General features: G+C 49.0%; 8 protein-coding genes across 10 annotated transcripts in view; 5 read left to right on the top strand and 3 right to left on the bottom strand.

Annotated features, from left to right (window-relative positions):
- Window positions 1–3,093: 3,093 nt before the first annotated feature.
- Tmem92 (transmembrane protein 92) lies at window positions 3,094–8,646 on the top strand. Its single transcript, XM_048366041.1, has 5 exons — window positions 3,094–3,222; window positions 6,942–6,970; window positions 7,755–7,829; window positions 7,987–8,182; window positions 8,431–8,646. Exons 1-5 carry the CDS (start codon window positions 3,139–3,141, stop codon window positions 8,539–8,541), a joined length of 495 nt encoding a protein of 164 aa, XP_048221998.1. The 5' UTR covers window positions 3,094–3,138; the 3' UTR covers window positions 8,542–8,646.
- Window positions 8,647–44,035: 35,389 nt separating this feature from the next.
- Xylt2 (xylosyltransferase 2) lies at window positions 44,036–56,669 on the top strand. The gene is made up of 11 exons (XM_048366086.1): window positions 44,036–44,242; window positions 50,177–50,669; window positions 50,936–51,111; window positions 51,345–51,547; window positions 51,988–52,068; window positions 52,185–52,401; window positions 52,493–52,669; window positions 52,992–53,254; window positions 53,557–53,752; window positions 54,285–54,618; window positions 55,437–56,669. The coding sequence occupies exons 1-11, from the start codon at window positions 44,108–44,110 to the stop codon at window positions 55,757–55,759; spliced, it is 2,598 nt and encodes an 865-aa protein (XP_048222043.1). The 5' UTR covers window positions 44,036–44,107; the 3' UTR covers window positions 55,760–56,669.
- A 7,269-nt stretch (window positions 56,670–63,938) lies between these two features.
- On the bottom strand, window positions 63,939–71,086 carry Mrpl27 (mitochondrial ribosomal protein L27). 2 transcript variants are annotated; one of them, XM_048366525.1, is made up of 4 exons: window positions 71,004–71,086; window positions 68,396–68,527; window positions 67,979–68,046; window positions 63,939–64,349 (listed from the first exon to the last, which is right to left on the bottom strand). In XM_048366525.1, the coding sequence occupies exons 1-4, from the start codon at window positions 71,041–71,043 to the stop codon at window positions 64,143–64,145; spliced, it is 447 nt and encodes a 148-aa protein (XP_048222482.1). In that variant the 5' UTR covers window positions 71,044–71,086; the 3' UTR covers window positions 63,939–64,142. The 2 variants fall into 2 exon arrangements, with proteins under 2 accessions (XP_048222482.1, XP_048222483.1); XM_048366526.1 differs by having other exon boundaries at window positions 68,396–68,521; window positions 71,004–71,069.
- A 29-nt stretch (window positions 71,087–71,115) lies between these two features.
- Eme1 (essential meiotic structure-specific endonuclease 1) lies at window positions 71,116–78,464 on the top strand. The gene is made up of 9 exons (XM_048365624.1): window positions 71,116–71,149; window positions 72,638–73,434; window positions 73,521–73,639; window positions 75,837–75,923; window positions 76,018–76,139; window positions 76,337–76,457; window positions 76,690–76,805; window positions 77,762–77,951; window positions 78,185–78,464. The coding sequence occupies exons 2-9, from the start codon at window positions 72,663–72,665 to the stop codon at window positions 78,359–78,361; spliced, it is 1,704 nt and encodes a 567-aa protein (XP_048221581.1). The 5' UTR covers window positions 71,116–71,149; window positions 72,638–72,662; the 3' UTR covers window positions 78,362–78,464.
- Window positions 78,465–78,565: 101 nt separating this feature from the next.
- On the bottom strand, window positions 78,566–92,397 carry Lrrc59 (leucine rich repeat containing 59). The gene is made up of 7 exons (XM_048365626.1): window positions 92,076–92,397; window positions 90,015–90,074; window positions 87,386–87,544; window positions 87,038–87,142; window positions 85,479–85,551; window positions 82,465–82,638; window positions 78,566–80,436 (listed from the first exon to the last, which is right to left on the bottom strand). Exons 1-7 carry the CDS (start codon window positions 92,178–92,180, stop codon window positions 80,189–80,191), a joined length of 924 nt encoding a protein of 307 aa, XP_048221583.1. The 5' UTR covers window positions 92,181–92,397; the 3' UTR covers window positions 78,566–80,188.
- An 8,211-nt stretch (window positions 92,398–100,608) lies between these two features.
- On the top strand, window positions 100,609–131,512 carry Acsf2 (acyl-CoA synthetase family member 2). The gene is made up of 16 exons (XM_048365683.1): window positions 100,609–100,781; window positions 117,552–117,747; window positions 118,040–118,168; window positions 118,427–118,480; window positions 118,635–118,753; window positions 118,896–119,061; window positions 119,620–119,715; window positions 119,854–120,011; window positions 120,284–120,375; window positions 120,946–121,022; window positions 127,804–127,911; window positions 129,105–129,256; window positions 130,549–130,690; window positions 130,787–130,897; window positions 131,068–131,136; window positions 131,369–131,512. Exons 1-16 carry the CDS (start codon window positions 100,654–100,656, stop codon window positions 131,417–131,419), a joined length of 1,848 nt encoding a protein of 615 aa, XP_048221640.1. The 5' UTR covers window positions 100,609–100,653; the 3' UTR covers window positions 131,420–131,512.
- Chad (chondroadherin) lies at window positions 122,373–125,659 on the bottom strand. Its single transcript, XM_048365688.1, has 3 exons — window positions 124,886–125,659; window positions 122,821–122,984; window positions 122,373–122,574 (listed from the first exon to the last, which is right to left on the bottom strand). Exons 1-3 carry the CDS (start codon window positions 125,657–125,659, stop codon window positions 122,433–122,435), a joined length of 1,080 nt encoding a protein of 359 aa, XP_048221645.1. The 3' UTR covers window positions 122,373–122,432.
- Window positions 131,513–136,843: 5,331 nt separating the features above from the next.
- Rsad1 (radical S-adenosyl methionine domain containing 1) overlaps window positions 136,844–138,544 on the top strand; it is a 6,532-nt gene continuing 4,831 nt past the window's right edge. For both annotated transcript variants that reach the window (XM_048365687.1, XM_048365686.1), the window contains exons 1-3: window positions 136,844–137,063; window positions 137,339–137,475; window positions 137,571–137,775. In XM_048365687.1, the coding sequence (XP_048221644.1) occupies window positions 136,929–137,063; window positions 137,339–137,475; window positions 137,571–137,775 (477 nt within the window). In that variant the 5' untranslated portion in view covers window positions 136,844–136,928. The remainder of the gene's footprint in view (window positions 137,064–137,338; window positions 137,476–137,570; window positions 137,776–138,544) is intronic.

Genomic DNA, 138,544 nt, shown 5'->3' with positions numbered 1-138,544 from the left:
CAGCCAACAGGCCAGGGAGAAGCAAGTGTGTGTGGAGACCTTTTGCCTTTGCTACTCTTGGGAAACCCCAGATGGAATTTAGCACGGAATCTGGAGGGACCCGCTGACTTCACCAGGTCTCTGAGTCCCCCCTCCCCACCTCCACCCCCATGTCCCTGCAGGCCTAAGCACACCTACGCACGCATGCGCATGCCCCATCCTCACTGCCAGGTCAAGTGTGGAACGAGGTACTGCCTATATGGATGCCTGATTCTCCAAGACAAGAGCAGCCCCCTCTCTTCTCAGTCTGGGGTTCCTCTGAACAACTTCACCCACCAGGAATGCTGGGCCTTGAACGTGGTGCTCTTGGCTTTCCCTGGCACTGCCACCTCCAGGATCCTGGTTCCCTCCCCATCTCATCTGCAAGAAGGAACCCAGAATAACCATTTGGAGTTGTGGAAAAAACTGGGGGCTCAAAGGCAGGTCATGGGAGTCCTTTGAACTCTGCCTGGTGAGTTGAGTCCAGGGGCCTTATTTTCTCTTTGGGAAGATCCGGAGTGGGGGTAGAAGAGCTGTTCTCAAGAGCCTGCCTGTGACATTTTAGGCATTTTAGGCATTCTGGATTGAACAAGTAAAAATGCAGGACAGGGTTGGGAGTGTGGCTTAGCAGTAGAGTGCTTGCCTAGCATGCACTAAGGAAGCCCTTGGTTTGATTCTTCAGCATCACATAAACAGAAAAAGCCGGAAGTGGCACTGTGGTAGAGTGCTAGGCTTGAGCAAAAGGAAACCAGGGACAGGCCCTGAGTTCAAGCCCCAGGACTGCCAAAAAAAAAAAAAAATGCAGGACACCTAGGTAACCTTCAATTTCAGATTATCAACAAATACATTTTCATACTGGTATATCTCAAATGTTGCATGGGACATACTTACAATCAAGAAAATTATTTGTTGTTTATATGGAAAGTCAAAATGAATTAGGCATCTTTTTCTAGCTGCCTTAGATCTGGGTCGGGTGGATGAATGCCAGTGACCCAGAGGCAATGAGTCCGCTGTTTCTTGCCCTTCCTCAGGGCACTGCTGCTTTCTCTGGGCCTCTTTACCTCCGCAGCCCTCGACACCTTCTTCCACACCCTTCCCAGTCTGCTCATTTCACTCCCCAGCCTGCTCTTCCCCCAGAAGGAAGTTCAGCTTACCCTCTACCCCAGAGCCATACCTCTGCAGGGCTCCTGGCCTGGGCAGGGCAGCAGCAGGCAGGGAATGAAGGGGAGCAGACACTTTATTTCAGGCTGTGGTGCTGCTTTAACAGGGACTCACAAGTGCAAGTCAGGAACTATTTCATGAAAGAGGCAGGAGTGTACATAGTGTTGAGAGAAGGTCCCAGCATTCTCTGAACTAACTAGGTCCCCCTTGGAGAACTGGGTGGGGGGGGGTAATCTAGGTCTATTGCCAAATGGGTGGGGAGAGGCAAGAGGTGCCCTTCCTTGCCCATTCCCTTCTTCAAGTTCACCAAGTCACCAAGAACTGGGAATAGAGGGGATTCTCTGGGGTCCAGATCCCAGTTGCACTTGGCTCTGGGGAATGGAATATTCTGTTCTTAAGGGCTGAAAAGGTCCAAGAGATAATGAGAAACAGAGACCAAAAAGAGGGAGAGACCAGGGAGTAACATAATGTGGGGGTGGGATGGGGAGGGAGGTAGACCAGGAGAGGCCCTGAGGAACTCTGTGTGCGTGTGTGTGCGTGCCTGTGTGTGTTTGTCTGTATTTCTGTCTGTGTGTGTACCAAAGCAGTGGAGGGAAATGAAGGCAGAGAGAAATCCAGATTCCTCCATTGACCACAGAGCCTGTGAGGACGAGGAGAAGCAGGCATTAAAAAGGGAGAGGCACGACGTTGGGGAATCTGGAGACAGGGGGAGCGACAAGGAAAGCATGACCGTGTGGGACAGCGTGGCTGGGCGTGAAGGAGAGAGCCCGAGAGGGGGAGCGGGGAGCGAGGGAAGGTGGGGGGAGGAGAGGACTGGGGGTGGACCCCCCCCCCCCACACTCAGGAAGTAGACACGGTCCTCAGCTACCAAGTCAGCACAGCAGGAGCCGTGCAAACGTCCTCACACTCCAGGACGACCTTCTCCCGTCCCCAGGCCCGGGCTCAGCGCGGCCACCACCACCAGCTTCTCTCCACCTCCAGCCGGCTGCTCTCTGACCCGCTCTGGTCACCGGCTCCCCGGGTCCCGGGGTCGGGCGGCGGCTCTCGGGGTCCGCGCTGGGCGCTGCTGCCACCTGGCGGCCGCACCGGGGACAGCACCGCGTGCGCGCCTCGAGGGCGGGAAGCTGGAATCCCGAGAGGCCGCGCGGGGCTGGGACCCCGGGGGGCGGGTGGGGAGGGGGTACTTGACTTGCTGGCTCGTGCCCCCGCTTGCCCCACCGAGGGCGGCCCCAGAGGAGCTTAGTTTTCCTTTAGTAATCGAGGAAAGGGTGCCAGCAGCTCCTTCCTCTCTGGGGCTCAAGGGGAGGGGATGAGAATGTGACCCTCGCTGCGCTCCGCGTCTTCCCTTTTCCCACCTAGAAGTCACCCCATCCCTCAATGGTTGGCATAAGGGGGAGACACCCCCCCCCCGGCCCGTGCAACCCCCTTATGATCCACCTCAGGCCTTGGCTTCCCTCTCCCAGCTCTCCTCCCTAACTCCGAGAAATCCACGCGGGAAGGGACTTCCAGCATCCCAGCCACCCCCCTCCCCTGTACTCCCACTCCCCCTCCCCCTGCAGGCACAGCTCCCCCCCCCCCCCCACCTTCTGGGACACCAGGACAGAGGATTTTAGGGAAAAGCAACGAATCTTGAGCTGACCCCACTATCTTTTTTAATTTTACATTATTATTATTATTATTACTATAACGGGTTTTCTCTTCACTTACTTGATCCCACAGTTCTTTTGTAGCTCAATTACTCTCTCCAGTCTCCCAATTCCCCAAGCCTAAGCAGGCTCTCCCCCCCTCCTCCCCACCTGTGAGCCCCTCCCCGCCCCAGGTCTGGCCCAAACCCCGCCTCACCGGCTCCGCCCCCCCATCCCCAGGCGGCGTCTCATAGGTGGAGAGCAGTGGGAGAGGTCGCGGCCCCGCCTCTCCCTCCCCTTCTCACACACGGAAGCCCAGCTCCCCGGGACCAGGATGTGGGACGCCTGGGTCCCGGGCCTCGAGTCTGCTCTGCTGTTCAGCCTGCTGGCCTGCCTCCAAAGAGTGAGCGCCTGGGAGGTAAGTAAGATATGTGTGTAGGGGGGAGGGGTCCTATCCTGTGGGCAGGGGTCTTTCCCAGAGCCTGGCCACCACCTCCCATTGTTAGGATGTCCTCGTGACCACTACAGGTAGCAACTTTTCGGGGTTTTTTTTTGGGGGGGGGGGACAGGGATGTGGGGGGGAGAGGCAGGGATGTGGGGGTAGGGGTGGGGGCAGGGAGGTGGAGGTGGGGGTGGGAGGCAGGGAGGTGGAGGTGGGGACGGCAGAGGAAGGCCCTTGGAAAGCCAGAGCCCCTCTACCTCTGGGGGTGCTGTTATTACATTACGGGATCCGGTCCCACCCACCGCCTGTCTGACACCGAGAGCTTCTTTGAATGGGGACTTTGACCCCCCTTATTAATCTTGGCTTGGCCTTCCAGTTTCTTCCGGTGTGCGTCAGAAAGCTGGGCCTAAGTTCTCCCTGGGGTGACTTTGCATCGCAGCCCTCGTGTCCTAGGCAGCAGGAGGCCCCCTGACCCCCTCCTGGGAGAGGGAGCACATTTCCCCTGTGTGGGAGCAGTTGACCCAAGGCTGGGTGGCCTCCCTGAGAAATGAGTGACCAGGAAGGAGGTCCGGGTTGAGCGCTTGCGGCTTGGCCCCTGTTCCTCCTACATAAGTTCTGCAAGTGCTCGGGAGAGCTGTCCAGTCTTGTGATGGCCGGTTCTCTTACACGCTGGGATGGGTCCAGACACGCCTTTTTTTTTTTTTTTTTAACTTACTTCCTTGAGAGTTTGGGGAAGTCCCTAACCTACTTCCCCGAAGAGTTCATGGGGGAGGTGTCTGGACCTGGCAGGGCTTTGCTGAAACCCTTCACATGGACCAGATTCACAAGAGCATGGCATTCCTTGGTCAGTGGGTGACTGGTTTGTGCTCACACTAGGCTAAGCATCTCCTGTGGATTCCTCCCAGCAACCTCAGGGGTCAGGCACTGTTAGCACCATCAGAGTTACCCTGATGTCGTTCAGAACTCAGCCCCAGACAAGATCACTTTAATTAAAAGTGGGAGAGAAATCTGGAATAAGAGTTCCTCCTCCTTGCACACGGGAACTGGGACTAGTTTATTAAAGCCTGCTAATTATCCACCTCTTCTTAGGCAGGATCCAGGAGAGGAAAAGGGACAGAATCTGGGGTGAGAGGAAAGGGCTACAGCTGTGTTCCTGGAACCCTTGGTTTGTCTTGAACTCTGTAGTCATCCCTGTGAGCTGGGTGAATTGCAAAGGGGCAGGGGCGCTCACCCCCTCTTTAGGCCAACTTGCAGGATCCCTTCTTCCTCCTGCCCCCACCAAAGTAATGGGCTGGTGAAAAGGTACTCAAGTCCAAGCCCCAAGAGAGAAAAAGGAGAATCACCCCACTTATTAACCATCATTGAGATTAGCACATAAAATGCAGTTTTAATTTTTGTTAAGGAAATGTATCAAGATAACAGGGTACTCTTGCCCAAGCTGACTTCCTATCCTGAACTCTAGCTGTCCCAGGATGGGGTGACCAGTGACCCCTCAGAGTGTCTCTGCACTTACAACCCTCTCCACAGTGCAAAAGCAGCCAGGATGAAAGAAAAGTCAGGTGGTTGTTGAATAGTCATTTATTCTGCAGATATTTTCACCTTTGGGTTTGGGGCAGTGATCTTTAAAAATACAGAGAAGAATCTTTGTGGAGTCTGAATTCTGCTCAGCAGACAGTTAGCAAGATAACATAAAATATAGTATGTTAGATGTCGGCAAGACCTGTGCAGAGAAGTCCAACAGATAAGGAAGAAAGTCCCTTTGGGAAAGTGGTTGTAATTTTAAGTCAGGTGGTTGCAGAAGGAGGTGCTGTCCCAGCCTTGCTGATACCTGAGAGAAAATCCTAATTAAGGCTTGGATATATACAGGAGACCCATGGTACCTATGAGTATATGGTTCCAAAGACACCACTATTGAGGAAGAACTGAATGCTCAGGATGCCTAGAGCTCAGTACTGTATTGCGGGTGCTTGATTTATTTCCCCCATAATGCCATCTGACTTCTGCTAAAGACATGCTACTATCTAGGGCAGTGTCTCATGTCTGTAATCCTAGCTATTCAGGAGGCAAAGATCAGGAGGCCCGGGAAAAAGCTTACAAGACTCCACTGGAAACAATAAACAGCTGTGTGTTGGTGGGAAGTCCCTGTCATCCCAGCTACACAGAAAGTAGGAAGATTAAGATCCAGACCAACCTAGATAGAAAACAAGCCCCCATTCAAAAAATAAAGAGGGCAGGGCTGGGGATATGGCCTAGTGGCAAGAGTGCTTACCTCATATACATGAAGCCCTGAGTTCAATTCCCCAGTACCACATATACAGAAAACAGCCAGACTGTGGCTCAAGTGGTAGAGTGCTAGCCTTGAGCAAAAAAAGAAGCCAGGGACAGTGGCTCAGGCCCTGAATCCAAGCCCCAGGACTGGCCAAAAAATAAATAAATAATAATAATAAAGAAAGCAAAAGGCCGTATAGTTAAGTGGGAGAATGCCTGTCTTGGAAGTATGAGGCCCTGAGACTAAGCCTCAGGAACACAGGTGGGGGGAAAGCCTCCTTTCAACAAATCTAAAGATCTCAATTTGCCACTTAAATCAAGCTTTTAACTTTTACCTGGCTTTTGGGGTACCATTTGCTTGTTTGAATGGCACATTATCATAAAATGGAGGGCAGAGAGTTAACAGATGATAGAAACAATTGAGCCTAATGTATGACTGACTGACAGATCTCCACACCAACTGAACTGTGTAAAAGTTCTGATGTTGAAATTTGTTTTTAAGTGTTTATCTAATATTGCGGCCCTGGTGCCTTGCGGAAGAGGAAGGAAGGTTGAAAGGACTTGGGTGGGGAGAGGAGGCATCGGGCCTTTTTTTTTTTTTTTTTTTTTTTTTTGGTCAGTCATGGGGCTTGAACTCGGCCTGGGTGCTGTCCCTGAGCTCTTCAGCTCAGGGCTAGCACTCTACCACTGGAGCCACAGCTCCACTTCCAGGTTTCTGGTGGTTCATTGGAGATAAGGGTTTCATGGACTTTCCTGCCCTGGCTGGCTTTGAACTGCGATCCTCAGATCTCAGCCTCCTGAGTAGCTAGGATTACAGGCATGAGCCATCGGTACCCCACTTGGCCTTTTTTTCAAAGCAAGGACTCCCTGGCTAGTATCTGAAAGATGAATGGGGGCTTGGGTAGGGGTGAAAGAGTTGATATTTAGAGAACTCCTAGAGGTGTGTTTTCAAGAGGAAGAGAGAGGATCAAGGCAAGTGGAGAGGAAGATGCTGAGGCTGCTTGCTGGGGGTCTGTACCCCAGGGAGCCACTTGAGGGGGTTGCTTGATGATCACAGTTGTATGACAGCCAGAGTCTTGTCTTCAGTATCCAGGTGACAGGCAGGGCAGATCAGGGCAGGGAAGGGGAAAATTACTCGCCCCTAGACCACAAGTATTACAAATGCTGAGCTGGCCCGCTGGTTAGGCAAGTTGAGCTTCTAGATTTGAGATGAGCGGATGTGCTGGGGGAGGCAGGAAGAGGAAGGAAACCCTCTGGCCAGGGACCCTGGGGTTCCCATCATTCACTTGGGGACAAGGCAGCAGGAGGAAGGGAGAGGCCGAGTCTATAGCAGACCTGGCTGTGATTAACCTGGGCAGCATCTGAATGTAGAATTTGACCATGTGTTCATGAACCCTGCCTGACTTCTGCCTCTTTTTCTTGCACAGATTGGGCCCCAGTTCAGATGTGGTGGCTTGTAAGTCTTGAGAGTTTGGGGCTGTAACTTATGATCTGGGGTGGGGTGGGTGGGTAGGTGGGTGCCCAAGCATGACCTACCTACCTTCTTAGGTGGGGGGTGGATGCCTTGTCCATCATCCTCACTTCTATCCAGCCAGACAGGATGCCCCCTCTCATCAGAGAGGGAGGATATCCCTCACCATCCAACCATGATAGGGAGTGGCACAGCAATAACTTAATCCTTACTTTCTCACTTCCTCCCATGGGTCCTCAGGAGGGCTGAGGGCAGACTACTATGCACACCCTCAGAGGCCCAAGCACAGTGAGGAGGGGCAGAATGAGGGGCTCTGAACCACTAATGTCCTCATCAAGTCAAAAATGGCTGTCCCCAAAGCCCCTTTGTCCACCCACCCGGGACTGAGGGAGACACAGAGAACTCTCTTCAAGTCAGCTCCTGTGAGTCAGTATTGCCTGTCACTCCTACATCTCCTTCAGGGTGGTAACCATGGCAATACCCAAGCCCCCATACCTGCCTTGTGAGCTCTGCAGTTGCTCCTTGTACCCATTTTACAGATGAGGAACATGAGCCCTGTTTGGAGCAAATAACTTGGAATGAGTGCACAGGCCAATTGTGAGATGAGCCTGAAACAGAGGTCCTAAATCCTGGCCCCCAGTTCCTCCCACTATGGCCAGAATATGGCCTGTCCGGCACACACGAAAGGAGGCTTGGCTGAGGGTTTGGGTGTTTTTCTGGCTGCTGTGTGCCCACAGCTTCTCCCTTCCCTTTTCTCTGCCCCAACCAGAAGGTGCCCCAGTGGATTCAGATGTTGCAGTGAAGGCTGCTGCATGGAGAACGAGTTCTTTTCCGGCCCCTTGAGGTGAGTCCAGGGCCCACTACTCCCAACACAGCCCCCAGAGAGACCTGGTCCACCCAGGACAGGGCTGAACATCCTGCTGGGGTTGGGGATGGAGGCACGAGGGAAGGGTGGCAGGGAAGTGGGGGGCTGGGCACTCAGACTTTGTCTCCCACGCCAGGATCTTTGTCATCATCTTCGTGGTCATCCTGCCCCTTCTATGCATCTGCGGCCTGGCTAAGCGCTTCTGCCGCAAGTGCAGAGAGCCAGAGCTGGATGCTGCCATGCCTCACCAGGGGCCCCAAGATCCTCCCTCCATTGCTCCCCCAGAGAGGGTCTGGGTCTCCACCAATGAGCCTCCACCACCCTACAGCGAGGTTAGTCTCGTGGCTGGCTGTCCCTTCTTATTCTCCAGATTATTGACATGGTTGTAACAGGGGAGGATCTGTTATTCCAGCCCCTCAGCTGGGTTGGGGATGACCCAACAAGCGATGCGTCACCCCCCTCTTCTGGGCTGCAACTACCACAAGGTGCTCTGGGACTCTGGGACTCAGGACCCTGAGGGTCCAGGACTGAAAAAACAAAACAAAACAAAAAACACAGTGCCTTCTTTTGTTTGCTGCAGGTTATTCTGAAGCCCACCTTGGGCCTGCCGACAGAGCCCCCCCCTCCCTACAGCCTAAGGCCTGAAGACGATGCCGGCCTGCAGAGGGGCATTGACAACCCCGCTTTCTGAGCCTCCTCATTTCTGGTGCCTCTCTGGTGCAAGCAGAGACTTCTGGGACTCCCCAGATGTGCCCGCCCATGCTGCCACAACTCTGGTCCATCGGGGATTTCACTTACTGCTGCCTACCAGCTGCCCCTTAAGAGGTGGGCATTGATGGTATCTGTTCCAACCTCAAGGCAGAGGCCAGGAAGTTGGAGGCACTTGAAGGGGAACGAGCTCTTCTGCTGGCAGAGCGCATCTTGCCTGGACAGCTGCTCTGACACATTACAGAGGCGCTCCTGGAACTCTGCAACACTGAACTGCGTGAGCTCCGAGCCACCTCCCCACTGAACCAAGAAGACCCCACTGCGCACACTCCAAACACACGCCCTCACTACAGTGTTGTGGATGGGCTGAGTTTGCCTCTGGCTGGTAGGAGGTGGCAGGAGGTCAGCTCAGGTACCACTGGGGGTGGGGGTGGAGTGGGGTGTAACTGAGCCCAAATCCCACCTGTAGTGATTGGCCATCGGCTGGGAGGACAACTCATCCCATCAACCTTGGGAACGCTTTGGCCTCCAGCTCCTAAGGCTGGAAATGGGCTCCAGTGATTGGGGTGCGGGGGAGTCCCCCTCCCTCCCAGGTCCTCACCCTCTTCTTCCTCAGACCTCAACATGGAACTCAGTCAATGTATGACTGTTTCTCTGTGTTGGGGAAATAGAGGGACAGCAGCAAACAGCCTGCTGGGAGTACCACAGGACTGGCTGGGGCGCCCAGGCATGTGTGGACTGGGACCTCCCAAGTCCTTGATCAGCCCTAGTCTGGAATCCCCTGGAGAAGAGAATTGGTGACAGATCTGGCCTAGCTCTTCAGGCCTCCCTAGATTCTGGGCACAGCTGCTCAGCCCCACGGGCAGGGGGCTGTAGCAGTGGAGCCTGGCCTGCTCCATGCAATGAGCCTGCCAATGTATCCTGGTCCATGCAGGACCACTAGGCACCTCCACCCAATCCTTGCCTTTGCATTGAGCTCCACAGCCCACTCCAGGCACTGGGCACGGCATCCACACTGGCCAGAACTTGTGGGAGGGCTGGAGGTGGAAGTGGCCCAGCCATGCTAGCTGGGTGCCTCCTCCTCAATGCTCAATAATACTCCCTCCCTGGGGCACCAGAGCTGAGGCAGGGTGCAGAGCTGGGCAGGGGAGATGGCACAGGCATCCTCAAAGATACCAGAATGGGGCTGATGGAAGCTTCCGGGGAAATGGGACTCAGAGGAAAAGCAGTTGATTGCCAGAGGTGGCAGGAGGGAGACAAACCCAACCCTAAGTGGCAGGTGGGGACTGGGGGGGGGGGGTGAGGAACACAGTAGGTGCTTTGTGTCCATGTGGCTGACTGATAAGAAGACACAGCTGGTGTTGCCCTCATTGCTAAGTGGTCTATCGGGGGAGGTCGAGTTTTGGAGACTTGGAGGAGAAGGCTAGCCCTTGGACTGAATGTCATGTGCCACCTTCCTGTCATCAGAGATGGCAGTTTGAGGGAGAGGAGCTGTCGTCATGGTGCCCAGTGTGGCAGAGACTGAGTGACAGAAATGATTACTTGTGTATCTCTCCTGGTCACTGTTGGTGGGAAAGGAATGGATGTGACCTTCCCAGAGGTGACCAGGCAATATCTGTTCATGCCGCTGTTGTTTACAAAGCTACGTGTGAGGCACATACACCTGGCCTGCACATCCAGGAACACGTCGATTGGATGCATGTGACCTGATGATCAGGAAATCTGAGCAGCACCTACCTCTAAATTCTGTGCACGGGGCATTGAAATCAATAACCATTGATGGACGGATGGACAAGATCCTATTCAGTAAGCCACGTGCACTTGGACAAATTGACCCAGGCATGCCAGTAACTCACACTGTGATACTAACTGTTCAGAGGCCGAGATCTGAGGATTGCTGTTCAAAGTCAGCCCAGGCAGGAAGGTCCATAAGACTCTTATCTTCCGTTAACTACCAAAAATAGCCAGAAGTAGATCTGTGGCTCAAGTGGTAGAATACTCGCCTTGAGCACTAAAGCTCAGGACAGCACTCAGGCCCTGAGTTCAAGCCCTAGAAACAGTGCACGCGCATGCGCACACACACGCGCGTGCACACACACACACACACACACACACACAGACTGGATCTGTAGCGCCCACCTGGGCAGTATCATTTATTGTTCAGAACAAAAAGGCAAATGGCAAAACAGCAGCCTCAATTTGTGTGCGAATGTTTTATCTTTGCAAATACCTACACAAGATCTAGAAGGCTATGAACTACTACAAGGCATGCGCGGTTCACTCACCATGGGTATTGGCCCCAGGGAGACAGGGGCCAGGGATCCAATAGCAAGAGGAGTTTTGATTTTCTTTGCTTTGGTGTTTGTGCCTAGCACTTGGTAGGCTGAAGCAGGAAGATGGCCAATTCCAGGCTAGTCTGGGCTATATGGTGAGACCCTCACATTCTCCTCAAAGAGGAAATAGTCTTGTTTACAAAAGCAAAGTTTGCTTTTGTAAATTTAAGAGAGATGCTGACTGGGATTTGTTTATTGAAGACTTAGTTTGTGAACTTTGATCAGTGGCAATTTATATATTTTCAACTCTGCTATGGAGGAAGAGGCTAGAAGGAATCAGACACGAGCCACACCCATGACCAATATGTGACCCAGGAGGCAGACATATGATGGGTGCAGGAAAGCCTGGACACTTGCCAGGCCCATCAGAAACAGATGAAGCCCACATATCATGCCTAGGCAGGACTCCTGTAGTGATGGGCATCAGTTGGAAGAGAGAAACCATGAGCTGAGGCCTGTCTGGTTGGGTAGGTGGATGAGCAGTTCACCAGTTCACTCCTTTGCAGCAAGTGAGTGCTGAGAGATTGAGTGAATGCATGGATGATTAAATAAGTGCATGAGGGAATGGATGAATGAGATCTGCTACCATGTAAAGAAACGGTACTGGTGGTGGTTAGGTGGTACTGGCAGGAAGGGAATGAGAAGGAGGATATAGGAAGTTGAGTGCTGTCAGAATAGATTGCTTGTGACTATGAAAACAGAACAATGGAACCTGTTGAAATTGTTTTTTGCTGCTGCTGCTTCAAAGAAGGAAGGCATGGTTACAATAGTTAAGAATCTTTGCCTAGCCAGGCGCCGGTGGCTTATACCTATAATCCTAGCTACTCAGAACATTGAGATCTCAGCATTTTGGTTTGGAGCCAGCCCAGGTAGGAAAGTCCATGAGACTGTTATCTCTTATTAGTCAGCAAGAAGCTGAAAGTGGGGGTGTGGCTCAAGTGGTAAAGTGCCAGCACTGAGGGAAAAACCTAAGGGAGAGGCCCTACATTCAAGCTCTAATACTGACACAAAAAGCAAAAATGTATCCCATCACCTAATGTCTGGCCCCAGGCCTCTGATCCACCTGCTGCCCAGACCCTCTTGTGCTTCCTCCCAGCAGGCTACAGGTCCAGAACCTCTGTCCACTCTCCAGCTGGACCCTGGGTCCCAGACTCAGGCTTCGCTGTGTGGCCTTTCTCTTCCTGGAAGTACAACTACCATCTATAAGGTGCAAATGATACCAATCCTTCTGGGACCATCCCTGGTCCCCTTAGCCTCTGTGTTGCCTGCTGATCCACCTCCTCCCTCCCATCTGAATTCTTGCTGCTATCATTTGCCCCTTGACCCCACCTTTGATGACGTGGTTCCTTCCCAGATCAGCAGTGACCTAAATTCTGCTGAAGCCAAAGGTCCCTTCTCTGGCCAGGCACACCTCCCATTGGCATCTGACATACTTGACCACTGCCTGCTTCTTGAAAATCTTCCTTTCTCAGCTTTCCTCCCACACACTGGCTGATCCCTCTCAGATACCTTCCTCTTTCTTCCTCCTCCAGGCTGACCAGAGGGCTCTGCCTTCCACTCGCTCATCTTCACCTCTGTCCTCTCCCACGGTGGCAATCATCCCGACTTCACAGCCAAAACTCTGCCCTTGAACTCCAGGCTTCTGTTGCCCTTGAACTCCAGGCTTCTGTTCTCTCCTACCCAGGTCTCCCCTTCAAAGCCTAAAGAGTGTCTTATGGGCTAGGTGGACACTGATTTCCTCCTGCAGCGCCCCCCCCCCCCCCCCGGCAATCTAGTTCTTTGCTAGTCCTGTCACAGGAAGACAGACCATCAGCCATCCAGCTGCTCAGGCCAAAGACTAAGGGGAAGCCAGGCATCCCTGGCTTTCACCTATAATCCTAGCTGATCAGGAGGCTGAGATCTGAGGATCAAGATTCAAAGCCAGTGCAGGCAGGCAGGAAAATCCATGAGACTTATCTCTAATTAACCACCCAAAAGTCAGGAGTGGAGCTGTGGCTCAAGTGGCAAAACACTAGCCTTGAGCAGAAAATCTCAGGGACAGTACCCTGAGTTCAACCACTAGGCCCAGGCAAAAAAAAAAAAGCTAAGGGATAGCAACCAGGCCAGGAGTTCAATTCTCAGCATCCGAGTGCACGTACACACATACACATAACACACACACACACACACACACACACACACACACACACACCCCTAAGGGTGTGTGACTGTATTCTGATTTGTCTTTGCCTTATCCCCTCACCCTGCCTAGTCCTACCTCCCCTTCTTACCACTTCCTGTCAGGCTAACACCAAGCCTCCCAGCTAGCTCCACCTCCACATTCGTCTCTGTGCTGCCCCCTGCAGTTCATCATGCACACCACATGCTGCAAAAAATAAAAAGGAAAATTAAAACCATATACACACTTGCTCCTTGCTTAAAGCAAGGAGCATGTTCATAGCTCTGGAAACAAACAGCAACGCCCCCATCTCTAGTGTGCAAGACCTGGAAGTGTCACCCCTCTTTTCCCTCCTAGTTCTTCATTCTCACTGCAGCCCAGCCACAAGGCTTAGCCTGGCTCATGATGTGGGATGACTTCTCTGCTTGAAATCACTCCCTCTACACACAAGGCCTCTTCTCATCATAGAGTCTCCAATTCAGCTGTCACTTCCTCCAGGAAGTCCTCCCTAACCATACCATGTCCTATTTTATGCCACTTGCATAAATCACATCATGTGCTTATGTGCATCCAACTTTTCGGGTCTGCCTGCCCTCCGCAGACCCAAGTTCTCCTGAGGACAGGCACTCACCATTGCTGCCTTGCCACCTGGAGAGGCTGCATGCCCAACTCAAGGCATTGGTGCCTCGATGGCTGACCACCGGTCATCTCAAAAGAAAAATGCAAAAGATCCTGCAGGAGATAGGGCCAGGAATGAGCTCTAGCTCTACCCCTCCCCTAGTGCCATGTCTGATGTTCAGCCCAAAGGGAGGTGCTATGGTCTTCCTTCTTTTATTCTCCACATACACTCTTGCCATCTCCTTTTTATTATTATTATGAATCGGGTATTCTTCCTACCCAGGTGCAGGAACAAAAAGATGCTGTTCCCGCCCTCGGGGAAAACATTCCTGTTATAATTTCGAATGGAGTGGGTGGGTGGGTATACCACATGCTGAGCATAGCAAGGCAGGGGCTACTTCAGGAAGGCGGCCCAGCATAGCCTTTCTGTGGAGATGACATTGAACTATTTCCAGAAAACTAATATAGAAAGAACATGGCAAAGGAGCCTCAGTGAAGGGCTAGCATGGGCAAAGACCCTGAGGAAGAGAGTGGGTTGGTGGGTCCAGATCTCCAAGATTCTCAACAGAAAGTGTAGCAAGCAACCACAGGCCTGGGTGGCTTGAACAGCAGGTATCTATTCTCACCGAACTGGAGGCCAGAGGTGTGAAATGAAGGTACTGGCAGTTGTTAGCTGGTCCTTGGCCAATATGTGACTCAACATTTGCTTGAGTTTCCTACCTTTATTTGTTTTCACAGCAGGAAGGATATCAAGAACTTTGGGGTGTCAAGGAGACTGTTTTATGTTGGCACCCCACCACAGCAGAATTCTCACTGGTAATTCCAGTCTGAATCTGTTACCCTGCTCACGTTGTTGCCAGATGTCCAGACTCCCAGGCTTTTCTTCTTGGAGTGTGTCCCCACCCCTTGTCGCATGACTGTGGGACTAAGGCCAGTCACACTGTGACTCTGATCTCTGGCCACTGTTGACAGGATCAGAGGTGAGGATGAATCCAGTCTGGGCCACAAAACCTTTGCACGAGCTCCTTTTATGTTTGCAGCTCAGGGAGTTTGGCCAATCCCTAGGTTGCTCAGGTGGTAAAGCTGTCAGGCAGAAATTCTAGAGCCTAGTAGATCAGCTCACTTGACAGACCAAGAAACCAAGGTTAGGTCAGTAACTGACTAGGCTAGACTTGAACTGCAAGTTTTCTGTGTGGGTCTCATGTTCCTGCACCATTACCACTGTTCTCGTGCCACGTGACATCTCCAAAGCTCGTGAGAGATTTCCAAAGTCCTCAGCTGGAGGGAGGTGGAAATGTGCCTCCTCCTAGCTTCAGAACAAAAGGGAATGAACAAAAATAGAGGAGCGTGGACACGGAACTGGAGACCTGGGACCCCGCGGGGGTTTCTGCTAGAAATTGAGGATGGAGGAACAAAGCCTGCCTGTCTGCCCGTGAGAGGGAAAAACCAGCGGGCTACACTCCATGTGCATGCGGTTGAGCTGTCACACAGGAATCACCATCAGAGGAGGGCTTCACCTTCTGCAAAACTCTCATGCAGGATCCAGATGAGACCCAGCCAAGAACTCTGATCCAAAGCTAAAAAGAGATCAGAGAGCTGCTCAGGTGTCCACTACCTGTGGATCCCCAAGCCTTCCAGCAACCTGAGGTCATCCTTACCTTCCATATACAGCAAGCTGGCTTGCAAGAGAGGCCAGGTGGCCTTTCTTGCACAGGGGCTCCTCCCTTAGCTCCCGTAGCTGCCATCTCCTGTCCTCTCCCCCAACACTGGACACTGCCCTCCCTCTAGCCTGTCCTGCCAGCTCAATGGATCAGGCAGAAATCTGGTATTTTCTGAAGGGGGGTGTATGTGTATGCACATGTGCATACATGTATGCCAGTTCTAGGGGTTGAACTCAGGGACTGGGAGTTGTTTCTCCCACTTGAGCCACAGCTCCACTTCTGGCCTTTTCCATGGTTAATTGGAGAATCTCATGGAGGTTTTTTCCCAGGTAGGCTTTGAATCTCAATCTTCCTATCTCAGCCTCCTGAGTAGCCAGGATTAGGGGCGTGAGCCACCACGGCTCAGCTCTGAAGGTTTTTGATAGTGGAGGAGGGGCAGGATGGGCCTCCAAACGTTTTCAGGAGTTGGAGTTCTCCCAGGCAGGTGACAATGGGGATTACAGAGTAGCCTGCCTCACACCACGCTGCTAGACAGAGGGCATGCCACTCTGGACTGAAAATAGCGGGAAGATGACACCTGTAATCAAGCCAGAATGTCTCTAAAACCTGGAGTGTCTGTTCTGGTGAGTGTCTGGTGGTGGAGTGTCTGCCTGTGGCCAGCCAGGTTTTGCAATGACTTGAAGGACCATGCTGGGGTTTCAGGAAGAGTGGCTGAAGGACGTATGGCTTCCGGAACTTCCCTTCAAGCTGCCTTGAACTTGCCAGGGCTTCCCTGAAATGAGCCGAGTCCCGTGGCTTCCACCCCAGCGATCAAGGAGTCCAAGCAGCCGCGTCGCTGACATCCACCAACACAGCTGGTGATGGCTCAAGAGGGCCCCAGGGTCAGCCTTGTCCCCATTTTTCCGCCGAGCTGTCCTGTGAACCACATCTCAGAGCACCACTGTGACCTGTGCTCATCATCCGGGCACCCCACTTCTTCCTTAGGAATGGGTTCCTGCCCTGACTGCAGCTGGGTTTCTCTTCCTGTCTTGTGTGTCCCCGTCCAGCCTGCAGCCCACTCAGAAAAGCAGGTTAACTCCAAACACAGAAACCTGCCTAGCAAGCACCAGACCCTGGGTTCAAACCCCCAGTATCAACCCTCTCCACAAATGTGAATCTAAGTGGGTGCAGTTTGTCTGGGAACCTGCAGATTCTCCTGCCTAGCTACTTATAAACTTGACATTAAAAACATTTACAATATGGCCTAGTGGTAAAGTGCTTGCCTCGCATACATGAAATCCTAAGTTCGATTCCTCACACCACATATATAGAAAAGGCCAGAAGCAGCACTGTGGCTCAAGAGGTAGAGTATTAGTCCTGAGCAAGAAGAAGCTTGGGTCCTGAGTTCAAGCCCCAGGAATGGCAAAAAAAAATCCATTTACAAGTAGCTAGGCAGAAGGATGTCAAATTCAGGCCAACCTGAGCAACTTAGCAAGACCCTGTCGCAAAAATACAAAATAAAAAAGGAGGGGAGAGGGATGGACTAGGAGCATGGGTCTAGTGGTACAGTGCCAGCCTTGAGCAAGAAAGCTGAGTAGGTACTAGTGGCTTACACCAGTCATCCTAGCTACTCAGGAGGTGATATCTGGAGATCCCAGTTTGAAGAAAAATAGAAAATGTTTACAAATGCTCATTAGTCAACTGGACACCCACTGGGACTCCCCATTCTCTGCTGCCACCTCCTGGCACAAACCAGGACTGCATAGACATGAAGGGACTCAGAAGTGGGAATAGCTCACACAGATGTGGGGCCAGCTCAGGGGAGGGCTTAGTTGTTTTTCAGGTAGAGTCTTGTGCTTGTGTCTGGGCTGGGCTGGACCTCATCCTTCAACTTTTCCTTCCCATATAGCTAGAATGGCTATGTGTACCACCACACCCAGCTTCTCTGTTGAGATGGAGGAGGGGGCATCTCACTAGCTTTTTGCCTAGATTGGCCTTGAACCATGATCTTCACAATCTCTTCCTCCCAAATAGCTAGAGATTACAGGTATGAATCACTGCATGCAGCTCCTATATCTATTCTTATTCCCATTTCCTCCACTGGCGCATTTACCCATCAAAATAGGCTTTTCAAAAGACAAACCAACTGGATGCTGATAGCTCATGTCTGTAATCCTAGCTATTCAGGAGGCTGAGATCTGAGGATCAGGTTCAAAGCCATCCCAGGCCAAAATAACAAAACCAAAAAAACTCTGTGAGATTCTGATCACCAATCCAGTACCAAAAAGCTGCAAGTGGAGGTGTGCCTTAAGTATAGAGTTCCGGTCTTGAGAAAAAAAAAAAAAAAAGCTAAGGGACAATGACTAGGCCCTGAGTTCAAGCCCTAGTACACACACACACACACACACACACACACACACACACACACGTACGCGTGACACAGACACCTATCCTGGTAAAGAAGGAAGACAGCAGGCTCCTTCTTGCCTATCTGCGGGAAGCACTGGATTGTGTGTGTCCTGAACACAGATACATGGGGAAATGGGTGTGGTGAAGCAACTCAGACAGCCCCTGGGGACAGTGGTACCCACCCTGTCCTCATTAGCCGGCCAGCTGTGCAGTCGCAAGAAGCATTCATGTGTCAGCGTGCAGGGAAGACTTATTTGGCAAAGAATGTTTTCCTTGGAGCAGGAGACTGCCCAGAGAGAGAAGTCCTTGGTGATTCATTGTTCTGAGCCCTTAAGACTCTGGTATTCTTGTCTAAGACTCTGGTTAATTTTTTTAAAGATAACTAATTGGATTATTGCAACTGTAAAAACAAATAGTGCAAACTTTAGAAGATTTCTCATGTGTGAGTCCAGAGGCCTGGGTAAGCTGAAGTCTGAGTACATAGATGATTTTTAAGTATAATAAAACAAACTGAACATCATTTTTTCCTGTATGTTGAATATTTTTCCTTTGCTTATTTTGGTTGTACTAGTGTTTAAACTTAGGACCTCCAGCTTTCGAGGCAAGCACCTCTCCCACTGAGTTTCTCCATCCCCTCTTGCTCCCAAACCTTGAACGTCTGTACACCTAGCACCAACAGTGCTACTTCAACCTGTTGTCCTGTAGCTTCTTCCCCTCCCCTTTGTGAATGGAATAGTCAGGGCCTGGTGCTGGGGCAGGCTAAGCCTAAGGGCATTTTCGTGGCTGGCTAGATTTAGCCAGACCTCTAAAGCTTTCTTCATATCAGCAATAGGGTGGTTTGGCTTTCTTACCATTCCAGTATTGGGGGGAGATGGAGAGAGGCTTTCCATTTTGCCTCAAAACTTTCCCTTAAGCCTGGAGGTGGCACTCAAGTAGTAGAGGCCAGCTACAAGGAAGAGAGCCAAGTGAGGGTACAGGCCTGAGTCCTTTTTTTTTTTTTTTTGGCCAGTCCTGGGCCTTGGACTCAGGGCCTGAGCACTGTCCCTGGCTTCTCCGCTCAAGGCTAGCACTCTGCCACTTGAGCCACAGCGCCGCTTCTGGCCGTTTTCTGTATATGTGGTGCTGGGGAATCGAACCTAGGGCCTCGTGTGTCCGAGGCAGGCACTCTTGCCACTAGGCTATATCCCCAGCCCTGGCCTGAGTCCTTTTCAAGCCCCAGTATTATCCCCCTCCTCTTTCCCTCCCCCCCCCCCAAAAAATAGCTGGGCACATGTGGCTTACGCCTATAATCCTAGCTACTCAGGAGGTTGAGATCTGAAGATTGTGGTTCCAAGTTAGCCAAGGCAGGAAAGTTCATGACACTTCTCTCCAATTAACCACCAGCAAACCAGAAGTGGCCCTTCATGATCTCCCTGATATATGACTGTTAACAAAGGGAGACGGAGAGACAGTAGAGACCAAGTCTGTGAATACTGTATATGTTCTTGATACATTGTATATTGCATATATGTCTACCTGACCTAGACAAGGGATAGAAAAACAGGTCGTAAGATATCACAAGAAATGTACACACTGCCCTACTATGTAACTGCACCCTTTTAGCACAACACCTTGTAAAAAAAAATTATGTTCAATTAATAAAAAAAAAAAAAGAAGTGGCCCTGTGTCTCAAAGTGGTAGAGCACCAGCCTTGAGCAAAAGAGCTCAGGGACAGCAGCACAACCACCACCAACAACAATAAAAACCACTTGAAACACAGTAAAAGTTATGAAAAATGTAGCACAGAGTCAGGAAGCAGCACTCACTGGAGGACTGACTTGCTTGTGTTAGAGTACCTGGAACGGAAGAGCACCACTTCTGGGAAGAATAAGGGCAGGCACGTCTGAGTAAGAATTGCTCTCCCTCTCTCTCTCTCCAACACACACACACACACACACACACACACACACATTCTCTCTCCCTTTTGTCCTCTCTCTCTGCCCTATCCACTTGACTACACTTAAGACATACATTTATTTACAGAAGTGGCCCTCCTCTCTCTCATAGGTAAGACAAAAGTTGATTATTCTAAACCTTTATCCATTCTAGAGGATGTGTCCGTAACATCAAGCTGCACTAAGTAGCCTTTATCTGACACTTATTGGTGATCCTCTAGAATCCCAATATTTTTCTCTGTTCTTTTTTATTTTCCTTTCTTTTCTTTTTTTTTTTTTGATACAGGATCTCAGGATATAGCCCAGACTGGATTTAATCTCAAAATCCTCCTACTTCAGTCATTCTTCTGAGTGCTGGAATTGTAAGTGTGTGTCAACCATGTCCAGCTAGCAGAGTTCCAGTCTTTCCCCTCTCCTATCACTTCTCTAAAAAATGCACTGCTTTTGTTAAAGATGATTGCTTTCTGCTTCATGGCAGATCCAGGATGTGCCATCCCTAAACTCCTTTGAGCAAGGACTTATTCCAGTTGCTAGGAATGTTGCCATCTCTCCAGGGACCTTCCTGACCCCAGAGCACCTTACACTTGAGCTGGGGGGGCGGGCACATCCAATGACTGCCAAGTAGGAGACAGGATGGAAGGACTGGGCATTTAAGCTCTTAACAGTTAATTGGGTGAAATGTCTCAGTGCCTTTGATTCCAATGTCTGTAAACAGACATAAACTCAATTCAAAATGGGTTTAAGTTCAACCATTCAGAAACCACCAGCTAGCCTCTACTGAAGGACTTTACACTTCAACTAATCAAATATTTTCTTTGTCTTGTTTCCTACAATATCTTGTAAATGCTTCCTCTGATGGCCTCCTCCAGGAAGTGCTGAATCACTTCTGTCTCATGTTAAATGCTCAAATAAACACATGAAAATTCTGGGTGCCAGTGACTCAGGCTGGTAATCCTATAATCCTAGTGAGAATTGTGGTTCTAGACCAACCCTGGCAGAAAAGTCCACAAGACTTTGTCATGTGTATGGGGTGTGTGTGTGTGTGTGTGTGTGTGTGTGTGTGTGTGTGTGTGTGTGTTACTAGGGCTTGAAAATGAGGGCCTGGGCTCTAAGTCCCTTCCTTAGCTGTTTCAATCTAGGCTCTACTAGTTGAGCCACACCTCCACTTCCAGCTTGTTTGGAAGGCTAATTAGAGATAAGAGTCTCACAAACTTTCCTGCCCAGGCTAGTTTCAAACTGTAGTCTTCAGATCTCAGCGTCCTGAGTAACTAGCATTACAGGCATGCCTACCTAGTACGCATGCAAATCTCTGTATCACCAAAAGAAAAAACAAAGAAAATTTTTGATATAACTGAGTTGGTCTTTTCACCATACCCAGAGACATCACACCTCACCTTGCCCCTACTCACCCCACTTTATTAAACACCTGAGACCAACAGCCACCCCAGCCTCTGCTTCCAGAGCAGTCACCCCCAGTACACACACACACACACACACACACACACACACACACACACACTCACAACCCAGCCCTATTGCCCTGTCTTCTGCTGACAGAGGCTTATGACCATCCAGGGCAGAGAGGAAGCATGCGAGTTCTTCCCCCGTGCACACACACTCTTTACCCCTGCCCACCCTGTCCTTGGTGCTTCCAAGGAGGGTATTATCCATCCTTGTGCCCCAAACTGGAGATCCAAAAACACATAAGCTCAGCTTATTGCTTTCTGTCATCCCCACCTTGCTCAGATTGGCAGTGTGTCAGAAGTAAGAGCAAGAGTCACAGCTGGGTGCTAGTGGTTTATGCCTGTTCTAATCCTAACTACTTAGGAGGCTGAGATCTGAGGAGTATGGTTTGCCCTGGCAGAAAAGTCCATGAGATGCTTATCTCCAATTAACAAGCCAAAAAAAGGGGGGAGAGTGGAGCTGTGGCTCAAGTGGTAGAACACCAGCTTTGAATGAAAACAAACAAAAAAGCTGAGGGATAGCACTCAGTCCCTGAATTCAAGCCGCTGTACTGGCTTACACACAAAAAAAGTAGAGTCACTACACAGCAGCCCAGGGCTAGTGGGAGGAGCAAGGTAAAGATTTTGAAGAATCCTAGGGCAGAGGTTGTCGATATTCTTATAGTCCTTTCCAGAAGTGCCTGGAATAAACAGTAAAACTATTTGCTTGGGCAGGAAGGTTGCAGAAAAGCAGAGACATAAATGTTCACAGTGACAATAACTTACCCGAAGCTTGCTACTGCGGACAGTGGGATGCACTCTCCCCTCGCTGTCCAGGGAGGGGGGGAGGATGGTTTGGGCTCTGAGTGGCCATTGCTTCCTGAGACAGATGTGCCCCAGGCCGTGACATCACAACATTGCCTGGGGCAGGGAAGGGGTCTCCCACACAGGCGCCCTAGAATTTATCATCAACATCTGGGTTTCTGCTACCACCCCAGAGGAAGTGGTGAGCACAGAGGTAAGAAGCAGAGCAACAGGTCCCCTCCGTGTTCACCCTTGCTCAGGCTTGGCCAGGCTGTTCCAGCTAAACCCAACTGCATGACGGTGTTCCCTGCAAATGTAGATTCCCTGCATACAAATGGCAGCTAATCCCAAAGCCCCACTGGATTTTTGCCTGGAGGGGCCTGAGGTTCCCTAACCACTGGAGTGACTTCTGGGGTTGGATGATCCTGGTAGAACCATCTCCCCAGGTGTGGGTGGGTGTGCGCATGCCCACGCACACTAGGACTTATACTCAAGGCCTGGACGCTGTCCCTTAGCTTTTTTACTCAAGGCTAGTGTTCTACCACTTGAACCACAGACCCACTTCCAGCTTTTTACTGGTTAAGTGGAGGTAAGAATCTCACAGACTCTCCTGCCCCACGGTCGGCTTGGAACCATGATCCTCAGATCTCAGCCTCTTGATCTCCCCTGTTCTCTGAACCACAGGAGGGACTGGAAAGAAGGCAGCAGAGAATCAAATGCCAGCATTCTCCCAGTCACCACTGGGGGGCAGCACAGCTTAGCTGAGCAATGACAAGTTTCCTAAGCTGGTTAGGAAGTGCTGGGCAAACAGCTCTCCTCAGCCAGAACTGGAACCTGGCCCTCCGACACAGGACCCAGAGGAGCTCAGTCAGCGGTGGCTTCCCACGGGCACCCAGCACCCATGGGAAGGCATGAGAGGGCTTGCTTCACTCCTCCCTGGAAACCCAGATGAGGCTCACTCACCATGGGGGAAGGAGGAGACTGGGGTTTAGTCTGACAAAGCTCCTTTCCCAGGAAAGCATGACATGGGCCAGGCTGCCTTGAGAGATAAGGTCCTCTGCCACCTCTCTTGGCCAAACAAAGGATCAAGTCTAAAGTCCAAAGTGGCATTAGTTAATTTCTCAACTTCTGCCCATTACTGGCACTGTGGACCAAACGGCTCTTCATTGTCCTTTGCACTGGGTTTATGGAGCAAGATCCCCCATTTTGTACCAGTGCACTGCCAGTAGCCCCACACTATGCACCAGTCACAACCAAGAAGAGTCCCCCACCCCTCCCCCACCCCCACCCCCAGCATTGCCCACTGTCTCTTGGGAGTCTTACGCCTCTGGTCAGAATAGTGATGCTTACCAATCCCAAAGTCAAAGAAGAACCCTCCTCTCCTGGAGGTGGCCCCTTCCAGAGTTCAAGGGAAGAAAGGGCCAGAGAGGAGAAAGAACCAAGGGATAGTCCCCCTAGTTCCTGGCAGTGGTGAGAGCGAGTGGCAATATGGAAGTTCACCACTAGGGAGCAGTACTTTACACAAAGTGCAAACCATAGATTCACACCTCATAGGATCTGTGCCTAGAGAGGGACAGGGGTAGAGAGTGGGAAAGGAAAGATGGAGTAAAGAGAAGTAGTAATTACTAAGAGGGGCCTTCCAGAGACCAGGCCTGAACAGTGCCATGAACTAAGGCATATGATTAACTCAAATTACAGCACCTCGGCTAGGAATATGGCCTAGTGGCAAGTGTGCTTGCCTCCTACACATGAAGCTCTCGGCCAGAAGGGGCGCTGTGGCTCAGGTGGCAGAGTGCTGGCCTTGAGCGGGAAGAAGCCAGGGACAGTGCTCAGGCCCTGAGTCCAAGGCCCAGCACTGGCCTAAATAAATAAATAAATAAATTAGAGCACCTCAATGCCTAAGTGGGGGAGGGGATGAAAGTAAGGGAGGGAGGAGGAGGAGGGAAGAAAGCTGACCATCCATCATCCAGCCTGCACAGGAGGGAAAAAGGAGTGGGAGGTGCCCAGGAGTCCCCAGTCTGATGTAGAGGGGCAGAGTCCTGAGTGGGAATGGAGTCACTCAGAACCTATTTCACACATTTGGAAAATGGGGGCACATTGAGAGATTGTATACGAGAAAATTTCCCCCAAATGATTCCAAAATTTGAAGGCCACCAGTTTAACACCTTTGATTTTGGATTCAAGTAGGGCCTTGACTTTGCAGCCAGCTGGGCATGAATCATCCAACAGATGGTGGGGGTGCATTTAGAAAGGAGCACAGTGAGCCTTCGGAGCCGGAAAGGCCCCTAAGATGGGCCCCGTCTATCCAAACTGCTGTTCTCTGCAGAGAGTGGGCTGAGCAACCAGGGAATTTATGGGTTCTGTTCTTTCTAGCTTTAGGGAGCAGCTGGAACTCCACAAATTCAAGTAATTGAGAAGGAGGCAGAAACAGTGGAAAGAGGAAAGCAGATGCTCTGTCTAGCTCAGCCTGAGTCACATGTCCATCCCCTAGCAGAAGCAGGAGGGCCCTGTGATGGGCAGGAGGGCTCTGTGATGGGCGGCAGCCCCCCAGAACTGCAGGGAATGGCTGCACTTGCTCCAAAACACAGGGAAGCTGCTGTAAAAGAAGGCTGAGGAGCCCACAAAGCCTGGTTCCCCAAGATTATGGGAACCAGATGCAAGAGACGGAGAAACCCCTCTCTTGCTTTGTAACAAAACAGAAACCACCAGGCGCCGGTGGCTTATACCTGTAATCTTAGCTACTGAGGAGGCTGAGATCTGAGGATCAAGGTTCAAAGCCAGCCTAGGTAGAACAGTCTGTGTGACTCCTATCTCCAATTAACCACCAGAAACCCTGAAGTGGCACTGTGGCTCAAAGTGGTAGAGACAATGCCCTGGCCCTGAGTTCAAGCCCCACGACTGACCAAAAAAAACCCAAAACATCAGGTACTTTTGGTTATTGCAGTTCGCCTTCTGGGCTAGATTTTGGTCACTTGCAATAAAAAAAATCCTGATTATTCTAGAAGCATTATGTAAAGTGGGGGGAGTTTTGCATTTAATTTAAATATTCATGTGTTTGCCATAGGACTTTTTAACAATTTAAATGTTTTCATTTATTTGTTTGTTTAGAGACAGAGTCTTGTTATAGAGCCCAGGTTGTAGACTAACTTGCTGTGTAGCCCAGGCTGCTCTCAAAGTCTCATGTGTCCTGCTTCTGCCTCCAGTGTGCTAGGATTCCAGGTATATACCACCATATCTGGTCTAAGAATTGTAAACTATAATCCTAGCTACTCAGGAGAGTGAGATCTGAAGTTCATGGTTCAAAGCCAGCCCAGGCAAGTAAGTCCAAGAAACTCGTATCGCTAAGTAACCAGCAAAAAGCTGAAAATAGTGCTGTGGCTCAAAGGATAGAGTGCCAGCCTTGAATGAAAAAGCTAAGGGACAGTGCCTAGGTCCTGAGTTCAAGCCCTAGTACCAGCACACACACACACACACACACACACACACACACATTCTAAACTATTTTAAACCATCTTTTTGTTTTTCTTCAAAATTCTACCATTTCATTTTTATTTACAATGTGCATTTAGAGCGATGCTGTTGGTGGTTGATCATATTTTCTCTCTCACAAAACTTTTGAATTACTTACAAGTGGATGTGACTTGTTTAAAGAGTTGAGTGTGTTTGGGGGTGGTAGGTGGAGAATGACAGCCCGACAAGAGAAATGCTGGCTTTGGGAAAGAGTGAGGTCCTTGTCGGACATCCCCCCAGGAAACAGACTGCTTCATCTGAGGAACTCCCTTCTGTAATCACATCTGTAATTTCATTGTAGCTTCTAGTACTTGTCTGAGAAAGCCTCCCCCCCCCTTTTTTTTCATGTATGGCTGATGACACTTTAGGAAACGGTACACTTCACAAGAGTTAATAACAAAAGCACAGTGTCAAAGCCCAACATAAATATAATTTAAAAAAATCACAACCAACTTCCTGTTTGTTGCCGAAGCAGACATTAAACAAGTCTTATCTTCAGCAGTACATTCAGAGCTCCCTGTCATAGAAAATTAGCTTTAAATGATCGCTCAGAGAAGAAACATGAACAGCTCTAGTGCCAATGTTTATTGATGTGATTTATGTTACATCTCAGTGGAATAACAAAAATGTGCCAATAAATTAATTCAAGAAAGGAGGCAAAATTAAATATTAATGAAGTGCTCAAACAAGCACCAATTACACTGCCATATATGCTTGTAAATGTTCCTATAAGTAATTCCTGTCCCGTATACTGGTAGCACTGTAGACCAAGAAAAGAGTCATTCATTTATACAGAAACCATTTATTTGTTTATTTATTTATTTATTTATTTATTTATTTATTGCTTGCCAGTCCTCAGGGCCTGGGCTCTGTCTCTGAGCTTCTTTTTGCTCAAGGCTAGCGCTCTACCACTTGAACCACAGCACCACTTGTGGCTTTTTCTGTGTATGAAGTACTGAGGAATCGAACCCAGGGCTTCATGAGTGCTAGGCAAACAATCTACCAATAAGCTACATTCCCAGCCCAAAACCTTTTTTTTTTTAACCAATCAAAATTTCAATTTATAGATTGAATCTTCTGGTTTTTACAAAAGCAATAAAACTGTTCATGTTTGTATTTGGATCATGGATAACCTTTACTTATTTATTATTTTTTGTCCAAGAATGGGACTTGAACTTGGTATCTGACTCTTTTACTCATACTTCTAACCCCATGGACTCAGGGCCTGAGCACTGTCCCTGGCTTCTTTTTGCTCAAGGCTAGCACTCTGCCACTTGAGCCACAGCGCCACTTCTGGCCATTTTCTGTATATGTGGTGCTGGGGAATTGAACCCAGGGCCTCATGTATATGAGGCAAGCACTCTTGCCACTAGACCATATCCCCAGCTCCACCCACCTCTTTAAGAGCCAATCTTCTTAGTCTACAGATACAAATGCTCTTCTCTTCTAGAAACACCCTTAAGCACACACCACACACCACATACCACATACACACACACACACACACACACACACACACACACACACACACAAAATCATATTTACCAGTTCTCTTAGCATCCCTTAGCCCGGTCAAGTTGAATTAACCATCACAGTCCATGGGACATTGAGTGATCATGTGACCAGAGCTGACCTCGTGAGCTGGGCATATCAGATATACCAAGCTACAAAGGTAGGCCCAACAGTAACTCATGATCCAGTTACAGTGGTGCCTCCCAGACTGGACCAAGGAAAGCCATCAGGCTCAAGGAAGTTGGACCAGCAGGCATCCAAATCCCAATATTGAGTCATGCCTCTCCCTTAGATCACTTCTACCTACAACCACCTCGAAGTAAAAAGTGGGGGAACTTCAAGCCAGTTGACAGAGAGGGAAAAACAAATCAAGTTTAGTTCCTGGATGAGTCAGCTGGGTATGTGGGTAAAAGTCACAGATGGACTTCTGCTGCTTCATAGCTGTGCTGTGCCTGGCTGTGGAGGAATAGGGAAGAGAAACCCACCATGGGCAGAGCATCCTCTGTATATGCAGAATGGGCCTGGGGTAAAAATATGCATGGAGCTGCACATCCATGGCTGTAACCCTAGCTACGTGAGAGGCTAAGATCTGAGGATCACAGTTCTAAATCAGCCTGGGCAGGAAAATCTGTGCGACTCTTTTCTCCAATTAATAAAATCTGGAAGTGGAGCTGTGGGCTCAAGTGGTAGAATACTAACCTTGAGCAAAAGAAAACTCAGGGATAGCGCCTAGGCCCTGAGTTCAAGCCCTGCGATCAGCATACACACACACACACACACACACACACTGTGCAAGGACTCAGGGACAGTGGTCAATAGCTTGGCAGGAACCTGGGATTGCAGGTATGTACTACCACACCTAATTGAAATTCAGTTATTTACTTATTTATTTAATGGTATTGGGCATTAAACCCAGGGCCTTTGGTTTATTAGTCAAGTATCTTACCTCTTGAGTTACATCTTCCCCAAGCCTTGGAAGGGAATTATTTGCATCTCCTGTTAATGTGACCAATAAGGACCACCCAGGAGTTGGAGTGATGCCAATCCCACCCAGGCCTGAAAGAAACAGAGAAACGAGTCTTGGCAGAAGCACAAAGTGTCCTAGGAGGCAGAAACCGCAGATGTCTAAGACAATGACAAATTCAATAAGGAGCCAAGAAATATGTCCCCAAATTCTGTTAGATCTGTGAGATCTTTTGGTCCAGTCTCTCACCAAAGAAGTACCTATCCAACCTCGGTGCACACACTTTCAAAACAGGATGCTCATCTCCAGGACAACCCATGTCCTTTATTTAGGGCATTGCCACTGTGGGGCAGCCCTCCTTATGTGACAGGCTGGGGGTTCCTCCCCCTACCCTGTGGGAAAGTGCTCCTGCCCTTCCCCCACCCACAGGCTCCAAGCCAAGCCAGGATATTGAAGGACTTGCTTTGGTAAGATGAAGACAAGTAACAGTTCCTTTGTTAGAATTATCTAGTGAACTTACACTGCAAGAAATAATCCACTTTAGAAGGAGGAAGAATGGTCAGACTGGCAAATATTTCCCTCAGAGAGGACTAAAACCCTCCCCATTATATCCAACTACCTTTACTTGTGCTGACAGAAAAAGCAGAAAGAACCATTTGGCTGAGAGCCTGGAAAGGAAAGCAAATGGGTAAAATGACCCAGGACCTGGGGAGGGGATAGAAGAGGAGAGATTTTCACTGTCCACAGAGTCAGACCAATGGAAAAAGGGTGACGTTTTCCTCTACCATTTTTTTTTTGTTTTGTTTTTTTTTGGCCAGTCCTGGGCCTTTAACTCAGGGCCTGAGCACTGTCCCTGGCTTCTTCCCGCTCAAGGCTAGCACTCTGCCACTAGAGCCACAGCGCCACTTCTGGCCGTTTTCTGTATATGTGGTGCTGGGAAATCGAACCCAGTGCCTCATGTATACCAGGCAAGCTCTCTTGCCACTAGGCCATATCCCCAGCCCCTTCTCTACCATTTTTAAAGCTTGGACTGTAGGGACTATAGAGTATGGAGTTTGTTTGGTTCGTTTTTTGTTTTTGTCTAACAGAAATTTTACCAGCAGTGTTGGTGGCTCATGCCTGTAATCCTAGCTACTCAAGAGGCTGAGATCCAAGGATCAGATCAGGATTCAAAGCCAGCCTAGGCAGGAAAGTCCATGAGACAATTATTGCTAATTAACCGATTAAAAAGCTAGAAGCAGAAGTGTGGCTCAAGGGATAGTGCACCATCCTTGAGCAGAAAAAGCCAAGTGAGAATGCAAGGTCCTGAGTTTAAGCCCCAGTACTGGTGCACACACACACAAGGACACTTTGCCTTCCTATCTAGCTTTTCAAATGGGGTGGGGGGTTGCTATATTGACTTTTAGCTGAAACCACCACTAAGTGCATTTGCGTAGAGACCAATTGTCTGTGGATGGAGCCAGACCGAGAGGCAGGCCAGGATGACCATCTCTAGGGAGCCCTGAGGCTCAGTCCTCAGGCAGTGCCAAGGTAACTCTGGTTTTCACCTGTGCACCCAAACACAGGGGGCATGATATCAGTTATCCCTATTTCTGCCAACCTGGAGAAGCCCTTAGGTGGGAATTTAAAAATACCTCTCACCAGCCCAACAGGACTTTGGTTGACTGTGTTCAAGGTAAACATGTGAATCGCAGTGCAGCCTCAGGCCTGGCACCGACTTCACCCAGCCTGAGACTGACAAGCACCCCGCAGTCAGCAGCTGCAGTCAGCTGAAATTGTGAAACCAGAGCACACAAGGGGACGACTGCTCTCCCAGAAGGAGAGATTTATTTTGTTGTCTAATATTGAAACACTTTAATATGCTTCCCAATAAATTGTCTGGTTCAGAAAAGAACATGTAACAAATACATGCAATAAAGCTCTCATTTTTTAAACGTTGGAGCATATATACTTTTTATTAAACAGAAGATCTGTTTCTATCTCCACTTAATAAGTGTTTAAAGAAGCTTGATTGGCTGAAGGGGCACCCACATCTTTCAGTTCCCAGGCCTTGGCTTCCACAGCCTCAGGAAGTAAACAAGCTGTGTCATATCATTAATGCCTAAGCCACAAAGCCAGGCAGCACCTGAGGTTGCTCAGCTACCATCTCCCAGTGTCAGCTCAGGGCCTCAGGTGCCTTTGCTCCTCACCACAGCCTCTTTCCTAGATGGCCACTGCCACCTGCCTCTCAGAGAGGGGCCCAGCATGGCTCTTCTCCAATGCTATGAGCCAGCTGGTCCCCACTGGTGGTGCCAGAGCCCTGAGGCCAAGAAAACAACCCCATCTGTGGAGACCTGGAGGTGGAGGAGCAGGGAGAAAAGAATCCCTCAACAGCTCTAGACCCAATCACCGTGAGGCAGATAAACCAGGGGAAATGAGGTATGGTCAGCTAACAGCAAATACAGGAGATATTCCTCCATACGCTTCCCTTAAGACTAAGGGACCAAAGTCATTTATGGGAAAATGAAACAGGATAGCCTGAGGAAACTGAGGCCTGGTGAGGGCAACACAGAAATACGGTATTTAGAAACACAGATGTGCCAGCTTTACTTCAAAGAGAGACAACCTGATACACCCCTTCCTGAGGGATGCATTCCTCACGCCAAGAATTAACACTTGTCTGAAAGGATATATGCCTTCCTGAGAAAAATGCTTCCCCAAACTTAAGCCTCCTCCTGCCCCAAAATATAGATAACAGAGTGCCTCCTTATCTCAAGGATAGGATCTCTTTTGTGGCTGGGTGCATTCTTACCTGGAAACTCAGAAAGTAACACCAGGTGTGATTAGAGCAAAGACAAAGCATCTTTACATAACGTTGAACCCAGACCCCCTGCCTTGACCCTATAAATACCCCAACAGCCCAAGAAGCTGTGTTACTCTTTCCCTATGAGAGCACCCATATTCTGTCAGTGTGCCCTTGCCCTTCTGTGTGTTTGTCTGCTTTTTGCCTGTTTGCTCGCCTGCTTGTTTACTTAATAAAGCTCTGCCCAGTTTTCTTACCATCCTGACATATCCAGAAATTCTTATTCTGTGATCGAAGCCAAGGACCCTAAGTGAAGAGTTCCTACCTTTAAAGGATAACGTCACTAAACGTCACCTCCGTCTGTGACAAATGGACTCAGAGGCACAGGGGTATGACTGGTCTTCGGCTTCAGCCTGCATCTGTCTCCAGGACGGTCCTATACCTGTTCCTCAGGCTGGGCTGGGTGGCCCCAGCTCCTCTCTCCCCTCCTGTCTTCTCTCTCACGTACTCCTCTTTTTCTGTTTGTTTGTTTGTCATGGGTCTTGAACTCTGGGCCTAGGCACTGTCCCTGAGCTCTTCAGCTCAAGGCTAATACTCTATCACTTGAGTCATAGTGCCACTCCCAGTTTTCTGGTGGTTAATTGGAGATAAGTGTCTCACAGACTTTCCTGTCCTGGCTGGCTTTGAACTGCAATCCTCAGATCTCAGCCACCTGAGTAGCTAGGATTACAGGAATGAACCACCAGCGCCCAGATCACATACTCCTCTTACTGGATGTGTACTCCTTGCTTGTCTGTGTGTTGCTCATACACAGAAATGTATATATACACACATGCACTAATATCAGCTCCATGACATAGGGGGTGTTCATTTTATTCACCATTATATACTTTGTGGCCACAATAGTTTATAGCATTTTTGTTTGTTGGTTTATTGTGCCAATCCTGGGGGCTTGGATTCAGTAGCTTTTTTTCCTCAAGGCTAGCACTCTACCTGTTGAGCCACCACTCCACTTCCAGCTTTTTGGGTGCTTAATTGGAGATAAGTCTTACAGACTTTCCTGCCCTGGCTGGCTTTGAACCAAAATCATTAGATCTCAGCCTCCTGAGTAGCTAGGATTGCAGGTGTGAGCTACTAATGCCCGGTTTATTTATTTATTTTTATGCCAGTACTAGAGCTTGCACAAAAGGGCCTTACGCTCTTGCTTGGCTTTTTGCTCAAGTCTGACACTCTACCACTTAGATTTGTCTGCCTGGGCTGGCTCCGAACATCAATGTTCAGATCTCAGTCTCTTGAGTAGCTAGAATGACAGATGTGAGCCGCCAATGCCTGAATATAGTTTTTTTTTTTTAAGTTAAGTAAAGGAAATCATCACACTTTCTACTGCAGCATAAATATCCCAGGCCTTATATAGATCATCTCAGATATAGAGCCCACAGGGCCCCAGCCCAGCACTGCTGTCAAAGCAGCTCAGCTGGGAAACCTGGGTGGATGAGGACACTGCTGGTTGTTATGTTTCCACCATGTCCTGCCATCCCTCCAACCTACCAAATGTGCATAGGGCCCAAGGGCTGCAGTGCCCATTCCATTCAGCTCCAGGAAGCCTCACCTTCCCAAGCGCTCCTGGGACTCACTGTGGAATGAAGATACAGGCCAGCCCTCAGGCCAGCCTTGTGTCCCTTGCTGCCTCACCCATTGACTACTCAATTCAATTGGGGCCCTTCCCAGCATCCTACAGGTGACTCTCCTCATCCCAGGCACTGGCTCAAACGCTTGCTGGAATTCATCGTGATCATATGCAATCAAGTCCTTACTACTGAAAACTACTCAAAGTATTAGGGAAAGTAGAAGACAGAGAAAAAAAATCTCCACTGCTTCTCATTGAACATGCTCTTGGCCTACAAGACCTCTGAAATCCAACAAGGCGTGCACACACACACACACACACACACACACACACACACACACACACTCACACGTACATTCAGGGTGAGGAGAAATCCCAGTAAGAGAATGAGGGAATCCTCAGTTTAATTTCCCAGTTCCCACATGACTCAAAGGCTCTTGGAATCTTCTCTGAAAAACACTTGGAGGGGGTTTCACAAAAAAAGGAAACTCAGGGGCAAATCCAGTAAGGATTTGTTAAGCAAGGCAGGAATAAATAGACACAGGATCACTCCTTGACACGCAGAAGGTAGAAGCAAAGAATCGCAAAATGGCAGTCTTCATCTCAGGTGTATTTATGCCCTCTAGACCAAGCTGGGAAATCCAGTTAAACTTTTCCTCCCTAAGTAATGCGTCACCTGGCAACCTTTAATCAGCCTTGCTAAATCCCCAAGCAAGGAGACAATAGGTTGAGGGTAAGTCTGTTACCCAAAGCCTGGAGATAATGGATATCACCTTTGTGGGCATTCCTAATTAGTCATCTAGGGAGTCACTTAGCAGCTAAAGAAAGGGAGGGTATTGCAGGCCATACATTTGATTCCTTGCTGCTCCAGTTGTCACAGCTCCTGAGCCTGGCTTCAGATCCCCTCATTTACCTCTTCCTATCTATCCTGTTTCAATATGCCACACAGCAAGGAAGAAACACAGGACCACCCTGGACCACCCCAGGCAGACACCAAGGGCAGAGAAAACTGCCCTGATTGTAGGATGAGTACACACACCACTCCTTCATTTCCCACAACTCACTCTTGCTCATCAGCCTGCAGCCCCTCCTACTCCAGCCCTCTTTCTATTCCCTGATTGCACTGCACTCAGATGACTCCTGCTGCAGTACTGAGTGTGTCCTGGGACACTCCCCGAGGACCTTTCCCACCTGGCATCGAGCACATCTGTAAGAGCCACAGAGCCTTCCCTGCCACTTCATCCTACTTAACTGTTCTCATAGATAGCACCTGCCAGGAGCTCCCTGGTGCCAATGGCTCATGTCTATAATCCTAGCTACTCAGGAGGCTGAGATCTGAGGATCGAGGTTCAAAGCCAGCCCAGACAAAAAAGGCCCTGTGAGACTCTTATCTCCAATAAACTACTCAGAAATAGCTGGAAGTAGTGCTATGGTTCAAGTGGTAGAGCGCTAGCCTTGAGCACAAAGAGGCTCAGGGACAGTGCCCAGGCCCTGAGTTCAAGCCCTAGGAGTGGCACCCCCCCCCCAAAAAAACCCACTGGGTAGTAAAGCATTTGTCTGAAGTGTACAAGGCCCTGAGTTCAATTCCCAGAATTGCAAAATAAAAGAAATTCTAAATACACACATCACAACACATGGAACAGAATACTGAAGTAAGAGAGAGATTTGTTTTTTTTTGTTTTTTGGGTTTTTTTTTTTTTTTTTTTTTGCCAGTCCTGGGCCTTGGACTCAGGGCCTGAGCACTGTTCCTGGCTTCTTCCCGCTCAAGGCTAGCACTCTGCCACCTGAGCCACAGCGCCACTTCTGGCCGTTTTCCATTTATGTGGTGCTGGGGAATCGAACCGAGAGCTTCATGTGTAGGAGGCAAGCACTCTTGCCACTAGGCCATATTCCCAGCCCCAAGAGAGAGATTTTACTTTTCTTTTTATATCCTTTGTTCTCATTCTGCTGGGTTTTTTTTTGTTTGTTTTCTTGTTTGTGAGTTTTTTGTTTTGTTTTGTTTTTTGGTCAGTTGTGGGGCTTGAATTCAGAGCTTAGGTGCTGTCCACTCTACCACCTTGAACCACAATGCCACTTCTGGTTTTCTGGTAGTTAATAGGTGATAAGAATCTCATGGGGACTTTTCCACCCAGGCTGGCTTCAAACCACAAGCCTCAGATCTCAGCCTCCTTAGTAGCTAGGATTACAGGCATGAGCCACCAGTGCCTGGCTTGTTTGTTTTTTAATAAAATATATGTACATTTATTTAATTTATTTTTTGTGTGTACTGGTACTAGAGCTTGAACTCAGGCCTCTTGCTTTAAATTGGCTTTTCTGCTCAAGCTGGCACTCTACCACTTGAGGCATATCTCCACTTCTGGCTTTTTGGTGGTTAATTGGAGGTAGTAGCAACTTTTCTGCCCAGGCTGGCTTTGAACCTCAATCCTCGGATCAGGCTCCTGAGTAGGTAGGATTACAGAAATAAGTCACTAGAATCTGACTTCATTTTATAATTTTAAAACAGGTTTAAATTAGGGAGGAAGTGATAAATAGGGATCTTATGGGCCAATGAGAACAAAATAACAAAGAACCCAAATTAAAATGAGCTCAGGTTTCTCACAATATCCAAAGAAGTAAATGTCAATTTATTTTTTATCCTGACTCATCCTTAGAAATACTTTGCTCTATAGCCTATTTATATATTTTCTGAGACAGGATAAAGAACATAAAAAGCAACAAAATGTCCCTCTTCCAAGTATCTTTAGACATTCACAATGCAGGACACGTCCTTACTACACTGGGTACATGCTAGTATTTTCTACTCGTCTGCAGCATGCTGTGTTTTAAAACTCAGTCCCAATTCATTAAATAACCTCAGTTGTGGCTACAGTTTCAAGTATACCAATCTAGAAAAACCTTAAAGAGAAGCCATGTTGTTACTCATGTATGAAGACAACAAGAAACCTCAGGTGTGGAAGTTGCTTAAAAATTAATCCCTCCTGAGTACTCTAAATCACTTGAATAAGTGTGCTAGAAAACAAAGGAAAAAAAATCAGATTCAAGAATGAAAAGACCCCCAAAACCTGAAGAATGAGCTGGAGCGTGGTGATACACTCCTGTAATCCCGGCACTTGAAAATCTGAGACAAGAAAATAGAGGGTTTGAGGTCAGCCTAGGCTATATAGTGAGATCCGGACTCAAAAACAAACAAACTTAAGAATGAAAAAAAAAAATCCATCTTGAAGCACCTGCTTGAGGTGTAGGAGACTATACCTTCCTGTATATATTTTTTTAAAAATTTGCTGGTGCTGGGGCTTGAACTGGGGTTTGGGTTCTGTCCTGGAGCTCCTTTTTACTCAAGGCTAGTATTCTAACATTTGAACCACAGGGTCACTAATGGCTTTTTCTGTGTAGTTTGTTGGCGATAAGAGGCTCACAGACTTTCCTGTCTGGGCTGGCTTTGAACCATGATCCTCAGATCTCAGCCTCCTGAGTAGCTACAATTACAGGTCTGAGCCACCAACAGCCAGCTCCTTCCTGTATTCTTGAAAGAATGGGAATTCTTGGCACCTCCTTGCAATCTCCTGGTATTATCTTTTAAAACTGAGAATGACCGTGACCCTGCCTGGTCAGTATACTTTTTGCTTCCCCAATAAATCCATCTTTTTACTTGAAAAAAAAACAAAACCAAAAACTGAGAATGACAGAGGCTGGAGATATGGCCTAGTGGTAAAGTTCTCGTCTCGTACACATGAAGCCCTGGGTTCGATTCCTCAGCACCACATATATAGAAAAGACCAGAAGTGGCGCTGTGGCTCAAGTGGTAGAGTGCTAGCCTTGAGCAAAAAGAAGCCAGGAACAGTGCTCAGGCCCTGAGTTCAAGCCCCAGGATTGGCAAAAAAACAAAAAAAAACAAAACTGAGAATGACAAAAAAAAGTACGTAATATTAAAAAGAAAATCATCATTGTGAAAGGCCTAAAACTCAGGCCCCAGTCTTTGGTTGATTTTGGTTTTGTTTGTTTGCTTGTTTGTTTTGTGCCAATCCTGGAGCTTGAACTCAGGGCCTGGGTGTTGTCCCTGAGCTTTTTTGCTCAAGGCTAGTGAGTGCTCTACCACTTGAGCCACAGATAGACTTTTGGCTTTTTGCTAATTAATTGGGAGAAAAGTCTTATGAACTTTTCTTCCTTGGGGATAGCTTTGAACCTCAATCTTCAGATGTCAGCTCCCTGAATAGCTAAGGTTACAAGTATAAGCTACCAGCACAAGTGTGTGTGTGTGTGTGTGTGTGTGTGTGTGTGTGTGTGTGTGTGTGTATTTTCAGACAGGGAGTCACTATGTACCCTAGGATAGTCTCAATTTGTCCTGCCTTTGCCTCCCAAGTGCTTGGATCACCATACCCAGCTTCCAGCCCAGTGCTAAATATTGACTGGGTACAAATGGAAGGCCCTTTCGCCTGACCTCTAGTTCTCCTCCCCATTCTACACCTGTAGAGAAGCTCCCCTAGCAAACAGCCTCAGTATTACCCCTAATACCAGACACCCATCTGCTTATTCCCGGGAAGCAGGCTTGGATTCCCTGCTGGCCTGAAGCCTGAGAAACTATTCAAATGGGTCACTCACAACCTCTTGTGGAAACACCGTCCTTTTGTACCCGCTTCTTCACTCTGTTCCTGAAAGCAATGCAGTGTGGCTCTGCTTCGCGTGTGGTACATGGTGTCACTGCCCCTGAGGCTGTGAGCATTTGGAGCAAACACATTTCTTGGGTCTCATATGCTTACAATCGAGTCTAGTGTCTTCTGCCCTCCCATAGCCCAGGGTAGGAATATCGTTCACAATGAGGTGAGTAGAAGGGGATTCAACCATGAGACAATACTAAACAAAGGGCATTAAAGAAATTGTGCCAGTCCTGGTACTACTGGGAAATGAAATATTTTGCCAATTCAAGAGAGGGAAGGAAAGGAGAAAAAGGTAGAAGGATTAAAAGCCAACAATATAGAGAGCTCTAATGACAGTGAGGCACAAGTGGCTCCACCTGTAATCCTAGATACTCAACAGCCTAAGATCTAAGGATTGAGTCTTGAATCAAGTCTAAGTAAGAAAGTCCAAGAGAGGGACTGGGAATATGGCCTAGAGGGGCTGGGAATATGGCCTAGTGGCAAGAGTGCTTGCCTCTTATACATGAAGCCATGGGTTCGATTCCCCAGCACCACATATATAGAAAAGGCCAGAAGTGGCGCTGTGACTCAAGTGGCAGAGTGCTAGCCTTGAGCAAAAAAGAAGCCAGGGACAGTGCTCAGGCCCTGAGTTCAAGCCCCAGGACTGGCAAAAAAAAAAAAAAAGTCCAATCTCCAATTAACCAGCATAAAGTCAGGTTGGGTTTGGATGGTGGTAGCTCACATCTATAATCCTAGATGCCCAGAAGGCAGAGATCAGAGGACTGAGGTTCAAACCAACTATAGACAGAAAAGTACAAGAGATTCTATCCCTAATTAGTCAGCAAAAACAGAGCTGGAAGTGTGACTCAAGTGGTAGAGTGCCAGCCAAGCAAGTGTGAGGCCTTAAGATCAAACTTCAGTATTGAAAAAGAAAAGTGGGGGAGCTGTTGATGTAGGTCAGCTTTGAATGCTTTCCTGGGATGTGCAGGGGTTTCAATCCCCAGCAATACACATACATACATGTGTGATTGCTAATAAGAAATAGGATAATTCTTTCACGTGAAAAAAGGCTTTGCCACCGTGCTGGTAGCTCACACCTGTAATCTTAGCTATTCAGGAGGATTAGGTCTAAGGATTGTGGTCCAAAGCCAGCCAGAAAAGCCTGTGAGACTCTTACCTCGAATAACCTACTCAGAAAATGCTAGAAATGGTGCTGTGGCCCAAGTGGTAGAGTGCTAGTCTTGAGGAGAAGTTCAGGGACAGCGCCTAGACCCAGAGTTCAAGCCCCACAACTGACAAAAAAGAAAAAGAAAAAGGCTTTGTCATACATCCTATTTAAAACTAAGGAAAGCCTTCTCATTTGAATGTTTTGAGGAAATTATTTGTACTTTCAAGACTTTCTACAACATAAGAAAATAGCTTGGGGGCTGGGAATATGGCCTAGTGGCAAGAGTGCTTGCCTCGTATACATGAAGCCCTGGGTTCAATTCCTCAGCACCACATATATAGAAAAAGCCAGAAGTGGTGCTGTGGCTCAAGTGGCAGAGTACTAGCCTTGAGCAAAAAGAAGCCAGGGAGAGGGCTTAGGCCCTGAGTTCAAGTCCCAGGATTGGCAAAAAAAAAAAAAAAAATGCAACTACAGAAAAACAGCTCAGTGGAACTTATGGAGGTGCTGAAGAGAGAACAACAAATTTATGCAGTCAAATTTAAATCAAGCTATGTATGTGATGTCTCAAGAACAAATTTGCATAAGCAATAGGAACGTCTAATTACATACTGATAGAATGACTGGAACCATGAGCTAAATAGATACAGATAGAATGACCAGGGCCATAGGTAAATAGACTCCAGCCTTACTTCATATCAGATACAAGAACAAATTCCACACGGATCAAAACCTTAAATGTACAAAATGCAAAATAAAAACCAGAGCAGGGAGGCTGGGAATATGGCCTAGTGGTAAAGTGCTCATCTCGTATACATGAAGCCCTGGGTTCGATTCCTCAGCACCACATATATAGAAAAAGCCTGAAGTGGAACTGTGGCTCAAGTGGTAGAGTGCTAGCCTTGAGCAAGAAGCCAGGGAGAGGGCTCAGGCCCTGAGTTCATGCCTCAGGACTGGCAAAAAAAACATAGTAGAAAATATATAAGACCATATCAAGGATTACAGAGACCTAGTAAACCCAACAGAAAATGAGAAGACCTACAAGAAGAGGAACATATTTGATTTAAAAAAAAAATTAGAGTAATCTTAAAAAGCCAAAGTGCAATGATAAGTTCAAGGGAACTTTAAACTTTAAATAGATTTTTTAAAATTACAATTGATAAGAAAAGACAAACAATTCAATAGCAACAAATTAATTGTTGAGAGACAGTTCTAGGAAAGAGCAAATCCAGTCAATAAACCAATTAGCACACAGTGCCCAGCAGAGAACTGCAAATTAAAAAACAATGAGGTCACTTCTCACCTCTGAGATTACCAAATTTACAAACAGAATCACACCTGCTGCTGCTGGGGATGCAGAAAAATAATAGCCTCACACATCCTTGATAGAAATGTGAATGTCACAGGACACCCTGGCTCACACCTGCCAGCAAAAAGTCCTAGAGATCCCATCTCCACAGAAAAACCAGGGTGTGGTGGCCCAGCTAAAATAGAAGGATCAAACTCCAGGCTAGGGCCAGGAATGTGGCTTAGTGGGACACGTGAAGCCCCAGGTTCAATTCCTCAGTACCACACACACAGAAAAAAATGGAAAGTGGCGCTGTGGCTCAAGTGGTAGAGTGCTAACCTTGAGCAAAAGAAGCGCAAGGATAGGGCCCAAACTCTGAGGTCAGCCCCAGGACTGGCAACAAAACAAAACAAAACAAAAAAACCCTCTAGGCTGGTCCAGGGAAAAAAGTGAGCTATCTCAAAAATAACCAAAGAAAAAAATGGGACCAGAGTTCAAATCCGTGTGTGTGTGTGTGTGTGTGTGTGAGTATGTGTGTGTAAGATGGTATTTGGGGGAAGCAATCTGACGATATCTATTAAAAATTTTTAAATCCATTTTCCCCAGTAACTCATTCTTATAAAAACTGCCAAAGAAATCAAAACATCCATCATGAGGATAGGCACAGAGACATGTGTGTTATAGGCAGTGGCAAAACATGGAAACTTAGTGAGCAGGAGTAGAATATTATGTAGCCATTTGAAAGAATGAGTTAGGGATGTGAGTGTAACTCCCCTGAGTTACATACATAGAGTATAGCATATGAAAAGCCTTTAGTTGGAACCTCAGAAATACATGTGCATATGCACATGCATGCACATGCACATACACAAACACAAACACACACACACACACACACCCTGAATGAGTTAGACTTGTTCCCGTAGAGAAAATTCTACTATATTTCTACCATGTACTTACATTAAAAGAAGAAAGTAAGATGCATAAACATAAAAAATATGATCCTACTTAAAAATAATGACATCCCCAAATAAAAATAATTAAATGACTCCCTCTAAGAATAAAAATCTGGAGCTAGGGGGCTGGGGATATGGCCTAGTGGCAAGAATGCTTGCCTCACATACGTGAGGCCCTGGGTTCAGTTCCCCAGCACCACATATACAGAAAGTGGCCAGAAGTGGCGCTGTGGCTCAAGTGGCAGAGTGCTAGCCTTGAGCAAAAAGAAGCCAGGGACAGTGCTCAGGCCCTGAGTCAAGCCCCAGGACTGGCCAAAAAATAAATAAATAAATAAAATAAAAAAATCTGGAGCTAGGAATGTGGTAGAGTGCTTGCCTAGCATGCATGAAGCCCTGGGTTCAATTCCTCAGCACCAGATACACAGAAAAAACTGGAAGTGGCGCTGTGGATCATGTGGTAGAGTGCTAGCCTTGAGCAAAAGAAGCTCAGGGACAGTGCCCAGGTCCTGAGTTCAAGCCCAAGACTGGAAATAAAAAAAAAGAATAAAAATCTGTGTGAGTGAAAAGGACAAAGACACATTTTTCTATATTAAGTGCCAGGCTAACAAAGAAAGAAGGAAGGGAAGGAAGGAAGGAAGGAAGGAAGGAAGGAAGGAAGGAAGGAAGGAAGGAAGGAAAGAAGGAAGGGAGGGAGGGAGGGAGGAAAGGAGGGAGGGAGGGAGGGAGGGAGAAAGAGAGGAGGGAAGTTGGAGACATGACTCTGTTGGAAGTGTCAGCCAATGAGCAAAGCATCAGGTACCGAATTTGAGTCCGGGTTTTGGAACAACAACAACAAAAACCAAACAGCCTGACTCTGGACATCTATAATCCTAGTTTAAAGCCAGCCCATCCAGATAATTCTGAGAGACTCTTAGCTTCAATTAACCCAAGCTGGAACTGGAGGCACGTATGGCTCAAGTGGTAAAATGACAGCCATAAGCAAAAAAGCCAAGCTAGAGCTTCAGGTTCTGAGTTCAAGACTCACTACCAACACACACACACACATACACACACACACACACACACACAAATGAATAAATGCCTGGGAAGGTCAGTGAGTTTCTTACTGCCAATAAACCACTCACACTGGAAGTGGCACTATGGCTCAGGTGGTAGAGCACTAGTCTTGAGCACAAAAAGGCTCAGGGACTGTGGGGGGGGGAGGGAGAGTGACCTCCCACCTATGCAAATTATGTGCACATGGTGGGGGCAAGAGATAACCACGGGGAGGGGATTACAGGTAACTTTTGCTTTGTCTTTATATTTTTATGTTTAAATGGTATACAGTGATTATATGCTATTTTTATAATCAAGGGAAAACAAAGCTGTTTCCTTGTTGGGGGAGAAACCTTGGCAGGTAGAGGTCCCTTGGGGATCTGATTTAATGAGGACACAAGATCGATATTTAATTAACATATCAATTGCTGGCATGTCAACTGATGTTTTCCCAAATCCTTGAAGTATAGGCTCTCTTAAGTATCCTGACTATCATTTGAAACATTGTTTACCGTTCTCCCATTGAACTAATGCTAAGGAATGGACTGATTACAAATGCCCAGGTAAGGGAGAGAATTAAAGGAAGTTTTTTTATTTGCCAGTCCTGGGGCTTGAACTCAGGGCCTGAGCATTGTCTCTGGCTCCTTTTTGCTCAAGGCTAGCACTCTACCACTTGAGCCACATCACCATTTCTGTTTTTTTTTTTTTTCTATATATGTGGTGCTTAGGAATCAAACCCAGGACTTCATGTATGAGAGGCAAGCACTCTACCACTAGGCCATATTCCCAGCCCCTAAAGGAAGTTTGATACAAGTGCCTCAAATATGACTGCTATGCTCAGCCCATTTAATAGTCCTTCACCAATAAGTACTGAGAGACCCCCCCTTTTAAAATGGGGGGGGGGGCTGGGAATATGGCCTAATGGCAAGAGTGCTTGCCTCTTCAACATGAAGCCTTGGGTTCAATTTCTCAGCACCACATATATAGAAAAGGCCAGAAGTGGTGCTGTGGCTCAAGGAGCAGAGTGCTAGCCTTGAGCAAAAAGAAGCCAGGCCCTGAGTCCAAGCCCCAGGACTGGCAAAAAAAAAAAAAAATAATAATAATAATAATAATTTAAAAAGTTAAAAACAGGGGCTGGGGATATAGCCTAGTGGCAAGAGTGCCTGCCTCGGATACACGAGGCCCTAGGTTCAATTCCCCAGCACCACATATACAGAAAACGGCCAGAAGTGGCGCTGTGGCTCAAGTGGCAGAGTGCTAGCCTTGAGCGGGAAGAAGCCAGGGACAGTGCTCAGGCCCTGAGTCCAAGGCCCAGGACTGGCCAAAAAAAAAAAAAAGTTAAAAACAAATTGCAAATTGCCTGGTGGTGCCTGGTGTTAAGACCTATAATCCTAGTTACTCATGAGGCTGAGATCTGAGGATCACAGTTAGTTCAAAGCTAGCTAGGGCAGGAAAGTCCATGAGACTCGAATTAGCCACCAAAAAAATCCAGAAGTGGAGCTGTGGCTCAAGTGGGAGAGCGCCACTTTGAGCGGAAGAAGCAAAGGAACAGTGCCTAGACCCTGACTGAGTTCAAACCTCAGTCTCAGCTCAAGTGCATGCAGAAGCTCACGCACACAATTTGTAAATCTTTTATCTCAGTTTCGCCATATATACCCATTTCGCTTTTTTATCTCTCCTTAGGGTGCTGCCAGGTTGAGGGGAGGCCACAGGTGTTTAGTCCTGGAACACCAGACTCTGAGGAAGTGTTAGGATCAGCAGGATAGGCAAAAATTTGGGATCCCCTAGTTCTTTCTAGTGTCCAGAGAGGATAGACAGAAAGACGAATGAAGTATGATCTCAGGGAAATCACGACCAGATGTTCAAGTCTCCGGTGCTGGAAACGCACAGGTGATGGGTGTGGGGGAGGAGGGCCCAGCTGCCAGGTCTTGGCGGGGAGAACACCACCATATGCCGAAGTCTAGTGCTTCTCCAAGCGTGGTGCCGGACCTGCAGCATCAGTATGTCCCGGGACTTGTTGAAAACTCGAATTCTCAGGTTCCACCCTCAGTGCAAGGGCTGGGACCAGCACTCAGCTACCTTAGTTCTCTAAGGTGATTCGGACGCACGCTGGAGTTTTGAGAACCACAAGTGCAGTAGAGGCCTGCAGAGGCTCGGTTGCGGGCGAGGACCTTTCCTTCTTTGGGAAGGGCCTCCGAGCCATTCAAGAGGCTATATTTGCCCCGAGATGCGGCCTGCAGGATTTAAAGCACGGCTCGATGTCATTCATGCAGTCTCTCCTAACTGGCGTTTTAGGGCGCTGTGCCTAGGGAAGGGAGCTCCCCGGTGGGCAGGGCTGAGCTCCCTCACGCCCGGAGACACCAGGCGAAGAGAGCAGCAGGGCTGCAGACCCTCTGCGCCCCCAGCACCACGCACTGGCTGCCCCGCAGGAGGTGAGCTCACACGGGGGCACGCACAGAGACGTGGAAGGCACGCCCTAGTGTAGACCCGGCCGGGGAGGCGAGAGTGGAAGTGCACGCGGCCACCCGCAGGTAGCACTCAGGACCCCAGGTTCAGCCGCCCGGGTCCCGCCGCAGCCGGGCCCTGCCCGGCGCCCCGCCCCGGGCTAGGCCCCGCCCCGGCGTGCGCCCGACCCGCCTCCCTAGGCGGGGAGGGCGGGTGTCTCCGCCCCGCGCCCGTGCGCACGCCCGTGGCCCGGTTGCAGGGCTGGGAGCGCGCCCCGCGTCCGGGGCAGGAAGATGGTGGCTAGCGCGCGGGTGCAGAAGCTGGTGCGGCGCTACAAGCTGGCGATCGCCACCGCGCTGGCCATCCTGCTGCTTCAGGGCCTGGTGGTGTGGAGCTTCAGCGGCCTGGAGGAGGACGAGCCGGGCGAGGTGATCGGACGGCCGGGAGGGCAGGCGGGCAGGCCAGGCGCGGAGGTGCGGAGGGTCCTGCCGGGGTTGCAGGCGGCCCCGGCCGGGCTCGTGGGACACCGGCCTCGTGCGTGAGGGACGCAGGCTGACGCCGGGAGCCCGGCATCCGGCCGCTGGCTCTTCCTTCTCAAGCTGGCTGGCCTGGAGGGCTGGGCGCGGAGGCGGTGCGTGACCCGGAGGCCTGGGCGGCGGGCGGACTGGGAGCCCTGGCGGGAGGGGTGGGTCATGGTGGGGTGGTCTCCGGTCGGGGGAGCCATGAAGGTCAGGCGCGGGGAGCGGGTCTGGAAGGCGGGGCCAGGCCCAAGCCTGCTACGAGGTGGGGAGCCCCAGGCCAAACTTTCTGAAGTTGGGAGGGGGCGGGGGCGGTAGGCGCCGTGGGCGGAGGAGTGGGGCCCAGGGACTTGGGACATCGGTGCCCAACTGCACCTGAGAGGCAGCGACCGGTGGGTAAGTGGAAGTCAGGGGTGGAATTAGGGCCTGTGACAAAGTGCATTCCCGGGATCGGTGGGAATAGAGAGTGACCCTGAGGGAGAAAGCAGTGATGTCCTCAAGGTGGGGCTTTCTCAGTCTGGGTTGGAAGAACCTGGGCTGTTGTTCTGGAGGGGGAAGTAGCTGATAGGTTGGGCTTGGGACATTTAGAAGTGTTGTAGATGGCTCTGAGGAAATGGAGACAGCAGCAGCTGCTTTAGCAGAGCCCCAGTCCCTGCCCCCAGGGTCTTTCTCGATTGACTGGTGGTTTCAGCTGCAAATCTAGGCACATCCTCCCCAGTGTGGATAGGAAGGGTCCAGTAGGGTCTGAGTCCATCCTGGCAGGTGCAGAGGTTGGGCTAAGCTATAGCTCTAAGCTGTTGCCAGAGATCAGGGCTTCCCCACTCTCAAAGGCCCGCTCTCAGAGCCTCCAGGGCTCTGGGCCAGAGGCTTGCTTGGCATGTCTTCCTGGGCTTCTCTACCTGGCAGGGTGAAAGCCAGGGGACCCTGGAGCTCCCCTTGCCACTGGGGAGAATCAAGAGTCAGGTGTGGTGAGGGAAGCTGGAAAGTCATGTGAGACCCTAGGAATGGAGAGAGTACAAGACCCAAAAGAAGCTGAGGATGGCTGTGACAATGGCTGGTCCCTGTGACTTCGGAAGGGAAGAAGCTTGTTTTGTGTGGACCAGTGAGGAGAGAGGTTCAGTCCCAAGTCTTTGTGGACACAGACATCTAAGATAGAATGGGCTGAGGAGGCGCTTAGGCAGCCTTTTGATCCTGATATACGAAAGGAGACCAGTGTCCACCCTGGTGTGGGGCAGCATGTCAGAGCACCAGAGCCTTCTCAGAAATGCCCTTTGCCTCAATAGTGGACTGAGACCCTGCTGCCCAGTCCACAGCCTTTGGGGGTAATTCAGACCACGGAGGGGCAGGGATGCCCACCCCAGCCCCACCTGCTCCTCGAGCTTCCTAGCTGAGGCTGAGAAGAACCAGGACCAGGACAGAAAAAGATGTCCAGTGACCTAAAGGTTGTGCAGTTCTGGAGCTGGGCAGCCACTGAAACTTGAACCCCTCACCAGAATGGGGATTTTGCAAGGCCACATAGCCTGCTTAGGAGGGAAGGGCTAGGGTTAAAGCAGTACCACCTTCTGCTTATGTTTTTTTGTTTTTTTAACTGTGCCAGACTGGGCCTTGAACTCAGAGCCTGGGCAGTGTCCTTTAGCATTTTCACTCGAGGCCAGTGCTCTACCACTTGAGCCACAGCTTCACTTTGACTTACTGATGATTAATTGCAAATCTCATGGACTGTCCAGGCTGGCTCCAAACCTCAGTCCTCAAATCTCAGCCTCCTGAGTAGCTAAGATTACAAGGGTGAGCCACCAGCACCTGACTGAGTATACTTTCCTCATTGGGTGATTAAAAAGACAAGTAGAAAAGCTTCTGCCTATGAGCACTTGCAGGAGTTCCTGGCACAGGCTAAGCTGTCAAATACATAACTCTTATTGTCTCAGCACTGGACATTCATTCAGTCAACAAATATTTATTAAGCTCTATTTGTACCAGACAGTTTTGTAACACTGAGGGTATAGAAATAAAGAATGGATGACGTCCTGGCCCTTGTGGGAAGATGGTCTATTGGGAGAGACAGTGAAGAGGAAGCTCACCAGAATATAACAAGGGGACCAGTGTAGATCAGGAGGTCGGAAATGGCCTCCTGCAGGAAGAGATGCAAAGGAGAGTTTGGGAAGAAGGCCCTAAGGAGAATGGGCTGAGAAATGGATGGGTGGAGGGGCATTTTCTCAAAGATGGTTCCATTCTGCATGAGCAAAGGGAGCTTAGCGTGGGGCTTGGTTTTTACTCTAAGTGCTTTGGGGAGAGTGCACAGCGGGACCTAGCTGACACTTATGCCTAGCACTCTGCTGCCTGTGGAGAGGTGAGAGCAAGTACCTGGGATGATCTCTCGCCTCCAAAGAGCCCCTTGATAGTTTTCAAAGCTTTCACAAACATCCTCTCATCGCTGTTTTAAATGTAGTTTGTGAGGTGGGGCTGGGGCGGGGGTGGGGCAGAGTATAGCATTTCTTTGTCCACTATCTCTGTGCCTCAGAGAAAGATTTTGAAGGTTCTCAGTATCCTGAAGTGGCTAACACTTTAAATGCCTCCTTGCTGGGGCCTAAGTGGGTTGGGAGGGGCTGAGGCCAGAACGTATCAGGCTGAGGGCCAGTGCCTACCCTCAGTAACCAGAGGGGAGTCTGACCCCAGAAACTACTGGGGGCAACTGCTCTAGGGACATAAGCCCTGCGTCCTGCTTGGGTTCCCTATGGATATGCCTGGGAAGGGGGGGGTGGGACTTTCTCATTCTTCATTGCTGCCTTCTGGTCCTGGGCCTCCTCTGGGATTGTCCTTCTCAGGGTCAGCCAGCTCCCTGCTGCAGTGCAGGGCACCAACATGCCCGCCTCCTCCCACATCCTGTCCCCCACCACAGCCAGCCTGGCTCAGTGCCCTTCTGCCCTGCCCTCCTGACCAGCTTCCTGACTTGCTGAAACTGGCTTTGACCCCGAGAACCCACACCTCTGTGTCATCTCTATCTCTGTAAGCTTGGGCCTGGCTTTCTCTGCTTGCTGTCGGGCCAGGTTAGAAGGCATATATACCCAGTTCAGTGGAGTTGCCCTCCTTCTCCCAGGGGTCTCCCAGCTCAGGTGTCCCCCCTCCCCATGTAGGTAAGAATAGGTATCTCCCAGATAAGGATGGACACCCCAGCTCTCACTGGATACCTCTCAAGGTATTAGAGGGATGGGTGAGTGCTGAGCACAGAGGGCCTGGGTGCCAGGTTATTGGGGTAGGGCTCTGTCCTGAAGGTGGCTGTCATGTCCCTGCTAAGTCCTAATGGGAGACTGAAGAGGAAGTGCTAGGGAGGTAAACGGTGGGAAGAACTCACTTTGGACTCTAGATTTGACTCCCCTCTTCCCAGTAATAATGGGTTTTTGTTGTTGGTGGTGTGTGTGCGTGTGTGTGTGCGCGCGCATGCATGTGCTGATGCTGGGGCTTGAACTCAGGGCCTTAAGCACTGTCAGCTTTCTTGCTTATATTTGGTGTTCTACTGTTTGAGTCATGCCTCCAGTCCTGTCCTGCATGCATTCTTTCAACCAGTACTGATTGCCTGTAATTCCCTGATACTCTCCTGGGCACTAGGAATATGTCAGTGAACAAAACAGCAAACATCTCTGCTCTTGTGGAGTCTGTGATGGTGTGAGGGACACAGAGAATAACAACACAGTGGGATGATAGAAAGTATTGTCACATTTCTGTGGGGGAAATAAAGCAGAGGAAGGATTAAGGAAGGCTGAGTTTTAAATACAGTGCTCAGGGCAAGCCTTACTGGGAAGCTGCCATCTGAGCAGAGAATTGAAGGAGGCAAGGAATCAATGGTGGGATGTCTGAGGAGCGTGTTCAGACCTAGAGCACAGCCAGTGCCAAGCCAGAGCCAGGAGCACCAGGTGAGATAGAAGGGCACCAAGTGGGCCATTGTGACTGGAGGAGAAGGAGGCCAAGGGATCCATGGAAGAGATGTTTTTTTTGTTGTTGTTGTTGTTTTTTGCCAGTCCTGTGAATTGAATTTAGGACCTGCGTGGATACTGTCCCTGAGCATTTTTTTTTTCTCAAGACTTGCACCCTGCCACTTGAGCCACAACTGCACTTGTAGCTTTTTGGTGTTTATTTGGAGAGAAGAGTTTCAGACTTTCCTGCCAGGCTAGCTAGGAACTGCAGTCCTCAGATCTCAGCCTCCTGAGTAGCTAGGATTACAGGTGTGAGGCCTCTGCACATGGCGGTAGCCTGGTCTTAAGAGGGAAAGCTAAAGCAGTTTAGAACAGAGGAATAGTATGGTGGGACTTAAATTTTAACAGGAACACTAAATGCTGGGTTGAGAATAGACTGGGGGTACAGAGTTGGCGCAGGGGATCCAGGCAAGAGATAGAGGTCAGGTCATACATAGGAGGCCTCAGGTTCAGCTTGGGTTTTCGTGGTGGCCCTGATAGGATGTGGGGTGTGAGGGCAAGAGGATCAGAGTTGTCTCCTAGGAGTGGGGATGTGTTCTGTGGTAGAGTGCTTACCTAGCATGCATGAAACCCTGGCTTTCATAACCAGCACCTACTACCTCCCACTCACTCCCTCAAAAAGAGGGAAGTTGCCTCCCAGTGAGTTTAGCCGAAGCTACTTAAAGTTGTTACCCTGAAGTAGGGGCAGGTTGAGAAGGAAAAGCGCTTGGCCTGCAGATGTGACGTCTCAAAGGAGATGGCATGGAGGGTGCTTGTTGAATGCCTGGAGGTTCAAGGTTGCCTTCCAGAGCAGGGAGAGAAGTTGGGGATTTGCATGGAACTGCAAAGGAAGTGAGAGACTGAATGAGATTGCAGAGAAGTGAAAGAGCTAGCCTGGAGACAGGGTAGCCCCTTGTGGGAGTGGTTGGAAATGGATAGGAAGACCCAGAAGGAGGTCCTGGAATTCAAGTAGGGAGGGTACCTCCGTGGAGTTCTCTGTCCCTTGAAGCACCCTCCCTAGCAAGGCGAGGTGTGGTGGGCAGCGAGGAAGGTTTCAGAGTTGCTTTCAGGGGAACCTGCTGCAAGGGCAGACTTGGCAGCCTCCAGCCCATGGGCCCAGGCTCAGCCTTGCTTTCTGGTGAAGGATTGCATGAAGTGATAGGCAGGGGCTGTGTGCACAGGCAGAGAGCCCAACTGAGCTGGCCAGGACTTCTTGCCTCGTTCCTTACATGACTGTCAGACTGACTTTGCAGTCCGGAACTTTTCCCTGCAGGCTTCAGCTCCACCCCTTCCCTTCCACCACAGGTGCCCCTCCAAGAAAAATCCTGTATTCTGCTGGGTGCCAGTGGCTCACACCAGTAATCCTAGCTACTCAGGTGGCTGAAATCTGAGGATTGCGGTTTGAAGCCAGCTCAGGCAAAGCCCATGAGACTCTCAGCTCCAATTAATTACTAAAAAGCTCAGGGAAAGTACCCAGGCCCTAAGTTCAAGCCCCAGGACTGGCACCAGAGAAAAAGAATGCAATGTGTCTGGTGGAATGAGTGGGTTTCTGTAGAGGCGTCTGTGTCCTCTTTAGGGTGCCTTTCTCTTGGGCTATGGGTGGGTGTTCATCTTTACTCTGCTGAAGGAGAAAGCATTATGTAAGTCCAGAGCATACAAACGCTCAGTGCCCAATGATCTGAGAGCTCATGGGCTACCTGGGTGCATGGGGTGATGCAAGGAGGGCTGAGGCCATGCCACTGCCTGGTTCAGGGCCAGTATTATTTGCAGAGTTCTCAGGCAAGCAGGACCTCTTTTGGTTGAAGGGTGGGCAGAAGCATCTAGGTCTGAGGGTGTCCCTGGGCCAAAGAGGAAGTGAGCAATTGCCCCATGATCTCTCTCTGTGTATCTTTTACAGAAAGGAAGGCAGAGGAAGCCACGGCCACTGGACCCTGGAGAGGGCTCCAAGGACACAGACAGTTCTGCCGGGCGCCGGGGCAGCGCAGGCAGAAGGCATGGACGTTGGCGGGGCCGTGCTGAGAGTCCGGGTGTACCTGTTGCCAAGGTGGTACGGGCAGTGACCACTCGGCACAGAGCCAGTCGGCGAGTCCCACCTGCCCCACCTCCAGAGGCCCCAGGCCGCCAGAACCTGAGTGGGGCAGCAGCTGGGGAGGCTCTGGCAGGGGCTGCTGGCTTCCCACCACATGGAGATACAGGGAGCGTGGAGGGTGCTCCCCAACCCACGGACAATGGCTTCACCCCTAAGTGTGAGATTGTGGGCAAGGATGCACTGTCTGCACTGGCCCGGGCCAGCACCAAGCAATGTCAGCAGGAGATCGCCAACGTGGTGTGCCTACACCAGGCTGGGAACCTCATGCCCAAGGCTGTGCCCCGGCACTGCCAGCTGGCTGGTGAGGGATGAGGGCACTCTTGTATTTCCTGGGTGTGGATGTGGGAGATGGCATGGTCCAGATCCTTATCCTCATTTCCCTCATCCTTGTGGTCCACCTTGTTGCCTAAGCTTGTATTAAATGAACTAAGTTGCAGAGAGGGAGCTGGGATTCAAGGCTCCGACCCTGGGCTGCTGCTGTTGGAAGTCAGGCAGCCCCTCCTCCCAACTCAGCCCTGCTCTGCAGTCTCAGGTGGGCCTCACAAATGCTCCTGTTCTCCCTCTCAGGGAAGATGAGTCCTGGCATCCAGTGGGAAGAGATCCGTGCCCAGCAGCCTGTGGAGGGTCCCCCCATACGCATCGCCTATATGCTGGTGGTTCATGGCCGTGCCATCCGCCAGCTGAAGCGCCTCCTCAAGGCTGTCTACCATAAGCAGCACTTCTTTTATATCCATGTGGACAAGGTACTGTTGGCAGAAAAATCAAGGGGCTATGGAATGACTCCGAAGGTTACAGTAGCCTAGAGCCAGGGAAATTGAGGCTCAGGATGGTGAAGCATTAGGTAACATGGCCTGTTATAAGCCAAGCCCTGTCTTTGCTGTCCCTGTTTCCTATTACTTGTACCCTGTTGTGGGCTGGGGTAGGGAATTATAACCCGGGTCCGTGCTGTGTCTGATGAATATCCCCTCTCCCATAGCGCTCCGACTATCTGCACCGCGAAGTCGTAGAGCTGGCCCAGCAGTACGATAACGTGCGGGTGACACCTTGGCGCATGGTCACCATCTGGGGTGGGGCCAGCCTTCTGAGGATGTACCTGCGGAGCATGCGAGATCTACTGGAGGTACCCGGCTGGGCCTGGGACTTCTTCATCAACCTCAGTGCCACTGACTACCCAACCAGGTGTGGGGATGGGACTCTGGACCTTCTGGGTGGGAGTGGGACTCCATCTGGGAACTCAGGTTTAGAGGTCTCTATTGGGCTCCTTTTCCTCACCCAAACCTTGTTCTGGGATCCACACAGCCCTCTTGGCCCCAGCTATGTGTCAGTGGAGGGCTGGTAAAGGATGAGCCATGGATTGGGCACCGTAAGAGATGGGGGGGAGGGAAGGGGCCAGAGGCCCATACCTGGGGTGCTGAGGCAGACAGCAGGAGTGGAGGAAGGATCAGGTCTTCCTTGGGGCTCTCAGGTGCCACCAAGCCAGAGCACCAGCTAGGAGCACATGTCTGGAGAGCTCTCAGCAAGAAAGGCATGTCCAAGGGGCAGAGGTGAAAGTGTGCTTGCGAGAGTCTACTCTGGGTCAGTGACTGAGCAGCTGCCCTGCACACCTCTTCCCTCACCAGGACCAATGAGGAGTTGGTGGCATTCCTATCCAAGAACCGAGACAAGAATTTCCTCAAGTCACATGGTCGGGACAACTCGAGGTGAGGGAGATGGGGAAAGTGGCCTGGGGGCTTGTCACAACCCCTCTCACATAAACCCAGAGCCTGAACTCTCCTCTGTAACATTCCACCCACCGTGGATCCTCTCCCACCCACAGGTTCATCAAGAAGCAGGGCCTAGACCGGCTCTTCCATGAGTGTGACTCCCACATGTGGCGCCTGGGCGAGCGGCAGATCCCAACGGGCATTGTGGTGGATGGTGGCTCTGACTGGTTTGTGCTGACACGCAGCTTTGTGGAGTATGTGGTGTACACAAATGATCCACTTGTGGCCCAACTACGCCAGTTCTACACGTACACGCTGCTCCCAGCTGAGGTAGGTGACTGGGTATGCACGAAAGCCATGTGCGTATGTGTGTGCATGTGTGTATTGTCCATGGATCATCACCCTTTCCTGTCACCTTCAGTCCTTCTTCCACACGGTGCTGGAGAACAGCCCAGCCTGTGAGAGCCTCGTGGACAACAACCTGCGTGTCACCAACTGGAACCGCAAGCTGGGCTGCAAATGCCAATACAAGCACATTGTGGACTGGTGTGGCTGCTCTCCCAACGACTTCAAGCCACAGGACTTCCTCCGGCTGCAGGTGCTTTCCCGGGCCTCTTCAGCCCAGCTTTCCCCATTAGAAGGATGGGGCAGGAGGCACCATGATAAAGTACCTACCTACCAGTCACAGGCTCTGAGTAAAGCCCAGCTCCCCTACCATCACACAAAAAAGGCGGGACAGGCATCTGCCTGGAGCACACTGGGGTCTGGGCCTATAGCAATAGCTGGAGAATCCCTGGGAGGCTGATTGTAGCCCCTACTGAGAGGCCAGCCACTTGTCCTGCCTCCAGACCTACACACACACACACACACACACAGACACACACATACACACATACACACCCTTTCCTCTCCCTCTCCAGCAAGTCTCCAGACCCACCTTCTTTGCCCGGAAGTTTGAGTCAACTGTGAACCAGGAAGTCCTGGAAATCTTGGACTTCCACCTGTATGGCAGCTACCCACCTGGCACACCAGCCCTCAAGGCCTACTGGGAGAACATCTATGACATGGCCGATGGCCCCAGTGGGCTCAGTGATGTCATGCTGACTGCTTATACCGCCTTTGTACGCCTCAGCCTACGCCATGTTGCCACTGCCGCACCCCCACAGGCCACTGCACTCTGCAGGTGAGACTTCCTTCCAACATAGAAGACCCTTTATGGGAAGGCAAATCAAGACAAGACAGCTCCCATCCATAGGAATTCCCAGTCTGAGGCAGAGAAAAATGCAAGAAATACTACTGCTATGGCAACTGTTAATAATAACAAAAAGACAAAAGCCAGGCACGGAGGTGCTGTAGAGTGTGAGTCAAGAAGTGGGGTCAAGAAGTGCCTAGGGACGGGACTCCGCAATGGCCCGTCCCTGGGACTCCAGGCTGAATCAGGTATGCTGATAGCATCTCCCTTTCTCCCTGCTGGAACCTTCTTAGGTTTGAGCCCAGGGGTTTGCCGTCCAGTGTGCACCTGTATTTCTATGACGACCATTTCCAGGGCTACCTGGTGACGCAGGCGGTGCAGCCCTCAGCCCAGGGGCCAGCAGAGACACTTGAGATGTGGCTGATGCCCCAGGGGTCGCTGAAACTGTTGGGGCGCAATGACCAGGCCAGCCGGCTCCAGAGTTTGGAGGTGGGACAGGTCTTCCCCCTTTGCTTTCTTCTGACCCCTAGCAAGATGCAGGGAGTGGGAAGAGAGGGACAGACACCAAGGGAAGGGTAAGGACTCTGTCCCACCTTTATGTGTGGGGTCCACAGATAGAGTGGCACATGCCTGTGTCATCCCTGCATGTGTACGCTGAGTCGTCTTCCCAGATGGGGACCCAGAGGTGTTCAGTGGGTAGGGAAGGGATTTTTCAGTTCCATTACAAGCCCCAGACTTCTAATCTATGATTCTAGAGACTTGGACATCTAATTGGGCAATAAGGTTGAGCATGGGGGCTTCTTTAGTCTCTTCCTCAGTAGCTTCACGATGGGATGGTCTGCCCTACTATGGGTCGCAGTACTGCAGAACAGTTTGGAATGGGAAAGTGTGTCAGGTTCTAGTCTGAGCCCCTTTTGTTTTGTAGCTGGGGAAAGTGAGGCCCTGAAGGAGTAAGTAGCCTGCACCAGGGTAGAGAGAACAGTTCTTTCAGTCTCTTGCCCAACTGCCTCTTTCCCTACAGGTTGGCACTGAGTGGGACCCCAAAGAACGTCTTTTCCGGAACTTTGGGGGGCTTCTGGGACCACTGGATGAGCCTGTAGCGATGCAGCGCTGGGCACGGGGCCCCAACCTAACGGCCACAGTGGTCTGGATCGACCCGACCTATGTAGTGGCCACATCATATGACATCACGGTAGATGCAGACACTGAGGTCACACAGTACAAGCCCCCTCTGAGTCGGCCCCTGCGGCCAGGAGCCTGGACCGTGCGACTGCTTCAGTTCTGGGAACCTCTGGGTGAGATCCGCTTCCTCGTCCTGCCTTTGACTTTCAACCGAAAACTACCTCTCAGGAAAGGTAAGGATCTAGTTAGTGGCCAGAAGCTTAACAGAATAGCATTTATCAGGGAGAGGACCCCCCCCCCACCCCAATCTCTGAAGAAGAGAGAAGGCTGGGGTCTTCATCTTCCATCCCTTAGCATGCTAGGGCCCTAGAGTGGAGTAGGGTGGGAAGGGCTTCTTCCTTCCTTCCTTCCTTCCTTCCTTCCTTCCTTCCTTCCTTCCTTCCTTCCTTCCTTCCTTCCTTCCTTTCCTCCCTCCCTTCCTCCCTTTCCTCCCTCCCTTCCTCCCTTTCTCCCTTTCTCCCTTCCTCCCTCCCTCCATTCATTCCTTCCTTCCTGATTGTCTGCCTTCCTGCCTTCCCTCCTCCCACCCTCCCTCTTTGCTTCCCTCCCTTCCTTTTGTGGTGTTGAGGATGGAAATCAGCCTCATTGCTCTACTACCTGAGCCCAAGACCCAGTCCTTTTGAGTTTAATTTGTTTTTCAGATAGGGTATTATACTAACTTGGCCTTAGACTACAGTCCTCCCTCCACTTCCTAAGTAGCAGAGATTACAAGTATATACACCATGATCAGCACTGTTATTTTTAAAGTGCCTTGAACCTACTATTTGACTTAATCCTAAAGTTAGGAGTTCAGCGATTACTGCTTTTGTTTTATACAACTAACCATTTTAGAGACACAGGAAGTCCTTTTGATTAACCCAAGGTCACACCACAAGATGGGCCATAGTAGTGGTAATGTTGGGATAGGAACTGGAGTTCCCAGTTTTGACTCTGGGGATCTGGCCTCCATGAGGTCTATAGGGTGTACTTACTGCCTGCCTTCTATCTCCAGATGATGCTAGCTGGCTGCATGCAGGACCACCCCACAACGAGTACATGGAACAGAGTTTCCAGGGGCTGAGTGGCATCTTGAACCTGCCTCAGCCAGAGCCCGTGGAGGAGGCTGCCCGGCGGCACAAAGACCTCACAGGTCCTGCACTTGAGACCTGGACAGATGGGGAACTGAGTGGCTTCTGGTCTGTGGCAGGACTGTGTGCCATAGGCCCCTCTGCCTGCCCTTCCCTGGAGCCCTGCAGATTGACCAGCTGGAGCTCTCTGTCTCCTGACCCCAAATCAGAACTGGGGCCTGTCAAAGCAGATGGGCGACTCAGGTAGCAGGGCCCCAGCCAGCACGCCCGGAGGACCCGGGAATTGCACCTTACAGACAATGGAGGGATGTCCTCTCCCACAGCCAGAACCGGGAGGCCTAGGCAGTACACCCATTCAGCCATCAAGAACCATACTCACAGCAGGGAAAGTGGGTGTACACTCACTACTGCTCATGGCTCTGCTAGAGACCAGAGCACCAGTGGGAACTCCAGGAGGATGCTCCAGCAGCACTCCACATCGGCTTTTCCTCCCCCTCCTAATTTGTACTTGTTTTTTAATTTAAAACGGGTGGGGGGAGGAACTAGAAACAAAACATGTGCAATAGGGCTCAGAGCAGCCCCCAGGAAAGTGGCCATGGCTGCGGGAAGCAGGGCCTGCTTCACCCATCTGCCTCTGCTCTGGGAAGGCTGGGCCTGCCTTGCTCTCCTGGGCCTGTGGTGCTCAGGGCTGAGGCTCTGCAGGTAAAAGTGCCCTGCCAGGCTCAGGCCTTGAAACAAGTAATTTGGGGGCCAATATGGAGCTAGGCTCTAATGGGACAGCCTCTCCTCTGGTAGCCAGGGGACCCTAGAGCAGGGGTGAGGCTGGCTCTCAGGCTTTTCAGCACACTCTGCCCCATGCCAGGAAAAAGGCAGGGCATCGGGGCCTACTGAGACATGCAGTTTCCCAGGTATTCCTAGGTGTGCCCTGTACAGGTGAGCCTCATGAGCAGTGTAGGAAGAAGACTGTCAGGGCGCTCAGAAGAACCTGGAGTCGCATTGTGCCTGAAGCGTGGTTAAGTCTGAAATATGCAACAGAGGAAATATATCTCTATCTCTCTAAGCTTGGCTTCTTGTGTTTTTCCACATGAGTGTTGGTGAACCATTGTTCCCTGGGCCACATAGGAGTTTTGTGGGTCTGTTTTTTATGCTGGTACTGGAGCTTGAACTCAGGGTTTCATACTTTTTTTTTTTTTGCCAGTCCTGAGGCTTGAACTCAGGGCCTGGGCACTGTCTATGAACTTCTTTTGCTCAAGGCTAGTACTCTACCACTTGAGCCATGGTGCCACTTCTGGATTTTTCTAGTAGCTTATTGGAGATGAAAGTCTTACAGACTTTCCTGCCTGGGCTTTGAACTGTGATCCTCAGATCTTAACCTCCTGAATAGCTAGGATTAAAGGCATGAGGGGTTTCACACTTGCTTGGCTTTTTTCCTCAAGGCTTGTGCTCTACCACATGAGCCAAAGCTCTACTTATGGATTTTGCTGGTTAATTGGAGATAAGAGTCTCTCGGGTTTTTCTGCTCAGGCTAGCTTCAAACTTGAGTCCTCAGATCTTAGCCTCCAGAGCTGCTAGGATTATAGGTGTGAGCACGCAGCCACCTAGAGGTTTTCACTGGTACTATTTTGAAAGAAAAGCCAGTGCAGAAATAGCTTAGAATCTCTCCAGGAACCAGAAGAGAGAGACAGCCTTTCAAGAACCACGACCTTGCCACTGGGCCAGTTTGCCTCCTACCCAAGCCACACCTTTGAGGTATCCCCAAGAATAGTGACTATCTCAGAAAATGGTCTGCAAGTTCCCACTGGAACGGGTGTCTGTAAAGCAGGGATTAGAATCCTGGTCACTGTCCTAGGACTTGGGAGAGGCAACCCAAAAATGTTTGGCTCCTTTTCTCAAGTCCCTACCTGCCTCAGTATTCATTCTGCCTACTTTACATGGTGTGGGAACGAGTGAGATTTGTAGATGTCAAAAAATTGCCCTATCAGGGCTGGGAATATGGCCTAGTGGCATATTCACCCATCTGACTCTGCTCTGGGAAGGCTGGGCCTGCCTTGCTCTCCTGGGCCTGTGGTGTTCAGGGCTGAGGCTCTGCAGGTAAAAGTGCCCTGCCAGGCTCACGCCTCGAAACAATTTGGGGCCAATGTGGAGCTAGGCTCTAATGGGACAGTGCTTGCCTTGTATACATGAATCCCTGGGTTTGATTCCTCAGCACCACATATATAGAAAAGACCAGAAGTGGTCCTGTGGCTCAAGCGGCAGAGTGCTAGCCTTGAGCAAAAAGAAGCCAGGAACAGTGCTCAGGCCCTGAGTTCAAGCCCCAGGATTGGCAAAAAAAAAAAAAAAAAAAAATGCCCTATCAGCCAGCCACCCAGCCTTCGGATCAGCTCATCTGAGCTCAGCTAGGGAATAAAGGACCCAATTTCTGCCCAGGCTGCCCCCATAGAGATTTCCAAGTTGCCAGAAGAGGGAGCTCCTGACCACCACTAACAGCACAATGGGAGTTTCGTAGCCATTGCTCTGCTCTCACTACATCTGTCCTCCCAACCCGTAAAGGCAGGCACTTGTAAGATCTTTGTGTAGCTTGATCAGAACACAGGCTAAGGACTGGGATATGTTGGGGATGATGGCAGCCTGTTTCAGAGGGAGGCAGGAGGAAGAGCCCCTCTGTCACTGAGCCATTCCTCTCAGTACCTGGTTGAACAGGTAGCCAGGAAGAGCTAAGAGCACACAATTGTTTTGGTCCACAAGTGAAGATGGTTATTTTTCCTCTCATTTAGCAAATATTTGTGGTTATACTCTAGTCTCTACTATGTTGAGGGTTTTGTTTCCCAACATTAACTCCTAGATCAATAAAAAGTTGAGGGGCTTGGAATATGGCAAGAGTGTTTTCCTTGTATACATTAAGCCCTGGGTTCAGTTTCCTCAGCACCACATATATAGAAGAGGCCAGGAGTGGTGCTGTGGCTCAAGTGGCAGAGTGCTAGCCTTGAAAAGAAGCCAGGAACAGTGCTCAGACCCTGAGTTCAAGCTCCAGGACTGGCAAAAAAGAAAAAAAGAAAGAAAGAAAAAGAAAAAAAATCGAGCCAGGTATTGGTGGTTTATGCCTATGACCTCGGCTATTCAAGAGGTCAAGACCTGATGTGGTTCAAAGCCAGCCTAAACATAAGAAAGTTTGTGAGACTAATCTCCAGCTAACCTTCAAAAAGCCAGCAAAGTTACCCAAGCCATGGCTGGGCTGTGTTAGGTACAGTGGTTCTGAAAGCATTGGGTTGCTAATTCACATGGCTCACACCCTTACTAGATCCATACTGCTGCCACTTGCTGCATATATTCCAAGTTTATGTTTTTGTCTAGTCAATAGGTTGCTCTTAGTCTGATGTTGTCGTTTGGAAGTTGCAACCCTGCAGTAGTGTGTTAGTCAAGCTTCCTAGGTGATACTTGTTTGCCAACAAGTAGAATGGAGTCTCAGCCCCTCTGCTCTGGCAAGCTTGTCTTGGCCTTACTACTGGGTTGGAAGTTTTGTAGGACCTGGGATCAGACTCTATGGCTCAGATTCAAAGGTAGGCTTCAGTAGGAAGCAGATCTGCAGGATGAGGCCCCCTCCGCACTGTCCTCTCCCCCATTCATGTCACTGAAGCACTAGCTGTGGGAACTCCTGACATTGTTCTTGTTCCCTTCCTTTCTCTGTGGTTAGCTCAGTCTGCTGCCTTGAGCTTTGAAGTTTCTTTGTAATCCCCCTGAAGTCAAGAACTGAATTTGGGCCAGGCTGGAGATGGGATGTGAGTGGGCTGCAGTGCAGGCAGGCTGGCATCAGAGCTGCATAATACTTGCCCTGGAGAGTCTGGGCAGAGGCTTTTGTATTTTGTTGCCCATGTGCTTGGTTTCTAGGGCAACCATTAGAGGTGGAATCAAGACTAAAGGATAGCCAATTAGCACCAAGAGCTCAGTTACCTGGGCCAATGGGAAGTAAAGTAGAAGGTGATCTGAGACAGAGAACACAGAGAACAGCTGGAGCTCCCCTAGTTAGTGATCAGGCTTAACAGAAGCTGCGTCGGTTCCAGCCAACCCCTTTTCGGGGGGGGGGGGGGGGGAGAAGGGGAAGGCCCTTGTGGTTGCCAGGCACATCGTCTATAGGGTACTAGGCCATAGCCTGGTACCGACTAGAATAAGCAGAACAGGAGAAGTGGAAAACCCAGAAAACTGCACAGCTGCCTAGCTCTAGAAGAGGGTGATAATCTAGACTGATTCCTGGATGGATATAGTCCAGTGAGAGGCTGGCCCTGAAGTCTGCTAGTTGCAATCAAAGTCAGTGTCTTTTCTTGGCTTTGCTTCTCCACATAATGGGCAACAGCTTCCTGACCACAGTCATAAGCCCTGGCTAGCACCTTCTGCCATTCCCACAGGGTTGGGGCAAAAGTGCCCTTGGCTTCTCACTGAGCTAGATACCCAGCCTCATCAATAAGGTCACCTAGAGCACATTCCTCCTCAAGCCACTTGGGAAGAATGCTGTGTATGGGAACTCTGTGACCCCAGAGTACTGAGATCCACATTGCCAGTCTTTTTGTTGTTGTTGTTGTTGGCCTTAACGCTTGAATTCAGGGCATGGGTGCTATCGCTGAACTTTTGTGCTCAAGGCTAGCACTGTACCGCTTTAAGCCACTTACAAGTTTCTGGTGATTAATTGGAGATTAGAGTCTCACAGACTTTCCTGCCTGGGGTGGCATCAAACCAGGATCCTCAGATCTTAGCTTCCTGAGTAGCTAGGATTACGGGCATGAGCCACCAGGTGCCCAGCAAGGTTGCCAGTCTTGAATAGCAGCAGAAGGCTGGGTTCTAAAGATTCTCAGTCCAGGCTTTTAAGTTCTCTTTTGCCACGTCAAACCCATTCTTTCTTGGGATGTCTGCACCTTCCCTTCTCTAAGGTGTCCCTTTGTGAAGTCCCCCTTATAATACAACTCCTTCCGTGGGCGAAGGAAGGCAAGCTAAAACAGCTCTGGTCTGTTCCAGGGAGTTGGTACAGAAACAAAAGAGGAGCCGTCTGCACCTCAGTTTGCTTTGTGTGAAGCTAGGACCTTCCCACAGACCCAGGCTGCCCTGGCTGAGTCTCTGGGGGTGGTAATGTTCCTGCTGCTACCATGCAAGTGCCAACTTCACTGTTGCCAAGTCTTCCACTCCTGCCACTTCCCAACAAGCCCAGGCCAGCAATTCCAACATAAAGGCCCAACATTTCAGCCCATGAGAAGCAACAGTCCTGTAGGAAAGGGGTAAGGGCATCCAAGTCAGGCCCCTCCCTGGCCATTGTTAAGTAGTAGTCTGGGCCTGAACTTTCAGGATAGACAAAGATCTTTCCCTTGCAATCCCAGGGAAAAACTCAGAGCTGCTTCAGTGGGAGGAGCAAGCAGCTCCAGCACTGTCTGCTAACCCCAGGCACAGGGCACTGTATGGCACCCACAGAAGAAATTTTAAGCTGCTGCCTCCCAGGCTGACCCAACTCTGGTACCAGACCTGGGATCGAAGTGTGATCAGGAGGTGTGTTCTCTGGTCTCCTCCAAAGGACATCAAAGCTGCCTCCAGATGGGGAGTGGACCAGGAGAAAGGAAGATCTCTTTATCCCTTATATAAGTGCTTTTCAGAAATGTTGGGGGTCTGGGCTTCGGCCTGCAGCTTGGGAGAGGACTATATGGATGGGAAAAGAGGCACTGGGGACAAAAAGGTTCTTGGACTCTTGCACACACCGAATACTTCATGATCTACAGGACTGATCCCTCTCTTCCTCAGCACTGTGGCCCCACAGAGGTCCAGCCAACAGAAAGGCACTCAGTCCTGGAGCATGCAGGTGAGGAAGGAGCCTTGAGGCTGTCACCTAGGAAGGATGGAAGAGGTGTGTACCAGTGTCCTGAAATCAGGCAAGGAGCCTGTTGTGACTGGGTAAATAAAAAGAATTCAGGGCTGGAATATGGCTTAGTGGTAGAGTGCTTGCCTAGTGTGCATGAAGCCCTGAGTTCGATTCCTCAGTCCCACATACACAGAAAAAGCCATAAGTGGCACTGTGGCTCAAGTGGTAGAGACCTAGCCTCAAACAAAAGCAGCTCAGGGACAGTGCCTAAGCTGGGGTTCAAGCCCCAAGATTGGCAAAAAAAAAAAAAAAAAAAAAAAAAGGATTCAGGTGTGTCTCATACCTGTAATTCTAGCTACTCAGGAAGTTGAGATCTGAGGCTCCTGGTTCAAAGCCAGCCCAGGCAGATAAATCCAAGAGACTCGTTATCACCAGTTAACCAATGATGACCAATTAATGAGCAAAAAGTTGAAGTGGAGGTGAGGCTAAAAAATAAAAGTCAGAAGCCAGAAGTCAGTAGGTGCCAGTGGCTGTAATCTGTAATCTGACCCAGCAGATTAAGATCTGAGGACTGTAGTTTGAAGCCAGCCCAGGAAGGGAAGTCTATGAGTCTTATCTCCAATTAACCACCAAGCCAGAAGTGGAGCTGTGGCTCAAATAGAGTACAAGCAAGCCTTGGGCAAAAAAGCTAAGGGACAGCATCTAGGCCCTGAGTTCCATCCCTACTACTGGCACAAGGAAAAATAAAGGATTCAGGAGAGATGAAGTGGTGAGGGATTAAGGACACCTAGAGGGGCTTGAAGGGGAGAAAGGAGGGTGGGGTCCCAGGTACTAGCCTCACTGTTCACAAGGTCCTGGGTGGAACATGGGTAAGGATACTGCATGCCTCTTGAGTCTATGGGCCCTTTTGTTACAAGGAGTCCCAGAGGAGTGAGGTATTCTGTGTGTGGCTGTGGAGGAATCACCAGCTGCCCTAGTGGCGGTCAGCTTGCCTGTCCAGCTCTGAGTGTTTCACAGAAGGTCCATAACAGATTGGTCAGCTGATTGTACAACTTAAAGATCTGGGCCTACAGAGCTTTTTTGATACAATGTCCCACTAGACATTGGACAGAACAAGCTAATGGCTACTTAGATGAGTTCCCTACAATTCAGGTGAAGGCCCCACTTTACTTCTTCATATATAGGGAAGGTCTAACCCGGCCTAGAAAGTCCTACTGGGCTCCTGCCTGCAGCTTTTCAAGGAGCCCATGGCTCCAGGACCACTAGTTTCCTATTGCTGGGGAAGAGGCCTCTCCCTCCAGCTGCCAAGCTATGAGGTCAAGGTATTGCCTGGACCACCATCCAACCATGGCTCTGCTCTTCCAATCCAGGAGCAGCCCCTGCCCTGCTCAAGGAAACACTTATGTAGGAGGGAGTAACTACCTGTCCTGCCCCTACCTCTTTCCTCAGGGGACTGGAAGAGCCTCCATTCAGCTAAGCCTAAGTACCGAAGACCCTCAAGGTAGGACACCTGAGTGACCTTCACATATCCCAGGCCATGATTGCAAAGAATCTTTAGGAATTACAAGAGGGACATAGGCTTATAACACTGAGACGAGTGACATGTTCAAAATACAATGGGCAGGTAGAACAGTCCTTAGAAGGAAGTCATAGGTTCTTCCCGCCCCAACCCCCCTTCGGTGTAGGCCTTGAACTCAGGGCCTGAGCACTGTCCCTGAGTTCCTTTTGCTTAAAGCTAGCACTCTACCACTTTGAGCCACAGCTCCACTTCCAAGCCACAGGATTCTAAGCTGTTTTCTAGAAGTGAAACCACTAGCTTTGGGATTTAGTTTGACATAAACCAAGAGCCAAAAGCCAGGTGCTGGTGGCTCAAACATATAATTCTAGCTACTCAGGAGGCTGAGATCTGAGGTTTGCAGTTTGAAGCCAGGCAGGCAGGAAAAGTCTAAAAGGCTTTTTATCTCCAATAAATTACTCTGAAAAAAAGCTGTAAGTGGTGCTGTGGCTCAAGTGGTAGAGTGCTAGTGTTGAGCACAAAGAGGCTCAGGGACAGCCTAAGTTCAAGCCCCAGGACCAATAAAAAACAAAAACAAAAACCCACACAAACAACCCAGAAAAGCAAGTAGGTTCAGTGTGTCCAGTTGTTCAGGGGCTGGAAGAAGCCATTTGCTTCTCAGTTATGACTGAGCCAGCCATTTGCTACCTCACCTGTGGAAAAAACCCTCATTTTCATGTCAGGTGGGTGCTACACGAGCCTCAAGGGACCTGCTGCCTGAGCCTGCACAGTTGGTGGGGGTACCATGTAGCCATTCTTGGGGGTACGGCCTGGTCCCTCTCCATGTGTCAGGTGAAGAACACAGGTGTGTTGCTTCCTCTCTTGCTCCCTCCTCCCACAGATCAGAGCCTGGACTTTTAGGAGATCCACGAGGAAAGAAGTAGGGACACTCTAGAGCCCAAACTCCACTTCCTTCCCTGTAGAGGACAGTAACAGAGCAAGCCCCTGCAAACAACCAGCTCTCATTTCCTCCTTCCTGCTATACCCCCTTGACGTGCATGAAAGGATAAGAACCAACAAAGCAGTAGGCAGCCCATCTAGGTTTGTCCCCAATGCACACTGGGACTCTAGCCAGCTTTATTTAGCTTCAGACCTCCTACAGTTTCCCAGCATTGCAGAGTCCCTGACAACCACCATCCAGCAGACTTCTTCCTTGGAGGCCTTGTCACCTTAACCCTTGACTTCTGATGTCACACTCTCCTGTCACCTGGGCTCCAGTCTCTGTCTACAGGCCCCAGGACTTCAGAGCATGGCTACCAGTTTGAAGGTCCCCTCAGGTTTGGCAGGAACCACATGGACAAAAGTCTTGTAGAGCACAGCACCCTTGGGCAGCCTGGTGATCATATCCACAGCCTCCACGTTGTTGGGGTTGGGCACATACACCTCTTTAGTGTAGCGGACTATCCCTTCTTCCAGGGCATACAGGTACTTCTTCTTCCCCAGCCCCACCTGCAACACAGACCTGGTCAGCTGGAGGGACAAACAGTCCATCCCAGAATCTCAGACTTCTCAGAGCCAGGATCTGGGGCAGAAGGTGAGGTGGAGAGCTCCATCAAGGTTCTTTTTTTTTTTTTTTTTTTTTTTTTTTGCCAGTCCTGGGCCTTGGACTCAGGGCCTGAGCACTGTCCCTGGCTTCTTTTTTGCTCAAGGCTAGCACTCTGCCACTTGAGCCACAGCACCACTTCTGGCCATTTTCTGTATATGTGGTGCTGGGGAATCGATCCCAGGGCTTCATGTATACGAGGCAAGTGCTCTTGCCACTAGGCTATATCCCCAGCCCTCCATCAAGGTTCTTTTCCCCACTGTTCACCACTTCTTTGCTTCTTTGCTACTTATTTACTGACTCCATAACAGAAACAGAACTCTAACAGTCAATCCTGGTGGCTATTCTATCCCACAGGGCTAGTATTGTAGTCATGTCTCTACAGCTGGTCAGAGCCACACTGGAAAGATTCTAAAATCAGGCACAGGAGGATGCTGCAATTCACAGCCCCTAGAAACACACTTTTAGACTTAAAACCAGGTACAGGGACCCACACCTGCAATCCCAGCCTAGCGACTTCTTTTTTTTTTTTTTTGTCCTGGATGTTCTTTTTATTGGCCTGGATACTGTCCTTGAGCTCTTTTTGCTCAAGGCTAGAGCTCTACCACTTTGAGCCACAGCACCACTTCCAGTTTTCTGATGGTTAATTGGAAATAAGTCTTATGGACTTTCCTGCCCAGGCTGGCTCTGAACTGTGATCCTCAGCTCTCAGCCTCTTGAGTAGCTAGTATTACAAGTGTGAGCCACCAGTGCCCAGTTAGGGAATTTTTCTCTTTTTCTGTTTTTCATCTACAAACAGGGACAATTTTACAGGGTCCTCTTAAAGATCAGTAGTAATCATAATGATCTTAGAATACTACTTAGCCCAAAATATGCTAGCTTTTAGTATTATTTCACATATCCAATATCACATACATAATCAGTTTGCATCCAGTTAGCTTCATTGAAATAATTATAAGTTATAGCAGTCTTTCTTTATTAAAATTGCCAAAAAGTAGCTTGGACACGTTGAGTGCTTCTCAATGACAGCACTTGCCTGGCATGAGTGAAGGCCCTGGATTTCTGATTCCCAGTACAGAAAAAAAAATTACCAATGCAGCAATGAGGAGGTGAAAACTGATTACAAAAGAAACTAAGAGGGAGCTGGGAATATGGCCTAGTGGCAAGAGTGCTTGCCTCCTATACATGAAGCCCTGGGTTCAATTCCCCAGCACCACATATATAGAAAACGGCCAGAAGTGACGCTGTAGCTCAAGTGGCAGAGTGCTAGCCTTGAGCAAAAAGAAGCCAGGGACAGTGCTCAGGCCCTGAGTCCAAGGTCCAGGACTGGCACACACAAAAAAAGAAACTAAGAGAATGGGAGGTTGCTTTCAGAAGAAAAAAAAGAAAACTAGTACTTATTATGAAGAAGACAGTTCTGTTTTTAACAAAGAACTTCTCTACCTCATGAAGAAATCTCCATCTTATATAGCTCTGATTTTTCTTTAAAAACGTTTAAAGACAAGGTCTTGAGTAAGGATGGAGGGTGGGGGGAGGATAAGGGGTGACACTAACCAAGAAGACCTGGACTCCTGACTTATGGAATCACAACTCCTTTGTACAACTACTTAATAACAACTTTTTAAAAAGATATGGTCTTGATACTATGTGTTCTAGGCTGACTTTCCTTTCTTTTGTTTCCTGTCAGTACTGGGGTTTGAACTCAGGGCTTTGTGCTTACGTGGCTGGAACTCCAACATTTGAACCATGCCTCTAGCTTGGCCCTAGCTGGCTTCTGTTATACTCCACATGTTAGCCTCCTAAATAACTATAGGCATGAGCCACCAGAGTCTAGCTAGATCTGGAATTCTTGATCCTTCTACCTCTGCCTCCCAAGTGCTGAGATTATAAATATCAACTATCATACCTGGCTGGGTCTAATTTCTGATGCACACACAGAATTTTATTTATTAATCTCAAAATATCTTTCAACTAACTAAAAAAATGCGAAAGAAAAACTCTTAGAAACAATGACAAATAAACATTATTACAGTTATATTCTCTCTCTCTCTTTTTTTTTTTTTGCCAGTCCTGGGCCTTGGACTCAGGGCCTGAGCACTGTCCCTGGCTTCTCTTTGCTCAAGGCTAGCTCTTTGGCACTTGAGCCACAGCACCACTTCTGGCCGTTTTCTATATATGTGGTGCTAGGGAATCGAACCCAGGGCTTCATGTATACAAGTCAAGCACTCTTGCCACTAGGCCATATTCCCAGCCCACATTCTCAAGACTCAAAAAATTTCTGAAATTACATCTCATCCTTCAACAATTGAGAGTTACAGGGCTGGGAATGTGGCCTAGTGGTAGAGTGCTTACCTGGCATACATAAAGCCCTGGATTCAATTCCTCAGCACTACATATACAGAAAACACTAAAAGTGGTGCTGTGGCTCAAAGTGGTAGAGTGCTATAGCCTTGAGCAAAAAGAAGCCAGGGATAGTGCTCAAGCCCCGAGTTACAAGCCCCCACCCCACCCAAAAAAAACCCAAAACAAAAACAACAAAAAGAATTGAGAGTTAGAAAGGAAAGGTAAAAACAGAAGGCTAACAATACACTAAAGGCAGAATATATGTGTGTGTATGTGTATGTGTGTGTGTGTGTCTGTGTGTGTATACAGATACAGACTTCAAAATCACTGTTGTTATTGCTAATTTTAGTAGAAGAATTTATTGCATTTTATTCCAATGGAATTTAAAATGTCCTTTCAAATTATAAAAAGGGAAATGCTGGCCAGATGCTGGTGGCTCACACCTGTAATCCTAGCTACTCAGCGGTTGAGATCTGAGGACTACAGTAGTTCAAAACCAGCCCAGGCAAAGAAGTTCAAGAGAGTCTTACCTCCAACTGACCAGCAAAAAGACAGAAGTAGAGCTGTGGCTCAAGGGGTAGAGTGCTATCCTTGAGCAAAAAAAGAAGCTCAGGGACAATGAAAAAAAAAAGGGGGGGGGGATGCTTACTTTATTAAAATTATGGATTAGCTGGGTATCAGTGGCTTGTGCCTGTAATCTTACACAGGAGGCTGCAATCTGAAAAATCATGGCTTGAAGCCAGTCCAAGTAGACAAATCTGACAAAATGGACTAATGAAAACATTGAAAAACACATGGCATTTTGGTAGATCATTGTAACTTCAACATATTGCTTCTCAATCCTCAAGCAGCTGCAGTTACCCTATATGTCACATTATTTAACCTACCTTCATTTCCCAATGAAGAGAAAAATGGCCACATGGTGTGCAATGATCTAATGTTAATCTAATCTCAGTTATTATTTTAGCCCTACCATTCTCTTAAGATTTTGGCATTTTACCTGTAAAGTACAGATGATACTCACCTCACAGGGATGTGGTAATGAGAAAAAGCAGAAATAGGAATTAGCACAATGCTTGGCATGTGGTAATCACCCAATAAATGCAACTGTTTCTATTATTACTGTGCTTAAAAGTATGAAAAGATTGTCCTAGAAAAGGAGATGGGCGGGGGTGTTCACAGAGCAACTCACATGAGCACCTGGGTGCCAGCGGAAATGGCGCTGAGTCCCAATGATGTTGCCAGCATGAACATAATGACCTAGAAGAGAAGCCCATGGGTATGCTTACTGAGTCCAGATCATAACAACACAGCCTACTGCTAAGAAAACATGTTGTCCAAGTGCTGCATACAACTTCTAGGCCTGCTCCTGGTCAATAACAATTCTGAGACTGTATAACACAAGCAGTACCCCAACCTCATCCAGGAGCCTCTTTTCTAACTGCATGGCTAAGGCTCACTCCTCAGGTACTCTTACACCTTCTCAGGGCTTATGTGCCCCTTCAATCTACAGCCAAGTGCTACATGGGCTGAGGGAGAATCCAGGTACACTTGCATTGTTTTCTAGCTCTTCTAAGAAACAGTACGGGCAGCTGAGGTACATACTTACCTTCCCATTTCTTGATGCCAAAGCGTCTGCCTGGTGATTTTCCACCGAGGTTTTTGGAGCTACCACCTGTCTTCTTGGATGCGTATCTAACAGCAAGAGCTGTAGTCGGACTGGGACTAATCAGAGCTGTAACTATGAAGAAAACAGAGACTGTGTTCACAAAGACTCCTAAATATTTCTTGGCCTCTATGGACCTTAGGCTAAATTTACAGGTGGCAGGGGAGAAAGATATGTGAGGAAGACAAAAATACTAAGTGTGCTGGTTTTCAGGGAACACCCTGAAGTCCTTCTCTAGCGCCTGGATTAACATTTATTTTGAAAAGGAAAATGAACTACAACATTTGCTAACATAGAAGCCCCTCCTTGCGTGACAAGCCACCAGGGCTGGGTAGTTACTGCTATCAGAACACCTAACACAGAGGTGGCTTGTGGACCAGGGTCTTTAGAGAGGCTTTGAAGGTGTCTGAAGCCTAAGTTCAGAGTTCCCATTGCATGGGTTTCTCAAGTTTTCATCAGAACACAAACTGGTTTTTAACAAAGGACCAGAGATACCTTACAAAGAAACCAGGAGCCAGTAGCTCACATCTGTAGTCCTAGCAACTCAGGAGGCTGAGATCTGAGGATTTCAGTTCAAAGCTAGCTAAGGCAGAAAATTCCCCCAAGATTTTCATCTCCAATTAGTCAGCAGAAAACAGTGAAATTAACCAGTGGCAGTGTGACTCAAGTGGTATAACACTAGCCTTAAGCCAAAAAGCTCAGTAAGAATATAAGGCCCTGGGCTAGGAATGTGGTTTAGTGGTACAGTGCTTGCTTAGCATGTATGAACCCTGGGTTTGATTCCTCAGTACCACATAAGCAAAAAAAGCCAGAGGTAGTGTTGTGGCTCAAGTGGTAGAGTGCTAGCCTTGAGCAAGAGAAGCTCAGGGACAGAGCCCAGGCCTTGAGTTCAAGTCCTAGGACTGGCAAATATGTGTGTGTGTGTGTGTGTGTGTGTGTGTGTGTATACACACATATATACATATGCATATGTATATATGAGTTGAAGTTGTGGTACTGGGATGGACACACACATACACAGGAATTATGAAGACTTATTAAATGCTCGGCATCAGGGCTGGGAATATGGCCTAGTCGCAAAAAGTGCTCGCCTCGTTTATATGAAGCCCTGGGTTCGATTCCCCAGCAGCACCACATATATAGAAAACGGCCAGAAGTGGCGCTGTGGCTCAAGTGGCAGTATGCTAGCCTTGAGCAAAAAGAAGCCAGGGACAGTGCTCAGGCCCTGAGTGTAAGGCCCAGGACTGGCAAAAAATAAAATTAAATAAATAAATGTTTGGCATCAGATGTTTTATGAATGAGTGCCTAGGATTTTGCTTTTCCTACCTTACCTTCCTATTCCCCATCTTTCCCTTCACTGTAGATGATCTAACCAGCCATGATCTAACAAGCTGCTATACAAAAACCAAATTTTCCATCTGATTTTATGCATGCATTCATACATGCATTCATTCATCCATTCTGCATTGCTGGGGATGGAACCCAGGGCCTCATGCATAGTAACAGGCACTCTACCAATGAACTATATCCCATGCCCATACCCTTTTAAATTATGAAAGAACAATAGTTTGCGTCTCAAAATGTAATATTGAGCCATGCACCAGTGGCTCATGCCTGTATTCCTAGCTATTCAAGAGACTGAGATCTGAGGATCACAGTTCAAGGCCAGCCAGGGCAGGAAAATCCATGAGACTCTTAACTCCAATTAATCACAGAAAAAGCTGGAAGTAGCACTGTGGCTCAAATGGTAAAGCACTAGTCTTGAGTAAAAGGAGCTCAGGGACAGCATCCATGCCCAGAGGTCAATCCCCAGGACAGGCAAAAAAGAAAAAGAAAAAAAAGAGGAAGTAATATTGGATCACTCTCTCTGTACAAGGCTAGGATAAGAGTCTCCTGGTCTTTCCTGCCAGGGCTGGTTTTGAAATGTGATCCTCAGATCTCAGACTCCTGAGTAGCTATGAGTAGCTAGGATTACAGACGTGGGCCACCAGCACCTGGCACGAATTAACTTTTTTTTCTTTTTGGCCAGTCCTAGGCCATGAACTCAGGGCCTGAGCACTGTCCCTGGCTTCTTTTTTGCTCGAGGCTAGCACTCTGCCACTTGAGCCACAGCGCCCCTTCTGGCCGTTTTCTGTATATGTGGTGCTGAGGAATCGAACCCAGGGCTTCATGTATAGGAGGCAAGCACTCTTGCCACTAGGCCAAATTCCCAGCCCACGAATTAACTTTTTAAAGTTAAGTCTTCTTCATAAATGAAGCAATCCAATCCACATAAACCGAGGGAGGGGGAGGGGGTGCCCGAGTCCCAGTCACCCGGGAAAGCAGCAGCGAGGCCCCACGTCCGCCTAGCTTTAAAACCCCGCCTCGCCCCTATCCCTCCACCCCTGCTCCGTTTGCCGCCCCGCCCAGGACGCGTCACGTGTTCGGCCCCAGCGCCCTTCCGACCTCGCTTGTCCCCACACTTTCCCAGCGGGACCAGTTTCCACGCCCCCACATCCCCGATCCTGCCTCTACACTCGTTCGCCCCATCATTGCTACAGCGTCCCGTTACCGGCTGCTCGCGTCCACAGCGCCAGCACCGCCGACGCCATGTTTGCCCGACAACCACGTCCGGTCTTGGAAGCCTATTTCCGCTACCGGGAGATCTACTTCCGGGTCATGCGTGGCTGTTGAAAAGAGTGGCGGGAGTAGCTGCAGGTGAGCGCTGTGGATCCCGGGCTCTTGTCGGGTCAAGGCTGCTGTTCTGAGCACAGGTCCGCAGGGGTTTGGTGGCCGGGGCGTCCCGGGACTCGTGCTCGTGCAACGCATCGCCAGCCTCCAAAGCGTGGAGCCTGGCCGTCGGTGGTTTGCTTAAACCTGGTTTTGCTGGCCCGATATGAGGCCCAGGGCGGGGTCAGGGATGAGGCCCCCTCCCTGGTGATTCATTTTCGTGGTGCTCAGCCGAATAACCGTGTGCCCGACTCGGTGCTCAGCGCGGCCGATTTATTTTTCTCACAAACCTAGAGTTGGTGGTATTAGACCAATGAGACTGAAGGTTTTTTACTTACTCCAGGAAGGTTAGGTGGCTTATCCAGGGCCACACTCACAGTGTCAAAAGAAATGAATCCTGTCCATGACCCAGCAATCCCAGTCCTAGGCATTTACACCAGAGAACGCAAAGACTTGTATCTGAATGTTTATAGCAACATTATTCATAATAGTTTAAACGTGTAAGAAAGCCAAAGAACTATCAAGTGATGGAATAAACGAAATGTGGTATAGCAATGCAAGAAAATATTTTATCTAGCTGGAAGTAACCAAAGAAAATAGCAGTGCATGCTGCTGAAACCTAGATGAACCTTGAAAACATGAAGCTAGGCATAAGAAGGCAGTCACAAAAGGTCGCATAGTGTATAATTATGTTTACATGAAATGTATATAACTTATATTTACATGAAATATTCAGAATAGGCAACAGATGTTTCGTTGAAGAGAGGAGGAGGAATGGGCAATGACTTTACTGGCTGCAGGATTTCTTTTTGAGGTGATAAAAATGTTCTGGAGTTAGTGGTAATAGTTGCACATTGAATATACTAAAACTCACCAAACTATTTTTTTTTGTTTTTGTGGGGATTGAACCAATAGTCCTGTCATAGTCCCAGCCCCACATTACTCTATTTTCATAACACACATTTAAAGTACTTCAATCATGTTTACCTCCCCTCATTACTGTCACTTTCAAAAGGTGACTTTAAGGGGCTGGCCTATTGATAGAGTGCCTGCCTTGCATACATGAAGCCCTGGGTTTGATTCCTCAGCACCACATATATAGAAAAAGCTAGAAGTGGCACTGTGTTTCAAGTGGCAGAGTGCTAGCCTTGAGCAAAAAGAAGCCAGGGACAGTGCTTAGGCCCTGAGTTCAAGCCCCAGGACGGATAAAAAAACAACAACAAGGGCTGGGGATATGGCCTAGTGGCAAGAATGCTTGCCTTGTATACATGAGGTCCTGGGTTCAATTCCCCAGCACCACATATACAGAAAATGGCCAGAAGTGGCGCTGTGGCTCAGGTGGCAGAGTGCTAGCCTTGAGCAAAAAGAAGCCAGGGACAGTGCTCAGGCCCTGAGTCCAAGCCCCAGGACTGGCCAAAAACAACAACAACAACAAAAAGAATGCTCTCATCCGTGTCTTATCTCTCTTCCTTTCAGGCAACTAATTTGATAGCACGTATTGATGGCTCTATTACAGTCATCCTCACTGGCTTCCACAGAGAGTGATTCTGAGGAGTTGCCAACATTTTCCTTTCTGAAGAAGGTACCATCTTTAACAAAGAGGAGGCAGTCTCAGAGAGTGGAGAAGATTGTAGTGGTTGAGACTTCTGATTCTGAGGCCTCACATCCTCCATCACCAGAATTGAAAGGTCTACCATGTTTCCCAGACACAGATGGAGACGCAGATGCAACACTCACCCAAACAGAGCCGGTCAGAGTACTAAGCAGTGGAAGTGAGGATGAAGAGGAAATTACCCCTCTGGCTGAGAGGCTAACCTGTAAATTTTTGACACACAAGCCGCTGAGCCCTGAGGACCCCAGCTCCCCAATTAAAACTGTTTTGGATCATCAACATGACTGGAAAAAGCAGCCATTTCTAAAGATCTCTGATGTTTCCCTCTATAATACCTCGAAGAGAGCAACAGATAACCAAGACCCTGTTTTAAACAGTCCATGTCATCAGCTTCTAGCCTCCCAATCTACCTGCCTTGTCCAGAGCAACAGGTTGGCAGAAACAAAAATAAATTCTGACACCTTCCCACCTCAGAAGAGAACCAAGAAGAGTCAGAAGGTTCAGAGAAGAGGTTCTCAGCGATGCCAGCCACAGAGACAAACAAGCTGGAAGGAAAGCACCCCTAGACAACCAGAAAGAAAGAAGGCAGCACCAGCCAACAAGCTGAAAACTCTGAAGCCAGAGGAATGCTTAAAGCACATTATTGTGATGCTGGATCCAGGTCCTCCTAACATCTGTCTCCACACTGAGCTGCGCTCTCTGCTTCCTGGACCTCCCCACTGACAGGCCCTTTCCCATCTGTTTCAGTGCTTTTACAGATGGAAGGTGGGGGCCAGCTCCTCAGAGCGCTGCAGTCCATGGAGTGCTGCTGTGTGATTGAAGCCCAGGCTGTGCCTTGCAGTATCACGTGGCGGAGAAAGATAGGGGTAATAGTTCTAGACATTTATTTTAAAGTGTGTGTGTGTGTGTGTGTGTGTGTGTGTGTGTGTGTGGTGTGTGTAATTTGGTGCTGTAGGAGGAAAACAGATGGTACTTTGGATAATTTGAAGAGGACTTAATAAAGGGGCTGTTTTCCAAGGCATGGGTAGGGTACAAGGAAACTACAAGGGACAGCACAGTAGCTCCATCTTGATAGCGTAAGTGAGGGCTTTTCTATCTCAGTACTGGTGAAATTTCATATGAGGTATTTCTTTGTAAGGGGCTGGTAGGGCTCGGGATAAGGGTAGTCCTATGAACTATAGAATGTTTTAGCAGCATCTGTGGTTTTCACCCACTTGATGCCAGTAGTGCCCCTCCCAAGTGTGACAATCAAATATGTCCTTTCGGGGGGAAAATTGCCCTGCAAAGACGCACCTGCAAAGCTGTTAACCATCCCTAAGCCTGAAGAGATGAAGGGGGAGGTGGTTAGCAGAATCTAGAAGAATAAAACTAGAAATGACCACCTTCAAGGAAGCTTTGACCTAGGGTAGAGCCGTGTAGCAAATGTACAATAACCCCACTGAGAGGGAGCAAGGAAGGAAATCCTGACTTCACTCTCCTCTTTCAGCTTTCTGGCTGGAAAATGGAGGGCATGAGGGCCAGGTAATATCTGTAGCTATTGCCTGCTTGCTCAGAGTGGCCAGAAGAAGATAATCCATCTGTGTCTGATGACTTGTTCTCTAACTGGGCTTTGGGAATTGGGGCTGTGTTTGAATCCCAGCCTCATGACTTTTTTGCTGCAACTCCAGGCAAGTCATCACGTGTCTTGGTGTCTCTTTCCTTGTGTGAGTGAGACAGTGTTATATCTCTTGTCAGTCTCCCTGTAGTGGGGTCCAGTAACTAGTAAGCACACAGAACCTGTTCCTGCCCTGCCCTGGCTCCCCAGGTTAGTGCACTTCCAGTACCTAGCTTTCCTCTTATCTGTGACCCCAAGTTCTCCTTATTTTTGGTTAGGAGATGAAACTTTCTCAATAAGACACTTTTCCACTTTTTTTTTTTACATCAGGTGTTAGCAAACTTGGTATTCACAGTGCTGTTTATCCTCCCAAGACACCTCCACAATCTTTCAGCTATGGTTATCCTGAGGGAGGAATTCCCCACAAATCACAGGTGGAGAAATAGGTGCAAAGCCCTTAACAGCCTGATTGAAGATCACAGCTGAAACCAGAACCAGAGCTCCCAGGACACTTTGCTGTATTGGGGGGTCTTGCTCTTGCTTGGGGGGACCAAATCGGAATATTGGAAGAAGTCCTGCTTCCCAATCACTATGAAATTGTGCTGCAGTAGGATCATTGGCCCAGAAGCAGCCTAAGCTTTGAGTTCTGGCTCTGATGAAGAAAGAGAAGGTGCTCCCTCAGATGGAGGTTTCTCCTGGGATTCTTCTTCGTTACTCAAGAGGTTTCTATGTATTTGTAAGGTCCACCCAGATCTTAGCATCCAAATTCAGAGCCAGAGTTGTTTATTTGTTCCCTCCATTCCTCTATTCAAAATGCATAGAACTACTACAGCCAGAATATTCAGTGTACATATGTGATGAAGGAAGTGGGACATATGAATGAAATGAGTCTGAGGGGAGAGAATGAAGCCCCCGGACACTTGGATGAACATGTTAAATTGTGACATACACACCACCTTATATAACCTTTTGAAGCTCAGAGGTTTTTGTCTTTTGTTTTTGTAATGTATAGAAAAAAATGGGCTAGGGCTGGAGCTGTAGTGGTAGAGTGCCTGCCTAGCAATCTCAAGGCCCTGAGTTCAAACCTTAGCATTGAAAATTAAATTTTTTTTAAATACCTAGGGAAAAAAAGAACTTGGCAGTTACTTCATATCTTTCAACTTGCTGTTTTCCTTCCTTCCTCCTCTGTGTATGTGTGTGCATGTGTTGCTGAAGATCAAACCCAGGACCTGTGCATACTAGGCAAGCCCTCTACCACTGAGCTGCCTTCCCAGCCTTGGTCTTCATCTCTTCTTCCATGTCTGAGATACCATGCACCATTGAACAGTTGAAGACTGGGGAGAAACTGGTTCTTATTATTGTGACATCATTCAAGAAGAAAAGGATGATGCACAAGGGTTGGGGAGTTTTTTAGCTGAACACCTGGGCCACTCATGGTGACTCCACACCTGTTGACTTCCCTTTGTCAGGATGGAGAAGACTGGATGGAAGAGCCCATAATTCTGGTGATGCTCATGGCAGAGACTTTTGAGTCTTTGGTCTACAACTTAAAGCAGGTGGGCAGGGCCAAAGGGATAGGGCTGGGCATGGAACTATGCCCGCCTCTTACTGAGGAGCAAGTGGTCATGCCCTTTCTGCCCCTTCATGCAGGGAAGTCCCAGCAGCGCTGAGAAAGACAAGGAAACCCTTCGTGGCTTCGTAACTGACATCACAGCAAGGACAGAGGGAAAAGCACTCTCACTGGTGATTGTGGACCAGGAGAAATACTTCAGGTTTGAGTTTCTCCTGACATTTAGATGCTAAAGGGGCAGCTCTGGAGCCACCAAGGGTGTTTATTCATCCCAACTATGAATCATCTGCAAGACAACATCCCTGAACAGCCCTGTGGGATATGCTGAGGCACTTTTGTGCCTCTTCTGTCCAAGCTCAGCCTGGAGCTTCTGTCCTTTGATTTTCTCCCCTGCTGTAGTGCTCAGAATCCTCCAAGGAGAAGGAAACAGGGAGTGGCAAATAAACAGGCCAAGGAAAAGAAGCAACAGAGACGAGAATCCAGCACAGGGCCTGTGGTGTCCAGGGTAGACATGGAAGAGGTAAGAACTTCCTGTGGCCTGAGTCTTGAGTGCACACTGGGTCATTTAACCAGATTTCCTACTGAGACAGAATAAAATGCCCTCTAGACACAGCTTGCTTCTGTTATCAGCCCCCACTAGAAGTGAAGGGACCAAAGAGGAAGCTGAGAAGTTGGGGTGAAGCTATAGTAAACAGTGAGGGTGACTTTCTGGTCTCTACATTTCTAGCCCATTGTTGCCTTGGTGTTTCTAGGCCTTGGTGGATCTGCAGCTCCACACAGAAGCCCAGGCTCGGATTGTACAGAGCTGGAAAGAGCTTTCTGACTTGGCCTGCGCATTCACAAAAGCTGTGGCTGAGGCACCGGTCAAGTGAGTGTCCCAGTACAGCCAGCCTCTGTGCTAGGTCTGGCCCTTACTCCCTGGTTCTTCCAAAGAAAATGTCCCTTTCTCCTAAATTCTGCAGCCAGCCATTGCCTCTTTGGAGGCAGAAGGAGCTAATGTCATGGTGAGGCTTTTTGGAAGAGCACTGAAGCCTAGTCCCTCTGAAACATTCTTATGTGCAGGTATGCGTTCTACAGGTGATGCCTCATTACCAGGATCCATTGTAAGTCCTAGCAAGGCAAAACTCTAGCCTACTTAGTTCAAGTTTTCCTAGTCTGAATTTAAAGTTAAAAGGCCTTAGACACAATCCTATCCAAGTCTTCTATTTTATATTTGAAACTGGAAGAGATGTACAGGTCTGAGCTCTAGTTAACAAATGAGAACCCACAACTCCCAGTCACCTGATACCCAGTCCTTTGGGCAATAATGCCTCTCAGTATAAGCAAAAGAATTTGGTACCTGTCTAAGGATAATACCTGGATGTTCAGTTGTTTCTGTGGTGCTGGGGATGGAACCCATGGCATTGTGCATGCTCAGCAAGTGCTCTACCATTGTGTCACACCCTCAGCCCACTTTTTTAGTGTATGTTCCAGTCCTGGGGTTTGAATTCAGCCTGGACACTGTCCCTTAGCCTTTTAGCTCAAGGCTAGTGCTCTGCCACTTGAGCCACAGCCCCACTTCTGGCTTCTTGCTTAATTGGAGATGTCTCACTTTACTGACCAGGCTAGCTACTTAGCCTCCTGAGTAGCTAGGATCATAGGCATGAGCCACCAGTGACCAGCTCTCAAGATGTAGTTGTCAAGGCAATTGTAACTAACACTGTACTTGGCTATAAAGTGATGACTTCAATCGTTGAAGACTCAAATTGGCCAGACCTAATTGTAGGCTTTTCAATCTCCATTTGTCAGAGTGGTGAATACCTAACTCAACTCTGCTGTTTGCAGGAAGCTTAGAGATCAAACTAGCTTCTCCTTCTGCCTGGAGAGTGACTGGGCTGGAGGGGTGAAGGTGGACCGTGCTGGCAGAGGACTCACACTGGTCTGGAGGAGGCAGATTCAGCAGCTGAACCGAGTCAGCCTGGAAATGGCCAGTGCCATTGTAGATGCATATCCATCCCCACGGCTCCTGGTGCAGGTATGTACTTTAGGGGTCACCCCCTCCCCCCAGCTTCTTTTGCCTTCAGTGGGACCAGAGGACTTCACATTGTTGGGGGCCCAAGAATGTCCTGAAGGTCAGCAGTATGTGTTGGATGACTTGGGTGGGGAGGATAGGCTCTCATCCCCAACCCAAGCATGCCAATTTCCTGGCTCATGGATAAGTGATGACCATGGATGGTATGGTATAAAGACGTCATTTACCATTTTCAGGCATATCAGCAGTGTTGTTCAGATCAAGAACGCCAGAATCTGCTGGCAGGCATCCAGGTGCGTCGTGGGGTGGGTGTGACTTCCACCTCCCGCCGTGTAGGGCCAGAGCTGTCCCGACGCATCTATCTTCAGATGACTACTCTGCAGCCAGACCTTTCCTTAGACAGTATTGACTAGCCCAGAGGGACAGGAGGAAGGCTGGAGCTCTCTACCTCCCTAGACTGGAAACCCAACAGCGATTGACCTGAAGAACCTGCTGGGCACAAGCCTGAGACCTGATATTCCCTTCACCAGTTCTGTTCCTCTCCTAGCAAAATTCAGTGCCACAGACAAAAACCATCCTGCCCAGCCAGCCCTCAAAACACAAAGGGGCAAAGACAAACCACTCAGACATGGATTTAATAATTGTAGAAACCCAAAACAATCAGCATCAAATCTCTAAGTCGGAGTGAATTCTCACCTGCAGGTTGGCCTGACTAGGCTCAGCCACTGAGCTGCCTCAACCAGCCAAGGAACTATGACACTAGGATGAATTCTGCGTTATCGTATCTCATCATGTGTACTATGTGTTTAGTTTTAATAAAGCATTTGTATCAATGGCTCTGGAGCTTGGAGGAAGACTAAAAGAATGTGTAGTGATTCTGAGAAAGGTACAGACCTATGCAGCAGAGCTATGGTTGCAGAAGGAGAGAACAAAATCCTTTCTTCCAGTATCACAGTTGTAATAGCAGACCTATCCAGATGGGCCATGAGGACTAAAAGCTGGACCCTGCCCTCTGTCTTAACTGACAGGTTCTTACTCTCTCCAGGGAGGATCTTGAATCTGGGAGTTTTTAAGCAATGAGCACCGTGACATGGTCACTTCTGATCCCTTCATCCAGCTACTGCGGCAAGAGAATGCTTAGTGTAGCAGCCAGGAGAATGGGCAGCTACCTCATTTGTGCTACTCTTCAGTTATACAGTGCTTTTCTGCTTCATGAGTTACTGATTCCTTTCATTGCTTCCCTTTTGTTGCAGGTCTAGGACTGAGCAATTCTAAACCTGTTTCTATGACGTTGCATTTTCAGGCTGCCTTTGAGGTATTTAGTCACACCACGTAAGATGGCGCGGTCACAAGCAATGCAGCTTTGCAGAGAGACCTGCCTCCTTACTAACTGGCAATCAGGGAGTTAATGCTCTAAGACTGAGGCAAGGAGCCAGGCCAGCTGCCATTTGTGAAGCTACATAGGTTGGGGCAGGATGCCACAGGACTAGCCCAAGACCCTGATCTGATCACAGATCTGTGTCATGCATCAGTCTACTGATTCTATACACTAGATGAAACATAATTCTGGTGTGAGTTCTGTTCTTATGGGACACAAAGGAGGTCAACTGGCATGGAGGAAGAAAAGAACACATAAGTGGAAGTTGGGTTGTGCCTCAGACTAGCTGGGGAGACCATAGGCAAGTCAGGGAAGGCCTTGGTTTCTCTGCCTCTAAGTGTTACATGGACCTAACAGTGAAGTCCTTTTCATAACCAGATTTTGTATGACAGCTAGAATGCTTGAATCCTAAAATGGTCTCCGCAATTTAGGTTGGGTTTGCTAAAACGTATTCTTCTTGTCCCCAGTAACATACTGCTTCCTGATCTGCCCTAGTTACCCCAGGAGAAATGAAAGGTTTGTGGCATACAAAAGTATAAATGAGAGCTGACCACTGAGTAGAAATAAACCTTGCCTTTACACAGCTTTGTTACCTACAAAAGGTTCTGTTTTGCTCCCCAGCCCTAAGCCTATTCCTTTAGGCATGCAGGTAACTGTCCCTTCCCACCTCCTATTTCTCCTCATTCCACCAGGGCATCCTGACTAAGGAATACAGGAGTCCTCACAAAGGGCAGGTGCCACTCAGCAGCCACTGGGTGATGGCAGGTAGGTCTGATGCTAAGAAGAGGCTGTGTCCAGCAGAACCCAGTTCCATAGGAATCCAAGCTCCAAGGCCGAGAGGCAGCAGGTGTGGAGGACAAGCTCACTGCTGGGAGTCGGTCTGGAGGACCCACTGCAGGATCTCATGGCGGCGCAAGCCCTGGACGGCATTATCGTAGATGGCGTTCACACTGGTGCAGAGGGGCTGCTGCTGCAGTGCCGTCACGCGGCATGCCACCACTCCACCTGCCACACACAGCAGCAGCAGCAGCAGTAGCAGCTTCAGCACTGCCCAGGACCGAGTATGCTTCCGTGGTGGTGGTTTGCGGGGGCGGGAGCCAGACTTAGATTCTAGAAAGAGAAAGTCGGTTGGCAAAGCAAATTCAGTCCAATTGAGAAAACTACTGTACAATCTATGTGAGTCTCTGATACATGATCCACTTCCCCTCCTCAAGCCCTGCACAAAAAAAATTGCCTTAGGAATGTCAGAGCTCTTAAAACTTTGCTTTCCCAGAGTCTGAAACAGTCTTTTCCCCAAGGTCTCAAGCGAGTATACTTGAAATGGAAACTCATTCTGCATGTCTCCAGTGGCTCAATCTCTAGGGTCTTAAGTTCTCCTTGGTAACAGGGATGATCTGGTCCCTCAGGACTGAAGCAAGATGAGCTTATCAGAGGCATGCAACAGGGACAGACTGTTGCCCACTGGGGAAACAAGATCTAGATTTACTAATATCGTAAACATCATTATCTATTATATGTACAAAAAGAAAGCTTGCCCAAGTGTAGTAGCACTTTACCTATAATCCCAGCAGAGGATTATAGGGAGGCAGAGGTAAAAGGATTGTTGAGTTCAGAGGCCCCCTCCAAAGAAAAACAGGCCATCAATTATTACTGGGAATGGAGGACAAGTAACTACATACAAGTAGCCACATACTAGGAGATATATGATACATGTATTCTAAATCCTTTGCAATGAATGAACACAGATTGTATTTATAACCAGAAAAAAAAGTTTTGAGATTTTTTGTTGTTGTTGGTTGTAGTACTTGACTAGGTATACTCCCTGAGCTCTTTTGCTCAAGGTTAGCGCTCTACCACTTTGTGCCATAGCTCCACTTTTGGTTTTTTTGATGGCTAACTGGAGATGAGTCTCACAGGACTTTCCTGCCCAGGCTGGCTTTGAACTGCAGTCCTCAGATCTCAGCCTCCTGAGTAGCTAGGATTACAGGTGTGAGCCACCAGCACCCTAAGTTTTGAGATTTTTTTCAAACAAAATTCTTTAAAACTTGACAATACCTACAATGCTAAGAATGACATGATCCTGTTTTCTCTTTTAATTCTAACCCTATCCTGTAATCAGGCATAATCCTCATTTCCAACAAGAAAATTAAAAAAGGTAGCTTAATCAAGGCAAGACTGAGCAGGCCTCCACCCTTCGGCAAGAAGCTTCTTCTTCCCCTCCTCCCTTATCTGTGCCTCTCCTCAGAGATCCCTTTTGATCCAGAGTATATGATTCCAAAATACAGAGGTAGGCACAATATTCAAATGTGCTTTTAGATCAGTGGCTCCCTGGATGCATGCCAAATGACTCCTCTGATGTTCAAGCAAAGAGCAATTTCTTTCAGCTTGGATAAAATCACAGTACTATTGGCTCTATGGTGAGACCACACCATCTACTTAAAAGTCACCCAGTCAAAGCGGGACACCAGTAGCTCATGCCAATAATCCTAGCTACTCAGGAGGCTAAGATCTGAGTACTAGTTTGAAGCCAGCCCAGGAAGGAAAGTCCATGAGATTCTTTGTCAGTCACAGGGTTTGAACTCGGCTTGGGCAATGTCCTTGAGCCCTTTCACTCAAGGCTAGCGCTCTACCACTAGAGCCACAACTCCACTTCTGGTTTTCTGGTGGTTAACTGGAGAGTCTTGCAGACTTTCCTGCCCAGGTTGGCTTTGAACTGCAATCCTCAGAGATCTCATGAGTAGCTAGGATTATAGGACTGAGCCACTAGTGCCCGGCCATGAGATTCTTATATCTAATTAACGACCAAAAAAGGTAGAACACACACACAGTCCCCCAGCCAGGTCACATGCAATCTCAGTGACTTCAGAACCTCATCCTATAGGTTAGGTGAGACTCCCTGTCCTGGGAACGCTCTAATACACAGTTGATAAAGACACAGGCCCAGCAGTATGTGGATATCAGCTCTCTCGGAAAGTCCCCCATTCTTTATAACCACACTCTCAGGCCCTGCTAGGCTATCCCAGACCTGATAGTACAATTTGTCTCGCTATAGTCTGCAGGCTCGCTCTCTCATCCATGTCTAAAAACTCATCTTGTGCTGCACTTCTTCTGGAACCTTGCAACAGAGGGCAAACTCACTTGGAGCCTGATTTGTTTCCTTCTTGGGCTTCTTCTCCTGCTCCTTCTTAGATGTTTTGAGGGCATCATACTCCTTTCTCCGACGCTCCTTCTCTTCCGCCTTCTCCCGCTTCCTCAGTTCCCGCTCCTGAGCTTCCTTAGCTCGCTGCTTAGCTTCACGCTTCTTCTCTGCCTCTAAAACAAAGCAGACCGGCACATAACTCCTCTTCCCAAGTAAGAGGATTGCAGTCCAGGCCTTTCTAGGAATACAGCAAGAACCTACCCTGAAAATAACCAATGCAAATGGGCTAGAGGAAAGGCTTGATCAGTAGAGAGCCTTCCCAGCAAGCATGAAGCTCAGAGTTCCATCCCCAGTACCACCAAAAGAAAAGAATACTAAAATGGAACTGCCACACTTCTGCTCTGCAGCAAGCACACACTCTCTAAATAACAAGCATCTCTCAGTGTTTGGACTTGCTTAATAAATACTCTGTGGTTCTTAATTACATGCAATAGAGAGAAGGGTGAGAAAACAAGAGGGACCAAAGGAAGGCATGGGTGGTAAGTATGATATTCTTCTAGAATTAGGTACTAATCCAGAAGGCAGAGCAAGTTAGGCACAGTGCTGAACACTAGTATACCCAGCATTCAGGAGACTAAGGTAGGTTAATCAGTGGAGTCCAGAAGTTTACAACCAACCTAGGGTCAGTATGTGTGTATGTGTCTGCCTTTCTCTGTTACTCTCTCTCTTTCTCTCTCTCTCTCTCTCTCTCTCTCTCTCATACACACACACACACACACACACACACTCACACAAATATACACCACACAGAGTACACAAGAACAAAAGCAGAAAGCAGAGCAATTGACAGCTGCCTAGACCTTATCTCTAAAGTGGAAGAATTGATTCTATGGAACTTTTATCTTGCCAAGCTTCAGAAATACATGTGGAAGAGGGCAAGCAAGAATATGAACACTTCCTTTTAGGGTGAGTGTGTAAGCTATCGGTTACTAAAACCTATCAGTCATCTCAGCTAACTTAGGAATCTGCAACACACATTTACCTAGAAGCCTAAGTGTGTTTGCATGCAGTATCCAACTTCCAAATTATTGGGTTTTAAAAATGAAGCTCCAAATTAGTTATTTGGAAGGCTGAAATACATGTTTCTAAAGCCAGAATGCCACAGAATGATGGTCAAATGTCCCTTCAAAGCTCAGAAGCCTATGCGCACCACCTCTTAAGTCCTGTAGCTTTCCACTGCAGCTCCATGTTCCAGCTAGGCACTGAGGGTGCCAGGAACATGCTACGCCCAGCCTCTAGGGACTATGTGCATCAAGGGGAGGCTGTAAGGGCCAGAGGACACGTGGCAGGGCTCACCACGGTGGCTGAGCAGAGGGGAGGGTTGGGACTCAGATAGAGCTCAGGGATGGCCTGCAGTCAGTGCTGTACACGTCCCTCGGCAGCCGTGGCCCTGTAGTAAGGGGGCCAAAGTAAGGGGGCTCAGAGGTCAGCTAGCCAGTTGCAAGTACCCTGTGGTTGCAGTTTAAATACTAAAACAAGTGGAAACTGAAAGAGAAAATGTTCATAATAGCACAAAAATGTGGAAAAACTTTGACAACAGATATACAAGCCTTGTATATCAAATCTCATACCACATGGCTAAGCTACACTAAGAATGAACTGAGTAAATGGCATATACCCCACCCGCAGGTCAGAAAAATATCAATATCAAGATTGGGGGAAAATCTAGCTGTAGATTTACAGGACAGGTTCCAGTGCCTAAGCCAATTGCTCTCTAAAGGAAGAAGACAATACAGAAGTGACCTCTGTAATACAGAAATATGTGGCCTCAGGAAAAGCAGAGGTGCTGAAGGATGACAGGTAGGATGGCTACTCAAGTCTGGCCACTCCAGAGAAGGTCAGGGGTGACCTAAGGCCACACTGGAGCAGACATGAGGCATCCCAATAGGGAAGCATGTAGAAACTGAAGGGAAAGAAACAAGCAAGATGGGAGCTAATGCCCAAGCAACAGCAGAGGCTCACATAGCTGAGTTAATATTAGTAGCACAATGCACCCTCATGTGTGAGATAAGGCCAAGAGGCAACAAGTAGGCTTGGGCCACAGTGAATCTGTTGGTCACATCACTGAGTTTAGATTTCATTTTAAGCTCAATGAGATGCCATTAGAGCACTTAAAGCACACAGCAACATTAGTCCGTTAACTTTTTTTTTTTTTTTTTAAGAAAAAAGATCTGATGACTCACACCTGTAATCCCAGCTACTCAGGAGGTGGAGATTGGATCACGGTTCAAGGCCAGCCCAGGCAAAAAAGTTGGCAAGACCCTATCTATGGTCCGAGCCACTAGGAGCCATAAATAGGAGGATCTTGGTCTGAAGCTGGCCTCAAATGAAAACACAAGATCCTACCTGAAAAATAAGAGCAAAAATGGGCTGGTGGTACAAGGCCCTGAGTTTAAGCATATACTTTTGCAAAAAAAGTAGAAGAAAAAAATAAAGATCCCCTAGGCTACAAGAGAGACCATGACTGTGGAGATAGTAGAGTCATAGAGACATGGTTAGGCAGTGCTGTAGCACTGTGGCACTTTTCAAAGGTGACACTAGCAATGGAGAAACAGTGACGGAGGACTAACCGATGACAGCCTGATGTGAGACTAACTGAAGAAGGGAATCACCGGCTCCTTTTCTAGTTCAGGCTGAAGGAGAGCATGAATGTAATTTCCTACTATGGGAGAACACTGAAACGGCTGAAGGGCAGAAGGGGTCTGCATTAGGCCTGTTTGAGATATCTTTTAACCCTTCAATCAGAGACAGAGGATAAGCAGTTGCTTATGACTCTAGAGCTTGGTGGAGAAGCCAGTACTAAAGAGTCAAAGGACAAGGATGACACCATCTGCCACCCCTACTCCCCACCTCTCTGCTTTTCTGTACTCTCCTAAGGATCCCAACTCCTGAAATATGAGGCTGTGCTGACCGGGGCTTGGACCAGGAAAACGATCAGGAGATGGCCACTGACCTCGTTCCACCTCTAGCCGCCGCTGTCTCTCTCGCTCCTGGTCTGCCTGCACGGCTCTCATGTGCTGCAACACCTGCCAGGGGAAGAAGAACTCTGAACTACTCACAGTAGGAGGCTCCACAGCCTCTGTCTACTCAGAAGTCTCAAACAAGCGGCTGCACATTTTTAGATACCCAGTCACCAGGGTCCCCAAAGCCATACAGAATTAATGAATATAATCTTATCTTTGTATCAAAGTTACTGCTCCAATCTTACATCATGTAAAAGAGGCATAAGAGCCTAACTCATTACTGTCAGGATCATGACTACTGGTGAAACACAATGGCTACTAGAAACTGAAAAGTTCCACCCATTCACAATCACTCTCACCCATGTGATTCCTGTTAACCCCTACCACTCCCTCCCGGCCCCTTATCCACCTCCCTCTTTACCCTATCCCCAGCAACACTCTCTGACCCACAGGGCAGCCTCAGCCTTCCCTCCATGCACTCTCCTGACCTCCCTTCCTCTGGCAACCTCAGCCCACCCCATCCCTTCCAGCTCCTATGGAATCAGCATGGGGTTCTGTAATTCCTTGCTACCTATCTGTTTTAGTAGTCAGACCTCAAGGTCCTAAAGAGCAAAACTGTCCTGTCCATAGCTATGGCACGTGGCCTGCAGTGTGGTTAATGAAAGGCTGGCTTAACACTACCAAAGGAAGAAAATACAGGGCTGGACACATGGTTCAAGTGGTAGAGAGCCAGCACAGCAAAAGAAAGCTGAGCAAGTACAAGGCCTTGAATTTAAACCCAGCTATTGGCAAGAAAGAGAGAGGAAGGAGAGAGAGACAGACAGACAGACAGACAGACAGACAGACACTGCTACAGTGATCTACCCAGTGCTCATGGTAGAATGTAGCAGAGCTAAGACCTGAGCACAAGTCCTCTGAGTGGAAGAGAGCTCTAAAAGAAAGGTGCAAGCAACCACCCAACTTGAACTCTACATTAAGTTCCTCAAATTGTGTGTTTGCGCGCTAGCCCTGGAGCTTGAACTCAGGGATGCCATCCATGAGGGGTTTTTTTGGCCTGTTCTAGGGCTTGAGCTCAGGGCAAGAGCAATGTTCCTGGCTTCTTTTTGCTCAAGGCTAACACTCTGCCACTTGAGCCACAGTGCCACTTATGGCCTTTTCTATATATGTAGTGCTGAGGAATCGAACCCAGGGTTTCATGTACACAAGGCAAGCACTCTACCACTAGGCCATATTCCCAGCCCCATCCCTGAGGTTTTGTGTTAAAGGCTAGTGCTCTATCACTTGAGTCACAGCTCCACTTCTAGCTTTTTTTGTCCCAATAAAACAATGATCAGCATAGTAGCATTCTGGAGTGTGTGAGCTGAGCAGAAGATGGTGTTGTTGTGCTACTTGTCAAGTAAATGAAGAAGCAAAGAGGTTTGCCAGCCAGGCTAATTCACTCAGATTTAGTGCTGTAATTAACTTGGAGCTGTCAACACCCCTGGAGGAAAAATCAAGGAGGGGCAAGTGGAGGGGGGGAGAGACACTTGGGAGGGAGCATCGTGCTTACCTTGTTTGCACACTGCTTACACTGCTTCTCATCCAAGCAGTCACCTGCCACTTTGGCCAAGACAGGATCCAGGGGATTGTCCTTCAGGTCCAGCCACTTCAGGTTCTACAGAGACAGGCAAAGAGGCTGGCTACATTGCACAACATTGCACACACAGTCCCTCGAGGTGGAGTACAAGGAGCTGGATGAAAGCTCCTGGGTTCACTCTGTGCCCCATGGGGAGTACCATCTGCCACAGGGCTGACATGGTAGCATTTCTAACCGCGGTTCTCAGGGTTGTGCTCCAACAGTTCCAGAGCCCTTGGCCACACATGCCTGTGCAGCCTGGGTACGTGGGCATGTGCTTACCTTAAGCTGAGCAAAGCTGACAGGAAGGGTGACCAGCCTGTTGTTGAGGAGATCCAGGTGCTGGAGGTTGACCAGACGGCCAAAGTCTGCTGGCAGTTGCTGCAGCTTGTTCTTACTAAGGTCCAGCTTCACTAGGTGTGTGAGGCCACAGAAATCCGACTAGGACCAAAGAGAAAATGCCTAAATCAAGGGCTCACATGTCGGTAGAACAATCTAGGAACTCCCAGGCCATTCTAGTAGGCATTCACGCATAAACCCCAACCCTACCTTTACCAGCTATCTCTCCTTGAATTACAATGCGAAGTCCTGCCACTCCTGGGAGTGAGTACTGAGTGTGTAAGCACACAGAGCTTAGCAGAGAGTTAGCATAAAAGACACGCTCATCCCTCCCTCCTGTCTCTCTCCAGCTCAGCTTGCTCACTACTGCTAAGGCACAAAGGAGCCTTTTCTGTCCTCCTACAGCATCCCATCACTGTCTTCTCCAGGACGTCTGAAAACACAGTATACGAGTCACTGCAGAGGCACGTGCCTAGAATCTCAGCTACTTGAGAGGCGAAGGCCAGAGGATTGCTTAAGCCCTGGAATTTGAGGTCATCCCAGGCAAAATCAATAATACTCTAATCGCAAAAAAACAAACAAACAAGAAAATAGATCTGAGGGTGCAGTTCTGTGGCACTGATTGTCTAGTAGCACAAAGCTTACAGTCTGACTTTTTTTTAAAGTATGCTTAGCACACAGGGTCCTGGGCTTCTCCCCCCAGTATACCTTCCCCTTCCAAACTATGTGTGATCATTCATCTTCCTGATAAGATCCTTGTGTACTCAGTCTCAGTCATCTTTGTTATTTACAGTACCTAAGCAGCACTGCACTGTGCACAGGTACTCAATGAGTGTTTTCAGAATAACTGGTTGAATGACTGAAGTCCATCCTATGTATAACCTGGCTCTTCTTCAACACAAATCAGATTAAAACAGGCCCAACAATCAACCTCTGCTAAGCACTCATTTGAAAGTGACATCACAACTCAGCTAATGAGGCACTGTCTGTGCTCTCTGGAGACTTGTAAACACCAGTGTATCTGTGCTGCAAAGTGAAATGAGTTGTCATAACAGACAACAGAACAAACTCAACTGAAAAGTGAACTTAGGCTGGGCAAGGTGGTGCCTGCTCATGAGCCCTTAGGCTGAGACAGGAGGATCTTGAGTTCAAGGACAGCATGGGCTATATATATAACGAGACAGGTGCTGAGTGATATCTGGCAAAGTATATAGGAGGTGAGAAGCTTCAAGGATTGCTACCCTTCTTTATTAGACACAAAATACTTCCTGGAATAGAAACAGTTTATGATGAGCTGTGTGAAGAATAATGACAGGGAATGGACTAATGATCCAAAGAGCAAACTGCCAACTTCTGAACTCAGTCCGAGAGTCAGAGCCCTACAGGAAGCTAGCCTGAAAAGCAGAGAGTGCTGTGGAAGGATGAAGGGAAGAAGAGGGTATACTGACAGCCAACATGGCCTGACAGCAAAGGAGCATTGTTATATACTGTTGCATGATAGGTTAGGGACTGAGGAATCCAGTGCCTACATAGGTACACATAAGAGGAGGGAGTTGTGCAAGAAAAACCAAGACGATATGACTTATTTTGCATGTGCTGTACAAAAAAAAAAAAAAAAAAAAAAGCAGCATCAGGCACTGGTGGTTCATGCCTGTAATCCTAGCTAGCTACTCAGGAATCTGAGATCTGAGGACCATGGTTTGAAGCCAGCCTGGGCAGAAAAGTCTATGAGACTTTTTTTCTTCCCAGTCCTGGGGCTTGAACTCAGGGCCTGAGCACTGTCCCTTGCTTCTTTTTGCTCAAGTCTAGCACTCTACCACTTGAGCCACAGTGCCACTTCTGGCTTTTTCTATATATGTGGTGCTATGAAATGGAACCTAGGGCTTCATGGATGTGAAGAAAGCACTTTACCACTAGGCCATGTTCCCAGCCCATCTATGAGACTCTTATCTCCAATAAACTACTCAGAAAAAGTCAGAAATGGCATTTGGCTCAAGTGGTAGAGCACTAGCCTTGAGCACAAAGAAGCTCAGGGACAGCACCCAGGCCTTGAGTTCAAGCCCCAGGACCAAGGGGGGAAAAGGGGAAGATGCAGCAAATCTCTAGTGATTCAGGTCCTCATTTAAAATCATATCCTTTCTTGTTCTTCAACCAAGGATGCACAGAAGGGAAAAGGGACATTCACAAGGAAGCTGTTCACACTTTCTCCCCGGAATTCAGAGCAACTTACCCAATAGTCTCTACCTTGCTCTACATAAAAGGGAGGTAAACTGCTTTTTATAAGGAATAAAGCAGACAAAAGATGAGTCCAGTGAGTCTCAGCCAGTATCCTGCTGATTTCAGTTTTCTATAGCCTGGCTTTCCCACTGTTCTAAAGAATAAGGCCTGTACCTCAATTCCTTTCTCCGTGGGACAAACCATCCTTCTCCACTGGTCTCTGACTAAACACACTCAAGATTTAGTAGGGGCCTGCATAAAGACCTAATCTGAAATTATACCTATGATGCCTCCACCTCAGCAACAGGAAAGTCAGCATCCAAGGGTCTAGGACACAGTTGCTTGCCAATCTTACCGGTAAAGTATTCAGTTTATTGCAGGACAGATCCAGTACTGTAGCCTTTGGAAGTGCAGCCTAGAAAGGGAGATGGGAAAAACATGTCAAACCAACACCTGGAATAATTCTGTGGTGACTGCTAGTGAATCATTTTCCAGAGAAACTTCCCCTGATTAGAAAACAAACAAAAAACCTATGCCAGGTATAATGGTAATCCCACTTGTAATCTCATCACTCAGAAGCTAAGGTAGGAAGATTGTGAGTTCAATGCCAGGCTGAGCTAAGCTGCAAAGAAAGAAAGAAAGAAAAGCATTAAAAATAATGGACAGGAGAAAAAAATGAGCCAGCCAAGTAAGATCTAAGGAAGAGTGCAAATAGGAGATTTTTTTGGCTTGGAACATCTAAAAAAAGGGGGGGGGGACTTCAATTCTAAAAAAGTCTCAAGAATGGCTGGGCCATGAAGGTTCCCACTTGTAATCCTAGGTACTTAGGAGACAGAGATCTGAGGATTGAGGTTCCAAACCAGCCTGGGTATGAAAGTTCATGAGACTTTCACCTCCAATTAACCACCAAAAAGTTGGAAGTGGAACTGTGGCTCAAGTGGTAGAGAACAAACCATGAGCAAAAAAGCTATGGGACAGATCCAAGGCCCTGGGTTCACAGCTCAGTACCAGCAACCCCCCCCCCCCCAAAAAAAAACTATCTAGAGTACTTTTTAAATTTTCTCTACTGTTCCCTCTTCAGCAGGTCTAATGTGCACTCTCCCACTTAGGACCTTTCTCTGAGAAGTCATTCAATATCCATACATGTTGACTGACTAACATGAACATAGAAAACAAGGGACTGCCACTGACAGCAAGGCCCTCCTGGGCCAGCTCCATTTTTCCATGGTATCCAAGATTGGAGAAGCTTTGCAAAAAAGACCCTTTCCCCCACTAGGGACAGTGCTGCAATGACCAGATGCCTGGAGTAAACCATTTCAGACAGCAGTACCAGGCCAGGCTGAAGCCAGGCTAGCCATCTTCCTGGAATAGGAGAAAGAGGCAAGCATTCCGTGAATGATTCTAGGCCAATTTGCACTTCCCAAATGCCAGAAAGTACTAAAGGTAAACTTTGATCATCTAAAAAAGTTTTGGATACTACAAGGGTGAGAGGACTAAACACCTACCAGTCTTATGCTTCCTTTCTGACGTTTTAAATTACGAGGACTCTTAGCACCATTTTATAAATGAGGAAATCTAGATATAAGGGTTGCTTAACTGGCCTAGGGCACTCAGCTATTGTGCAACGGCACTGTGATATGAGCTGGGAACGTCATTCTAAAGACCACACAGCCAGGGTGGAAGGAAGACTGGACAAAGGGCATATGTAAGGAAAGTATAGGTCATTAAAAGTGAGGACAGGCAACGAGATTGTGGGTCCCAAGTGGCCTCTTTGAAAAGCAAAGAGATGGGATCCAGCTCCACGTTGGCAACAAATTAGTTACTTGATCTCCCACGGGGGCAGGGGGTGGGGGGGAGCTCCCCTGCTTCATTCAGTTTCCGGGTGAAGGGTGGAGGTGAGCAGTGAGCAGGAATTCCTGACAGTCAGCGAGGTTGGGATGACCTGGCCAATTGGGCAGAGATTTCACTTTGTTCAAAGGAAGGCCGCCTCCGGGCTGGAGCGGCCAGAGATTGCCGGCTTCCTAGAAAAGCCCCAGTGCTGAGCCACACCCAGGTCTGCTTGAAGGCCTACTTCCCCTGATCCAGTCATTCATTCATTCATTCCCCGAAAGCATCCAGGTAACCAAGCGGCGGGCTGTTCCTCCAAGTCCAGCATGGGAGATGGACTTTGTTCCAAACCGATCAGAGTGACTCTTGGCCCTTTAAAGAGCCCAGACAGGCAGAACCTCCCGGTCTTCTGGAACTTGGCCAAAGTGACACGTGTCCATCCCAAGAAGCCCGGTAGGGCCCAGCTCGGCCTCCCGGGGGACTTAAGTTATAAAGACGGGGAAACTGAGGCTTGGGGAAAGAGGAGGCCCAGGTAGGGGTGACCGCCAAGCTCTAGGTGAGCTCCGGGGCCACGTGGGACGGTACTGACCAGCTCCTTGATGGGGACCTCGTTCAGATCGCTCAAGCTCAGGTCCAGCTCGTTGCCGTCCAGCTTGTCGCGGAGGTTCCCGCCCTTGTTACTGGTCTTGGTCATGATGACGCCGGCTGAGCGGGCCCGGGCTCCGGGGTTCGGACGGGCAAAAGAGGGAGACGGAAAGACCCGCTCGTTGGCCCGGCGGACGCGTGAGCCACAGACACACCACCTGCGTCCTTCGCCGCTGCCGTGTGGTCACCTCCGCGCGGACGCCCGCCCGCCTGCTCACTAGTCCGTCCGTCGGCCGCACTGCACGCCCGGAGCCCCGCTCCCGCTGGTGCCGCCGGGACGACGACCACTTCCGTGTCCACGTCACCTTCCGCGACCACTGAGATGGACTGGGCCAGAGCGGCTCGAGTGTGTGCAGGCGCGCCCTCTGGAGGCCAGGATGGTGCACTGCATGGAGACGCCGTGGCCAACGGGGGTGGGGAGGGGGTTCCGTGCCAGACAGGCAGCTCCTGTTCTCTCGGTGGCAAGGCTCCAGGCTGCCAAAGGGAACCGGATTGCACGGTGGGTGACCTGGTTTCGCATCCGAAAGGGCTCCCATTCTACCACTCCAAACCCTCTCCCCTTTGAAGTTGGAGCAGAAGCTGGGCGTTCTCCAGAATGTCTCCCTGTCACCAGAGATTTGATAGATCTCTTCTCCACTGCCTTGTTTCTCTCCCTCCCTCCCCACCCATCCTTCCCCAGCCCCTCTCCCCCCTCGCCCCAAGGTTTTTCTAGAAATCTGGCCACATCGCTCCTCTGCTTCCAGCTCAGCTATCTCGAGGATACAGATCACTTTCCTTTCTAGCCCAGGTCCTGCCGGCTGGGCAGCCCCCTCACCAGCTCTACCCCTATCCTGGAGGCCCCTTCCACACCCCACCGTCCCCCGCTGGGCCCTGCCTTCCCCACACACCTTTCCTGGCTCACGTCTTCTTTCTTGATCCTTCACCAAACCACCTCTGACCTCCTGAACATACCAGACAAAATTAGGGCTTCCTCCTCCCAGCTCTGGTAATATTAGACTTGTGTCACCTCATCAGATGTGGTAAGACTTCAACTCAGCAGAACCTCAGGCACTCACCCAACTGGATATCAATTCTGGCTCTGCCACCAAGCTCCTACAAAACCTTAAGAGATTGCTCTGCCATGGTCTGATCTATGGATGTGTAAGAAATGTGAATATCATAATTGACTAGGTGGGCTGGGAATGTGGCTTAGTGGTATAGTGCTTGCCTACCATGCATGAAGCCCTGGGTTTGATTCCTTAACACCACATAAACAGAAAAAGCCAGAAGTGGCACAATGGTTCAAGTGGTAGAGTGCTAACCTTGAGCAAAGAGAAGCCAGACAATGCTCAGGCCCTGAGTCTAGCCCCAGGACTATCAAAAAAAAAAAAAAAAAAAAAAAAAGAGGGAAAGCTAAAGCAGTTTAGAAGAGAGGAATGGTAGGGTGGAATTTATATTTTAATAGGAGTAGCTAGGATTACAGGCATGAGCCACCAGCATTGACTACCCAGCCCTTTTTACTTTAGTTATTTTTCAGGTAAGGTCTCATATTTTCACCCGTGGCCAGACTGAGCACAGCCTCCTACCAAAGGCCTCTCAAGTTGCTAAACTTACTCCGTTTTTGTTTTTTGTTTTTTGTTTTAATTTTTTTTCTTTGCCAGTCCTGGGGCTTGAACTCAGGGCCTGGGCACTGTCCCTGACCTTATTTATTTATTTTTTTTGGCCAGTCCTGGGCCTTGGACTCAGGGCCTGAGCACTGTCCCTGGCTTCTTCTTGCTCAAGGCTAGCACTCTGCCACTTGAGCCACAGCGCCACTTCTGGCCGTTTTCTGTATATGTGGTGCTGGGGAATCGAACCCAGGGCCTCATGTATACAAGGCAAGCACTCTTGCCACTAGGCCATATCCCCAGCCCAACTTACTCTGTTTTCATGAGTGGTCTGGTAAAATCTCATAGTGTGTGTGTGCGCAAGCATGTGTATGCCAGTAATTGGGCATGAACTCAGGATGATTTGAGTTATGCCTACATGTCCAGCTTTTTAATGGCTAACTGAAGACAAAAAGTCTTGTAGATTTTGTGCTCCAGTTGGCTTGAAACTGTGATCCTCAGATCTCAGCCTGCTGAGTACCTAGGATTACAGGTAACCAACAGTGCCTAGTATGGCCATCCACAATTTCTCCTGCAAAATTCTCCTGAAAATATGATGTCCAGATCCACAAAACCTGTGAGTGCTATCTCCTGTAGTAAAAGGGATCTTTCAGATCCTGAGGTGGAGAAATTCTCCTGGTTTATGTGGATAAGCTGTAATTCAATGTCAAATGTCTTTCTAAGAAAGATAGAAGGAAGCCAGGCACAGTAGCTCATACCTTTAATTCTGGTATCTCAGGAGGCTGAGATCAAAGGATTGCAGTTCAAGGCCAGGAAGAGTAAAAAGTTCAAGAAACTCCATCTCAATCAATAAAAATCTTGTGCTGGTGTGTGTTTCCCATCCCAGCTACATGAGATATGTAAATAGGAGGACTGAGGTCCAGACTGGCATAAACAAGAGACCCTATTTTAAAAAATAAACACTTACACAAAAAGGGCTTTGGATGTGGTTCAAGTGGTGTAGTGCCTACCTGTCTAGCAAGCATAAAACTTTGAGTTCAAGCCCTGGTACCACTAAGAAGACAGAGAAGGAGGAAGTGGAAGGTGAGATAGAGAAAGAAGGAAAAAGAGGAGAGGAGGAGATGGAGGAGAAAGAGAGAAGAAAGGCAGAAGGCCTGGGTGCTGGTGGCTAATGTCTATAATCCTAGCTACTTAGGAGACTGAGATCTGAGGATTAAAGTTTGAAGCCAGCCTGGGCAAGAAAGTCTTTAAGACTCTTGTCTCCACCAAACTACTAAAAAAAAGCCAGAAGTGGGCTGTGGCTCAAATGGTAGAGCACTAGTCTTGACCCAAAGTAGCTCATGGACAGTGCCCAAACCCTGAGTTCAAGGCTTAAGACTGGTACGAAAGAAGAAAGAGAGAAAGAAAGAAAAGAAAGGGAAGAGAAAGAAAGAAAGGAAGGCTTAAAGAAAGAAAGGAAGGAAGGAAGAAGGAAGAAGGGAGGGAGGGAAGGCAAGAAAAACAGAAAGAGAAAGAAAGAAAAAGTGAGAGAAAGAAAGAAAAGAAGGGGAGAAAGGAAGGAAGGAAGGAAGGAAGGAAGGAAGGAATAAGGAAAGAAAGAAATCAAAGAAAAAAGGAAGGGAAGGAGGGAGGGAGGAAGGAAGGAAGAAGAGAGAGAAGTGGTGCCGTGGCTCAAAGTGGTAGAGTGCTAGCCTTGAGCAAAGCCACTCAGGGAAAGCCAAATCACTCAGGGACAGCACAAGGCCTTGAGTTCAAACCCAACAACTGACCAAAAGGAAAGAAAAAAGAGGAAAAGTGAACACAGAGGTGACAATTACAGTGATCTGAATACAAAACAGAGAGTACCTGGTGCCAACAAAAGCAGGAAAAGACAAAAATCTTCTTTCCCAAGGAATCTAAACAGAACCAGCTCTGCAAAACCTTGAATTTAGTCCCACAAGACACACTTCAGATTGATGGCTTCTAGAACTGTAAAAGAATACATTTCTGATGTTTTAAGTCATTGAATATGTGCCATTTATTCCAGTAGCATTAGGAGACTGACCCGCTGCTAATTTCTCAAGACGCAGCTCAGGCTGCCAAGACATCTCTGCCACCTCACCTGCCCAACACCATTCACATAGCACTGGCCACATCATACCACATGGGCAGTCCCAGGCTTAGGATCACCTAACACTGCTCTCCTGAGGGCATTGCCCTATCTTTTCATTTCAAATGTAGGCCCAGCATCCCGCCTGACACTAGAAGACACTCAGTTGACCAAGGAGCCAATGAATATATAAAGGAAGGTAAGCTAGATAAATTAGTGATAACACAGAATCTTTCCCCAAGAGGGACAAAAAAGTCAAGGAAAAAGATTACCATTCTTTCATCCTTGCAAGTACAAGGCTTTCACAAGTTTTGGCAGGTGATGGCATTGTGGTTTACATTTATTTATTTATTTATTTATTTATTTATTCCAGTCCTGGGCCTGAGCAAAGAGAAGCCAGGGACAATCCCTGGCTTCTCTTTGCTCACTCTGCACTTTGCACTCTGCCACTTGAGCCACAACACCACTTCTGGTCATTTTCTATATACATGGTGCTGGGGAATTGAACCCAGGGCTTCATGTATACAAGGCAAGCACTATCGCCACTAGGCCATATTCCCAGCCCCTGGTTTACTTTTAAGATCACATCTGCCTGTCTTTGTTACCAGTTAGTACTGAACAGACTAAATGTTACTTTACACAGCAGTTCCGTCTGTTCCTTATTTTCACTTTCAGTTTCAAAGACAGAAATACCCACTTTCAGAACTAATTTTATCAGTCATTTTGTTTGTTTGTTTAGGTGGATTCTTCATATTAGCTGTTGGATCTATTTGACGTGATTGGTAGAATTATTTGCCAAGTGGTTTTAAGTATCTTCTTCAAAGATGGAAATTCCCTCCCCTGTCTTTCTCCTCTCTCTCTCTCTCTCTCTCTCTCTCTCTCTCTCTCTCTCTCTCTCTCTCTCTCTCTCTCTCTCTCTCTCTCTCTCTTCTGTTATTTTCTGTGCTAGTACTGAGGCTTGAATACTCCCTGGGTCCTTGAGGTTTTGGTTGTTTTATTTTTGTCGGTCATGGGGCTTGAACTCTGAGCCTGGGCAGGGCATTGTCCCTGAGCTCTTCAGCTCAAGGCTAGTGCTCTACGGCTTGAACCACAGCACCACTTCCTGGGGGTTAATTGGAGATAAGAGTCTCACAGACTTTCCTGCCCTGCCTGTCCTTGAACCTCGATCCTCAGATCTGAGCCTCCTGAGTAGCTAGGATTACAGGCAGGAGCCAATGGTGCCCAGCTCTTTGGGCTGGCTTGGAACCTCTTTAGTAACTAAAATTTTAGGCATGAGCCGTTTTTGTTGTGTTTTTTTTTTTTTTTTTTTTTGTCAATAGGCCTGACTGAGGCTCTCTTCCTAGTGCTATCAACCAGTTACAGGAACTGAGGTTGGTAAGATTCTCACAGTGAGAAAGAAGGACAGTCAGATGTAGTAGTACATGCCTAGAATCCCAGAACTCATCAGCTGAGGCAGACGGGCTGAGAGTATAGACCAACTCATGGGGTATGGAATGAGACCAGCATAAGCTACTTAGGAAGACCTTGTCTCAAACAAGAGCTCGAGGGTTGTTTAATCATATCTAAGAAGGATCTAGTCAGCTGCTTTTTCTGCCAATGTCCTTGAGAAAAATCTCTTCTTTATCTCATCTAAGTTTTCATAGCTGTTGTAAATGACTGTGGAATGTGAAAAATAACCATTTTATTTTATTTTGATGGTACTAAGATTTGAACTTAGGGCTTTGTACTTGCTAGTTAAGCACTCTACTTCTTTTTTTTTTTTTTTTTTTTTTTTTTTTTTTTTTTGCCAGTCCTGGGCCTTGGACTCAGGGCCTGAGCACTGTCCCTGGCTTCTTTTTGCTCAAGGCTAGCACTCTGCTACTTGAGCCACAGCGCCCCTTCTGGCCGTTTTCCGTATATGTGGTGCTGGGGAATCGAACCTAGGGCTTCATGCATGGGAGGCAAGCTCTCTTGCCACTAGGCCATATCCCCAGCCCCAAGCACTCTACTTCTTAAGCCATGCCCCACAGCCCTTTTTGTTTTCATTGTTTTTAGAATGAGAGTCTTGCTTTTGGCCCAGACCCTCCAAGATCTCAAGCCTCATGTTACACTTCCCAAGTAGATGGAATGGCAGGCATGTCCCACCACACCCAGATTTTTATTGGTTGAGGTAAGATCTGGAAAAAAATTGCCTGACTGATCTAAACTTCTTGATCTTAGCTTCTCTAGTAGCTGGAATTATAGGCATGCACTACTATTCCAGGCTGCTATGGCTTGTGTTCTCTCTCTCTCTCTCTCTCTCTCTCTCTCTCTCTCTCTCTCTCTCTCTCTCTCTCTCTCTCTCTCTCTCTCTCTCTCTCTCTCTTGCAGTGCTGGATGTACATCAACCCAGAGCTTTCCATATGCTAGACAAGTGCCACTGAACTGTATCCCCAAACCACTATTGCAATCCCACCTCTCCATAACCATTGTTTCTCTCCTCCTATCCCTCACTCCTCCCTTTCTTCTTTCTCTCTTTCTCTGCCTCTCCCTTTCCCTTTCCCTCTCTTTCTCCCTCTCCCTTGTCCCATTATCTTACGATTGTAGCCCAGAATGGAAAACCCTCCCACCTCAGGCTCCTATGTACTAAGATCATAGATGTGTGCCACAATACCTAGAAGATTAGCCTTGAGCTGAAGTGCTTGGGGATAATATAGCACCTGGGCCCAGAGTTCAAGCCCCAATGACCTCCCCCCCCCCCCCCCGGTCCCGCCAAAAAAAAAAAAGCCAGCCAGGTAGGTAAGTTTGAGAGACCGTTAGACTCATCTCCAATTAACCATCCAAATCTGGAAGTGGAGGAGTGGCTCAAGTGGTAGAGTGCCAGCCTTGAGCAAAAAAAAAACAAACTCAGGGACAGTGCACAGGCCCTGAGTTCAACCCCTTGTACCAGCACACACACACACACACACACCACACACACATGCACTCAGAGCTCATTTTCCCAAGCACAGAGAGATCGATATTAGGGGAAGTTGGGGAATAAGGGCTTTCTCAGGACATCCAATAGCATGAGGTAGATGCAGGGAGGAACTCATCTCACCTTCCAGAAGAGACCCTCAAATATTATAGGCAGTGCAAGGTTTGTGGGACCCACATCTACTACTTACAGACCAATCATTTATCCAGTGTCACCCAGCAATCTAGTGGCAAAGCCTTCCAGGCATGGCTGGGACCCCAGACTTGGGGGTACCAACTACAGTGCCACATTCCCTGAACACTATCAGAGACAGTGCATGTGGGTAATTAGTCCCTTCCTGTTTTGTTCTGTTTTGCTTGTGTTTTTCACTCAAGACTGGCATTCTACCACTTGGGCCCTATCTCCCACTTCCTGTGTTGAGCTCATTCAGAGGGCATCCTTTTGCATGCTCAGCTCCTTATGATTTCTCTGCTTTACTTGCAGCCTTAACTGGATATCACTTGTCTTCTAGGGATCCTGCCCAGGAACTGGACGGAGGTCCAGGGGAAATTGAAGTCACTCTGAGGATCAAAGGGGAATTGGGTGGATTCTTCCTGACCTCAGCTGAGCCAAGGTTCCCAGAGAAGGGCAAAGGTCCCCCCTCCTCCCCAGGCCAGACTCCACCCTCAGGCACCCCTTCCATCTGGCCCAGCTCCTCCAAGTCAAGAGAGGGGAGGCCACCCTGCCAGGACCTTTCTCCTTTTCCTCCTCCTCTCAGTTTCTGGAGAAAGAGTCAAGGCTAGTCCAAGACAGTGTGGAACTGAGTGTGTACTCTGTGCCAATCTTTGCAATCTAGTGCCATCTTTCCCAGCCAGGGCTGTAGAGGGCCACTGGGTTCTGCAGCTTTGCAAACTCAGCCCTTCACCCACACTTAGGCTTCAGGGGACCAGAAAAAAGCAGGGCAGGAGAGAGAAAGGGGAGAGGGAGAGAGCCAGAGCCAGAGACCGAGAGACAGAGAGAACCAGTTTGCTGAGCCTGTGTACAGGTGTGTTTCCTTCCTGCCTGGGGCAGCTCAGGAAATTGTACTTGAGGCCCAAGCTTAGGGCTGGCAGAGGAAAGATTATAGACACAGATCCCAATCTCCGACACTACTTGACTGTGGAAACCCCACTGGAGGATCCCGGCAGAGACACTGGGGAGGGATTCGAGGAAGCCAGAGTGTTTGGAGTTTCCAACTCAAGTTTACTTAGCTGGAACTTGGCGCCAGCCGGCGAGCGAGAGCACAGGGGCTCGGCCGGGATACTTTTTGTCCCAGCTGTCTTTCTGTCCACTCCCAACCCCCTCGGGTCTCCCTTCCATCCCGCAGGCTTTGGGGGTGCTGCGCTCCGCTTCTGCGCCTTTAGCCTGTGGCTCACAACCTAGGGGTGTGTGTGTGTGTGTGTGTGTGTGTGTGTGTGTGTGAATCCCACGTGACCCATGCGCTAAATGGGGCGCAGAGGACGCACCAGCCTTGGCTTTGCCATCGGAATTGACACACTGGTGGCTTTTCTTTTATGAAGTTCAGTTTCTTGATTCTCTCTCACCCTCCCCCCAGGATCCCCCCCCCCCTCACCCCGCATTCGGACATCCTGAATGGCTTGGGAAGGAAGAGGCCGGTCCGGGGCTTGCGGATCTAAAGGGAAAAGCGGGGTAATTCGTGAAGGGTGGGCCGCGAGGTCTGTGGGGAGGACCCTCACCGCGAGTGTGGCCCCGGGCGCAGATTCGCCACCTCCCAGCGTCTCCTGGCCCCGCCCCGCCCCGCAGGGTCCCCGTCCTCCGCACCCCATAGGCAGAGGCGACCCTCCCCGCCTCCTCGCCCGCTCCACAGTCGCCCCGCCTCAATTCGCTTTAAAAGTTTGCTCGCTCGGGCGGGGACAGGCGGCCAAAGCGAGCCATGGCTGTCTTTCTTGGGATGCTGCGCCTGGGGAGTCTGTGCACCCGCAGTCTGGGGGTGCAAGGGACCCGAGCCACCCTCTCTCGGGGTTGCCCGGAAGCGAAGTGGCCATATGTGCGCTCTCTCAGGTACGGGACCCGGGAAGAGAGGGGGCTGGGCAGTTCACCCTTCCCCCTCTGCACCCCCCCCCCCTTACCCACCCCGTAGGAAGAAACTCGGGGGTCCGGGGGTCCTGCAGGCAGTCTTCACTGGGGATTAATCTCACTCCAGCTAGCAACCCCAGGCTGTTCAGTTTTGGATGCCAGTTAGGAGGAGGTCTCCCCTCCCCCCCACCCATTGCTCTCCTATTCCCGGTACCCTAGCACCTAGGTAACAGCAAAAACTGGAGATGGGGGGATTGGGGGGGTACTTGAGCCACTGTGGTCCTGCTCAGACTCCGAGTTCTAGATAAGAGTCTAGATGGTTCGCTTTCCTGGCACACTGGGTCAGGCATTGTAGACCAATTTTGGCAGTCTAACCTAAGGGGCAGGGGCAAGGGGCAAGATTTGGGCCCAGCCCTCAGGACACTGCCTCTGAGTTGGGTCCCTTCCAAGTATAAATTTAGGGATCAGTCCAAAGGGTCCCCTCCTTACTCAGGCCTCTAAAGATGGCACTGTCCTTATCAGCTGCCGACAATCTCTTCTTTCCCAACTTTCATTGTAGTGGTATCTTCCTGGGCCTACTTTCTAATGTCCTCAGTGCAAAGGCTGGGAAGGGGGCTGGCGGACCAGGATGTTGTAAAAGCTGGTGTCTGATACGATTGTAACGGCAATGTCCAAGGTTATGTGAGGATGGCCGTGGGATGGGGTCAGTGTGATGTGATCTTCGGCATCCAGCAGGGGGGCGGCCTGCACACCACTATGCCTGCCCTGCCACCCGTCCCTGGCTCCATTGTCCACAGCACATGGACCTGGCTACGGAAAGGGGAGCAGCTGCCTAAACAGAGGGGTTTTTTTGAGAACTAGGTCTGATATTTGAACATTAAACATTGGAATATTGTAAAGAGGGGTTTGAGATACAAATCCTATTTTAAAATTTATTTTCCAGAAATCAGGCTCAGACATTCTTGAACTTTTACTTTTTGTGGTTCCTGGAAACTCTCAGGCACTAGAAGTGTGCAATATTATACTTTATTTTTCTGTACTGCAGATTTAACTCAGAGCCTCCCTTATGCCAGAGAAACACTCTGCCACTGAGCTACACCCCATACTGTGTGTAAAACCTCATTTACTATTTGTTAAATGTATTATTCTCATTATTATTATTAATGGTACTAGGATTTGAACTCAGGGCTTCAAACTTGCTAGGTTAGTGCTCTAACACTTGAGCCATATCTTCACCCTGGCTTTTTTTTTTTTTTTTTTGGTTGGTCATAGGTCTTGAACTCAGGGCCTGGGAGCTGTCCCTGAACTCTTTTGCACAAGGCTAGTGTTCTACCACTTTGAACCACAGCTCCACTTCTGGTTTTTGAGATAAGAGTCTCACAGGGACTTTTCTTCCCTGGCTGGCTTTGAACTGTGATCCTCAGATCTCAGCCTTCTGAATAGTGGATTACAAACATGAGCCACTGGCACCTATCTACCATGGCTTCTTTTATTTAATTTTTGCCAGTCCTGGAGCTTGAACTGAGGGCCTGGGCTCTGTCCATGAGCCTCTCTGTGCTCAAGGCTAGCACTCTACCACTTGAGCCACAGCGCCACTTCAGGCCTTTTCTGTTTATGTGGTACTGAGGAATGAAACCCAGGGCTTCATGTATGCTAGGCAAGCATTCTACAACTAAGCCACATTCCTAGCCCCTACCTTGGCTTTTTGCTAGTTATTTTGGAGTTGGAGTCTATTGAACTATTCTGCCAAGACTGGCCTCAAACTGTGATCCTGCAGACCTCATCCTGCCGAGTAGGATTTCAGGTATGAGCCACTGGTGCCTGGCTGCATGCAATACTTTAACAAGGCTCTGCCTTATATGTTGTGGAAACTCAGGGTATTTAGGCCTGGGAGTGGATGGAACTTGGCTGGCTAAAGGGAGCTGAGTGCCCTTTTAGCCTCCTCTTTCATGTTTCTCCTTCCTACAATACCTACCTATACTTCCTGCCCACACCCCTACCCTCCACGCCTCACCTTTGGACCCATGGGTGCCCATTTCAGGGTTTAAGACCTCTAAATAAAATTAATTCCAAAAGTATACATAGGTGCTATGTTAAATCAGACTGCTAGAACTACTCGAACAACATTGGCCTTTGACATTTTTGTGTGTAAAGAGAGTAGGTTACTTACCAATTCCATGCCTGTGATCTCAGAAGGTCTGGAAGCCAGGCCTCAGAGAAATTGCCTTCCAAGAAGAGCCTTTGGTCTAATGAGAGAGTTCCTGAGGGTCTGGCCTAACTTCTTCCCATCCCCCTCACCCCATTTCTTCCTGTTTATCTGAACCTTCAGGAGTCTCAAACTTCCAGTACACATTCTCTCTCTTTTTTTTTTTTTTGGCCAGTCCTGGCCTTGGACTCAGGGCCTGAGCACTGTCCCTGGCTTCTTCCCGCTCAAGGCTAGCACTCTGCCACTTGAGCCACAGCGACATTCTCTCTCTTTTAAAATTGTTGTTGTACCAAGAGATGGAAACAGGAGGATCTTATTGTTGTCATTATGTTTAGTGTACTAGGTGAATTTCCTTTTGCATACCCCCTGTGGTCACTGTATATGATTTTGGTACACTGGATATTGTATATATGCTTATCTGAACTAGGGAAGGGAAAGAAAAATGAGGGAGGGTGTAACAAATAAGACAAGAAATGTACTCACTACCTTATGTAACTGTACCCCCTCTGTACATCACCTTGTCAATAAAATTTAAATTTTTTTAAAATAAAAAAGTAAAATTGTTGTTGTTGAGGTGATATACAGAAGGGTTACAGTTATGAATCAGGTAATGAGTACAATTCTTTTTTCAGTACACATTCTTGAGAACATATATTGTGGAGCCTCTAGTGGGCACTGTGAGACTAAAACCAAGGAACTTGGCAGTCTGGTGACAGGAAGAACGAAATCCAAAGGATCACTTTATGTTGTTTTTTTTTTTTTTTTTTTTTTTTGGCCAGTCCTGGGCCTTGGACTCAGGGTCTGAGCACTCTCCCTGGCTTCTTCCCGCTCAAGGCTAGCACTCTGCCACTTGAGCCACAGCGCCGCTTCTGGCCGTTTTCTGTATATGTGGTGCTGGGGAATCGAACCTAGGGCCTCGTGTATCCGAGGCAGGCACTCTTGCCACTAGGCTATATCCCCAGCCCCCCAAAGGATCACTTTAGAGTGTTCCAGGCACTGTGGGGAAGGAAACTCCTGAACTTCTGCTTTCTGTGCTTTTGGAGCATGACCTACTCAGAGAGGTCATGCTCAAAAAAGTAGCTGCTTTTCTGCTACCCAACTGCCCCAGGCATGTCACTTCAAGTTCCTAGTTTTGCCTGAAAAGAAAGAACAAAAATTTGAACGGAAATTATTACCTCCAGGGGAGGCCCCCTCCCCCTCAAGTCCTGAGAGAACTTAGGGCCTGGGCACTATCCCTGAGCCATTTTGTGCTCAAGGCTAGTGCTTTGCCACTTCAGCCACAGTGCCACTTCAGGCTTCTTCAGAGTAGTTTATTGGAGCTTAAAGCCTCATGGACTTTCCTGCCTGGGCCGACTTGGAGTAGCTAGGATTACTGGTGTGAGCCACTGGCGCCAGCTTCTGGCTTAAGGCAGGTTATCTTGGATAACAGCCCTGGTTCCTTTAACTACCCTTGCGTGGCTTTGGACAAGTTACTTTGAACTTGGTTAGTTTGTTGTGAATTAGGCTTGCTAGATTGCAGGTAGATAGGCTAAAGCCTGCTCCCCCCCCTCCCCGCCCTTTTTTTTTTTTTTTTTTAAGTGTGCCAGTACTGGAGCTTGAACTCAGAGCTTTATGCTCTTAGCATTTTTTTAGTTCAAGGCTGGTTGTTGCTGTACCACTTGAGCCACACCTCCACTTCTGGCTTTTTGTCTTGTGGTTATTGCAGGTAAGGGTCTCAGATTTTTCTGCCCTAGCTGGCTTGGAGCCATGGTCTTCAGATCTCAGACTCCTGAGTTGCTAGGATTACTGGTATGAGCCACTGGTTCCTGGCCCAATGCTTGCTCTAGTGTTCATCTTTTTTTCTGAGACCAGACTTATCCTAGAAAACTGAGGCCTAGATTTCGTATGTGTACCTTCAATTCTTATCAAGGGAGAAGTATCTTTTTTTTTTTTTTGGCCAGTCCTGGGCCTTGGACTCAGGGGCTGAGCACTGTCCCTGGCTTCTTCCCGCTCAAGGCTAGCACTCTGCCACTTGAGCCACAGCGCCACTTCTGGCCGTTTTCTGTATATGTGGTGCTGGGGAATCAAACCTAGGGCCTCGTGTATCCGAGGCAGGCACTCTTGCCACTAGGCTATATCCCCAGCCCCGAGAAGTATCTTAAGTCAGCCCAGTTCCTGACTCCTACAGGCTCTGTGCAAGCCTCACAGGGGAAATCTAAAGTGATGACATCTCCTAGATACATTATTTCAGGCTTTCAGAAATGTCTCGTATCTTTTTTTTCCCAATGCTGGGGAATGTAACCCAATGCCTTATTGTGCCAGGGAAACACTCTGTCCCTGAGTTACACTTTCAGTCCTCCCCTCCCCCCATGTCTACTGTCTTTTTGGGTTTGCTGAACCCAAATAGCAACTTCTGGCGTGCTTTTTCTGCATATCCACAAATATACATATGTAGGTGTTTCCATTGGAGCGATTCAAAGTGAAGCCTCCACCAATGGAACCTGGTGTGCAGAGTCTTTATTGTGGCTCTTACTCCTTTGTAGTCTTTGTCTCTCACAGGCTGTAGATTTCCCTCAGAGGGGTTATATTGGGTTGTGATCAGGAGGCTTTATGGTATAATTGCATGTAGTTAAATTACACAGATCTTAAGTATATTGCTCAGTGAATTTTAATGGCCTCACTATGTTATTCTTGTTGTTCTCCTTGCTCTAAGGGAATACCACAGAACTGAACAATTTATAAGAGATAGAGGCTCACTTAGCTCCTCGTCCTGGAGGCTGGGAATGCAAGAGCGTGACACTGCTCTCTGCTTAGCACTGGGAAGAACCTTCCCTCTGGGTCATGACTTGGTAAAGGCAATCACATGGTGAAACAGAGCAAATACGCCCAGGAGAGCACACTTAAAAACAAGGCAACTCCCTTCACAACCTATGAATGTGGGTAGGGATCACTCCATTCATGAGGGTAGAGCTCTCACCATTCGATCGTTTTCTTAGGGTCCCACCTCCAAATCTCGTGTGTGTGTGTGTGTGTGTGTGTGTGTGTGTGTGTGCACGCATGTATGCTGAAGTTTGAGCCTACAGGCTTGCATACTAAGCAACAGCTCTACCACTGAGAGCTATACCCCTAACCCAATGTTTATTTGTTTACACAGGATATGAGGTTTGTTCTAAGTCCAGTGTTTTCCCACTTTTCTTCTTAAACATCATGGTTATTTTTTATTTTATTTATTTATTTATTTATTTTTTGCCAGTCCTAGGGCTTGGACTCAGGGCCTGAGCACTGTCCCTGGCTTCTTTTTGCTCAAGGTTAGCACTCTACCACTTGAGCCACAGCGCCACTTCTGGCTTTTTCTATGTATGTAGTGCTGGGGAATCAAACCCAGGGCTTCATGTATACGAGGCGAGCACTTTACCACTAAGCCATATTCCCAGCCCCCCCTCCCCATGAGACTCTTGTCTTCAATTAACTACCAAAAGGCCAGAAATGAGCTGTGGCTCAAGTGGTAGAGTGCAAGCCCTGAGCCAAAAAACTCAGGGACAGTGCCCAGGTCCTGAGTTCAAGCCCCAATACCAGCGAACGAACACACACACACACACACACACACACACACACACACAGAACTATTTTTTGATGAAACAGCTAGTATAGGTTCAGACTCAGTAGTTCAATTTGTCCTCCTGGCCAAGCATCAGTCAGTCAATCTGTATGGCAGACCTACATAGCAGCTCAACCATTAGCCTAGTGTCTATGCAAATTAGGAAAATAAGCCCATCCCCCCATACACCTCCATGGCATGTGGCTTGATGAGTGGCAGATGGGGTGAGTGGTGTGCTGGGAAGGCAAGAGCATTCAATGAACTTGTGCAAAGGACATGGGAAAGAAGAGCTCACAACTGCCATGAGCTTGGAGAAGCATCAGATCATTTATCTAGAACACTGAAGTCCTTTTTATATCCTTCCAATCACAAGTTTAATGTATATTGTGTCAGAGGAGCATATATATATATATATATATATATATATATATATATTTGTATATATTTGGTTCCTTGACCGGGAATATATAAATATATTTTTGATGTTGGAAATTGAACAGTTTCCCTTCATGTTAAGAAATCTCCATCAATGAGTATGCCTCTAGCCTGATGTTTATATACAGGCACACACATACTTATATATTTGTATTAGTCCTGGGGCTTGAATCAGAGCCTGGGTGCCATACTGAGCTTTTGTTACTAGCATTCTACCACCTGAGCCATACCTGTGCTTCTGGCTTTTTTCTAGTTGATTAGAGGCGAGAGTCTGAATTTCCTGGCTGGGCTAGTTTTGAACCTCGTTTTTCAGATCTCAGCTCCTGAGTAATTAGTATTATAAGTGTGAGTCACCTGTTGTTTTATATTTTTAATTCGTCCCTGGTTCCATAAGCAATATAGTATATGTGTGTATGTGTGTGTACTGGAACTTGAACTCAAGGCCTCTTGCTTGATTTTTCCACTCAATGCTGGTGCGCTACCACTTGAGCCACATCTCCATTTCTGGCTTTTTGTTGGTTAATTGAAGATTAGAGCTTCTTGGATTTGTCTGCCCCACCAGCCCTTGATCCTCATATCTTAACCTTCTGAGTAGCTGGGATTGCAGGTGTGAGCAACTGACACCTGGCATATCATTTGGCTTATGAAGTTTACATTTGTTACACAGGTCAGTACTTGAGCTCATGCCATGTGAGTAATATGTGCTCTTAGCCTACATTTTTGTATTCATACATTTGTACTTTTTTATTTCCTGCCAGTACGGGGGCTTGAACTCAGGGCCTGGGTTCTCTGTCTCTTAGCTTTTTTGCTCAGGACTGGTACTCTTCCACTTGAGTCACAGCTCCACTTCCAACTGTTTGGTGGTTAACTGGCAATAAGTCTCCCTGACTTTCCTGCCTAGGCTTGCTTTGAGTGTGGATCCTCAGATCTCAGCCTCCTGAGTAGCTAGGATTATAGGTGAGAGCCAGCAGCATCCAGCTGTAGGACTATTATCTTTAACAGTGGAGTTGCTGTGTTGAATAGAGGACTTTTTTCAGCTCTTCTGAATATTGCCCTCAAGATCCCGGACTACTGTGACCAACAACAGCAGCAGCCAAGAGTTGCCATTGCCCCAGTTCATTGCAATTCTTAGTATTGAGAGCACATGCTGTACCGTGCCACTCTGGAGGTCAAAGGGCATCTCATTTTGATTTTAATTTACATGCTATAATTACCTATGGAACTGAGTATATTTTGCAGTACTTATCACTTATGCCTTTTGTAACTATTCTGTTCTTGTTCTTTGCTCCTTTAATTGTGTTGCATTATTTACCCTTACTAATTTGTGATGTTTTTGTTTGTTTGTTTTTAATGCTGAAGATTAAACCCAAGCCCTTGCATATTCTGTTTTAGCACTTGAGCTATACACTCAGCCTTTTTTGTTTTTATTTTTTTGGGGGTGTGGGGACTGAGGTTTGCAGCTCTTTTCCCAGACTGGCCTAAGATTTGTCACTGGAGTAGTTGGGTTTGTAAGTTTTATACTTCACCCAAGTAATTTTTTAGTTTTTGTGCTAGTATTAGGGCTTGAACTCAGGGTCTTGGCATTATTCCTGAACTTTTTGCTATAGGCTTGTGTTCTACCACTCAAGCCATACTTCCACTTCTGGCTTTTTAGTGACTAATTGGAGATAAGAGTCTCATAGACTTTCCTGTCTGGGCTGGCTTTGAATCTTAATCCTCAGACTCTAGCCTCCTGAGTAGCTAGGATTACAAATATGAGCTACTAGTGCCTGGCTGTTTTTTTTTTTTTGGCCAGTCCTGGGCCTTGGACTCCGGGCCTGAGCACTGTCCCTGGCTTCTTCCCGCTCAAGGCTAGCACTCCGCCACTTGAGCCACAGCGCCGCTTCTGGCCGTTTTCTGTATATGTGGTGCTGGGGAATCGAACCTAGGGCCTCGTGTATCCGAGGCAGGCACTCTTGCCACTAGGCTATATCCCCAGCCCTGGCTGTTTTATTTTTAAAGGCAGCCTAAATATCAATCTTTTCTCTCTTGTATACAAAAATTCTTTCTACCAGGTGTTGGTAGCTCATGCCTGTAATCCTAGCTACTCAGGAGGCTGAGAACAAGGATTGTGGTTCAAAGCCAGCCCGGGCAGGAAAGGCTGTGAGACTCTTATCTCCAATTAACCACTCAAAAACTGGAAGTGGTGTGTGGCTCAAGCGATAGCGTGCTAACCTTGAGCTGAAGTGCTCAGGGACAGCGCCCAGGCCCAGAGTTTAAGCCCCACAATACTGGAGGTGGAACTCTAGGCCTCATGCTTTTGCTTGGCTTTTTCACTCAAGACTGGTGCCGTACCTCTTGAGTCATACCTCCACTTCCACATGAAAGGAAATTTGTAAACCTAGTCAGTTGCTTATCTTTTGAGTAATGCGTGTTCTTGGCACCTGGAAGCCAGTAGGGGAAAGGAACAGAGGTCATCACTAGACCAGTACTTGAAACCAAACAGGATAGTGATTTTACTTTCAACTTTAAAGGCCCTGCTGGTGGCTGGCCAGCCACTTTCCCAAGAGAGCAATGGCCTTGGCTTGAGAACTACTGTAGTGGGGCTATGGGCGCTGCACACAATGGCTTCTGGGCATTTGGAGACTTTGTTCAGAGCCTGAGGCAATTGAGACCTCCAGCAGGAACAGGATCTACCGGCCAGTACAGTACAGGAGGAAAAACAAACAGCTTCTCCCCTTCGACCTCTTTGCTCAGATATTAGCAATTGTCCTTATCCCCAGTGACTCCTTCAAGGTATAGCTCTGCTCTGTGTGTGTGTGTGTGTGTGTGTGTGTGTGTGTGTGTGTGTGGCAGCCCTAAGATGTCACCGAATGTCACAACTGTTCATTTAGATTCCCTAAATCAGCCAGATCACTTTTTTTTCTTTTGGATCAGGTTCCTCAAGGGTTTACATTGCTCTCACTAAGGGTCTGTGCAGGCAGGCGTTAAAGGTTTGGTATGTTTGTACCAGCAGAGGTGAGCTAGAACTATGAGAACAGAAAAGGGAGGTAAGAGGATGAATCAAAGCCACAAATGCCAGGCTTCAGTGGCTCAGGCATGTAATCCTAGCTACTCGGGAGATTAAAATCTTAGAATTGATGTTTGAAGCCAGCTTGGGCAGGAAAGTCCATGACACTTTTTTTTTTTTTTTTTTTTTTACAATCCTGGGGCTTGAACTGAGGGCCTGAGCACTGTCCCTGGCTTCTTTTTGCTCAAGGCTAACACTCTACCACTTAAGCCACAGCAACACTTCTGGCCCTTTCTATATATGTGGCGCTGAGGAATTGAACCCAGGGCTTCCAGGGCTTCATGTATGTGAGGTAGGCACTCTACTACTAGGCCATATTCCCAGTCCCCCATGACATTCTTCTCTCCAATTAACCACTAAAAACCCAGAAGTGGAGCTGTGGCTCAAGTGGTAGAGCCATCAGCCTTGAGCAAAGAAAAACTAAAGGATAGCACCCAGGCCCTGAATTTAAAGCCCAGTACTGGCACAAAAACAAACAAAATTCACAAGTAAATTATGGGATGAGTCTGTACACTTGAGGAGGACCCTGGTTGGAAGCTGTTGCTGAAAGCACTTTTCTCTGGAGAGGGTTTTCAGAGACTTGTGGCCTTCTGTAGGTCCCATCCTCAATCCCCAGGGAAGGATGGTACAAAGAACACACTCATAGAGGGATCCAGGTTTGCCATCTATCGGTATTGGAACAAACCTCTTGCTTTTTCATTCTGAAAAAGTAATCTAAAGTCAGTGATAGTGTCCTATAATATATAAGCTCCAGCCACTACTCTGGAGGCTGAGGCTAGAGGATCACAAGTTCAAGGCCAGTTTGGGCAACTTTGCAAGACTCTGTCTCAAAATAAAATTCTGACAGTGGGTACTGGTGGCTCACACCTGTAATCCTAGCTACTCAGGAGGCTGAGATCTGAAGATCATGGTTCAAAGCCAGCCTGAGAGTGGGCAGGACAGTTTATGAGCCTCTTATCTCCAGTAAACTATCAGAAAAGCCAGAAGTGGAGTTGTAGGTCGAGTGGTAGAGCACTGGTCTTGAGCAAAAGAAGAGCAGGGGGGCTGGGAATATGGCCTAGTGGCAAGAGCGCTTGCCTCCTACACATGAAGCTCTCGGTTCGATTCCCCAGCACCACATATATGGAAAATGGCCAGAAGGGGCGCTGTGGCTCAGGTGGCAGAGTGCTAGCCTTGAGCGGGAAGAAGCCAGGGAAGGTGCTCAGGCCCTGAGTCCAAGGCCCAGGACTGGCAAAAAAAAAAAAAAAAAAAAAAAAAAGAAGAGCAGGGATAGCACCCAAGCCCTGAGTTCAAAACCAGGATTGGCTGGGGCTGGGGATATGGCCTAGTGGCAAGAGTGCTTGCCTCATATACATGAAGCCCTGGTTCAATTCCCCAGTACCACATATATAGAAGACGACCAGAAGTGGCACTGTGGCTCAAGTGGCAGAGTGCTAGCCTTGAGCAAAAAGAAGCCCGGGACAGTGCTCAGGCCCTGAGTCCAAGGCCCAGGACTGGCACAAAAAACCCAAAAACCCAAAAACCAGGACTGGCAACAATTTAAAAAAAAGTTTTTTGAAGAAGAGCTGGGGGATTATACAAAGAAAGACTTTTTGCCTATTCGTTCATAATACTTAAAGAGGGGAAAGAAGAGGCCAGCAATGGTGGCATATACCTGTGAACCCTAGCTACACAGCAGGCAAAGGTAGGAGGATTGTAATCTGAGGCCAGCCCTGGGTAAAAATACAAGATCTGATTAAAAACAAAACAGCAATCATTACCAAAGGGCGGGGGTGGTGGGGTGTGGGGGAGAAAGGCTGGGAATGTTGCTCAAGTGTTAAAGCTTCTGCCTAGCAAGCATGAAGCACTGAGTTCAAATTCGAATACTGTCAAAAAAAAAAAATAGTAGGGATGGGAATGTGGCTTCGTGGTAGACTGCTTGCTTACCATGCATGAAGCCCTGGGTTTGATTCCTCAGCACCACATAAACAGAAAAGGCCAGAAGTGGTACTGTGGCTCAAATGGTAGAGTGCTAGCCTTGAGCAAAAAGAAGCCAGGGACAGTGCTCAGGCCCTGAGCTCAAGCTCTGGGACTGGCAAAAAAAAAGGGGGGGGGGCAGGGAAGAAAGGAAAGAAAATGAGAACAAACTTAGGGAAGATAAGGAAGTCCATTCAGCAGAGGAAATAACCTTAACCACATAGCAAGTGGTTGCTCTATCCATTTGAATCCAGTGATTTTCAAAGGACAGAATTACAGCAGGCTTGTTTAAATATCTAATTAGCTTTATTTTTGGTTCTTGAATCAAGTGACACTATGTTCCATAAAAATCAAATAAATGTGATACAGAAGAGTTTGGTTGCAAAGATAGAGAGGGGAAGAAAAATAAAGTCAATAGTGGATTAGTCCTCTCAAAGTTGCTTTTCTTGTAGGGCCTGGACACAGAAAACCATAGAAAAGTACTTATTAGTTAAAACCAGGTTATTTCAGTGTGTGTGTGTGTGTGTGTGTGTGTGTGTGTGTGTGTGTGTGTGTGTGTGTTTGGAGGCACCAGTACCAGCGCTTGAACTCAAGACCTTGTGCTGTTGCTTGGCTTTTCCCTTAATGTTGGTGCTGTACCACTTGAGCCATACTTCCACTTCTGGCATGTGTGTTTATGGGGGTGTGTGTGCTGATCCTGAGGCTTGAACTCAGGACCTGGGTGCTGTCTGTGAACTTCAACTTGCTCAAGGCTAGTGCTCTACCACTTGAGCCACAGTTCTACTTTTGGCATTTTTTGGTAGTTAATTGGAGATAAGAGTCTCACGGACTTTCCTACTCAGGATGGCTTCGACCCACAATCCTCAGATCTCAGCCCTTTGAGTAGCTAGGATTACAGACATGAGTCACCAGCACCTGGCATGAGTCTCTTATTTTTGCCTGGACTGGCTTTGAACTAAGATCTTCAGATCTCAGCCTCCTGAGTAGCTATGATTACAGGCATGATCCCAGTAGCTAGGATTACAAGCATGAACCACTGGTGCCCTGCTCTGTCCATTATTTTTAGAACAGGTTGTTTTTTGTTTTTTTTTGGTTTTTTTTTGTTGGTCATGGGATTTGAACTCTCGGCTTGGACGCTGTCCCTGAGTTCTTCAGTTCAAAGCTAGCAGTCTACCACTTAAGCCACGGTGCCACTTTGTCCATTATTTTTAACTCACTCAATGGGTCATTCCTCTGAGTACCTCTTTTGTTCCAGGCACTGAGAATAAAGCAGTCAACACATTCATTGACGAGTCAGGAGAATATTTTCTTTAAAAACCTCTGTAGGGCTGGGGATGTAGCCTAGCGGCAGGAGTGCCTGCCTCGGATACACGAGGCCCTAGGTTCGATTCCCCAGCACCACATATACAGAAAACGGCCAGAAGCGGCGCTGTGGCTTAAGTGGCAGAGTGCTAGCCTTGAGCGGGAAGAAGCCAGGGACAGTGCTCAGGCCCTGAGTCCAAGGCCCAGGACTGGCAAAAAAAAAAAAAAAAAAAAACAAAACCTCTGTAAGCTTATAGAATGCCCCCGGCCCAGACATAAGATCCACCCTTTGGCAATGTGACTCCACCATTGGCTGATGATACCTGAGGGGCAGGCAGAGCACTTCCCACCTTAGTTGCATGAAGGTATAAAGACCCTACCCCCACCCCACCCGAGAGAGAGCTCCGGGGCCAATTCCTTTTCTCCTCTGTGGGAACTTGGCCTTGCCGTCCCTGCTCGCAATAAACTCTTTTGCCCTATGTGACTTCATCTATGGCCTGTGGTTTTCTGGGATAATTTTCCTTTCAATTTCCTTGTTCCTGATTTCTCTTATGAAGTCAGACATGGGTTTGAATATCTCTGGGGCAGTTCTCTAAGGGTATCTTTAGGTAGGGCTAGGCTTTGTCTCTTGTCCCCTTTTAGCTCCTACCTGGCTTCAGTCCACCTGGCCACCAAGGGTTCTGAGTTCTACAGTTCCTAATCTAAGTATCTGATAACTCCAATACATGTTACTTTAATTCCTTGAGGTGAGACCAACTGGGTCTGCTGGCTCTTCTCCAACTCCCTAAGCTTTCTCCTTGCGCACACATGTGCGCGTGCGTGAACACACACACACACACACACACACACACACACACACCTACCTTTCCTAAAACCTCTCCACCCTTCTTGGCCCAGAGGTGTGGAGTGTGGGGTGTTGGCAGGGAAGAAGAATCCATGAGTTTGTGCTTGTGCTTCTGAAGTGATTAAATGGCAGGGGTGGTTTCAGTGTTTATGAGCAAATTGCATTGATAGACGATTCTAGAACTTTAATTGCTTGGAGCAGTTACCTGGTTCCCCCTCAATGTTGCCCTACCCTAGTTGATTTTGTTTTTTTTTTTAGGATCAGTTATAGAAAGTGTGGAAAAAGTAAAATGGAGGTTTTTCTCTGATAATAAGCCAAAGTGGCAGGAAGAGAAACTGTCTCTCTAAGTACTCCTGTCTTGGGTGGGATGGGCAGGGCAGACTGGCTGTAACAGTCCAGGGTTATTCTCATTGGATTCCCAACTTCCAGTTCAGCAGTTTACCATCCCTGCAGATTCTTTTTTTTTTTTTTTTTTGCCAGTCCTGGGCCTTGGACTCAGGGCCTGAGCACTGTCCCTGGCTTCTTTCCGCTCAAGGCTAGCACTCTGCCACTTGAGCCACAGCGCCGCTTCTGGCCGTTTTCTGTGTATGTGGTGCTGGGGAATCGAACCTAGGGCCTCGTGTATCCGAGGCAGGCACTCTTGCCACTAGGCTATATCCCCAGCCCCCCTGCAGATTCTTGACCTCTCTGTCTTTCTGCTTTCTTGCCTTAAGAATGAGTTGTTATAATTGTCACAGGTATTTTTTATTTTTTATTATTTTTACTTGTGTCAGTTGTGGGGCTTGAACTCAGGGCCTGCTGGCTCTCTGCCACTTGAGCCACATTGCCACTTCCCGTTTTTTTTTTTTTTTTTCAGGCAGGAGAGAAAGTTTATTACCAAACTGCTGGCCTGTGGCCAAGATGATCCATGGCCAGAGAGAAGGGAGAGAGAGAGACCCCCCACCCAGCCCTGCCTTATATCTAGGGCAGGGGCAAGGGGTGTAGCCAGGTGGATTAGGATGTGACCTCAGGGAAAAGGGAGGGAACTGCCTACAGGTCTGCAGGTTTTAACTGGGTGGAGACTTAATGAGGTGGGGGCATCTACATGGAGCCCTCAGGGAGAGGACCTAACATTCCAGCCTTTTAATAGTTATGAAAAAGGACGAAGACTCTCTGGCTGCTTCCTGCTGGCAAGGGGCGTCGGCATTAGGGGTAAAAGGCAGAAATCTGGCCCCTCCTGGAGAAGGCGAGCAGCTAGGTCTCTTGGTGGTAGATGTCAGTCCTTGAATGAAGCCTGGAAGAAATCTCATAAGGCAGGGGCAGGCAGAAGCGGCAGACTGAGTGGCAGAGAACCGGAGCAGCAGCAGTTTCACTCACCAGGGTAGACAAGTGGTGTGGATGTGGATGTGGAGGCCACCAATGGTATTAGTGAAAAGTGCCATGTGGCATCTCGCAGCAGTTCAATTTGTGGAAAAAGGGCCGTCAGGACTGGGGATACTCCCAGAAAAAGGAGAAAAATAGAGGGGAATTCTGCCTGTCCTGACTCTTAAGCCCTATCCGAGTCACTGCACCATATATATTAGGTTTTTAAAGTAGGTAGCCGGTAAAGGAGAACGCCACGCGGTATTCAGGCAGGAGAGAAAGTTTATTACCGAACTGCTGGCCTGTGGCCAAGATGATCCATGGCCGGAGAGAAGGGAGAGAGAGCCACTTCCCTTTTTTTGTGTGTTTTTCTTTTCCTCCTAGTCCCGGGACTTGAACTCAGGGCCTGGGTACTGTCCCTGAGCTTCTTTTGCTCAAGGCTACCAATCTACCACTTAAACCACAGCGCCACGTCTGGCTTTTTCTGTTTATATGGTACTGAGGAATGGAACCCAGGGCTTCACACATGCTAGGCAAGCACTCTACCTCTAAACCACATTCCCAGCCCCCACTTCCAGTTTTGAGTGGTTAATTGGAGATCAGAGTCTTATGGGGACTTTTCTGCCCTAGCTGGCTTTGAACTGAAATCCTCAGATCTCAGCCTCCTGAGTAGCTAGGATTATAGGAATGAGCAACCAGTGCCCAGCTTTTTTTTTTTTTTTTTAATATTAGATTCATGAGTATCAAAGGAATCTCTCGTTGAGGGTAATGGTGACATAAGGAACAGAGTTTCTAGCCTGGTGCTGGTGGCTCATGCTTGTAGTCCAGGCTATTCAGGAGGCTGAGATGTGAGGATTACTGTTCAAAGCCAGCCTGAGCAGGGAAGTCTGTGAGATTCTTATCTCTAGTTAACCACTAAGAAGCTAGAAGTGGAGCTTTAGCTCAGTTGGCAGTGCTAGTCTTGAGCAAAAAAGCTAAGGGCAGAGCCTAAGCCCTGAGTTCAAGCATCAGTATTGGCATTAAACAAACAAACAAACAAACAAAGGAACAGAATTTCTTTTTGAGGAATGGCTAGTGTGGTACATCCTGTTACCCAGACTTCTCTCTGATTGCTCTTTGGTGCTCAGGATGACCATGTCCTCCAGATGCCACCATCCTCTTCCATCACAATTAACTCTACTTTGCAACATCATCTGAGGGTGTGAGCCTGAGCCCAAGTGTTATCCCTTTCACCTGCAGTCACCCAGTGCCTTGCTGGCACACTTCACCATGGCTTGTCTGTCAAGTAACAGGAGCCCGCTCTAGCCCTCTCTCCTAAAGCCGCCACCCAAACTCCTTGCCTATTATGCCTTTGAACTTCAGGCCCAGAGGAGAAAAGCTGGCCTGCTGAGGATCCAAGAAGCCAGACTCTCTAAGACCTTGAATGTTAGCTCTAGGAACAAGTATGGGCTTTACTAGTTGCTGGGCAGGGAGTGGGGTGGGACTCCTTCATCCCTCAGGAGGCAGGAGATAGGCAAGTCTCTGAGTAGGCTCTCCCAGACTTCCCTCAACACTGTATCCTTGCCAGGAAGTTACAGGAAGACATCTTTCTTCTAGCCTGGGGTATCTGTGCCCTCATTCTGCTTTCTCAGTTAGACTTGAAGTTAGAAATAAGATAATGGTGCTGTTCTAAGCTTACAAGAAGATGGGGAGCTGAGTGCTGGTGGTTCATGCCTGTCATCCTAGCTACTCAGGAGGCTGAGATCTGAGAATTGTGGTTCAGAGCCAGCTAGGGCAGGGAAGTCTGTGAGACTTATCTCCAATTAACCACCAGAAAACCAGAAGTGGAGCTGGGGCTTAGAGTGGTAGAGTGCTAGCCTTGAGTGGAAAAAAAAAAAAAAAAGCTCAGGGACAGTACCCAGGCCCTGATTTCAAGCCCCATGACTGATTAAAAAAAAAAAAAAGCATGTGGAGACAACCTGGTAGCAAGCAGCCTATCTCTCAGTTGGCTGTGCCATGGAGGTCCAGCCTGGTGTAAGTTCAGCTCATGGCCCTTCTTCTCACAGTTCCGTCAAGGTGGAGTGCACTACCCCCCGGCCCATTGGAGGCTTTAGCTACGTTCAGGGCTCAACTGACTTCCATCTTCTCGACCGGACTGTGGGTGGGTGCCTGGATGCCACAGCACAAAGCTTCCCTGACCGAGAGGCGTTGGTCATCGTCCATGAAAATATCAGACTGACCTATGCACAGCTCAAGGAAGAGGTGGGTCCTGACCTTGAACCTGCACAGTAGGCAAGTGCTAGTCCTTAGGCTGCCATGGCTGGGTAAGCTGGAGAGTCCTCATGACTGTGGACTCAAGGGATGGCAGTAGAAGGAGATGTGGTTGAATAAAGCAGAGGTCGCCTAGATGTTCCACCAAGGCCTGGATATCTACTTGGCCCTTTGCTTCTGTTGAGTCTGATGTAAATCTCTGGACCAAAGGCTGGGGGTAGGAATCATAGCCCCTTTCTGCTTACCCCCATCTCACTCCTTGGTCCCCACCTGTTTTCACCAGGTAGACAAGGCTGCTTCTGGTCTTCTGAGCATTGGCCTCCACAGGGGTGATCGGCTGGGCATGTGGGGACCCAACTCCTACGCATGGATTCTCATGCAACTGGCCACTGCCCAGGCTGGCATTATTCTGGTGAGGAGGGGTTTGCTTGGCACAATGGTGTGTGTGTGTGGGGGGGGGGATGTTCTTCAGGGGAAGCCTTCCTGGTTCCTTAACTGCAGAACCCAACTAGCCAGTGCCTGGCTGGTTTCAGAGTCAGTAATGCTTTCTGCTCAGGCCTGCAAAGACGCTGGCAGGGTGTTCCCTTGGGCCTTCTGAGAATGAAGGGAGGGCAATAAATGGGCGAATAGGCCCAGGACACTGACATACCAGTGAGGCCTTTTCCCCTAGGTGTCTGTGAACCCTGCCTACCAGGCCTCGGAACTGGAGTATGTCCTCAAGAAGGTAAGGTCTACTCCTGGGGGAGGGCACCAGCTGGTGCCTGGATCTGGGGGCTTCCAGTTGTTTTCAAGGAAGGGTAGGCACATTGCCGAGTGTCCCTCTGGGGCTTCCTGAGTTGACCACAGGTTGTGGGGTGCGGGGGGCTCCCCTTCTACAGGTGGGTTGCAGAGCCCTTGTGTTCCCCAAGCAATTCAAGACTCAACAATACTACAATATCCTGAAGCAGATCTGTCCAGAACTAGAAAAGGCCCAGCCAGGGGCCTTGAAGAGTAAGAGGTAGGTGTACCCTGTCCTTCATTTGGGGAGTACCATGCATTATCCCTGGCATACTCATCACCCCCTAACCCCAAGGGCGGGGCTTTTGCCTCCCTGGGCCCTTCCTCTACCCCTGCTTGTCACCACCCTCCCTGTCCCCCAGGCTCCCAGATCTGACCACAGTCATCTTGGTGGACGCCTCTTTGCCGGGGACCCTATTGCTAGATGATGTGGTGGCGGCTGGTAGCTCAGAGCAGCATCTGGCCCACCTCCGGTACACCCAGCAGTTCCTGTCCTGCTATGACCCCATCAACGTCCAGTTCACCTCGGTAGGGTAGAGGTCTCCAGGTCCTGAGCTCACCTGACACATGTCCCCTTGCCCTTGTGACCCTTTCCCAGGGGTGGGAGAAGGCAGAGGAAGTTAGGAGAGTAGGCATTCTCTCCAGCCAGCCTCTTCATTTTGGGAAATCAGCACATGGTGCCCTTGTCCCATACTCGCTTCCAGCCCTGTTGCTCCCAGTAGCATGCAAATTTACCCAACTCACCAGGACTCAAAGGGTCAGAGCTAGTTGAGACTGTCTCTGTTTAGCTGAGAAAATCAGGGCCCCAGAGAGAATTTGCTCATGCCCTAAAGTCAGTGGGGAACAGAGTTCTTATAAGACATGCAAGTGGCACAAAGACAAAGCCCTTCTCTTCTAAATTTCTGGATCCCAACATCTAGAACCGTGTAGCACATGGTAGACTTTTTGCACATACAAAAGGAACAAATGGATTTGGAGCCACAGTCTTGGGTCCTTAACACCTAGTCCTATGTTCTGGGCAGTAGCCAGCCAAAGGTGGGAAGGAGATGGGAAGTAGACCAAGCTGTTACCTGCTTGTCTTCTTAGGGGACCACAGGCAGCCCGAAGGGGGCTACCCTCTCCCACCACAACATCGTGAACAACTCTAATTTCATAGGCCATCGCTTGAGACTGCCTGTGAGGGTAAGGCCTGTGATCCTCCTTTCACACAAAAAGGCTTCTAGTCTGTTGAAACAGGCATGGGATGGTTTGTGGGCTCCCTCTGCTGGCTGGAGGAATTGACCCCATGATAGACCTGGAGCCTTCTGTCTCCATCTCTAGAGCACAGAGGAGTTGCGGTTTGTCCTGCCCAACCCCTTGTACCACTGCCTGGGCTCCGTGGGGGGCACAATGATGTGTGTGCTGCATGGTGCCACGCTCTTCCTGTCCTCTCCAAGCTTCAATGGCAAGAAGGCACTGGAGACCATCCACAGAGAGAAGTGGGCATTGCTGGACAGGCCATCTATGGGCTGATAAGACCCTCCTAGTCCTCACTCCTGGGCCCTGATCACTTTCTAAGAGGTTTTTTGCCCTCCAGTCAGGATACCTCAGATGGGAGAGTGGGGGATTCCCAAGAGAGGACCTCTTCCTGCCTTGAGCTTTTGGCCTTGGCCCTTGTTAGAGGTTCACAGCAGGGGGAGGTGGGGGGGAGGGGGTAGAGAGGGAATTCATTCCATTTCCAAGCCTAATTTTCAGACTTTTCTTTATGCAGAGGCTCCTTCCTGTATGGCACCCCTACAATGTTCGTGGATATTCTGAACCAGCCAGACTTCTCCAGTTATGACCTCTCGAACATACGTGGAGGTGTGGGCAGAGCCAGGCATGGGGAGGAGGCTATGTCCTACTGGAACCGCTTAACCTAGCCAGTTTTTAATGTAGGGGCAGGAAGGGCATCGTAGAAATGTGGGTAGGAGAGAAATCCCCAGTGTCTCTGGACACCAGAGCACGGTCAGCTGCCAGGAAGGGGAACAAACCCAGGAACAAGTGAGAGAAGGGAGTCCACCAGGTCTGGAAACGGGGAGCTGTGTCTCTTTCTTCTCTCTTTCCTTCCTTCCTTCCTTCCTTCCTTCCTTCCTTCCTTCCTTCCTTCCTTCCTTCCTTCCTGTCTTTTCCTTTTTTTTTTTTTTTAAATTCATGCTGGTACTAGGGCTAGAACCCAGGGCCTTGTACTCTTGCTTAAGCTTTCTTGCTTAAGGCTGACACTCTACCACTTGAGCCTTACCTCCACTTCTGGCTTTTTTGCTGGTAAACTGAAGATAAGAACCTCATCAGGGATGGCTTTGAACCTCCATCCTCACTCAGATCTCAGCCTCCTGAGTAGCTAGGATTATAGGCATGAGCCACCAGTCCTGGCAGCCTTTCTTTCTGATTCAGGTGTGATTGCCGGATCCCCTGCACCCCCAGAGCTGATCCGGGCCATCATCAACAAGATGAACATGAAGGAGCTGGTGGTGAGTGATGGGTAGAATTGAGAGTGGGAAGAGGCGGGTTAGCCCTGGAGTGAATATGGACCAGGGGTCCAAAGGAGACAAGAACAGTCCTCCCTTCCCATAAGCAGAGGTGGGACAAGACAATCCGATCTCCTCACTACCTGGAGAGGTGTGGAGACAGGTGACCAAGGAGTAAATATTATACACACATAAATTTATATTTATAGAAATCTGGGGCAGAATTCAGCATGTGCAGCAAAGCACCGATGTCCTATTAGCATGTCCTGGCAGGTGGAGGCCAGCAGAGTTGGGAAATGAAATTGAGACCCTTTCTGGAAGCAAAGGGTGGGTGGCAAGAGTTTGTTTCCTAATGGCAAGGGAAAAGGAGCCAAGGAAGGTTGATTCTGGAAAGGTGGCTATCCTGAAAATCACCACATTCTGTTTCTAATAGAGTTGGGGAGGTCATCAACAGCTTCTCTGAGAGGAGCCATGAGGGGATCTGGTCTTGATGGCTGAGGACGGGCTCTGTGTGTCTGTCCCTAGACCACACTGGATGGAGTTGGGTCGGTAGTGGAGTATCTGAGGTCCCCTGCCAGGACGTGTCTAGTTGTGGGCAGCTCTGTGGACAGCAGAGGCTCTGGGGAGAACGTGTAGGCGGCAGTGGGAAGGTCAGTAGTCTCTCCAGCAGAAGGCAGAGGCCAGTCACCAGGACTGGCTGGGTCAAGACCTGTGTGGGGATATAAGGATTGGTGTCAGGATTCCAACCACTGGGGCAATGGTGGAGGGAACAGTGCAAGTCCTAGATACAGTCATTGAAGAGGAGCTGTCCTCCCCACCTCTTCCTGCAAAAAATGGAGGGTCTTCTGGGCCTGTGGGTCCTACCCATAATCATAGGTACTCAAGAGGCTGAGATCTGAGGATCATGGTGTGAAGCCAGTCTAGGCAAGAAAAGTCCATAACTCTTATGTCAATTAACTACCAAAAAAAGCTGGAAGTGGTGTTTTGGCTCAAGTGGTAGAATGCTAGCCTTGAGCAAAAAACGCTCAAGGATTGCAGCCAGGTCCCAAGTTTATGCCCCAGGATAGGCTAAAAAAAAAAAAAAAAGAGGGTCTGCCTATCTCCTCAGAGATGGTATTGTCCTGGGAGATACCAGCTTTTTTTTTTTTCTTTTGCCAGTCTTGGGGCTTGAACTCTGGGCCTGAGCACTGTCCCTGGCTTCCTTTTTGCTCAAAGCTAGCACTCTACCATTTGAGCCACAGCACCACTTCTGGCCTTTTCTGTGTATGTGGTGCTAAGGAATCCAACTCAGGGCTTCATGCATGCTAGGCAAGCACTCTACCGCTAGGCCACATTCCCAGCCTGAGATACCAGCTTTTTACTGGAATCTCTAAAGAGGAGGAAAGGTTTCCAGCCTGACTGACCCTCACCTGTTTAATGGCGTCCGGCTTTCTTGGACCTCTTGGTGGGAGATTTGCAGCTGCGGAAGGCATTTGTGTGACGGATGTGCTGACCCTTAATATTGATAGGTGTGTCGCAGGTGGCATCCGAATGAACATTCTTGGAATCTAGCCACCTGGAAAGACAGAAGGTTGCTGAGGTTGGGGGGCCGGGGGAGATGGAGGAGAGTGAGCTATAGGGCTAAGATGAACTTGTCTCCAGAACAGTCTGAAGCTTCCATTTTCATTTCATAAAGGAGGAAACAGAGGCTTCCGGGGCTCCATCAGGTAGCAGAGATCTAGGATGTATACCTAGGCTGTCTTAGCACAGGAGTCCGTTGGCGGGGGGACTTTAGAGGAGCATGGCATGGGGTTGCTCTCACCGCCGAAGGCCCTGGAGCTGGCAGGTACACTTCCAGGGGTTGTTGATGAAGCTGAAGGTCTCCATCTTATCAAAAGAGAGGCTGGAGGGCAGCTGAGTCAGGCCGTTGTACTCCAGATGGACATGCTTCAGTGCAGTCACACCCAGGAAGGCATCATCTGAGAACTGGGGTGGCAAGAGAGGCAGCAGTGAGTACCTTAGCCCAGGGTCTGGCTCCATCACCTCGGGGGGGGGGGGGGGGCGCCGGGCACAGTCCTTCCCTGGATGAGAGCACTGGGCACTTTGAGAAGTTGCAGAGTGACCAAGTGCTTTAGATGACCTAATCCATAGAGCTCCCTGTGAGATAGCTATTGTTTTTAATATGCAGATGGAAAAAGTATGAAAAAATTGAGTCCTTCAGCCAGAGTGACACTAGCAAGTAAACAGTAGCTGTAGGACCCCCTCACCCCTACCCGTCTGTACCACACTCTTTGTATAAACACAGGGGCCTGGGGAGGTAGCCAGAGTTTGGCCCCAGGCTGGCACACAATGAACCTGGTCTGTGTTTGGTAGGGTGGGCAGTAAGCCCAGGCTCCCCACAACCCCAGGGTCCTGGGATTCCCTCCAGTTCTGTCCTCACCACTCCCTCATGGCCTGCCACATGCTATTTATGGAGCCACCTTGGTAAAGACTTTGGCCAGGTTGGATGCCTCCAAAGGAAATGTTCTATTGGTACCCACATCTTGGCTCGGGTACCACAGTTCCTGTCTGGCCTTCCCTGCCCCAAAACAGCCTCTAATATGGCTGCCCTCCTGCTCACCAGAAAACCATTCTGGCATTGGGGGGCCCAGCAGGATCTCCTTTCAGCTTAGACAGGGTCCAGGCTGAAGAAGGCAGGCTGGGAGGCTCTGTTTACTCAAAGGTTGGTCACTGCCCAGGTAGGAATCTACTCTTGTCTTTACTATGTCCCAAAGTCTAATTGGAGTCTAGTACCCAGACTGTCTCCTACCTTGTCCTGAAGCCCCTGTCCCAGAAAAATGTTCCAGTTTCAATGGAAAGATTCTGCTTCCCCACCTGGCTAGACTGGGCATCCAGGGAAGGAGACCAAATGGGATTTTCTGTTTATGTGGTACTGAGAAATCGAACTCAGGGCTTCACGCCTGTTAGGCAAGCACTCTACCATTAGGCCACATTCCCAGCCCCAGAAGGACAAATGAGATGGGCAAAGGGCAGCTCTGTTTGGAGGCTCCTAAGGTCTTGTGCCAAGGGTGAACAGTGATACTCTTGCCTTTGCTCCTTCATGAAGCCCCCAGGCACTATGTTATAGCGTGGGGAGCCTTAGGGGCCCAGGCCTTGCCTATTGAATTGAAATGGAGCTGAGAATGAAATGAACTGTGTGTGTGTGTGTGTGTGTGTGTGTGTGTGTGTGTGTGTGTGTGTGTGGTGGTAGTAGTGGAGAAACCAGTTGGGGGACTGTTGAAAAGGTATCCTAGGTAAATTACCTCAGGCTTACAGGACAAGACCCAGCACCCACCAGTGCCTCTGTGGGATGTAGAGATCTTCCTTAGACATTTTCTCCCCCACTCACTCCACAGCCCCCACCCCCCTTTCTACCTTAGCACACACGCCAGCCCCCAGCAGGAACAGGGTCTCTTTGTGGGCCTGATTTTCCCAGCTTCTCTAGAAGGCTCCTCAATAGACAAACCTCCCTTTATGGGATGGTAGGCTTACTGGAGACTGGGAAAAACAGCAGAGGAGGGGGTGGAAGGCCCAATAGGAAGAGGTGGCAGTGACTCTCGAATGGGGATTTGGGAGTGTTGGAGATCCCTCCTTAAAAGACATTTGTGGGGCCCAGGAGAGCCCCACTTCTCCTGTAAGCTGAGCAGTGGCAGAGATAAGCCTCTAGACAGGGATTTGAGTGGAGATGTGACAAGATGAGGGAGAGTAATGGCAGAGCTCTCGCCTTGAAGATACATCAGGACAGAGAGTCTGCCAAGAGGAGATGGTACCCAACTATAGTCCTGGCTCCCAAGCTTCCAAGGAAGGCAAGGAGGAGTCAGGGCCAAGTTCTGCAACCAAGCACTCACTTTTTCCAGGTGGGTGTGGTCCAGCCAGAGGGTATCCAGGTATTTGCCAAAGGACTGGAAGGCTTTGGAAGGAATGTTCTTCAGATGGTTGTGGGATAGTTTGAGTTCCTCCAACACCCTCAGCTTGCTCAGGGGTGCTAAGGGGTAGCTGGAGAGATGGTTCTTATCCAGGTGCAACTTGACTAGGTTCTCCACATCATCTAAGGCATTGGGGTGCAGAGAACTGATGGAATTATCAGACAGGTAGAGCCAGCGCAGATCCTTGGCACCCTGGAAAGTGCCGGGTTGCAGCTCTCGAATCTTGTTATTGTTGAGCTGTAGGATGAAGAGGTTGGCCAGAGGGGAGAGGAGCCCCGGTCGCAGCTCATTCACCTTGTTGTTGTCCAGATAGAGGTAGGTGAGCTCGGTCAGGTCCTCGAAGGCACCCGGGCGCAGCACCCGGATGTCATTGTTGGACAGGTATAGGTAGATGAGCTGGTGGAGGCCGTGGAAGGCGCCCTTGACCACCTCGCGGATGTGGCAGTGTTGCAGGTGGAGCGACACGAGGTTCGGCATGTCTTTAAAAGAGTTGATAGCCAGCACGGGGAAGTGGTTGCGCTGGAGGTTGAGCAGCTTGGTCTTCTCTGACATCTTGGGGATCTTCCCCAGCCCCACCTTGTCGCAGATGACATGCTGCAGGTCCCCGTGGCAGTGACACTTTGGGGGACAAGCGGCTACCATCGGCAGGAGACCGGCCAGGAGGCCGAGGCTGAGAAACAGCCTCGCGTGGGCCATGGCCAGGGCTGGGGGCTGGGGGGGGAGCAGCGGCAGCCCGGGCGCAGGCAACGGCAAGTTCTGAGCTCGCGGGTCTCCGCCTTATTTATAGGCGGGTCCGGACCCACCGCAGGCCAGGCGCCGGGCTACGTGGACTTAACCCCTGCGCGCCCAGAGGCCGGTCCCTGCCCTCCCCCGGGCCCTCCCCACAGCCCCCACCTGGACCCTCCCCCACAGTGGGCCATCGCCCGCACCGGGGCTGCAACCCTGAACCCCAGCCCCTCACCTCTTGCTCCCAGAGGCGATGCTGATTAAGTAAAACTCCAAGGCTTCTCCTCCCCCCCCCCCCCCCTTGGAATTGGGAGAGGGCGGTCATGGGTGCCTAGGGTTTACACAGGAGAGAGGAGGAGGCGGCAGGCTCTGGACTTATTTGTTTGCTCAAGTTTGGGTCTCCATGTCTCCAAGCTCCCCCCCCCCCCCGCGCCCTTTCCCCCCCTCCCATTCACCCTGGGTCTGGGGAGGGAGGAAGCGGGCGGGGCGGGCGGCTGGATGCGGCTCCCTGCGGTCCGTCAGTGCTTTAATGGGGCTCTTGTGCGGCGCCGGCCGAGCGTGAGAGCCGCTGCTCTCCGGCTCGGAGGTTCGGGCTCCCCCTTCTGGCTAGACACCCCACCAAGTAGGTGCTAGCCTCTTAACCCACGCTTGGATTCCTGCCCAACCCCTTCTCCCTCCTAACCTTAGGCTTGCGATTTTGTCCCCTGCACCTCACTCACCCCCACTTTTTTTTTTTTTTTTTTAAATCTAGGGCTGAATGCTAAGCAGAAAAGTGGGAATTGGTGAGGGGTGGGTGAGAGATCCGCAGGACCCTGGACAAGCGCAGTCACACCATCCCCTTCTTACTTAACCTCCCCTAAATATCCCATCCTCTCTCACACACACCCCCTGTGGTCAGGACCCGCCCCACAGGGGGCTCAGGGTGGCAGCCAAGTGGCGCCAAGGTCTGTTTGGCAGAGGCCACACCTGGGCAGCGGCCACAGGGACTGTGAGGACCAGGGAGGGGGACTGGATTCTGGTCACAAGGCATCAGCCTTGGCTACAGCTCCGGCTGCCAGACGCTAGGTTGTGGGCAGCCTCACCCCAGCAGACTAGATCTTCGTGTGCCCAGTTGCCAGCCATGCTGTCTGGGGTCCTGGGGACAGGGGAGGGGTAAGCTGGCAGGTCGCAGCTCTGGCCAGGAAGAGCTCTGAGGCTGCCTGACAGCCACTATTGTCTGTCTGGGGAGGTGGGGAAGAAGAACCCAGACCCCAGCTGTGCCAGGGACACACCAGCTGATACAGAAAGGACAGAGACAAAGACTAAGTTCTGGAAGAATATGCTAGCTGGTCCCTCCCCCACTTCACACAGTACCCTCACACAGTTATGGGGGGGCTCCAGTGCCTGTTCTGCTCCCAAGCCTCTTTCACTCCTTTCCTCTAGATCAGGGGGAGGGTCATTCTTGGCCTAGAACCTTCTCTGATGGTATTTAGACTGGCTTCTGGTTTGTCTGTTGCTCAGGATGTTCTAACCACTGCAGTGGGGTGAGGCAGGAGGGAGGGTGTCACAAGCATTTAAAATCCCTGTTCTGGCTATATTTTTATTTTGATGAGAATACATTTACAGGACACTCCAGAGATTGGGGGGAGGGCACCCACCCCAAGGCCAGCCAGGCACTTGTCTTGGATTGAGGGGTGTGTGTGTGTGTGTGTGTGTGTGTGTGTGTGTGTGTGTGTATTACTCCCATGTGAGGCCAAAGCAGGCTGTCTTTCTCATCAAGTTTATGGGCCTTTTTGGCTTGGAAGGGAAAGGGACGCAGGATGTTGTGGCCTAAAATCAGGAAGGTGGGGAACTTGGGCAGTCTGGGGGTAGGGGAAGATGTCTAGTGGCTGCTGTGAGCCACAGGTATAAACATGTGACTGCTTCTAGGGGAACACGGGAGAGAGCGAGCCCTGGCCAGGCAAGAATGGCTTCCTGGCTCTCAATTTTATTTTAGATCTGTAGAGATCAACACCTCCACTTCTGACCCCTGACCGTGCTACCTCAGTTACTACCCTTCCACTGCCGCAGGGTCATTTGCCCTAACCCTCTGCCATCACTGAGCTCCCTCCAAACTCTCTTTCGGGACCCTCTAGATTGCTTATGGAACTACAGAGAACAGTCCTGTGACCTTCATGAACTTCCCAGATGACACTTTAGAACAGAAGGCAGAAAGTGTGGGCAGAGTTATGCCCCACACAGAGGTGAGTCCCCCTCCACTGACACGCCCCTCCCCCAAAAGCCCACTTCCCACCATTCTGGGACATGTATTGCTTTGTCTTTAAGATCCAAACAACTGAACTCTAGATGCTGAGGGCCTGGGGGCAGTGAGGGTTTGCTGGGCCTGGCATGAATAGGGAAGAGCTGGGACAGCAGCCCTGAGCAACTGCCAACTGAACCTCTCCACAGCCTCCCTTCCTGTCTGAGGTGTGTTTTTGCCAAGCCCACTGTCTGTTTTGGGGCAGCCAGGATAGCTTCAAAGAGGAGCCAGAGCACAAAGATTTTTCCTACTCAGCTCTCTCTTCCCTGTGGGCCCACAACCTCTCACTTTGGAAGCATTCCTCTTTTGATTGGGCACAAATCCTAAGCAGCCTGGGCCTTTTGTGTGTGTGTCTGTGTATGTGTGTGTGGGGGGGGTGGGCGTTCCTTGGACCCTCCAAGATCACCCCAGAGCAGTTCTCAAATCTCAAATTCCCAGCTCCTTTGGTGTTCCAACCCTGGAGCTCAGTGGCGGCCAGCTCCATTTCCTTGTCTCTGTGGAGTCCCTATTAGGCTGTCTATGCAGCTGCTTCCTGGGGCTGACTGCTATGCTTGCCCTCCCTGCTCAAACAGTCCTTTAGAGAGGGGGTGGGTGTTGTGGGGACAGAAGCCCTTGCCCATGTATCCAACACCCTCCCTACCACCATCTTTGGGAAGTGGCCTGGAAGATAGACATGGCAAGCAGAATTGTCTCCATATCCCAGCTGCAGACATCGAGGCACACAGAGACTCAGTTTCCCTTGCCCGTTGGCTCTGGCTCTTCTCTCTACTAGGCTTTCAGATGCTATTTCCCCTGTTCACATGGCATGGCCACACCATCCTGTTTGGCATCTTTATTTGCCATCTCAGGGGAAGTGAGAGGAGACTGCCTTTCCTTCTGAGTGGTTTATAACTGGGCAGCTGGCCTGGCCCTCCTTGGGCTGCTCCTCAGCCATCCTGCTCACCCTGTCCTCAGCATCCGGCCTGGGCCTCAAATATTCTTTCATGTCTAGCTCAGGTCTCTGACTGGGGCTGATCTACTCTGGCCCTGCTCTCTCTTCCTGGACTGGGATGGACAGAGCCAAGGAACTTCATTATTAGGGGGAGAGCCTGCTCATCCCAAAGCAAGAGGCCCTGGCCTGACGCTGACCTCTCCTAGGCCCGGATCTTGAATGTGGAAACGGGGGAGCTGGTGAAGTTGAACACACCGGGGGAGCTGTGCATCCGGGGGTACTGCATCATGCAAGGGTACTGGAACGAGCCTCAGAAGACCTTTGAAGCAGTTGGGCAGGACAAGTGGTATCACACAGGGTGAGAAGGAGGGATGGGGTGGGCGCCTCTGACTACCAAGGGCTGAGCTGGGAACATTAAACTAACAAGAGGAGAACATGGTTGTGGAGGATCCTTTGCTCCCTAAAAACTTGATTTCTAAAATGTGTGTGATAAAGGGCATGTCCACTTACCATGTTATCAAGACACTGGGTGGGCTACCCCTGAACCCTCAAAATATGAGCCAGAATTTGATCGTGTGTGTGTGTGTGTGTGTGTGTGTGTGTGTGTACAGTACAGGGCTTGAACAAAGGGCCTGGCACTGTCACTTAGCTTTTTCACTCAAGGCTGGTGCTCTACCACTGGACCTCTGCTTCCAGCGTTTTGCTAGCTAGAGATGAGTCTCATGGACTTTCCTACCTGTGCTGGCTTCCAACGGTGATCCTCAGGTCTCAGCCTCACAAGTAGCTAGGATTACAGGTGTGAGCCACGGAGCACCTGATTCTTGGTCACTCGTTTGTGAGTTCAGCACATTCCTATGGTGAACTTCCTGCACACTAGCACCCTCTCCACCTGATGACCCTGCGGACCTTGCTTTTACTTCCCACATGTCTGGAGGAGGTAGACAGATAATTATAGACATCAAAAAAATTGACAGGTTATAGAAGAGAAAGTGGCTGTGGTGGTTGAGAGCTTTGCTTAAACTGGGTGATCAGAGAAGCCTCTGAAAACCTTTGAGCTCAGATTTGAAAAAGAAGCCAGCAAGCCAGGCATTGGTGGCTCATGCCTGTAATCCTGGCTACTCAGGAGATTGAGATCTGAAGATACTGCCAGCCCAGGCAGGAAAGTGTGGGACTCTTATCTCCAATTGACTGCCAAAGAGCCAGAAATAGAGCTGTGGCTCAACTGGTAAAGCCCCAGCCTTTATCAAAAAAGCTAAAGCATAGCACCCAAGGCCTGAGTTCTAACCCCAGGATTCACACACGCATACACAGAGGCAGGCAGGCAGACAGACAGACAGACAGACACCAGCCCCCTCCACACACACAAAGTAAGTCTTGAAAAGCCTATGTATTGATATGGTGATAGAGAAAAACAACAAGAGAAAGACAGGAGAGAATAGGGAATGAGACTGGTATTGTACTGGTTTATTTTCTCTTTCTTTGCCTTCTTACCTAAACTGTAAGTTCTAAGGAGTTTGTTTTATTTGTGCTGTGCTTCCCAGAGTCTAGTGTGATTGTGGAAGACATGTTCTAGGGACTCACTGAATGTTTGGTGAGTGAATGTGAAAGGACTGAGGCAGCGGTGAGAAGATGCCTGGGTTTTCCTTCCAGGGACATTGCCATGATGGACGAGCAGGGCTTCTGTAAGATCGTGGGCCGCTCTAAGGACATGATCATTCGAGGCGGGGAGAACATCTACCCGGCAGAGCTTGAGGACTTCTTTCACAAGCACCCACAAGTGCAGGAAGCACAGGTGAGGCCGCCAGCCTCGCTGAGCTTCCAGGAAACAACAGGTAATGCTCGCTGAGGAAGAAGATAATGTCCCATATTTGTCTCTGAATCTTGGAAGGTGGTAGGAGTGAAAGACCCAAGGCTGGGGGAGGAAATCTGCGCCTGCATCCGGCTGAAGAGCGGGGAGAAGACTACGGAAGAGGAGATCAAAGCTTACTGCAAAGGGAAGGTAGGAGTGTCAGCCACTCCATACCTATGGTGATCACTCATTCACCTACCTCTCTCTCCCTGCCTAGCAGCCCTGGGTGGGGGGTATTCTTCTCTGACTTAAGCCTTCTAGTCTCCCCCTGGGACCCCATGATCTTGCTGAGCATCATGTTTTATTTCTTTGGTCTACAGATATCCCATTTCAAGATTCCTCGATACATTGTATTTGTGGAAAACTACCCTCTTACCATCTCAGGAAAGGTGGGTAAGATGGAGGAGAGCTACTTTAACTCATTTCTTCTCATTCCATTTCATCACTGGGAAGGTACAATCGGTTATGCCATCCTGGTTTGTACCAGAGTTTCTTGGGTTTAGCACTAAAAGCCTGAGAAACACCCTCCCACTACCCCCAAGTCCCTGGAAAACTTGTCCAGTAGTCACCCCTAGTGGATAAAGGCCCAGCCCAACTCCCATGCTTTTGTCTTTCTTCTAGATCCAGAAATTCAAACTCCGAGAGCAAATGGAACAGCATCTAAAACTGTGAATCAAGGGGAGGAGAGATCCTCCCAGGCCCTCCCACCCCTCCTCCATGCCCGTTTTTGTGATTCGGCATAAAGAATTCTTTGTTTGAAAGGTCTCTGGCGTGTGTGCTGTTTTTGGAGCTACTGTGGGAAGGAGGGCAGAGAAGGGCAGAGACCCAGCACCTTTAGACCTATTCCTCTTGTCTGCTTTGCTGGACACTAATTTTTTGTGGGGGTGAAGGTGCCAGCACTAAGGCTTGAACTCAGGACCTCACGCTCTCCCTTAGCTCTTTTGATCATGCTTAGCACTCTACCACTTGAGTCACACCTCTCCTTCTGGCTTTTTGCTGGTTAATTGATGATAAAGAGCTTCATGGATTTGTCTTCCTGGATAGGCTCTGAACCATGATTCTTAGAGCTCACCTTCCTGAGTAGCTAGGATTACAGAGGTGAGTCACCATGCCTGGCTCCTTTTTATTTTCTTGATTATTGAACCTGGGGTTTCCCTGGTAGACAGTGAGCATTAAATAAAGCAGCTTGACTCAAGTACAAAAGAGTTGATTTCACAAGGCACATGGGTACTGTTACTTAGCCAGGCCTGTTTTGCCCATTAAAGGATGCCAACCATTGAAATGACAAGTTTTTGTTTGTTTTTGTTTTTATTGCCAGTCCTGGGGCTTAGACTCAGGGCCTGAGCACTGTCCCTTGGCTTCTTTTTGCTCAAGACTAGCACTCTGCCACTTGAGCCACAGCGCCACTTCTGGCTGTTTCCTTTATATGTGGTGCTGAGGAATCGAACCCAGGGCTTCATGTATACGAGAGCACTCTTGCCACTAGGCTATATTCCCAGCCCCACTTCTGGCTTTTCCTATATATATGGTGCTGAGGAATTGAATCCAGGGCTTCATGTAAACAAGGCAAGCACTCTACCACGAGGCCATATTCCCAGTCCCTTAAATGACAAGTTTTACAAAAGAGAATCAGTTAATTCATGAGGCCCAGATAGGAGACAAGTATCAAACTCCCCTCCTGGAGGAAAGGGTTTGGGGTGTGTGTGTGTGTGTGTGTGTGTGTGTGTGTGTGTGTGTGTGTGTGTGTGCCATTCCTAGGGCTTGAATTCGGCACCTAGACACTGTCTCTGAGCCTTTGTGCTCTAAGCTAGCACTCTACCACTTGAGCCACAGCTCTGCTTACAGCTATTTTGGTGGTTAATTGGAGCTAAGAGTCTCACAGGCTTTCTTGCCCAGGCTGGCTTTGAGCCATGATCCTCAGATCTCTGCCTCACTATGTAACGGTTGACTTCGAATTCTCCAGCCCCTAGCCTTAGCCTCTGAGTGCTTGCATGCAGACACACACATACTGAACTTGGTGCTAATGTCAAAAAATGAATCAACACACAAGAGATGTAGGAGATTGCATTGAGGCATTTTATTTCTGTACAGAAGGTTGCACTGCCATTCTCCCTAGAACTAGGCAGGCACACAGGGCAGGGAGGTCTGCTTAGTTTTTTATCCTAACCCAAGGCATGGCATCCTCTCTTGTTGCTAAGGAGTCAGGCTCATTTTTTTCCCCCACAACTGGTTATCAGGATGATGGGGTAATACAAGGAAGCTAGAAAACACTCTTATCAGTGAAGATCTCTACTGGAGTGTGGGGTGCTGTCCTTTTTGGAGGCAAAGGCACACATTCCTCTCCTCATGGTTGTCTGGGAACAGGGCTTGGAATAGGACTGCTGACAGTTACAGTTGGAGGAGGTTGGTAAAGTCAGTGGAAAGTTTCCACTCAGGGCACAGGAGTCTATTCTTTTTTTGTCTTGGGGCTTGAATTCAGAGCCTGGACACTGTCCCTGAGCTCTTTTGCTCAAGGCCACTTTAAGCCACAGCTCCACTTCTGGTGTTTGAGTGGTTAATTGGAGATAAGAGTCTTAAGGACTTTCCTGACACAGCTGTTTTTGAGTTTTGATCCCTAGATCTCAGCCTTCTGAGTAGCTAGGATTAGAGGTGTGAACCACCAGTGCTCAGCTAGCCTCTTTTTAAAAATTTTATTTTAAAGAAAGGCTGAGATCTGAGGATCTTGGTTCAAAGCCAACCTGGGCAGGAAAGTCCATGAGACATGAGACTCTTATCTCCAATTAACCACCAGAAAACTGGAAGTGGCACTGTGGCTCAAAGTGGTAGAGCACTATCCTTGAGCTGAAGAGCTTAGGGATAGTGCCCAGGCCCAGAATTCAAGCCCCACAACTGACAATAAATAAATAAAAATCAGACAGTACAAATGCTGGAGCTGAATGCCAGGATATTCAGCAGAAAATATAGCCAGAAAGTAGATTACAACCCTTTTTTTTTTTTTTTTTTTTTCGGCCAGTCCTGGGGCTTGGACTCAGGGCCTGAGCACTGTCCCTGGCTTCTTTCCGCTCAAGGCTAACACTCTGGCACTTGAGCCACAGCGCCACTTCTGGCCATTTTCTGTATATGTGGTGCTGGGGAATTGAACCCAGGGCCTCATGTATATGAGGCAAGCACTCTTGCCACTAGGCCATATCCCCAGCCCCCCCCCTTTTTTTTTGCTACTATATCCTAAATCACACAAAGTTGCAAGGTTTAAAAAAGTTACATAAGTCAGGAAAAGAGTACATTTCTTTTTATACAATGTCAGGAAATTTGTATTTAAATTTTTTCACTATGGAGTTTGAACTCAGAGCCCTGAGCTAGAAAAGCAACTTCACCCCTGGAGTCACCTTGCAAGTCTCATTTATGCTTTGTTTTCTATTCACAGGGTGGGGATTACCACAGAACTTCAGAAAACTGAGATTAGTATCTCAATCTAGACCCTGCATCCCTTCCCCTGTAAAAAGAAGAAAAAGTGCGTGAAAGGCTCACACTTAAGGTTAATAGCAGGATGGTCATTTCTGGGGGTTTGGACACCGTCTTCCAAGCTGGATTGTGATTAATGAAGCGCTATCTTCCCCATCCTGTTTCATTTCCTTGTTACCAAATCAGTGACCAGTTTTCTCCAGGGAGGGTGTTTCCAAAAGGGAGGAAGTCCTCTGGCCCTTGAGTTCTGAGGGCTCCCCCCAACCCCGCCTCAAGGCTGATGCTCTGCTACTTGAGCCATGCCTCTACTTCTGGATTTTTGCTGGTTAATGGGAGATAAGTCTCTCAAACTTGTCTGCCCAGGCTGGCTTTGAACCAAGATCCTCAGCTCACAGCCAACTGACTAGGATTATAGGTATGAGGACACACTGAGGTAAAGACCAAGCAAGTTTATTTGTAAAGCAGAGTGAAGGAAAGATAGCACATAACCCAGGCAAGGGTGTAGACACATCTGGTAACAGGTGCCTAGAGTGCTCTCACATCGTGGGTATTTGTGGCGAAATAGTAACTTAGGGTTTGGCTCAAATTCTCCTTAGATGAAGATCTCTCCTTTGTTCTGACACCTGCTACATTCTGTCATTCTTGTTACACCATTTGACCCAACCTCAAGGTTGGCCTGCTGAACTTGGGTCACTGATGTAGTTGGGATTTTTCTCCAAATCTGAGTCATTAATGTCTGGACTTTTTTTTTCCCAGACGAGGGATGAATTCTGTCACCCACTACTTTCAAGACAGGTGTTCATCCTTGAGATAAATATTTTTCTTAGTAAATGCGTCACTTTCCCTCCACAATAACTGTCTCTCTTCTTTGCTCAGTCTTAGAGCATGCTAATTAGCTGGGCAAGGACAGCTGGAAGAAAGCTGTTTTGGGGGTTTGGTTTTGTTGTGTTGGTGCTGGGGCTTGAACTTGGGGCCTAGGTGCTCTCACTTGGCTTTTTTTATTTAAGATTTCGGTTCTACCACTTGAGCCATAGCTCCATTTCTGGCTTTCTTCTTCTTTTTTTTTTTTTTTTTTTTGCTTGTTACTAGGAAATACAAGTCTCATAGACTTTTCTGCCCAGGCTAGGATCTTGAATAGCTAGGATTACAGATGTAGGCCACCGGCATCTGGCAGGTTTTTTTTTTTTCCTTTTTATTAAATGTTGTAGCTTATGAGAGAATGTAAGGGCTTAGGGCAAAAATAGTGCTTTTGTACTTTTAATTAAGCTATTTGTCAGTACAGTGTTGGTCTCTGAATTCTTGGCTGCTATTTTTCCTATCTCATTTTCCCTGATCTATCTTGCCTCATCCTGAGTCACTGGCTTTATCTGGCAGCAGCAGCAACAGATCACTGATTCATTTACAGCCACACAACTGTCTGAAGTAGAATCACTGGGCACTGATCACAAACTTGTCTGGGTCCTGAGAGACAGACACTGACGCATGCTACATGAAGGATGTGTATTGCTTATAGAGAGGCAATAGAGAACAACAGAAGCCCAGGAGTCAAGCTAGTGCCTCGTGCCTCAGAGAAAACTGCCTGGTGTGGTTGGAGTCTCAGGTATGACTGCAGCCCAAGGACCCTGGAAATCAGCCTGCCCTGGGTTTTACATCCCTGGGTCCATGAATGCATTGAAGGACATTTTATTTCCAGTAGGGACTGGAATAGACCCTGAGCTTTTCTGCTTATATCTTCATTGTTTATGATTCAGTGCTTCCAGTATATTCTAGTCAGTGTGTATATGTGCACACGCATGCCCATGTGCACATGTGTGTGTGCCTGGGCCTGGTCCCTTCGCTTTTTTGCTCAAGGCTCACTCTCTACCACTTGAGCCACAGCTTCACTTCTGGCTTTTTTTTTTCTGGTTAACTGGGAAGAAGAATCTCATTGACTTTCCTGCCTAGGCTGGCTTTGAACCAGGATCTTCGTATCTCAGCCTCCTGAATAGCTAGGATTACAAGCATGAGCCATAGGCACCCAGCTACATCCTAGTTATTCTTAAGGATTACAAGCTAGGAAAGGAGGTGAGAATTGAGACTGCCCCAGGCCCTTCAAGAATGGCCTTTTGAACTGTGTAAGTCCAAAGCCTGTGGCCTTGCAGGGACATGGCTCCTTTGCCAGCAGCAGTGCCTGGGGTGGCCTGCCCAGATCAGAGCTACTATCCTGGCCGAGCCAATTCCCTAAGACTTTTTGCTTCTCTAACATCTAGCCCAAGAACCGTCATCTCACACTGACTCTCCCGTTCTGATAGGCCCCCAGTCCTGACCACACTGGCCTGGTGTCGTCCCACTTGATGTGCTTGATGTACTGATGTGCTGGTTCGCTTCTTGCTTGTGGTCAGATTGCACCGTGATCTTATGGCACCTAGGTGTTCCCAGATCCCAGCTCTTACCCCGGGAATTAAAATGCGAAGGAGCTGACTGAACAAACTAGGAGCTCCTGGACATGCTAGGAAACTTGCCCTGGGGAAAAGGACTCCCAGGCGGCTGCGGCGATTGCCTCAGCGCCCGGCAGGTGGCGCCGCAGAGCCGAGGTCCCGGGCCTTCTAGGCGGAGGTGACGCGGACGTTCTTCCTTCCGCCGGGACGACCGGGGCAGCTCAGCCTAGCGTGCAGCAGTGCGCCCCGGGCGCGCCGTCTCGGTCTCCGGCTCAGGTCTCTAGCTTGCTTCCGGACCCGCCATGGTTCTCTCATGTGCGCGGGCCCGCAGCTGGGTGGCCGTAGCCAAAGGGGCCCAAAGGCACCACCTAGCGGACAATGTGGGAGGATCCCTTCGTTCCGAACCCGCGACCCGGCGGGCGGCTCTTTACGTGCACGTGAGTGGGCGGGGCAGGGGTGGGGAGGGGGCGGGACCCCACCTTGCTGAGATCTGAAACAGGTTTTGGGCCCCAGCAGGGACTTGGAGACATGAAGTCGCTGGTGCTGGGATTACCCTTCTGAGCCTCAGTTTCCTCAAATGGGCACAAGCCCAGTGCGCCCTGCCTTAGGGGATGAGACTGTGTGCAAGGAACCTTGGCAGTGACCAGGGCATCCCCAACCCCTCCCCACCCCACCACGCCTCACTACGCACATGCACCCCATGTCCCCCCAGTGGCCGTACTGCGAGAAGCGATGCAGCTACTGCAACTTCAACAAGTACATCGCCCGCAGTGGCCTGGAGGAGGCCGCCTTGCGGAGCTGCCTGGTGACCGAGACCCAGACTCTGCTTCAGCTCAGCGGGGTGCGAAGGTGTGTGTGTGGGGGGGGGGGGGGTGTCGCAAAATCTTGGGGAGGACAGATGCCCGGTCTCATCATCATCATCATCATCATCTTTTTTTCCCCAGGGTAGAGTCAGTGTTCTTTGGCGGGGGCACCCCCAGTCTGGCCAGCCCCCACACAGTGGCCGCTGTCCTGGAGGCCGTAGCACAGGCAGCTTATCTGCCTGCAGATTCCGAAGTCACACTGGAGGCGAATCCCACTTCAGCCCCAGGCCCTAGGCTGGCAGCGTTTGGAGCAGCAGGGGTCAACAGATTGTCCATCGGTCTGCAGGTAACCCTCACACATCCCCTTCCCCATCCTGGGGAACCCCAGACCATCAGGGCTGTCTCCCTCCTGGTGGTGCATAAACATTTCTGGGTGCTAGATCCCAGTACATAGTAGCCCCAGCATGGACACTTATCGGGCTAGAGATTGAGGGGAGCTAATCTCATGTGTATGCTCACCCGCTTGCAGCAGTACTGAGGTTTGAACTCAAGGCCTCAAGGTCTCATTTGGCTTTTTCTTCAAGGCTGGCACCCTGCCACTTGAGCCACACCTCCACTCCCAGCTATTTGCTGTTTATTTTGAGGTAAGAGTCAGATTTGTCTTCCCCTCCTGGCTTTGAATGGTGATCCTCAGATCTCAGCCTGCTGAGTACCTACCTAGGATGACAGGTGTGAGCCACCAGCACCTGGCAGCATACCATTTCTGATATGTACCTTTATGAGGGGTGGGGGTGGAATGGGGGCAGTACTAGAGTTTAAATTCAGGGCCTCATGTTTGCTCTGCTTGCTTGCTCTGCTGGAGTTTTACTACTTAAGCCATGTCTCCAGCCCTACATTTTGCTGTTTTTTTGGAGTTGGAATCTTATATACTTCTTTTTCTTTTTTGGGCCCAGATCAGCTTTGAACCAGCATTCTCTAGACCTTTACCTCCTAAGTACCTAAAAGGTGTGCCCCTGGCTGAGATATTTTTGCCTAAAATGTGTGTCTTGAAACTAGGTAAACCTAAATTAAGAGACCCACAGGACTAGGGGTTATAGCTTAGTGGTCCAAGCACT

Source organism: Perognathus longimembris, chromosome 17, assembly GCF_023159225.1.
Source record: "Perognathus longimembris pacificus isolate PPM17 chromosome 17, ASM2315922v1, whole genome shotgun sequence".
In the NCBI taxonomy this organism is placed as follows: domain Eukaryota; kingdom Metazoa; phylum Chordata; class Mammalia; order Rodentia; family Heteromyidae; genus Perognathus; species Perognathus longimembris.
Note: the sequence above shows the minus strand (reverse complement) of the source record. Positions and strands in the feature narration are given on the sequence as shown.

Excerpts from the sequence above, each read along its gene's own strand:
- Chad (XM_048365688.1), bottom strand. The coding sequence starts at position 125,659 with ATGGCCCACGCGAGGCTGTTTCTCAGCCTCGGCCTCCTGGCCGGTCTC. Across the intron at positions 122,985-124,885 it reads ACCACACCCACCTGGAAAAA|TTCTCAGATGATGCCTTCCT; the intron begins GTGAGTGCTTGG and ends TTGCCACCCCAG. Across the intron at positions 122,575-122,820 it reads CAGCTCCAGGGCCTTCGGCG|GTGGCTAGATTCCAAGAATG; the intron begins GTGAGAGCAACC and ends CTGTCTTTCCAG.
- Lrrc59 (XM_048365626.1), bottom strand. The coding sequence starts at position 92,180 with ATGACCAAGACCAGTAACAAGGGCGGGAACCTCCGCGACAAGCTGGAC. Across the intron at positions 90,075-92,075 it reads AGGTCCCCATCAAGGAGCTG|GCTGCACTTCCAAAGGCTAC; the intron begins GTCAGTACCGTC and ends CTCCCTTTCTAG. Across the intron at positions 80,437-82,464 it reads GGAAACAAATCAGGCTCCAA|AATCTAAGTCTGGCTCCCGC; the intron begins GTGAGTTTGCCC and ends TTCTCTTTCTAG.
- Eme1 (XM_048365624.1), top strand. The coding sequence starts at position 72,663 with ATGGCTCTATTACAGTCATCCTCACTGGCTTCCACAGAGAGTGATTCT. Across the intron at positions 76,140-76,336 it reads GACCAGGAGAAATACTTCAG|TGCTCAGAATCCTCCAAGGA; the intron begins GTTTGAGTTTCT and ends CCCCTGCTGTAG. Across the intron at positions 76,806-77,761 it reads GTGGCTGAGGCACCGGTCAA|GAAGCTTAGAGATCAAACTA; the intron begins GTGAGTGTCCCA and ends TGCTGTTTGCAG.
- Xylt2 (XM_048366086.1), top strand. The coding sequence starts at position 44,108 with ATGGTGGCTAGCGCGCGGGTGCAGAAGCTGGTGCGGCGCTACAAGCTG. Across the intron at positions 52,069-52,184 it reads CATGGTCGGGACAACTCGAG|GTTCATCAAGAAGCAGGGCC; the intron begins GTGAGGGAGATG and ends TCCCACCCACAG. Across the intron at positions 53,753-54,284 it reads GCCGGCTCCAGAGTTTGGAG|GTTGGCACTGAGTGGGACCC; the intron begins GTGGGACAGGTC and ends CTTTCCCTACAG.
- Mrpl27 (XM_048366525.1), bottom strand. The coding sequence starts at position 71,043 with ATGGCGTCGGCGGTGCTGGCGCTGTGGACGCGAGCAGCCG. Across the intron at positions 68,528-71,003 it reads GCTGTGGACGCGAGCAGCCG|TTACAGCTCTGATTAGTCCC; the intron begins GTAACGGGACGC and ends TTTTCTTCATAG. Across the intron at positions 64,350-67,978 it reads GCTGGCACCCAGGTGCTCAT|GTGGGGCTGGGGAAGAAGAA; the intron begins GTGAGTTGCTCT and ends TCTGTGTTGCAG.
- Acsf2 (XM_048365683.1), top strand. The coding sequence starts at position 100,654 with ATGGCTGTCTTTCTTGGGATGCTGCGCCTGGGGAGTCTGTGCACCCGC. Across the intron at positions 118,754-118,895 it reads GGGGCCTTGAAGAGTAAGAG|GCTCCCAGATCTGACCACAG; the intron begins GTAGGTGTACCC and ends CCTGTCCCCCAG. Across the intron at positions 129,257-130,548 it reads GACAAGTGGTATCACACAGG|GGACATTGCCATGATGGACG; the intron begins GTGAGAAGGAGG and ends TTTTCCTTCCAG.
- Tmem92 (XM_048366041.1), top strand. The coding sequence starts at position 3,139 with ATGTGGGACGCCTGGGTCCCGGGCCTCGAGTCTGCTCTGCTGTTCAGC. Across the intron at positions 3,223-6,941 it reads AAAGAGTGAGCGCCTGGGAG|ATTGGGCCCCAGTTCAGATG; the intron begins GTAAGTAAGATA and ends TTTCTTGCACAG. Across the intron at positions 8,183-8,430 it reads CTCCACCACCCTACAGCGAG|GTTATTCTGAAGCCCACCTT; the intron begins GTTAGTCTCGTG and ends TGTTTGCTGCAG.